At 40.0% G+C, this 130445-nt stretch overlaps 3 protein-coding genes across 4 annotated transcripts; 1 reads left to right on the top strand and 2 right to left on the bottom strand.

The window, feature by feature from the left end:
* Positions 1 to 18116: 18116 nt before the first annotated feature.
* Positions 18117 to 24575, bottom strand: LOC127029908 (cytochrome P450 7A1). The gene is made up of 6 exons (XM_050915724.1): positions 24496 to 24575; positions 22894 to 23134; positions 21605 to 22218; positions 20153 to 20283; positions 19042 to 19217; positions 18117 to 18416 (listed from the first exon to the last, which is right to left on the bottom strand). The coding sequence occupies exons 1-6, from the start codon at positions 24573 to 24575 to the stop codon at positions 18117 to 18119; spliced, it is 1542 nt and encodes a 513-aa protein (XP_050771681.1).
* A 15709-nt stretch (positions 24576 to 40284) lies between these two features.
* Positions 40285 to 56296, top strand: SDCBP (syndecan binding protein). Of its 2 annotated transcripts, XM_050892581.1 has the most exons (9): positions 40285 to 40359; positions 44485 to 44550; positions 48203 to 48281; positions 50426 to 50535; positions 50849 to 51007; positions 52442 to 52617; positions 53868 to 54039; positions 54607 to 54698; positions 55576 to 56296. In XM_050892581.1, the coding sequence occupies exons 2-9, from the start codon at positions 44500 to 44502 to the stop codon at positions 55628 to 55630; spliced, it is 894 nt and encodes a 297-aa protein (XP_050748538.1). In that variant the 5' UTR covers positions 40285 to 40359; positions 44485 to 44499; the 3' UTR covers positions 55631 to 56296. The 2 variants fall into 2 exon arrangements, with proteins under 2 accessions (XP_050748538.1, XP_050748539.1); XM_050892582.1 differs by lacking the exon at positions 40285 to 40359 and having other exon boundaries at positions 44500 to 44532.
* Positions 56297 to 59750: 3454 nt separating this feature from the next.
* Positions 59751 to 99918, bottom strand: NSMAF (neutral sphingomyelinase activation associated factor). Its single transcript, XM_050891733.1, has 31 exons — positions 99841 to 99918; positions 89348 to 89437; positions 89174 to 89252; positions 89014 to 89081; positions 88893 to 88929; positions 85957 to 86007; positions 83478 to 83549; positions 83048 to 83095; positions 82896 to 82948; positions 82248 to 82377; positions 81190 to 81261; positions 80228 to 80336; positions 77571 to 77747; positions 76555 to 76634; positions 75048 to 75138; positions 74891 to 74954; positions 74722 to 74773; positions 73590 to 73710; positions 73166 to 73297; positions 71320 to 71362; positions 70711 to 70874; positions 69125 to 69233; positions 67677 to 67735; positions 66880 to 66947; positions 65120 to 65187; positions 64759 to 64882; positions 63937 to 64020; positions 62729 to 62879; positions 62238 to 62340; positions 61106 to 61215; positions 59751 to 60109 (listed from the first exon to the last, which is right to left on the bottom strand). Exons 1-31 carry the CDS (start codon positions 99891 to 99893, stop codon positions 60015 to 60017), a joined length of 2757 nt encoding a protein of 918 aa, XP_050747690.1. The 5' UTR covers positions 99894 to 99918; the 3' UTR covers positions 59751 to 60014.
* Positions 99919 to 130445: the final 30527 nt, after the last annotated feature.

Raw genomic sequence — 130445 nt, 5'->3', positions numbered from 1 at the left:
AGGGTTTAATTTCAAAGGGCTTTTTTTTGAAAATGTAGTGCAATTCAGCTTCCAGGTTTCTGTCTGGGTCTCCATGATCCCCTTCTCTAAAGCAATTACTTAAATGAATAGAGCTAGATAAACAGAAGAGAGGGGACAGATGGATGTGTCAGTCTGGCAAACCTGGAGGCAATTTGGGCCTAGGAGGCAGAACAACCACCCTCAGCAAACGTAGGCAGGAGAGGATGCTTGTTTAGTGGGGACCTGTAAAACATCCCAGCTGAAATAGTGACTGTTGTGTGAGAGGCTGTTAGCTGGAACAAAGCTGGTACTCCAGGCTGCTGAGCTTCTGACGCCTGCTTTCCTTCATTCCTGACTACCTACTAGTCGTTGTCTCTGCTGGTCGTTCCTGTTCAGTAGCATAGTGCCTGCAGTATGGCAGTTCTTACAGACAACGGTAGTGGTTTGCAGGAGTCTGTTACAAAAGGCAGACTTGAAGTCTTCCCCTTTGCCTCAATACCTTTCTTCACCCAGTTTCTTCAGCATAAGACCCCAAGATACCCTAAACTAACACTTAACCTGGGTACATTAAGCAAGTTTGGATTGTCTTGTCTTCTCACCATGTCACTCATAAATATTGCACTTGCCCTACGTCTATTTAGTTTTAATACCTGTGCCCCAAATAAAACAAATTACACAATCAAAATTTTGGTGTCTTCCCTGTATCCCTTCTGGTAAGCTTATGGTGCTGGCAGATAATTTCTGCCCAAGGACTCCAGCCCTGTGGAGTTCTCATGAGGGCAGCTCTCCTTCTTCAGGTCCATGCTTCACTACAGCAAGAATTTCTTTTTTTTTTTTTTTTCTTTTTTTGCTTGGTTTATTAGTAAATAAAGTTTTGTTAGTCATTGTGTATTCCAGGCTGCACAGAGTTCTCCACTGTTTTGATGTTTCATGTTTAAATCTGACAATTCTTTGACACTCCCCCCAAGTGACTTAATAATATATGAGGTTTACTTAGCTAGTGCTTTTTGTATTCCTGTTATTGCAGAGCTCAGCCTTTGGAATACAGTGCTGTCTGGGTTTTGTGGGTTTTTTGTAGTATCTCATGGCCCAAATGAAGAAATAAAGCTTAGGTTGCACATGTGATAAAGATGTGGAGTAGGTCACGGTGTCAGCAAATAAATGTGAGAAAACTAGAACTTTGAAAGGATTTTGGAAGAACTTCGATTCTTCATGTTTCTCCTCTAACCTGCGCTGACCTCTTCCATACGGCAGTTTTTGCTTGTTATTTGCTCAGCTAAACATTATCTTATATGTGTACAGAAAGTCTCTTTAAGTTCTGTATCAGAGGCTTGAGCCTGCAATGCTTAATGCCTGTCTTCCTAAGCAGCTCCCTGGAGACTATTGGCCTGCCTGTAGGCACATGTGAGAATAATTAACTTCAGGTTTAATGCTCGAGTCCTAGGCTTTTTGTGGCTGGTGCTATGTCTTTCAGTGTGTCTGCAATTCCTAAAAATAGTGGCTGCCTAGTTCTAGTTGCAATCTTCAGGCCCTACAGCAGTAAAACTTTGAAACAATAAAAAAATCAGTTTAATGACTATGTTATTGGTTTCTCCAATTCTAGCTCCTAGTGCCTTGACAGATATTGCAGTATCAGTCCCATGGATCTCCAAGTTGATGCGTCGATGGATATAATCTGTAGCTTTGGTGTAGAGAAAATGTATGGAAGAGAAAAACATTTGTTTTCTCTTTCTTTCTCTTTTGAAGTGGCAGTTTAGCTGAACCCATAGAAAGTCAGAACATGTCAACCTGGCAAGGTCTGTTTGCCTTAGTTGTCTGTATAGGCTTTATTACCCAATCGACTGCGCAAGCAGAGAAGGTAGAGGTGACCTGGAGTTAGTGATTTCCAAATAGCCTTTACTCATGGCCAAGGCCACCAACAAACAACACAATTTTATGAATTTTCTTAGAATAGTAGCACATGCAAGCTCAGATAGTGCTGCTGTCTTTGTACGAGCACAGTAACTAAGTATTTGTTAAATGCTGTTACAATAGTGAGATATCTTTATTATGGAGAAAACTACATTTTGCTAATAGACTTGTTTAAGTCTACTCTTAGATGAACAAATCAGTCTCTTTTCCGTAGAGTAACAATTTTTGTAATATATTCAGAAGAACTTGAAATTTTGTGTAGTAGCAGTAGTATTGTTATAGAGAGCTTGTCTGCAGTTACAAGGATATTTTAATTCCTGCAAGACAAGATAAAAAAATCTAACTATACTATCAGATAGGAAAAATTTATTTGGATTAGGATTTTATAGATAAAACCAAGCAGGGGTTGCCAAAGCTGCTGGTCTGATGAAATCAGACTAATCTTCAAGAATGAACTATATTATGGTTTGTTCAGGATGTGGTAAATATTTTGTCTAAATTCCCTCAGTGAAATATGGATGTAGATTCTGCCAATAACTTGTACTTTATAAAAAAAGGAAAGTGTTAGGCTTTAAAAAGAAGCCTGAGTATATTGGAGATTTGAAGGCCAGACTTGAACGTTAGTTAAGCAATTGAGAAGCAGCTGGTAATATCAGTAGAGCCCAGTTTTCCTTTCTGGTTTGCCCTTACATAGAGCAGTTGATTACAAACACGATGCAAATTGGTCGTAGCAAATGATTAGGGGGAGATTTTTTTCTCTTTTTATCTTGTCATTCTGAGGGAGGAACAGATTGTAATCTGTATCAGGTATTTCTGCTAGAAAAGCTTCAACAGATGTGACAATAAAAGACACTGCCTTCTTACTCCAGCTATCATAGCACTCACAGAGCTTGCAGTCTACACTTCCCATGCAGGTGGCTGCCCATCTTTCATAAATGTCATGCTTTTTTTTTGTATTCTTGCCTACTTGAGTATCTGTCACTGAAACTGAGGGAGTCTTCTGACAACATATTTTCATTCTGCACTCTCAGGATCTCATCTATTATGTTGCACCTCATCCATTTTATTTGGTCTTCTGCAGCTAATGCTTCTGCTCGAGTAATGAGTTGCCTGGGTGGCTAATTAGGCTGATCATGTAGCAGTTTCTTTTCTGCTGAAAAATTACCTTCTTGAGGATAGATCATAATAGTTTGTATCCCAAGGATTCGCCTTCTTTCTGAGAGCCAGATTTTTGTGCATATTTAAGAAATCATTTGGAAGACGTATTAAAGTGGAAGAAAGGAAAACAACTCTTCCTCAACTCAGTAGCGGAAGATTGTCACGTTTGATGCAAACGTCACTAATGGATTCTGCTTTCTACACTCTTTGCACTTCCTTTTTTTGCCATAGCTAAGCTAAATTTTTCACATTAAAGACCTTGAATCTCTTTTGTGTTGCTTCTCGGTTGCCACTACTCTGAAGGTATTGGTATCTGGATGTTTCTCAGCCCTACTCTGGTCAGAATGAAGTCCTTCAATCTGTAGATAGAGGTAAAAGGCAAGATTTGCACTGGACGCATGAGCCTATTCCCTTACTCAGTGAGCTAGAATACTGTGAACACAGGGGATCTTTCTAGTGAAATACCATAGCGGACATAAGAAGTGAATGGTAACAACAAAGGACCTTGGTTAGCATGAGAGGGAGTGGTGGCTGGTTCTCGCAGCAATACGTTATTATGGACTTCTTTTTTTTCCCCATTGCTTTTCTGTCTTTTGCATGCTAGAACGTGCCTCTCTTTCCTCACCATTTTTGACTAAGTGGACGATTATCACCTTTAACCGAAGTTCGGAGCACTTTGGCAGTATTGCCAACTCTCATACTTTCATCCCAGTAATGAGGTTTTAGCTGTCGTTGCAGCTGATCTGTCAACCCGTGGCATGCCAAAGACTGCAGATATTGCAGCCTAGCTGTGGGAGAACTTCCCCTTTCTGTTGTTTCTTCTCTCTTATTTTTTTCTTGTTTCTCTGTTTCCTAAAGCAGAACAGTCAGACTGGATTGCTGCAGAAGTCAGCAGGAGTTTGTTCTCATTCTGTGAGCTGATGGGGTTTTCTAGATGAGGAAGTTAAAAGGAAAACAAACAAAAAAAAGCTCCAGCAGCAAAAAGTGACTCTGCTTATGAACCTCTTCCTATGAGCACTGCATCAGTCCCTTGAAGCTTTCCCTTCCCTGCTGCAGTACCAAGACTGGAATAAAAGAGGAGGGATGAATCATGGAATAATTTAGGTTGAAAGCTACCTCTTGTTCATCTGTACCCTAGGGTTCTTTAACCCTACTCTCCAGACTTAGTAAGGGACAAAAAGACCAGGTTGCATTTAAACCCATGGTAGTACAGGAAATCTGTGGAGTTGCAGGTGAGAAACATGGAGTATGAGGTAATGAATTAGGCTTCACCAAGGGCAAGTCTTGCCTGACCAACCTAGTGGCCTTCTATGATGAAGTGACTACATCAGTGGACAAGGGAAGAGCTACGGATGTCATCTACCCGGACTTCTGTAGGGCCTTTGACACAGTCTCCCACAACATCCTTCTCTCTAAATTGGAGAGATGTGGATTTGATGGTTGGACTGTTCGGTGGATAAGGAATTAGCTGAGTGGTCACATCCAGAGGGTAGTGGACAACGGCTCAATGTCTAGATGGAGATCAGTGATGAGTGGTGTCCCTCAGGGGTCCATACTGGGACCAGTAATGTTTAATATCTTCATCAATGACATAAACAGTGGGATCGAGTGTGCCCTCAGCAAGTTTGCAGATGACACCAAGCTGAGTGGTGTGGTTGACCCGCCTGAGGGACGGGATGCCATTCAGAGGGACCTGGACAAGCTGAAGAAGTGGGCCGATGTGAACCTCATGAGGTTCAACAAGGCCAAGTGCAAGGTCCTGTACTGGGGTCGGGGCAACCCCTGGTATCAGTACAGGCTGGGGGATGAAGGGATTGAGAGCAGCCCTGCGGAGAAGGACTTGGGGGTACTGGTGGATGAAAAACTGGACATGAGCCGACAAAGTGCGCTCGCAGCACAGAAAGCCAACTGTATCCTGGGCTGCATCAAAAGAAGCATGGCCAGCGGGTCGAGGGAGGTGATTCTCCCCCTCTACTCTGCTCTGGTGAGACCCCACCTGGAGTACTGCATCCAGCTCTGGGGTCCTCAGCACAGGAAAGACAGGGACCTGTTGGAGCAGGTCCAGAGGAGGGCCACAAAAATGATCAGAGGGATGGAACACCTCTCCTGTGAGGAAAGGCTGAGGGAGTTGGGGTCGTTCAGCCTGGAGAAGAGAAGGCTCCGGGGAGACCTTATAGCAGCCTTTCAATGCTTAAATGGGGCTTACAAGAAAGATGGGGACAGACTTTTTAGCAGGGCCTGTAGTGATAGGACAAGGGGTAATGGTTTTAAACTAAAGGAGAGTAGATTCAGACTAGATATAAGGAAGAAATTTTTTACAATGAGGGTGGTGAAACACTGGACCAGGTTGCCCAGAGAGGTGATAGATGCCCCATCCCTGGAAACATTCCAGGTCAGGTTGGACGGGGCTCTGAGCAACCTGCTCTAGTTGAAGATGTCCCTGCTCATTGCAGGGGGGTTGGACTAGATGACCTTTAAAGGTCCCTTCCAACCCAAACTGTTCTATGATTCTGTGAATTCCCTGGCTGAGGAAAAACAGACAGATGTGATGCACATGTCAAATGAAAGATGGAAGTTTGTAGACCGGTTGGGACCATTGCCACCAGTGGCAACTCTTAGAACAAGGACTTGATGCACCTTATTTCACAAACGATGGGAATAGGTGTCGAGAAAGGGAAAGACCCCAAAGACTAAACATAATCTTTGCCCACAGAATCATGACTTTGTATGTTTTTGGAATACAACTCAGTTTTCAATTTTATATTAGTGAGATGATTGTCATTTAGGGTAGAATGTAGTTCTTACCCAGAAGAGTTTTCCAGGTGTCTTCAGGTTTCTTTAAAATTCTTCCTTGGAATGATATGATTAATGTAATTTCTTTCTGAGGTCTGGGGGGGGGAAGTAATGATGGAGGTAGATTTGACTTGCACTAATGAGCCTAGCGAGACAGGCTCTTTTTTCCTTCTGTAAGTAGAGATTGTTCTCTATTGCTCCATATAAAACAAGCAAATTAATAAAATCCTCATGTTTATAAGAAACATCTGCAGCATCAAACATAAATATGTAGAAGCTTATCAGAATAAACAGCAAACAAAACAAAAAAGTATTATAAAATGACAGTCAGTGACTTTGATTTGTGATTAGGAATTCAGACAGGTCTTCTCTGTTATATTTTAAAGTAAACAAAAAAAATGCAGCTCTGCACCTGAACTTTTTCTGTAAAAGGTTTGTGCAACATGCATCTCACCAACTGATTTGAACAGTATGGCCGTGATAGTCATGAGATGCTGCATACCAGAATTTAATGTCAGCAGACAGGAACATCTCTGTAGTTTGATGGATCCATATTTGTGCATAGAGCAATAGATAGAAAATGATTCTTGGAATCTGCCCTGATATATCTCTTCGGTGACTTCAAGTTAATAGAACGATACAAAGCCACTTTCTGCCTTTACAGTAAAAGTTATAGAGGAGACTTTCAAGGACAGTACACATTGGTTTCTCTTCCTATGGTGGAAGTTTTAGATTAAGTTCCTACTGATGTTGATGAGACTGGAAGCAGACCAATGCCAAGTGTTTTGGGAAACTTTTACTGTGTAAGAACTCCAAAGAAGTGGCTAGTAAATGTTTTCAAAAGACAATGCTGTATGAGTCTACATAGATTTCAATATATGAATGCACGGTAGGAAAAAGGTGACAGTTCTATGGTTAAAATGGAAAAAGCAGAAGTTTTAGTTACTAGGGAAGCTATGAAAATAATTCATTTCAGAAAGAGTTGGATGATAGCCATTTAGCAGATCTGACCTCAGTAAAATATATATCAGAATCGTCAGCAAACCAAAACATTGTGACAGCCAGTATAGCTCAAATGAAACAAAGTGCTATGCTTTCCATCTTTTAATCCTTTAACTTGAAGTAATTTGAAATGGAAGAGCTTTTTAAATGGGAAGAAAATCAGAAATGTGTCATTTTGAATACAATGAAAGGAAAGAACTAATTTGCTTATTTCCAATCCAAGCCATTCAGGAAATACAAACCCTATGTAACTGTTTTGATTGATTACAATTTGCATTTTTTTGCACAAAAGTTGTTGGCCAAAGTGTTTTGCCAGATCTGTGCAATCTTGACTCCCTTGGCTTATGCATTAATTGCATGATACGATGCCTAAACCAAGAACACCGTCTCTCCAGGATCTCCTTTCAGAGGGTAATTGAGAGCAAAAGTCTCCAGGGCAGGTTTATTATTTTATATGATTGATAGCTATTGTTTCTGTAGAAATCAAAATTTGTTTTAAAAGCTGATGACCAAAACTGAATTCAAAGCCTGCATTTCTTTGACAGTCCTCGAAACTCTGAGAATGGGATTCAGTTCAAAGATTAGGACACTTAAATGTAGGTGTCTACCTGTACGCATTTATGTATGAGCAAGGTGCCCAGGTCCCATTCTAGTTGGTGGAGGTTTAGGGCTTGATCAGGCTGCTATCCCACAGTCAGATCCCAGATGCTTGTCGGTCTCTGAAGACACCATGAACTCAACAGATTTGACACTTGACTTATGGGATCCACATGCCTGTATGAAGGGAGTCTAGAGATTACATGAGATACCACAGGGCATTTCAAATGGCTCGAGATACCTGTGTGGGGACAAATGAGTCAAACCCCTTGTTAGTGCCATCATTTCAATTTAGAGATTTATCTGGTTTACCCTAAAGTAGTCACGCATACGTTGGCAGCTGCTGGTGTTCAGCTGTCTGCATGTGCTGACCGGCTACATGAGGAGTTTTGAAACCTAGTTCATGTATGGACACCTACAGATAGGTTTCTTAATCTGTGAGCCGACTCTCACTCTGGCTCTCTGTCACTCTCAAAATAGGACTTTAAACTTTTTTAAATTTTATTTTCCTATAGTCTTTGGTGGCACAATTTAATATTTTTCAGACTGCAACATAAATTATTTTCATCTATATATGTGGCACCCAATTTTTTCCTTACTTTCTTGTATGCTCATCATATTCATTACAAAAATCTATATTACACTGAAGCTAGGAACTTGAAGGAAAGGCTGTTAACTTATGAAAAACACTTGCCTCAAATATTATAATTATTCCCCAGATAAGCATAACAAGCAGTGAAAATTCTATATTTTCTTAGTTACTTCTTGTTGCCCAGCATGTTTTTGACAATACATAAATTGTAATAATGGTTCTATGGTGCTGGTGATAGTTGCACATGTATTTTATTTGGCAGGCTCCAGATACATGATTTTCTTTATGTTTTTACTGGTAGTCCTCTGCACAAAGGTTCAAGGCTGATTGATGGTGCAGTTTGGTGTACTGATCTTTAGCAATAGCTGTAGTAGTGGAACACCTTAATAAATGCTGTTCAAGGCCAGTTTCCAAGGCTGAACATTATCACCTAATAACTTTGATCAGAGTGGTAGCAAATATTTGCATAAGTACATGCATGTGGATTCAGTCTGCTGTATTTTATTTACAGCAGTAACTGTTTGGAATAGGGTCCGTCTGAGGTCTACTCTGGAAATTGAGGTTCATGGTTTCCACTAATTAGCACTCTTACTGGGCTCTCCTCCTCTTCTTCTGACTCCATCCTATCATATCTCCTGAGAGTCACCCTGTCTGTCACTCCTTCCCTTAACCTTTTGTTCTCCCTTGCTCTTTTGTTCCCTAATGCAAGCTTACTTCAGTGGTGATCATGCCGTGCTCCGTTCTTGCTTCATAGCTTGCTGAACGCACCATTTAAAATCACATTCTGGAGTACTGCTTTTAAGCGCTGTTCTCGCTTCCCATCAATTGAATTTATACCTGCTTCACTCAAGTGACACTGCTTCCCAATGTCTTTAGTCAGCTCAAGTCTCAAAAACAGTACCTCATCCTCACCCTTGGTCACCCATCAGCAATCTCTGTCACAGTCAGTGGTACTCCTCTTCTTAAAATGTTATGTCTTGGCTTCTGCATAACTGCTGTTAAGATGTAGCCTTTCCTAGCCGTTCTCCTAACAACACATTCATCCAAGTGCTCCCTTCTTGCACTGTAGCAATTTTCCAGTACTCTCCTGTCCTACTACATCCATTCGTATTTTTGCTGCAAAGGTCGTTTATCTATACTGTGATCCCTCCTCCCTTGCCACCTTCTCCTGCATCCTTTAGAGCACCAAAGATAAACTGCTCTTTTTTCGCTTTCAAGGAGCTTCATAGCTTAATCCTCACCTATCTGTCATCTGGTATTAACTGTCTAGTGCTCATGTTTTAGATCTGACCAGATCAAGATGCTTTAGTGTCAGTGATAAACTTGACATTAACCAGCCTGTTGGTCTCTTCAGACCACTAGCTGGCATGCTGGCAACACTGCCTCGTTGTTTCCTTGCCCTCCTCTAGATGGATGGTTTTCACCTTGTCTTTTCTTAGATTGTGACATCCTTGGGAGAAGCATGCTGGTTTTGCTCTGTGTTTGTATAATTCTTATAACAAAGTCCTGATCTGTGTGGAAATAATACCAATAATAAATAACAATAGTAAAAACGTTCTTAGCAGGGAGGCCAAGGAATAAGCATGTAACTTGTGCCATCATTTAGCTTTAGAAACCACTTGTGGAGTGAGATGGGGCGAGCCCTTCAGCGCTCGCCTCTGCTCTGCCTGCACCAGAAGCCTCCGCAGTTAGCTTGGGTCTTCTGAATGGCAACCAGGCATCTACCTTCTGGCATTGCAATGCCCCCACTAGGAACCTAATGTCAGCCATCATGCAGATAGCTCTGCAGCGTAGCATATCTCTGTACATCTGTATCCAGCACCCATAGCATCTGGCTATGGTTTCTGCAGATTCTGCAGAATTCCTAATTCTTTATCATATCACCAGATTTCAGGAAAAGTCCTTTGACTATAGTCTCTTTACAGACATAGGAGAATCTCTTCTAACTCCAGACATGCAACTTCAATGGACAACAGTTGTTTTGGTCTGTTTACACAGGTTTGCTGTGTCTAAATAATACCTGTAAGAAGCTAATGTACCAACAGTATGAGGCACAGTTAACAGAACTCATATAACTGACTGTTGTTTGCATCGTTAATGGTTTCCCCTGTCATTTTTAACATCAGCTTTTAATCCTCATAAGGATTGTTCCAAGTTCTTACATCTAGGAAATAAAATAGCCATGAAATGAGTCAGTTCAATGTGGAGGATGTATTTTCAGAAAGCCCCCACTTGACTGTTTGCCTTTCCTGAGGCTTTGCTTACTTGGGCAGAGCAGTCAAGCTGAAATGTTGCATAAAGCAGAGAGGAAGTCTTTCCCTCAGCATAAGGAGCAATTATCATTAAAGAATGGAGCAGAGCTGAGGTCACGGTAGGTCAGCAAGGCTCAGGTCTCCTCTGGCCTGCTGATGCAACCCTTTGGGCAATGTTCCTCACCCTGTGCTGCAAACCAGCCATGCACGCTCGTGGTGGTGAGTGATAAAGCTTTCGCAGGCACCAAGTGTTCATATCTGTCCACAATTCTCTTGCAGTCTCTGATTTACCTTTTGAGGTGCTCCGTGCGATATAGGCCAGATGTCCATACAGAGCACAGGCTGAGAAGGGACAGGGGAGCTGGCACTGATCTCTCTATAAACCAAGCGAAAGGTGAGACTGGCCACAGTGCAGCTGGCACAGGCATGTCACAGGGGTGGCGAGGACTGGGCCCTGCGCTCCCGCCAGCAAGGACTTCGTGCAGGGTATTCGCCAGCAGCTAACGCAAGGACAGAGGCCTCCCAAAGCCCTCCAGAACCTGACAGAAAACCAGTTGTTTTCCTGAAAAGTGCTGAGCACTTGTAGGTTGAGCACCTCTGAGAGCAAGTCCATTACTTAGGAGCCTTATACAGATCCCGAGGAAGCTCCACTCGTGCTTGCCATACTCTGGGGTAAAGTGGACCTCTTGCCATACCTAGGGTGAAGTGGACCTCTAGCCTGACCTTCTCCAGCTTATGGTCTTTAATGATGTTCTTGTGGATGTTTATATGTCTCAAGTCTGCAGTTACTGGAGACTGAGAGACATCTAATCCCCTTCCAATCAACTATTACACAAATGTTACTGAGAAATAATTACATTGCTCCTCACACTGAAGAGCTCTCAAAACAAGAGTGATTCAGTCAGCCAAGGTGTTTTAATCTTTCAAAATCTCTATGGGATCCTGCTATCTGATGAAATGAATTTCAGAAATTACTGTTATCCTTAAAAAGATAAGTAGGGTCTGCAGGATCTTATTTATTGGTGAACTATGTAAAATGAACTTTTCATTTTAAAAATCTGTGGCTCTTTAGTGAATTGCTCTGCAGTGACCTCTCTCTCCTTTCATGACATGTGGACCACTGAAGATTATTTGATTTGAAGTGTGTCCCACAGAGTTGTCTGTCTTGGCAGAAAACAAATAAAAGTCAACAACAGTTAGCAAGCTGAGTATTTACATTGACAGCAGTCCATTTAATAGTATGTAACCTTATTATTGTTTAATTCTAAGGTTATTATGAGGCAATGACGGCTTTTACCACCAAACCTCCTATATGCAGCTAGCTAAAGAGAGACAGACTGTAGGCATAATCATGATCAAGCCCCCTCTGTGTGCTGTTTAACTGTGTTGACCTTATGGTGGTGTAAATGAGAGCAGATCTCGGCCCTATCTTCAGGCTGCTGACATGCGACTGTAGCACTGTGCAGCTCATAACTGGCAAATACCTATTTATGCTGCTACAGCTATCCATTTACACTAAGACCGTGAACAATATCTTTTGAAGCACCCTATTGACAACTAAGCTATAGTTATCACTAAAATTTATTTCATGCTTTCAGAGAAAATATCCCATGACTTTTCCTCTTTTTGTTTCCTCTTTTTTTTCCTTCAGAAACTTGCATGAAAGGTCTTGTAATATAAACACCAGTTTATCCTGATATTTCTACAGTAAAATACAAAAACAATTTAAGAAATTTAGGTAGGGCTTGAAAATCTTTGTTCAAAACCACGGTCACCAAAACCACTGTTGACAAGTTGAAGAGTGGCTGCCTGAACTTAGTGGCAGCTCTGTCACTAGGTGCCTACAGTTCTCCTTCCGTTTCAGCCTAGAAGTGCTGTAGATTTGACTGAGAAGAGCAGCATTTTGCACACAGCATTGACCCTCAGCCCATCAGGATCCATAGACCAGGAGGTCCTCTCCCTCTGCCATTGGGGAGCATCTCAAAGCAAGCCTTGCAGATCAAGTCCCCACACAATGCAGTGGCAGCTTCTTTGTTTTAAAATTTGGCTGGGATGGTTTAACTTCGTCCTGTCAAGCAGTTCCAGGCTGAACCTTAACCTTGAGAAAATCACCAGTGTGCTGCAGCTCGCAAGGGCCAGGTCCCAACCACTGAGAGGCCCCTCCACGCCGCATCCTCCTGCTCCCAAGCCTGCCACTGCTGCCTCCGAGTGTGGCTGCTGCTGCTTTATGCTCGCATTGCTGGAAAGGAGCTGGTTCAGCCTGCTGGAGGCAGATGACTCTGCCCAGGGTAGTTTTACATGACCCTTAACATCCAGCAAAAGCTTATCTGGGGTAGTTTCTCTACCAGCTGGTGAACAACAGCTATGGCCAGCATGGTTTCAGAAATGTAAAACTGTCTTGTTTTCTGATAAGGTGTCTTGTTTCATTAGTAAGGTCATCGTATTACCTCCAAGAACTCCATGATGAGGTAAAGATTCCTTTTAGCCTGAAAACTGTAAAACATTTTCACTGCCTAGATTCCATCTGCTCAGCCAAAATGCCTCCTTCTGCTGGGTTATGAGCCACCTGCTCTCACTCAGTTGCCTGTGTCTTGCTTCTAATCCCAAGATCGCTGTGCAGAGACACCTGGCTAGCCCAACGCAGAGCTCATCTGGATCCAAAAAAACTTGAGCACTTAAACTCCTTGGTGTGCCTAACCTATAGTGTGCTTGTGCCTCCCTCAGGAGGTATCCCTCGGTCTTACTCACCCTTTACAGGACAACCACCAGGCTAGAGTCATCCCTGGGGTGTGGGAGAGACTGGACTCAGTACCCTCCTCTACCTCAGGGACTTCAATCCCATGTTGAAATTGAATCTTTTCTCAGCTAAGAGAACACTTTAGCTATAAAGGTACTGTCAGGGAGTCATGCAAATCATCCTGTTGAATCTGTTCCATTTTTCAGAGAAAACAAGCTACAGATTCCCTCAGAAAAGGAGTGAATGCCTGAGCTAACATAATGGTTAGGATTCTCCCCTGGGAGGTGAGGTCTTTGCCCCCCTTCTGCCCATATCTCTTTATGCATTTATACATACTAGTAAGTATGTAATGTGAAATACTCACACAACCCATGGCAGAGGCTGTCTCCTTCCCACCAGCCTGGATCTGCCCAATATTTTTCTAATTGGTCTTATGGTCTTTGGTCTTACTTGTTTTGGTCTCCTGTCTTAAGGAAAGTGCTGCTATTAGCAGAGGCAGCAAAGAGAATTGCCCTGTTATAACCTTGTGGTGTCCGTGACCCTGGCAAGGCAGATGACTATCGATTGCTGAAGTATTTGATTATATTAGCTGAGGCATAGCAGCCACAGACTTTGTACTCTTTTCTCCCCTCACTTGCATCTGTGTGACCCTGGTAACAGGGGTTTAACTGAGGTTAGAAAATTAGCAGCCAAGGCAGCAAACCAAAATACTTGTATATAGCCCAATATAAAAAAAAGAAGAAATCCCTATCCAAAACTGTTCAAACTGTTCATCTGTATGTCTTTTGTCACAAAGTGGAAGCGTACTCAGGGGGTTATACTGGATCTTTTCAGCTGCATAACACTAGGTCAACATTAAAAAGTGGCATTGCTCCGCAGAGTCCCCTGGAGACATGCTGATATACTCCTCATGTTACAGGAATTCAGAACTGGGCAGAAAGAGCTGGTCACCTCTGTTGTTTTATACACTGAATATCGATCTACAGGTTATGGGTCCAGCCATCCATGGAGAATTGCTACCCCAGCAACAGAGGAGTGACGGGAGGCTGAGTGGTGAGGGCCACGCTCCCGCAGGAGTTTCAGCAGGAGCACCTGAGCCACCCCTGCGGGACCCTGTGTGCGGTCAGGCAACAGTGCTGGCTTCTGCCAATTTATGATGATTCTGCAGTTAAGACATTGGACTTGGGTGGGATGGATACGGATCCTTGTGCCTGCCTCTGCTGTGGTTTGCCTCTGCTGTGGTTTGTTACCTGGGAATGGTCTCGCTGGCTCTGTTAGGAAATCTTTGAATTAGCTCTCCAGGAGAGCAATGTGAGGTTTACTAAAGCTGGCCATTTTAAAGTATGCAGATCTGTATTGTTATTATTACAAGATAGTTGCATTGCATGAACATTTGGGAGTTCTGGCCATTCCTTAGTCATAACTGCCCTAGCAGGAGTATCTCTCGTTTCCACTGGACTTGGATTTATTCAGATTTCTTTGAAAATGAAACTTTGTACTTTGCATATTGGAGTAAATAATTTTTAAAGCAAAGTTGTTCATCATGTGCATCAATATGTATTACAAATTTTTAAAAAATTACTGTTATTTTAATTGCAAATAGACTTTTAAGACCATCAGTTTAGATTATTTCCATTAGAAATTCATAGGGATTTATGCAAGTTACAATGAAGCACTTTTTGTTCTAGAACATCAACAATTTTAGCACTGACTTCAAAGACAAACATAAATTTGTAAACGGCAGTCCAGCCTGACAGAACTTCACAATTTTTATTTGCTTGCTCTTCATCTTCTTGGTGCAAAATTGGCTGAAGGCTATAGACAAAACCTAATATATTTGTAGCATTTATCTGGTACATTCTGAACATTAAAGACTGATCTAATCCTCACTGAAAAAAACAATATGAAAAAGTAAACCTCAAACAGAAACTGAAGCTTCTCCCTATATGTCTGCTGCAATGAAAAATGTGGCATGGTTCCCCCTAGCTGAACTTCTAGTTAAAATGCTGAAGTCCCTACGAAGGGATTGAAGGACCAGAGAGACCACACCAATATCTTTTCTAATACCTTCTGTAGATCTGCCCATGTAGCAAGTATCCAGAAGGAATGAAAAAGGAATATAACAAGGGGAAGAATTAGTAGTTGAGGGAAGAGCGGGTTTCAGAGTCCCAGGAAAGAAAACAGGCACCTGACCTGGTGTGTACACTGTCGGCATAGAGGGGAAGACTGGGTAATGAGATTGGGCCAGTCAGGCAAAGCCCTGAGAACATAATTCCAGTGGACCGGGATTATCACATAGCAGGGGAAGGAGGAAGAAGTGCCAGGTAGACAATGCACACATGGAGATGCTAGTTTTTGTATCTCCTGTGCTGTCTCTGAGAGCATCGACATCTGGCGATAAAGTTGGTAGCCTTCCCACAATGTTCAGAAGTTGATTTTAATCTGCTGGCTGAATGCTGTGATGTTTTTACCTTCCCCTCAGTTCTCTACTGTTGGTATTCCTTGGTGTGTGAGCCGGCACAGGCAGGACGCAGGAACAACCACAAAACCACGGATGAAATGGAAAAAGTAAATTTATTTTTGTTACCTCGCCAACCGGAGGATCCCCGAAGCAGCACCTAGGCAGAGGCTCACAAGTGGGGACGCAGGAACCATGGAGCTCGGTCCATGCTAGAGGATCACTGAACGTGCTGGTTTTGCCTGTATATCAGGGATTCGCGCAGGCATAGTTTACCACTGTGCTTTGATCTTTCCCACAGCAGGACAGGAATCTCAAGCATGTTTGATAGGGTGCCTCTAAGTCTATCACAGGCCTACGTGATCTAACCACAGATGTTCTACTTGTCCAACACACAAGGCTAAACAACGATTAGTATGATATATGTGGTTTTCGACATCCCAGCTGCAAGTCAGTTGAGCGTGTTTACAATCTTCCTCGCCAATCTTCCGTTATTTTCCCACACTTGGGTCGCTGAAAGTCAGATCAGCTCTAGGAGCTACTGAATACTTCAATTTCTCATAGACCAAGGGAGCTGAAAGAAAATGTTAAACCACAGTCAGAGCAGTCTGGAGCAGTCAGTTTGAAGGAGACAAGAGGATGTAAAAGGCGGCTTAATTTTCCAGGGAACCTAGAATTAGTTTAGCATTCTTCTTCTTATCTTTTGTTATCTGCTGTTGTAATTCTATGTTGAATTCCTTTTCATCAAGGAAGGGATTTTGCTTAAAACATTGCATAGCCTCGCTACTCTCAAAAACTGTTGTTTCAAGCAGGATTTGTTTAAGAAAGGGGGAGCAGATACTCTAATGGTAATAATATGTGCCAGGGCACATGTAATTATGGTAATGTCAGGCTTTCATGTGTTCTCTGAGTCAGTGCTAGCTTACATTGAATGTGCTATAATGTATATAAATCATACAAAAATATAATTGACGGAAGTATGAAAACAAGCTGTACCTAAAGACTGGATACTTTCCTTACCAAGAGAACCAAAGTAATAACTCAAAACCACTTGCATTATACATAGTAGTTTAATATTATACATATTGCAAATGGCAATGAATTGGTGTTCTCTGTTCTCCTTTGAAAATGAAAAAAAGATTAAATAAAATACAAAGACAACACACAGGTAATAAATAATCACACACTACAAAATCTTTTTATTTACCTTTGAATATTTAGCACAGTGGATAGTGAGAAGAGAAATGGATACATAATTTAAAGCAGTTCTAGGACTCAATCCAAAATACCATGTTTAGGAAGAGCTCTATCAGCTGGACTGATGTCTTGCCAGAATGTGAAATTTGAAAATATCTAATAGTCCTGTACCTCATCTTCTGTGATGAGGCTTACTTTTGAGTCAAGGACAAAAGGTCAGACCATAAGTCCTTAGAAACATACAAAAACAGGATAACAACAATATTTTAAGTCCATTTGTTCTTTTCATTGGCAGATGATAAGAAAGCTGTCTCTTTCAGCCTGAAGATGTTTCATTAAAAAATGGACTTTTGTGACATCCATCCATCCATCCATCCATCCATCCATCCATCCATCCATCCATCCATCATTTGCAGCAGAAAAGGACAAGGATGTTACAGAGAACCAAATTATATTATCCCTGGAACAATTGTTCTTACAGATGTGCCACCACTAAAAATGAAATGTGTGGGCATACTACCCATGATAACTTTAATGGAATTAGACTAGGAAGACCTAAGGAGTGTCACCAATGGAGGCCTATGGAAATACAGAGTTCAGACAATGGTGCAAAATCCAACCAGAACCACTGGTGAATATACAATGGCTATTTATTTATCTCCATATTGGCATTTGAGCTGGCTAGTTTAAGGCTGGCTTAGGTGGCTTTGGATGAGTGCATAAATCTTTGATAATGTTAAGACATTAAAGTGACAAACAGTCTAGAGATGCATTTGGTTCAGCCAATATCATTTATTTTAATACAACTTTCTGAAAAGAAGTATATTACAATGAATATAATACAAGTTTTGCAGTTTCACTAGAATGTGAACATTTTTGTAGGTTTTCTTCAAGTCTTTTTCTAGTTTTTCATAAAACCATAAAGGTACTTCCCCAGGAAACTCTCCCCTCCCCTCTGCGAATCTGCCTTTATAGAACAGAAATTTTATTTCATCTCTGGGGAGAACCACCACCCCCAACATTTCAATTATAAAAAAGAATAAGTTTTAACTGTAGTTGAATTTTGACAGTTATTTCAAATTAGCTGATGAAATTCTAACTAACTCTGGGAAAGTATTTGCTGACAGAAAAAAAACTACTGTACACACACAATTCAAAATCTTAACTTGCATTTCAAAATGGTTGGTAAAAGGGGAGACACTCCTATCAACACAGTGCATTAAACCCACTGCATGCTGGTACCGTAATGGCATACATTATGCATTTTCCATTAGACTGATGAATTGGCATCTTCATATAGATTTTCCCCCAAGACTTGCAATGTTTCATTTGCATATATACATAAAATATACATAAAGTATATGTTATACAGTGTATTTATATAGTACATAGTTTATATGTATAATATAAAATATATATTCATGGGCATTTCAGTCTATACCTGAAATCAATGTCATTGGCTGGTTGCAAAATACCCAGTCCTGCACGGGATTGATCTAAAGAAGGACATTGCACATTATTGTCCACAAGCTCTATCTCAAAATATGAAAAAATCAAAGCCAAAAATTGTTTAATTTCATGGACGGCAAATAACCTGCCAGGGCATTTTGCTATGCCTGTCCCAAATGGCATATAGTAATACTTTAACTTGCGACCGTTGTGGTAGAAGTCAGTCTTTTCTTCTCCATTCTCATTGAGAAAGCGATCATATTTGAATGTCTGTAATTAAACCCACAAGAGAGTTACTTGATATTTGAGTACCTCCAAAGACTAGATAATGCCATTAAGACACAAAATGCAGGCTGGGAAAGAAGAGCCTCTAGCAGTAAGCATTGTACAGTAGCGCCAGGCCCCATGGTGCTGTTTTGGAGAGGGTAGCCCCTGGGAAGTTCTGGTATGTTGGACATGATCCCAGGTTCTTTGCTGATAACTCTCCTTTTCTTTTCTGACCTCTTAAAATAAAGATTATAACCTGCATCCTTGTTCATGCAGCAGAACTGGAAGATTTCTCATTCTGTGCCTTTGGGAAAAGATTATTCTCATCCTTGTCCTCCCTCAACCCCCCCATAATGGTGATCTTTCCTCACTGAGGAAGGGAGTAAGTAGAAGGCTGTCTTGGGCTGGCAGCACACTTTTTGGGTTACACTAAAACATGTTTTGCAGATAGTGCTTGCACTGACTTTATTCTTTGTATTGCCTATCATTACGTCTCCAGGTCTAAGAACAGACTGTCTGGAGTACAACAGAAAACCAGCCATGGGGGCACCCCTGATAAATGCTCTGTTTAAAGGCATATTAGCTTCTGCTAGAGCTCCGAGTTTAACGCACTTTGATAAATACTTACCAAGGGATCAGCATAGATTTCTGGATCAAAATGCAACAGTTGAGGATAAAGAGCTACAATATCATCACTGCGAATGTTGTAAAAATCATTCTCTAAGTGCAAAGTGAAATCCTCCTTGGCAACTCGGAAAGTCATGGATGCACTCGATAGCCTCATTGCCTCCTTGATGATGCTGTCTGTCAGGAGAGGAAAAGGAACGATTACCATGGAAATAGTATGTCTGTGTCCTTGGGGGAGGTCATGCATTTTGAACTATTTCAGACCCTGCATTTATTAGAAGAAATATTTTAACAATAACTTTCTAAATGCCTAAGAAAGTCTCTTTCTCATTTAGTTTTGGCATTATTATGCCTTCTGCAGATAATACTGAGAACATAATCTGCTTTCCCCTAGAAAAATACTTATACTTGATGCAACAGAATATTTGAAAGTGAGACACATTTTCACTCTGAGATAAAGAACAAACCAGTCAAAACTGGAAACATAACAAGAAAAAGAAACAGTGCAGTGATCAGGATTTCCTGAAACTTTAAGAGGTGGTGCACAGAAACCAGTACTCAGTAACTTGGGGGGGGGTTATCTCAATATAAGCTGATTTTTATTTTTTTTTAAAAAGCAACAGTAGTTAAAGGGTGACATTTTCAAAACTCTCTGTTACTTGGACACTTGAAAAATATGCCTATAATTTGAAAAATATTAAGAAGAAATAAAAATAATGGTATTAGAAGATATTGCTTCACATCTTAAGAATTGGGATATAAAATTTGGCAACATCCTTTTATTTGGTCTAAAGTAATTACTAAACAAAATATTGTTCTGAATTATCCATGGGTCTCCAATACTATGTTATGTAGCTGTGCAGCAGTATTGAGACATGCCATTACCCACGAAAAAGTGCTATTCATGTGAATTTTGACACTCTCAGTACCACCTGGGACATTGGAAAGACTGATTGTGTTGGCTATTGCTAAGGAACATATAGGTTTTTGTTCTAGTGTTTGTTGGCTAATTCCATAGTAATTCCATAGCAAGCATTTATATGGTAACAAATAGAAGACTCTGAAAATTGTGGGGTGATTTCTGGTACTCCTGCATAAAATAATCATCATACCTAGTACTGGCATATTATCCAGCTGTTTTCGGTTCAAGGAAATATGTTTGCCATCTAAGCTGATCTTCTCTCCGGCACTTTCCAAAATACTTTGCACTTCCTTGGTAGCAGCTCTCATTGCTTCGGGACTCCTAAGATCAAAAGAGCAGAAATATTACAGAATTTTACCCTTAAGAATGCTTTAAAAAGGGGTTTTGCCATTAACTTTCTTCCTGACTAAAATTTAGGTGTTAGCTGACAAGTACAACCTTCTAAAATGAAAATGTCGCAGCAAAATGCTGCAATTACACTTTTTCATGTCTTGGCAAAGGTATGATAGCTTCAAAAAAAGGAAAAGAACCCCAAGTATTTGCTTCTGTCTCCAATGACAAGTGGGACAGAACTGATGTGCATAACTCAGGTAATAAACAGTAATGTCACTAAAAAGCAATGCCAAGAATAAGAAATAAACCAATCAGTTGTATATTAGGAAATAGTCCCACTGCGGGTCGAAAGTTTAGGAACAGGATTATAGATCAGTTTTATAACATCAGTTATCCTGGATGATGTCCTATTATGAGGCAATATTCTGTCTAGCTGAAAAGAATCTTCCTAATACTAAAAGTCCACATAGTATCCTTCACTGTCTAGACTTTCTTACAGACACGGAATATATGAGCTATGGTGAAATACGTGTAGATAATAATACAGGATGCAATAGTGTCTTGATGAAGGCACAATCAATCAGGCCAGAAGACCTAAAGCCAATGCATTCTTGGAGTGAAAAGTACTAAAGAACCTCAGATATTAGCATTGGCAGGTACATACGAGGGTGCAAGCCACTAGGTAAATAAAAACGTCAGTAATTTAGGTACATACTTAAGAGCTAGTCATGCTGAGGTAGATTATACTCCACAGAGGCCCACTCTAAAATGGACATTTAATAGTATTATCTGAACTGTGCGCTCCTCTCATAAGTAACAAGCTCAGCAGCTGCAGTCTACACTGCAACCTCAGTAGGATTTATCAACATATAAACTATTTTCTATTAAGTATCTGTGAAAACAATAATGAAGTTAAAGCTCATTTTGCCTGCTCTAGTGAGATGGTCTAAAAATGTCCGATTATATTGGGAGCCTTCAATACAATTAAAGTTCTGACTGCAGCCAGCACTTTTAATGTCATATCATATAGATTTACTCCAAAGCTTTCTTAACAAAGTGTAGCATTGCCCTGGAGTGGTTTTTTTTTTAAAAACTTCTACAGAATTGCTCTGTGGTACCTCTACTTGGTCTCAGACAAGTGAAGGGGGTTTCTGTGGAAGTCCAGAACAACATGCACTTCTGTTGTAATCAGTAAGCTTTTTGACACTGATGAGGTATCAAGCAGTGGAATTTGTGTGTATTAATGAACTGGTTTCTGAAACATAACAAACGTTTTTCTTGTTTGGAAACAAGAAGCATTGGGACTTACTTAAGAAGATAGAACAAGCTCCAAAACGTGGCAGGAATGGTGTTGGCTTGCGAGGCCCAGAGCACTGCCACATGGGTCTTCGCTTTTTCCATGTCATCAAAGGTTGACAGAGTGTCATTCAGGAACATGCGGAGGGTGACAAGCTCAGAGAGGTTGTCCCTCTTCAGGAGGTTCTTGTGGAGGAGTGCCTCTCCCAGCTTCTCACGGGCGCTGTGGGCACTCTTGAAGAGGTGGATAGGCAGCCCCGCCACAAGGGCTGGAAAGATCCTATCGAATTCCTTGAAGTTTTCGAGGGCATTTAGGATATGAGCTCTCTCAGTTTCCTGCTTTGATGATAGATTTTTGTCATTATTTGAATTAAATTCTTTACCAAAAAGTGTTAAAAAGCCAGACTCGAACATCACCTGGCAACAGAACGTATAAAGTCCTTCTGTCACCCAGGTATTAGACTGAAGTTTAGATGTTCTTGACTGCAGCATGACGTACTGTAGATTTTCCATCATTGCTTTAATGAGGGCATCTAAGGCATTACCTTGAAGGGTCCTAATGAAAGTCTGATGAAAATTTTCAGTGGTGTTTCCCTCAGCTGGGTCAATGCTACCGTGCCCAAAAGCCTGTTACAAAATAAATTGTATGCATGATAAATAAGGCCTGTCATAACCTTGATGATAAAGTCTAACAGATATTAAAGCCAAAGGATAACTTCATAGCTTACTAGAGGGAAGCATAATAAGGGCTATTAATACTAGAACTGATACTTTCTCAGTGAACCATAGCAGTTAAGTAGGCAAATGAAAATAGATTTGAATAGATGCTTACAAATAAATGGTCGTGGTTTCCTAGACCTTCATTCAACTCCCATTGACATCAAAAGGAGCCTTTTTGCTTACTTCAGTAAGAGTTTGACTGAGCTCCTATTGCGTTGCATCATTTTTTAAGGCATTAGGACCGAATCTTCCATAGCAGTGAGAACCTCCCGAAAAAGGTTTCAACTTCAGCAAGCTACGTTATCATTTTGCAGATGGTGTTAATTGTATTTCTGCTTTAGCAATTTGGGATACTACATGGCTAAATAATGTCATTCTTGGACAATCCAAATCGCTGCAAATTTCCTTTCCATTAAGGAAAGGGAAAAAAAGACCCCAATGTTTTAAACCAATAAAAGTGCAGAAATGTGAAACCAATTCTGTTTCAAAGGCATAGTTATGCTATAGGGATTAACTGGGTACGTCTGTCCTGCCAGCAGATACTTTGCATGTTAGATATTAAAACCATTTTTAAAGGGGTACCTTAGCAGAAGTAGCAAAATGGAATTTTTTCCAGTCCAAGTGTTTTCCCTGGCGTATCAATGCATGGTATGAGAAGGGGTCAGTGAGGAAATGAATGTATTTCCCCGCTACTCTGCAAGTGAAAATGTGGCCATGCTTCTTCTGCTTTTCTCTGAGGAATTCAAGGGGGTTGGCACCGAACTGCAAGGCACAGCCCAAGTATGGAAGGAAGCCATTTTCAAGTGGTGGCTCACCTCGTCGCCTACAAAACACAAACAAAAGCTGAATTTATAAGTATCTATAAAGATCTCTTCTCCAGGACTACCAGGTAAGTAAAATACTGATGCTGGGCTTTTTGTAATGTGAAAAAATGCAAAAAAACCCCCAAACAAATAGTATATTGACAAATAATTTTCTCCCCTTTAAGGACTAAGCCTATTGTGAGGTCTATGGTATGTAAGAAAGAATAACTTTAACAGCCTGTATTATAGTAAACATAATAAAACATAGTTTGATTATGTCATCTTTCTTTTCCCTAGAACAGGAGTATATTTTTCACCTGTTTAAATGCAGAATCGTTGCCATTAGCTAACATGCACAGTTATGTAATTGTTCCATAAATGAATAATCCATCCCACTAATATTGTCTGATATACATTTTTGGGCAACGGTATCTACAATTCAATTTGAATACCAGAGGGAATAGCCTTTTAGTGTAGAAAGGTTGTTATTATTGGCATATCCCATTTGGACCAGATCCTGCTGAAAACAGTGGGAATTTTGCCATGATCTTCAGTAAGCATAAGAGTTAGTCTTCCAGGCAAAGTGTCATTAAGCACATGCTTTGAGTTCAACATATGCTTTAAGTGAAGCATATGCTTAAATGATATTTTTTATTCTGAGTCAGAAAACTACTTTCCTGCTTAAGGACACCATGGCTGCTAAAATAACTTTCAGATAATACTTTAGCTTTTCTAGTAAATTCCTAATGCTTATTATGTGAAGTTAACTATTTTTACCTTTTTTATTAAAATTTTAAAGTAAAACAAGAAAATGACTGCTGAAAAATACAAAATTACAATAGGTAAGCAAATTACTTACACCTTATGTAAATGTGCCAGTAGGATAAAAGCTTTTAAGGAATATGTATTCAACAGAGTAAGGTACATAAATATTATCTGTATTAAACTGTGTTATATATGATAGACTACATATATAACTGTGTTATATATGATAGACTGATAATATGAAAATGTTTGTAAGTAGGTATTAAACTATAATTAGATATAAGTAGGTATTAGCTGTGATTACAATGCAGGTAAAACTATAGCCCAGTAGTTTCAAAAATCAGAACATGCATATTCATATTTTAATTGCCTCATTTATGCATAGATTTGTATCTACAGCTATGTCTAGGCATTACCTCACTATTACTAAAAAGCCCGTACACAAAAATTCTATTGTAACATAAATCTCTCAAAAGACCAAACTACAGTGTTGCCCATGCTATCCTGCATACATCCGACAGTCTTAAGATTACACTTCTTTTAATTATATACACAGTATATTTGACAGAAATAAAGGCTAGGTACACTGAGATGCATTTACAAATAGATTCCTTACCTCCTCCTTCTCCCTAGAAGAAACCAAAACCCACAACAGAGTGTTATCACTGTCCCCCAGATCCATGATGCTATGAACATTTCTGGTAATGCCCAAAAACTTCCAAATGGAAAACTGGTAACTACTAGTATGGCAGGAGAGGTGACTGAGAATGATACAGAAGACAAGTCACGATTTATATACAGTAGGTGCACCACTGTATCTAATGGCATTCAGTCAACCTAGCAAGCTATTGATTAACCATTTCTGCAGAGAGCCTGTTTTGTCTCTGTTCTGACATCTTTCTGCAGAGAGCTTCACTGGATTGATGTAGACAGTTGCAGACATGGCCTTGAACTGATGTCACATATCAGTAGCAGTTCCAAAGTAATCAAACAGCTGTAATAGCTGATAATTTGAAGGTCTGTCAGGTGTGTTTTGATCTATCCTGCAGATTTACCAATTGCAGTTTATAGTTCAAATTTAGCAATATACGAAATGGCTACTGACAGGTGTCCAGAGGATTCAGACTGGGCTAAATGGTGGCTGCAGTTCGTGTTGTCCTTCAGCTGCCAGCCTGCTCACCCCCTCCCTTCTCCTTCTTGTGGACTGCCCGGCTCTGGTGTGCCACTGCGAGAGGGAATGGCAGGGGTTCAGCTGCGGGTAAAGGGATGGCTGCGGAGGTGGACTTGCTTCCTCTAACGACGTTCCTCTGGTAGAAAGGGAAAAATGGGCTTTCTATAATGCAGCGTGAGAGAGAAGAAAGCAGGATTAGACAACCATACTGGTTTGGGTTTTTTTTCATTGTCCTTGTGTCCAAAACACAACACTATACCAGCTACTAGGAAGAAAATTAACTCTATCCCAGCCGAAACCAGGACATCTTGGATCACCTTTTCTTCTCCCATTAAACCTTTTTCCCTTTCTGTTGCTGATTAGTGAGAGTTCAGACTTTGGGTTGCTGCTAGCACCTGGCATCGAGCCATCGAGGAGGCAGCTCAGGTAGCATATGGTGATGTCTCATTAGTCATTCAGGGCCTACTATGTTTCTAAGAGAGAAACTGATCAGTTTTAGTCACTTTTTCAGGCTCGCTTTTGTACCAGTTTTTGTTGGTGTCCCTACAGCTGTGTGATAAAACAGTAAAGATCTGGATCTTTTGCTGTCCAAATCGAACACTACACTGAAGGCACTGAGCTGCAAATCTGGCAGATGGGAATATTGTCCTGACTTCAAACCAAGGAAGGCAGTGAGGCATGGGGTAACGCTGTGCACATGCCATTACATGTGAGGCAATTTTTAAGTTTCTATACTGAAGAAATAAATTCTTTTTACAGCATTGAGGTTTGCCCTCACTTAATCTAAAAGCCAGTTCCTTTTGTGTGTCAGCTCAAGATCCAGTCCCCCACCCCATTTCCATTTAAGCACAGGCGTTTCTTTTATTTTCCTAGAAAAACTGCTTTTTCATCAGCTGAATTTAGCCTGTTATAACAGAATTGCTTTATAAAAGCCATGCTTTCCCATTTCCTGCTTGTTTCCGTTATGGGAAATTTCAGTTCTGGGTGTCATCTTTGACTACATCCTATTACTTCCTCATCCTAAATAAGTATGATAATTTTATTATGTCTGTGTCTAATTCTTTTTGCATGTGTAGGTCTCAGCCTTTTTATGTCCAAACAACACCGAACAAGAAAGTTGGAAGCTTCTGTCAGTTTTGTGTCTAACACACAGGAATAACATTTAACCAGCAACAGATACCTGTGGCTCCTCACACTATCATGTGTTGTACCAGGTAGAGCTGCCCGTCACACTTGCCTTTTCCTTACATGCTTTGGGTACCGCAGTGTGATGATAACATCATTTATAAATGGCATCCTGCTGCCACAACAGGAGTAACTTCTCTAAAGCTGCTCACCTTCTTTCTCTTTTTGATTTGTACATGTATAATAGTACTCAAAGTGTAACCAGATGTAGGCAGAGAACAGGAGCTGCTTGGCAGCCTACCTTAAATAATTGCTTTTTCTCTCAGGAAAATCATATGTGCCCCCTCTTTTCCATTTAAGAGACCCTTATGTGACAGCACCCTTGATAAATAACTATTATGACAGAACAGAGTCACTCTTGCGTAGTTTGAGGTGCTTCCTAGTTCTAGATTATCTCCCACCTAGTTTCTTAAATAGGCCAATCTGCAGCCCCAAAGCCAGCCAGTACTATAGTAGGCTGCAGCCTGTGACATATGTCCTTGTGAGAAATATAAGCAGGAGCGTTGTCTGCCACAGATAGATACTCCCCCAAACTCAGCAGATGAGAGGTGTGACTCTCCTTTCATTTATATCAGTGGGCATTAGGCTTTCCTGATTTTTCAGCAGCACCAGTAGAGTGCCCTGACATTCTGGATATGGTATTTTGGCGTTCTTCAGTTTCAGACAGAGACACGACATCTGGCTGGACAGTGGGTCCCATTTCCCACTGCTCAGGCAGTTACCACCAATCTGTACAGCAGGGCTTGAAGGCACCGTGTTGTCCCACTGATTGACAGATACTACATTTTCTGCAGCACGCTGTGTTGTGTATGAGGTTGGCTCTCTTGCCCCAGCCCAAAAGGGCAACCCGTAGGAGTTATGGATGCAGTCAGAAAAAACATACTGACTTGTTTTGCCTTAGCTTTGTGAAGCAGACTCCTGGCATAAATGGTAAGAAGAATATCAGTGCAAAGAACTGACATGACTTGGGCTCAAGACTCACCTCAGCCCAATGACACCAGCAGGAATAAAGCACCATGTATCTTTGAATGTATAAGCCTTTGCCATTGCAGGTTTGAATATGGGTGTTTATCCCTTAAGAACAGTGAAGAAACTTAGCAATGCATTGGACAGTAGTTAGAAAATGCAAAACCTTTTAACAGCCATCATTTGACCTTTTGGTTAAGCCCTAGTGCATACTGACCTAGAACCAGTCCAAAAAGAGCAACTCAAGAGAACATGGATGCAGACAAAGCAGTGTGCTGACATTTTACCCAGTATCATGTGTTTAGCACCCGCTTCCACCTCAGCCTGGCTGCCCACACTGTCCGCAAGGTCAGCAGAGATACGGCTCTGCTTGTGTCTTCAGGGCCAGGACTTGTGTCGAGACTGATGCATGGTTATATTGCACCACTTTCCCCAAAAGGGCACCAAGACATTTTTCACCTAGATATGCCCGCTGGCTGTGGGCAGAGGCTGCCAGAAGCACTCTTATCTATCACCTCTGCTCCAGCCGGTGAAGTATGTTTGGTTGTGGCCTCCACAGAGCCAATACTGTTCTCATAAAGCAAACAGGCCCAGCTCACTTCTGCGGTGATTCCTGAAGCCTAAGAGAAGCCTTCTGGCTTGCTTTGTACAGCTGCTTGGAAACGACTCACTAACCATCCAACCCCAGCTTCATCTCATATGTTGTAGCTATATGGCTTTCATTAGTCATGACCCACACATGGTATTTAAATAAACAATAACAGATAGGCTAAGCTGAGGTGAATCATTTTTTTCCAGGGTTACTGATGGCTTCATAACTCGGGAGCACTGGTGCGCAGAAGGGTGTGATGGAGTTACAAGAGGCTGCTGATTACATTTGGCAGTAAATAGCAAATTTGCACACAGGTAACTATAAAACCTATTTATTCACTGGAAGTAAATAAGAGGTACACCCTATAAAGAAATGATTGACTTTTTTTCTCTCGCATGTGTTGCAAGAACTGTGCTAATATCTTTCATCAACAGATGAAAAACACTGAAACAGCACAAAAAAACAGCTCAGCAGTGCAAAGGCAGCCCTGCAGTTCAGAGCAGGAGCACTCTGACGTGCTACAGCCAGGAGACGCAATTGCAGCTATGAAACATTTCTGCAGTTATGAAACATGTAAAAGATATCTCAGAAAGGTGGAGCAATACGAAAGGAAAGCCTAAACAAAAAGTTGCACAGCTTAGCTGCTTGTAGCTCAGAACCTTTTGCAGCCAGAAAAGTGCTAATAAATAATTATATGTCACCACCTACTGGTAAACCTCTTTGAATGGCACTTGTGTGTTGTGTTCTACAGCAGTCATTGAACTGTGCTAGTATTTGTTACTTGTTTCTATAAAACAAAAATGGTATTTATTCTACGTGCCTATGTATTTTTCTTTGTATTTACATACAAGTATAGCTTTTATGAAAGCCATCATACTACTAGTTTCTGGGGAAGAGTGACAGGTTTGTTTCAGAGCGTGGGTGTTTTGGAGGCCGTGGATTGCTGTCTGTGCTGATATGCTGGGTAATACCGCTGAGCTTCCTGAGGGCTGAGCTGAAAACCTGGCTTTTCTGGGGTCACTGCAAATGTTGCCATTGACTTCAACAGGATCTGGGTTTTACTCTTCTCCAGCCATGAGAAGCAGCTATTTTTAGAGAGGAATGATGGCTGTCATCACACAGGATCCTGTACTGAGGGGACAGTCCAGAAATTGAAGGTCCTTGTCCAGCATCAGTGTTGACTTGACACAGCCACCATACGTCTAGAAACTGGAAAGCATCAGCGATGCTCCAGGCACAGAGGAGAGAACACTGGCTGCCGTGCCCACTAGCAACAACAGACCTGACCTCCAACTATGGCACGCCATTGCCCAGCTTGCCTTCACTGCGGTTTCCAGAGATCAGTGCTGGTTCCCAGCTGCGCTCTGGCAAAGACCTGCCCTCACAGGGAGCAGTTAACGACAGACAAGCCATTAAGTCCTGTGCCTCATCTCCATTGCACTCCAGTTTTCTGTGCTTCCCCTTGAGGAAAAATTACTACTAGGAAATGGAATTACGGCACTTCTTGATTGCTGCCTCTTCTGATCCCGTCTTATTTTCTCTACCATTTTAGAGCTCTGTTGAAAGAGCATAAACTAGCTGCTGTTATCAAGTGATCATGCCAGAAATGTAGTATCTTCCCCAGAGAGACTGTAATCCCCCAAATAAATCCAACAGATCCCTAGCTGGATTCACCTTTTCCCTGGTTTTCTTGGGTCAATGGAAAAGGTGGAAGTCTTGTATACCTAAATAAGAATAGAGTATCTAAAAAAATATGAGTAAAACGATATTAAAGATGCTGTAGAGAATAATGCCAATCAGTTTAATTTAATGTTCTACACAATCTATAATAAATTCACGCTACTACAGTATCACTCTACAGCTCTATTTTAGCAACTGTCATGGTTGTTCAAAGGGCAGATTTTGTTTGCATTGTACTCTGCCTTCTGCAAAATTTGTGAGTCATCTGGCTCCAGGAAAACAGTGTGCTCAGATTTCTTTTTTTTTTATTATTACTTATTTTTCTGTAGATTGTCTGAATGTAGTACGATAGAGATACAACTCTTTTGTAATCTGATAACTTTGTGATATCCTTGACCCTGTCTTTTTTTTTCATTATGAAGCACTCTGCATATACAATGCCTTGTATTTGCATTAGGTTAATCAACATTGGTGGCTTATGAAGTTGGACAGACTTGGGAACTGGGTTTATTTGCATCCTGTTTCAGGACAATTGCCCCTGAGGATTTAAATAATAGTATGGATAGATGTTTCCTCTAATGACCACGTTAATATTTACATATTTATCTCAGAGTATCCTCTGAATGTGCCCATATATCGAATAATGAACTTTGCTTGCTTACACCATATCAGCTCATTTTCTCTCTGGGATTTTCTTTGTTCTTTTGGAACGTCAATTCAAAATTTAGTAACCTTTCCATCAAAACATGGAACTTACAATGCCACTATCTTCCCTTTAATATCAAGTATTATACACTAAATCTCATTAACAAACACCATCCTTTCATTTGAATGAGAGTATTTTAATATGTTGCATTCTGGCATGACAGGTTTCCTTAAAACTGTAGAAAAGGGAACTGCTAAACCTCTGGTTGCTGGTAGCAACTGAGAATATTAAGATTTAAGTAAGTTACTTTTTTCTAGGTATCACAGAGAAGAAATTATAAAGAAAGAGAGCAACTATGAAAGCAGAGACAAAAGAGAACTGAGATGGGAACCCAAGCAGGGAAAGGAAATGGATGCAAAATAAACCATGAGGAGTTATTACCACTCACTCAGAGCAGCAAACTGCATCTTCTTAAAGCAATTTATTTTTAAACTCTGGAGGTGAATCGTATCATTTGGTAACAAACCAGCAGCTTCTATATTAGGTGTAATATTCTATTACACCTAAAAGCCTAATTGCAGGTACTCAAAACACTGAACAGGGAGGAATCAAAGCTCAGATGTGATTACAAAAATGATGCAGTTCACTACTACCAAATAATTATTTGGAGAAAGGTAGTTAGGTAACAAGCCAGTAGAAGATTACTACAGTACAATTGTCTGGATGAAGATGACAAGCTATTCTGGGCTGCCCCAGCAGATGGAGCAGGGAATGTAACAGCACCTTCTGCCTCGGTTTGCTTTCCTTTGCTTTTCTTATGCTGCTGCGCTTTTTTCCTTTTTTTTCTTTTTTTTTTTTAAAAGAACTGCACTGTCCTGTCTCCCACACAGCATTGTAGCTTACTAGTTGCTCTTTTGCAACTTGTTGCATGGATTCATCTGCCTGAGTTAGCTATCCATTAAGTGTAGCTCTTAATTCATGTCCCCTACTTCATCATACTCACAACTCACTTTACCTCTCCATTTAGAAGCCACGGAGATTAAGATGTTGGAAGGTCCCCATACATCCAAGTTTATGTCAGCAGTAGCCAGTGGTGTGAGACAATAGGAGTGGATATGTAGAGTGAAAAGCTGCTGAAGACCTGATGTCCACTCTATCCATTTTTTTGTTTGTTTTTTCCTTCTGTCTTCACACTAGCTCTCTGGCCCAATGGACTGCATATTCACCAGAACAGACTAAGTGTCCTCCTGTGTTGCAAAGGTTTACATTCATCTAAAATAAAAAAATGCACTTTGTGAAGTCCAAGCCTGCCTCACCAAATGCAAACCAAAGCATTGTAAGAGGGTGTCCTGGTTTTGGCTAGGACAGAGTTAACTCTCTTCTTAGTAGCTGGTACAGTGCTGTGTTTTGGATTTAGTGTGAGAATAATGTCCATAACACGCTGATGTTTTAGTTGTTGCTAAGTAGCGCTTATCTTAAGCCAAGGACTTTTCAGTTTCCCATGCTCTGCCAGCAAGCAGGTGTGCAAGCTGGGAGGGAGCAGAGCCAGGGCAGCTGACCTGAACTAGCCAAAGGGGTATTCCATACCATGGAACGTCATGCCCAGTATATAAACTGGGGGGAGTTGGCCAGGAGGGGTGGATTGCTGCTCGGGCATCGGTCAGTGGGTCGTGAGCAATTGCATTGTGCATCACTTGTCTTTTCTTGGGTGTTATTTCTCTTTTTTTTTTGTTGTTGTATTCCTTTTCATTATAATTATTGTTATTCTTAGTTAGTGTATTTTATTTTTACTTTAGTTATTAAACTGTTCTTATCTCAACCCACGAGTTTTACTTTTTTTCCTTTCCTCCTCCCCACCCCACTGGGAGCGGGGAGCGGGGAGGGGGAAGCGGCTGCGTGGTGCTTAGTTGCTGGCTGGGGTTAAACCACGACAGAGGGGGCATCTGGAAGGTTTGCTTTGCACTCCTGGTCCAAACTAAAATGCTAAAATACGTATGTCCAAGTTTACTTCTACAACCATACGTAAGACCTTCCCCCTTTTTACTTACGTATCCAAGTAAGATACTCTTGCATGTGTCTTGCTGGACATCTAAATCTCACAATTGTCAGGGAAAAGATAAAAAGCTCACCAAGCAAGTCAAAACAAAGGCTCCACATCAACAAAGAGGCTCAGCCACCAACAAGAAAGCACCAAACCCTTTCACAGATACCTTGTCTGTTGGTTTAGCAGATAGATACCTTAAATGAAGACCGAAGGACAGTACGAGAGAAGGGTTGTTTTGCTGTTTTCCCTCCAAGGCAGCCATCTAGATGAAATCAATCTGGTTTTACCTTTAACAGACTGGAAGATAGCTGCAAGGCTTTGACGACATAATAGGAGATGGCAGAGACTGGCTGGCCAGTTTGTAAAGGACTGGGCAAGCATGTAAGAAAATATTAAAAATAACCAGTGACACCAGTACTTATTCTGTGAGAAGGATGGCATCTTCAGAACCACTCTGTTGTTTAGAGCTCTTTCCATCTTCCCTGTGCAGGTGCTGGTATCCCTGTGGTCCTGCAGCTTGGGTTTGTGCCAGTTCAGCAAACCTTGCATCACGTTGCTGAGAGGTTGGCTACGCGCTCCTTTTTCCCCTGAAGCGATCACCCTGTGCAGTGGCATCCTCCATCGCTGCAGTACGGAAGGAAATCATAAGGTCCACCACCTTACTGGCAGGATGCCATTTTGGCTGGGAGCCAGCTTGGGACCTGTAGTCATGGTGGGGACTCTTCCTTCAGGCTATGGCCACTGCAGATCTAAGGGGAGACAGAAGCCAACAGAGAACCAGTAGCTGGAAACCATCAGTGAGTTCCCCTTGATGGTGGTTTCAGTGGCTATTGTGGGCACTTTGGGATTGGAGAAGACTCCAGAAGTTTGGGGGAAATGGAGAAGCTGGATTAACAATGCCAGCTGGAAAGGATCCACAGCCTGGAAACGCTGGGGGCTGCCTGGTAGGCAGAGAGAAGTTATCGTCACAGCTTTCCTCGGACAGTTGCTCTCTTGTTTCAGGATCCTCTATCACTTTTCCTTGGATCTATACACGAACACAGGGATCGTTCTCTGAGAGCATCCTTGGTGGATTGCTGCTAGCCTGTTGCCTAGGAATGGGAAATTTTGCACAGAACAGTTGTACATAAATGTGTCTTTTAGTGTAGATCCAAGCTTCACTGGACTGTGCAAAACACAAAGAACTAGATGAAGTGTGGGGCACACAGCTATGCAACTGAGCCACATATTACTCTTCCAAGGGTAAATACACGTGTCCTTTTAGTACTAAATTACTTGAATATTATATTTTCCTCATCTCTATGTGCTACTTTTTATATTACAGTATTTATTGGAGGATACAAGTGAAGAATTGAAGAGTGAGTGCCTTTCTATATTGCAGCAGAAATCTGCTAGTCATAGCTTCAATCCTTTTCTGTGATATATTCCTCTTCATATTTCTATGCAGCCAAAGCTTTTTTTTTTTTTTTTTTTTTTTTTTGGCTGAAGGGAACTGTGGCAGTGAACAATTTCTTCCTTGTGCAGAAGAAAGGAAAAATAAGGCATGGTGTTGTAATAGACATAATATGAAAGCAACTTGAAAGTGTGAGGCTGCTCAACTGTCCAGATTAGATTAAAAAGAGATGAATATGGGACTACATAAACAAGGTGTCCAAAGCACAGCCCACTAGCTTTACATGTGAATCAGGCTTCTGGCCTGAGAAAACGGAATTGCAACTGAAGGCAGATGGCTAATATGAAAAACTGTCTATCTGTGCTGATGTTTAACAAGTAATTCTGATTTTCCACTACCAGAATTGCTGTAATGTTGCATTTTACCCATTTCTTTCTATATGTTTTTATATTATTTTTAATTTAAATAGGCAAAGACCAGAGATCTACCTCTTATGGCTTTGCTTTGCAGATGAAAAGACTTACACCACAAGTAGAAAGACAAAAATGAAAAAAATAAATACACAAAAAGAGCATGGTAACGTAGGAAGAAAAAACTGATGGATGAGGGATGACAGGCAGGTGTTGCAGAGAAAAGGAGCTGAGGAAGATAAAGACAAAACACAAGGTAAAAGACAGAAGCATTGAAACAGCTGGAAAGTTTACAAATGGGAACAAATTATTGCTTTTCATAACAAATTGACAAACATTGATGCTCCAGTAGCCATATGGGTCAAGACTGATCTCGTAAGTTAAACAGGTTTGGTGTGGTCAGAAATGCGGTGGCAGACTTCCAAAAAAACCACTCCAGAGCTACGGAAAGCATTTGACTTGCTGAGTCAGTGCGGAGACAGCTCCGCAGAAAAGCGAGGGCGCTGTGCCAACACCAATACATGCCTTTGGATGAGCTGCCTTCTGATCGCTCACGGCAATTCAAGTTCCCACAACAGTCTCCCCCAAAATTTTCAGGTTGCTCTAAAGACTTCCAGTGGTGACGGACGTGAAAGGGAAATCCTAATTATAACTGCTCAGCTGTGGTAATTTGTGACCGAGGAATGATCTGGCATGGAGGGCAAGGAGGCTCAACTGCAAGAAGGGGTTAAACTGGCTGGCAGCAGGAATGCCAGAGACAGGACAGACTCCTTGCAAGGGAGTGAAGTTTCCCGCGGTGATGAGATAAGAAACAGCCTCAGCATTGTCTTGTAGCCATCCTGGAATGGGAGCGCTCAGGGGCCCAAGCTCAGGGGCCACCACTGGGCAGCCGAGCTGGGCTGGGGGACGGACCCACGGCGGGGCTGAGGTGCCCCATGCAACCACTCTCGGGATTGGTGCTGGTGTAAGTGTATGTAAGGAATCTGCTTGTGATGCATCTTTGCAGATTTCATGTGGAACTGCGTGTTGAGGTGGGACTCTGCCCAACGCATTGTTCATTAAAATTTTCTTTTCTATTTAAGTGCAAACGTGTGTTTAATTTGCCTTGAGGGGTACCATAAAAATTCTCCAACAGATGCCACTGGTGAGCCTTGCTGAAGTGGTTGACGTCGCTGTCGGCCCCAGCTCTCCTTCACCTCTTCTGCCAGAGGTTACAGCCCAAGTAGCCAGAGCAGTGCAAGAGTAGCACCCACCTCCGTCCCACCACCCCAGCCCAGAGGCCGGTGTCTGCTCAACTTTGTCCTCGGTGACATTTTAAGACAAAGTGCCAGGCTCCCATTGAGGCATCAGAGCTCACGTTTCCTCATGCCATGCTTGCCACAAGCACTTGTGCCCTGTGTTCGCAAAGTACAAAGGAGGGGTGGCAGGGGTGGATCGTACTGTTGGCCTAATGATCTCAGTGGAGCTTCTTGGGCAGTGGCACTCAAGCCCATCTAAATTCCTGCTGCACTTTCAGCTGACTCCAGTGTATCACTGCGACCCAGTAAAGGCAGCACACAGAGGTATGCTCTGCCAGGCTATTTTATTTACATAGTTTGAGGGCAGAGGGATCTGTCTGTAGTCCTGTAGTCTGGCTTCATGCTTCGTTTAGACCACAGAATGTCACCTAAATCAGAGACCATAACCTCGGCCTGAACCAGACTGTATCTAACGTGAATGTATAAAATGTTGATTTAGAGACACTGGGAGAAAGTAAAAAACATTGAATCCCTGGGGAAGCAGTTAAACAGTAAAAATGACTGTTATTGTGAAATATATGCCTTATTTCTACTATGCCTAGCTTCTGTTTCTGGTCTTTACAACATGAAAACAAAGAATACAGATTTTTAAACATTGAAACATGTACGTCAGAGATAGGAAAGAGCTGTTCAGTCTATTTAAGTCCTTTCCAGCAAAGTCCCACTTGTGGATTAGGCACAGGAAGAGCGCAGTCACCCCTCCTGCCTGCCTGTGTAGAGCTCAAATCCACCCCTTCCTCGGCTCTCTTTCCTGTCTCCTCTCTCCTAGAACTGACTCAGGGTAGCGCATGAAGGAGCCTGTTGTCTGCAGGACCTCTGCTTCATCTGTTGTAAAGGTTGGAAGGTGTCTAATGAATGAGGAGGAGAGAGGAACGTCTTACTGCTCACGCCCTGGACTGGCAGGCTGCAGAGCTGGATGCTGTTCCCACCTCTGCTGCAGAGCTCTCCTGCAGTGACAAACAAGTTCTCTCGCCAGGCTCTCCACAAGTGGTTCCTGTGTTTTCCTCATTTTCCAGTTGCCCCACAGAGGCCCTAGAGTCTAATTTGCAGAAGTGTTGGGCGCACGCAGCCGTGAGTGAAGTCAGGAAGGTGGTGATTTAACAAAAAATCTTCTGTATTCTCACAAACATGAGACAAAAGTTTGTAGAAGTGAGAGCTCAGAATAATGCATTATGAGCATATTCAACTTAAGTGCCTGAATTCCCTGTCTGTATCCTGGGAATTACGACAGAAAATAAATGAGCAATTGTTTGCACAGCACTCGGACACTAGAGTGTTATTTAGAAAAGACGGTGACAACATTAGTATTTCCATCTTTAGAGAGGAGTTTGAATAGCAGGCAGGAAATCAGGCATGAAACTGCCAACTGAACAGTGGAAAATTATACACTCGCTGAGCACCATCCACCCTGTGGGTGGGCTGAGGAGGGGACAATGAAAGTAATATATTATATTGCCCTTAAAAGACAGGATCAAACATATATGAACAGGGAGTCAAAAACAAAGTTACCCAGGCAATTTTAATTACAGCAGTTTCTAATGTTAAGTACCTTACTGGAGTGAAGCTCCTGTAATGTAATTTCTTCTGTATAACAGGGTTTTATGCTGAAATTCTTGTTTCTATATGCAAAGTCCAAAAATTCTTGTTTACGAAGTCTAGAGGTGTATTGGCACAGCTCAGTGCAATGCAGCACAGTTACTTAAGCTGGTTTGGGGCGGGTTTGTTCTAGAAATACAAACAATACATCAGGACGCTCCTTGCACCTAGCTTAGAGCAGGACCCGTTAACTCCCTCATAACTACCCCAGGTACAGAACTGCTTTAATACAATTATTCTATTTCCAGTACTGACAGGGCGCTATCTTGCACAGTTTGTACAGGTTTTGAGTCACCATTGACAATGTCTCATTGTTGAATGGGTGGAGAGTTTCCTAACAAACAAAAGCACAACTTGTTTCCAGCTTCAAAGGAGAAATGTGAGTTTTTGGGTAACAACCATGTATTATTTTATTAAGATTTTTGCAACAGCTGAGACTGATACCAATCAGTAGGTGGTTTCTATTATTCTTTGAAAGTTGGCACCAGGCTAGTAAAAAAACCACAAACAGTATATTGACAATGGAAAATTACCACACTATTGCCCATGGGTGTTCTAATTTCAACAAGCAAAATCTAATAACTTGGCCATTTGTTCCACCTCTCTCAAACAATAGATAATCTTTTTGCAAATACCTCAGGAGCTAATCAAGAGCCGTTCGTTTGGGCGATTCACCTCTGACTCCTCAGAGCTCCCCAGTCTCGGTGGAGTTCTTAGAAAGATATGGCCAGGCCCTTCTGCTGCCCCCCTCCAAACTCCAGGGCACAGAAGTATCTCCCTTGCCCCAGGTCCTCAGTTCACATCACAGAGCGACTGAGGTGTGTGCCATCCCCTTCCAAGCTTTGGTTTCCCCGGGAAGGACACAAGACTAGAACAGTAGCTGGAATTGCCTTTGGTCTGTGTGTTTGAAGGATGAGGACCCTGAGACATGCCAAACTGCACAGGTTGCACAGATTAGACATAGCCATTTTCCAGCGATTATCCTTCTGTTTTACTATGTTTTCTTCCTATATTTAAATGAACAATAATTTTGAGAAAGCTTTGCAGTACAACAAGGTTAATCATTCTCTGTCCAAAACCTGTTCTTAAGCAAGAAGAAGCAGCCCTATACTGTTCTTTAAAATCTTTATTGCAATTGTGTTTCATGACACGTTTGGAGATGAGGATGATAAGATTCACTTTTGTTACCAAGGTGTACGTCCCCCAGGTGGACGTGGTGCCAGAGCTACTGCCTGTAACGTGGACTTTGCTTGTTCTTGGATGACATATTGGTAATAGTGCACACACAGTATGCCCAACAAGTAATAGACTATATGGAGCCAAGTGTTTAGGCTAGGACATCATCATAAAGAAAATGAACGTCCATTACAGTCTTGTGGGTAAAATCAGGAAGTGTGCATTGACAGTGCAGGTCTGACATCCACCGACAAATGCTGCTACCTTGATAGCAGGCTGTCTCGAAAGACCATGACAAGAGATAAAGTAATGTAGAAAATAGCAAATAACAACCTAGCTTTCTGGAGAAAAGAAAGGTCTTTGCAACGTCAAACCAAAAGAAAACATTGCCCTTCAGTTGTCAGCACCGGCGCCCAGCAGAATTGCACCACCTGGACAACTGTCAATCACACACCTGCAGTTTCCATGCTATATGGACACTACAGTGCTCTTGATTCTCCAGGGTGGGTACACGGCTTCACCGCACTGAGCTCATTGCAGGATGAAGAGTTACACACTCGATCTGAGCATACAAAGTTTTAAACCTTTCACTGCACTTATGTTAAAAATCACTTCTGGCTATGCAGAAAATTTAGCACTTCAAAAGCAGTAATCATCTGTCATTATTAAAACAGAGCTAGATTCCCTTCCTCCCTCCTGGCCCAGAAGGCACCTAACACAGGATTTTTGTGAACTCATACCCTAAGCTCAAAATTGCACTTCATATGTATTTAATGATCTGTAGTTGCATGACTATGCAATTAAGCTGATGGTTCAGGCGCTGGCATGCAGGAAGGTGCCAGGCCTGGCTGATCGTTGGATATAGAAACAGGAGCCTTCTGAGCAGCCGGAGAGAGGCTGTTCCTCTGTATTCAGCACTGCTGTGGCTGCTACCCCAATCCTATGCACCCCTGTGGTGCTCACCAAAGCTGCTGGCAACTGGAGTGGATCAAGAAACTTATGAGGACTGGAAAATATATATTGTAACAAAATCTCTGTGTAGCTTTAACTAAGGTTATAATTGTGCAGGCAGTTCAAATGATGAAACAGCCTGTTAGTGCCAGAAGGAAGGGAATCACCCTTCCCTCTCATTCCTGTTTCTCCTTCCTCCTCCTCCTCCTCTCTCCTGTTTCCAGCCACACCCTCTCTTCCCTTGCTCTGGCTGGTGCTGGTGCTTGCGAGATCCTTTCATTGCTGGTTTGGCTCACTAACCCAGCAGAAAAACATTCATGTTTTTTGGTGGGTTTGATTTCTGCTGGAGCAGTGAGTTAAGCTGTCCCACAGAAGAGCCTGACAACTCCTGGGACTGGCTGAGGACAGGAGAAAGAGACCGGAGGTGGGAGCAGACCTCCTTCCTCGGTGCCAGCAAACTGTTAAACTCTTCTACTGAATGCTCTAGTTTCTTAGCTGAAGAGAGGCTTTAGGGCGCTCAGTACATTTAATGATCTATAGGATGAACAAGATTTGACAAGAAGCAGTCTAGCGCAGAAGGATTTTCAAGACTGAAAACTGATGCTAGAGAAGCTCATGCTATAAATAAGGTAAATGTGGAATAATTATGGTAATTGAGTATGAAAGCCTCTTCCCGAGCTTGTTCCGGGATTTCCCTGTCCCTGGTATACTTTAAACCACGGTTTCTCCAGGGGAGCTCCTCCAGGAGACGTGCTCTGCTACAGACACACACCGGTGGGAGAAGGCCCACGCAGGTGAAGGACTGCGGCCAGGTGACGTGGTCACCCCGGCTCTGGCGCGTCGTGACTCACCAACGCCTGGCTGGCAAACATGCAAACCAAAGCTAACAGAAGGCAGTTAGCAGAGCATGCTTTATTACAGGAAAAAAAGCTGGAAAATGAATAGAAAATTATATTTTTTTCTTCGTAAAGATGACAGCTGTGAACCAATAAAGGCAAACGAATGACGCAAAGGCAGTACAAACATGAAGAATGCCAGTGGTGAGCCATCGGATAAGTAAAACAAGCGACCAGAGCGGAGCGTTGCCGGCCGCGGTAGGGAGCGGAGCCGTTTCTAACGCAGCTGGGCCACCGCCGCCGGGCTTCCCTCCCCTACCGCCCCACAGCCGCCGCGGAGGGCCCCGGCCCCGGCCCCGGCCCACTTCCGCCGCCGGCGGAGCATGCGCGGGGCTGGGCCAGTTCCGCCGCCGCCCCCGCTCCCCTCATAGCGGCGCTGCCGGGACTTAGGGGAGCCGCCGTCGCCGCTGCCTCTGTCTGTCTCCCTCTACCGCGCTGAGGGCCCCGACGAACGGCAGCCGCCGCCTGGGCCGGAGGTAAAGGAGGGGCCGGGGCCGGCTGGCGGGGCCCCCTCCCCCGGGGCTCTTTGTGCGCGGGCCCGGGGCGGCGGCCCGTCCTCAGTGGCGTGAGGGGAGGGAGGAGGAGGAGGGGGCTGCGAGCGCGGCGGCCGGGCATGGCGGAGCGGGGAGGGGGCGTGGCGGGGGAGGCCGGTGCCGAGCCGGCTTCGCCTTGCCGCTTGCGAGGGCAGTGTTTGTCCCCGCTCCCGCCGGGGAGCCGTGTCGTGCTCCTGCGAGGCGGCGCTGCCGGCCGGCTCGGGCGGTGCGTCGCGGGGCGACCGCTCGCCGGAGCCGGCCGGGGGGGAGCGGCCGCTGCCGGGCGAGGGCGCTGCCTCCCCGAGGGGCTCCTCCGTCCGCGGCCAGAGGAAACAGCGAGTAAATAAAGGCTTGTGTGTCTGTGTCCACATCCTCCCGCGGTCTTGGGTTTGGGGGTGTCTTCTGACCTCTCGTTCGGTCTCCGGGGTCATTGCGTAAGGACCGTACTTCTCGGCCAGTTACTGTAAGGAGACTCGGACGCTTGTAATAACTTCTTAGACGGGCTAAATATTGCTACAGGGGTGGAGTGGATGTGACATGCCTCTTCGGGCAAGCGAGCCCTGCTTCAGGTCTGAAATGGAGGCAGCAGATTTCAGAGCTAAATGCATAATGAGAGCCATTGCTCAGAGACTAATTAGGTATGTTATCAGAAGGGAAACACTGAGTTATTAGTGGAGAATGCGTCTTGCAAAATAGCTGCTAGTTGCTGATGTCTCAGCCTGACCTCCAGGAGGCTTTGTCCTGGATCTGCTTTAAAGATGAATTTTTGGGTTCATAAGCTTCTAACTTCTGGAAGCGGACACCAGTGTTTCAGTATAGGTGCTGGCTTTACAGCAGCCAGCTGTAATCTCTCCACGGGTCACGGGCAGAAAACACCTGTGGATGGTGTTTTTTGTTTTGGTTTGGTTTTTTTCCCTCCCCCAGTATTGGCTGCTGGTGCTTTCAGAGACAGCAGCCACAACAGGCTGGCCAGAGGTGGGGTTCAGCTGGATCCCACGCTGCCTTCAGCTCCCCACTTTCTGACCTGGAGAGTGTATTGGGAAGCCCGTCTCCTCCCAGCCCTGCCGAGGGCAGTTCGAGATCACTCCAGATCACTCCCACCCGCAGGACTTCCTGCTGGCAGCCCCAGGGTGTCACGAGTGCTGCCTTTCCACGGGTCTCTGGCCAGTGGCCCGGCACTTCCCTTTGGTAGATAGGATCTGCTGACAGGCATCAGTGGTCGGACTTCCCAGCCAAGGGTACTGAGAAATGGGGAAGAGGTCTTCACCGCCGGGTTTTGCAGGTTGCTACCTGAGTTATGGCTGTCCCTCCTGCCCCACGCTCTTCCTTTGGATTTCACTTTTGCTTTCCTGAACACTTGTGTTCCTCACAAGATGTGGGAATGTGGAAATGATCAAGGAAAATTATTCTGGTGTCAGTGTAGATTTTTGAGAGAAAAGGAGGTTACAGTGACTCACGTTTTGTGGTAGCCACTCCCAGTGCCTAAAGCTGTTACAGTGCCTGCTGAAACTCTTGTTTATACTGTGAATAATGTTGCACAGAAGTCGGGACAAGTTCTTCCTGCGATTACTGGTGGTCCCTGACTGTTATTAACTCCCAGGCAATTGTTATTAAAAGGTCATATTTTAAACTAAATACGGTATTTTTGTGGATCTTGCTTTACCTAAGGAGGATTATTTACTGCAACTGCCTGTGTAGAAATTGAAAATGCTGTATCCAAAGTTAGGAGCTCACTGAATGCAATTACAGTGGTGACAGTTATTATGGCTATTTAGTTGGAAAACCAAAAATAGTAACTGGTGAGATTACAACAAGGGAGCTAGCTGGGCAGCTCCTTGGTAGTGGTGACACGCTTGGGTTTGTGAGCCCTTGGCTGGGGAGGGGAGGTGGCCGGGGGGGGTTGTAAAGTGGCAGGATAAGCTGCTGGAGTGTCATCTTATACGATCCAAGAACTAATATATGTTTAGCTTTGCTAATACTTTTCTACAGAAAGCACCAAAGCTCCTCTTTGTAAACTAGAGGAAGGTTGAGGTTGCCCGTCTGTGACAAATGTCACCAGTAATCGCGTGCAGAGTGAGACTTGTCTGTGGAGGAGAACTAAAGCTGGCCGAGGTGTAAACACGCTGGGGTTTGCGGCGTGGAAGTCGGTCACTGGGGCAAGGGACCCAGCAGACCCTGTGCTGTGCTCCGCTGCTGTGTGGATGTCAGAGCTTGCCATCCACAAAATGCTGCTCCTGTGCCCCTTGTCGCCCTGAAACGGGGTGACTCCTTTGGGAATGCACCATCCTTAGCCTGCCCTGTTTTCCTGCCTGCGCGCTGCCGGGGCTGTGCTGGCTTTGAACATGTGCCAGTGCTTGGACCAGCACCTGAGCGTACTAGGGCAGCTGTAGCATAGAAGTAGATGGTGAGTCTGATGCTGCATGTGACTTGACTGGTGTTAGCAGCAGAATGCAGCATCCGGGCACCGCTTACCTGAGCGAGGGGTTTGCCGGGCTTGGACTTGCATTTGCTATTTACCCATTTTGGATGAGCAAAAGCACTTGATTGTTTCAGGTCAATGCTGGATTAAAACAGAACTTTAAACTGGTTTTAAATGTGTATGTTTAATTTATAAAGCTTCCAGGCTTCAACTATGTTTGGTTTAGTTGCAGCAATTAGTCGAAAATGTCAGTGGCAATTAATTATTACAACATAACTGGCCACGCGTTCACAGTTTAGATCTCCATCACATTTAGGGCACGCTTTTTTGAAGTTTTAATTGTAGTTTGACGTGATACTGGAGCTGTTGTTCAGCAGAGTGACCAAGTAGAAAAGCTGTCTATGAGCTTAGTGTAATACGAAGAGATGTCTATTGTGTTACTGCGATATCACATTAGGCATCGGTGTGTGTGTGGGTTTTTTAAAAATCAACTTAATATCTGCACTTGAGAAGCAGTAGCTTGAGGATTTATGCAGTGGTCACTTTTAGTCTGGAATTTTTGGTAAATTGCTACACGAATGAGGACCTCTGTTCTTTGGATGAGAAAATGAATCCCCAAACCGAAAGCTTTTAATAGAGCTGCCTCATTAACTGTGTTCTTAGTGCCTTCTATAACTTGCAAAACTGTGTCACATTTTGTTGTCTTCTGTTTCTGTCCCTCTCCCCTCTCTCATTAACATGTTCCCATATGTTGATGTGAAATGTTTTATTATGGTTTTGAAGAGTTCAGCTGACCTCAGTGAGAGTGTGAGTGAAGGAGCTCTGGAAAAATGGGATTTCCTGAAGCCTCAGGTGCCCAGCTCTAGCAGAGCTGGATGTCAGTGTGGTGCTTTAGAGGATCATGTGAAGTGGGTTTTTTGGTTTTGCTTGGTTTTTTTTCCCTTGGTTTTCTTTTGTTGTATGACTTCCTGATAAGTTGTCACAGGGCTCTCCCAACATCACATGAAGAGCCAGCCTGAAGCCTCCGTGTGTTTTGAAACTCACCACTGACTGAATCTTGCTGGTTTACGGTCTCTTGCTGCAATTAATGTGTTGCAAATGGATATGGGAAACCAGTTCTCTTTACTGGCTTCTTACTGGAATATCAGAACTGATGAAAGTGTTTAGATACTTTGGATAACAGAGTGAAAGCTTCCGCAGTTGTATATAAAATACTGTCCCAGTTGGGAGGAGGATGGTTAGATTTTTTTCCTCTTAACCCTCATAATCATTGCATCCTGGCCTCCTAAAGTCTGTCTTTGCAATATTTAATGTGAAACGGTTTTCTCTGTATAGGCTTTCTCATTGTTGAGACCTAAACTTTGACAACGCTAAGTATATTAAATAAAGCCTATTATGCAAAGGCTATTACTGATAATGGATTAAATGGGTAGTCTTAATGGACTTTGTCTGCAGTGCCAGGTAACCGTAGTGCTAAGACTTGCAGGTCAGAGATCACTTATTTAACACTTTGTCGGCTTTCTTTTTCTTTTTCTTCTTTTTTAAGTTGTAATGCTAAGTAAATATCTGACAGCTAACCCTGTTGTTTGTTTGCTTCCTCCCCTCCCCTCCCCCCCCCCTTTTTTTTTTCTGATCTTCCCTCTACCTAGTGAGACTGCATCAAAATGTCTCTCTATCCTTCCCTGGAAGATCTGAAGGTGGACAAAGTTATTCAGGTATGGTGGGCTTTAATAAGATGAGTTTTGATGACAATAATATATCTGATGATATTTAATCCAGGGAAGCGGAGACTTTTACCATCACACTCTAAAACGGGAAAGACCAACTCTTTACTTTGTAGCTTGATACAATATGATTAATGCTTATTTTACCACTGTTGAGTATATTTATTTTGTTTTATATATTCATTTATACTCATTTGTCTTTAATGTGTTGATATGTTTAGGTTTTTTGAAGTATAGATACTTGGTCTTAAGTAGACATAGTCAATCTCTTATACTCCAGCTCTGATGTGATGAATAGGTGTTGACTGAACTAATAAACCTGCTGTGTCTCACTCCTGGTGTCCAAACCTGTGGCAGAAAGCTTTCATGGTCAGTTGCGCACAAAAATAGAGCACTGGCACTCTCAACATCATCTGGAATCACAGACTTGCCTCTGGCTATTTCGTGGTAGTGACCAGTTCTCTCAGTACTTCCAAGATTATCACATTTGTGTAAAACCCTTTATGTGTAAGAGTATTGGTGGCTTTATTATTAGACAGATGAGGATGAAAAAAAAGTCTGTGAAACAATAATGAAAACATTTAGTGGATAAAAACTCCATGAGAAATTTGACATGAATGTATTTTACAAGGAGTTTCCTTGCTTTCTTCAGCATTTTACCTAGCTTCCATTTTTCCTTCCTAGACTTAAACTGGATTCCCTCCCAGTTTAAACAACAGAAATGAGTTATACTGCATTTTAAGGTGGCTGCTACTTCTGTCCTTGTCCTTCTCATGGGGAAGCAATCAAGCAAACTGCACAGAACAGCTTATTAGCTCTTCTGTGCTGTCCCAAAGTGGAGTGCCTCAGTCTCACCTGTGTTTGTATGTGTGGGGTGGGGCTCGAAGTTGTGGGCACTGTGTTGGGATTTGTCCTTGCTGTGTCCACCTACTCCACCCTATTCTTCGTATCTTACCAAAGTCCTTTATCTACAGTCAGGTAATGCTGAACTAAAAAAAGTAGCCTGGAGCCAAGAATGTGCTCCTTCAGCCTTTTAATGACCAACTGCTAGAGTTTATGTATTACAATTAAAAATATTAAATGTGGTCTTTCTGCTGCTTAACCTCTCTGACCACTGAATGAAGCAGTGAGGAAATGGAAGTAGGGTATCTATATGCAGAGTCCTGTAAACCTTGAACCATAGATACATGTTTAGTCATTTTATAGAGCAGGGACTCTTGTACATTGTCTTGCCCGTACGGTCACCAGGGCTTATGAACTTGGGCAGAGTGCCTTGTTCGTGTGACTACGCCTGTAGTCTGTTGTGGTGTTTCACAGACAAATAAGAGTAAACCCTGTAGAGGTTTCTATAGGGAGCATAACAAACTGTTCTGTTAGGCTAGTTTAATCCTTGGTGACACTGTAATCTCAAAGGTCAGTTTTCCAGAAGTTAGTTCATATGGGGCAGGTGCTTGCTGTCATACTTAAAGATGACTGTCCACTCAAAGTTTAAATCAAGATTTCACAAAGTTCTACCACTTGATGAGTGGGATGATAAGCAAGACAGCCTATGAGAAAATTCATGTGGAAGTGGGAGAGAAGGGAGGTAGAGCCAAGAGCATTCGGTTACAGAACCCCAGTGGAGTCGCTTGGGTGTTCTTGTTGCCATTGTCAATGGGGAAGATGCCCTTCAGCAGTTACGTGACAGCATCTTGCTCCTATCGACCGTAGTAGGAACTAGGGGGGTAATGGGCTGTGTACTGAGTGTAGCTGTGAGAGAGGGGAAGTAAATACTGTTGTTGCTAAATATCATTATTTCAAGAGTAAGCCATTCCCTTTTCACTGATATTTTTCATAGAATAGTTTGGGTTGGAAGGGACCTTTAAAGGTCATCTAGTCCAACCCCCCTGCAATGAGCAGGGACATCTTCAACTAGAGCAGGTTGCTCAGGGCCCTGTCCAACCTGACCTGGAATGTTTCCAGGGATGGGGCATCTATCACCTCCCTGGGCAACCTGGTCCAGTGTTTCACCACCCTCATTGTAAAAAATTTCTTCCTTATATCTAGTCTGAATCTACTCTCCTTTAGTTTAAAACCATTACCCCTTGTCCTATCACTACAGGCCCTGCTAAAAAGTCTGTCCCCATCTTTCTTGTAAGTCCCATTTAAGCATTGAAAGGCTGCTATAAGGTCTCCCCGGAGCCTTCTCTTCTCCAGGCTGAACAACCCCAACTGTCTCAGCCTTTCCTCACAGGAGAGGTGTTCCACCCCTCTGATCATTTTTGTGGCCCTCCTCTGGACCTGCTCCAACAGGTCCCTGTCTTTCCTGTGCTGAGGACCCCAGAGCTGGATGCAGTACTCCAGGTGGGGTCTCACCAGAGCAGAGTAGAGGGGGAGAATCACCTCCCTCGACCTGCTGGCCACAGCAGGTAGCAAAGGCTAAATTATTTGCCTCTCCCAAAAAGTGCATTATAAAATGCTGTCTTTTTAAATACATCTGAGAGCACCCTTAGGAGAAAAGGGGGCAGAGTACTGAATGTAAAAGTCTGTATCCACAAGAAGTGAGTGAGATTAAAATGACTGCTGGTTAAAACAAACGGACTTGTTACATTAAATATTCTAACCTGTTCTTTTTGTCCGGCATTTGAGTTGGAGGCTATTCTTCTAAATACATCTGATACTGATAAATAATGAGTCATTCTTGTTCTGAAACTTTTTTCTGAGAACAACTTCCTGGAGAGTACAGGACTATGAAGCCTTCTATTTTTAAGCATGATTTCCTTAAAAACATGAAGTAATTTGACCATCATGTTGTGTTAGATGACTTATGCGTACTGTTCAGCATAATGTTTCACTATGCATTTAGTAATTTCCCCCCCACTTTTGACCTTCAACCTCAGGAAAGCTATTGGGATAGCTATTTCCATCACGCTTAACAGGCCTCTGTAAGGCAGTGTTTTTCACTGGTCATGATTACACAAGGCCAAAAAAGTAGTAGCTGAGGTATTGAGAAGGAAGGAAACTGGCTTACTTTAATACGATTTCTTATATTTGTGAGTCAGTAAGCAATATAGAAATTAAGCTTAGTGTGTTCACTTTAGTGGCAACTTCTGTAGAAAAATCATGTTAGAAGGTCCATTTCTTTCAGAAGGTATTAAACTAGTAGCATTGCATTGTGTGGAACTTGCAACCTGTAAGGGACTATGGTAGAACTCATGAATAACATCTGTAAATGGTGAAGAGGTAAAACTGCTGCTGCCCAGCTGAAAAAAGTAATTACAAAACACTCTGCCAAAGGTCATACCTTAAAACTTGAAGTTATAAAGCTTTGTCAGCCAAGTTTAATTTGTCTTTTAAGGCTCTTTAACTTGCTTGATGACAAAAACAGAACAGGTTGACAGTAAAGTCTTTCTACATTATAACTGTAGCCTTGTCTCTGAGGAAGATACAAGTTGATCTACAGAAGTATTTTGATACTACTACAGCATATTATATTGAAGTTACTTTTTTCAAAGAAAAAGATTGACTTCAGAACTTCAAGATGAGTAGTAACTAGCATGTACAAGAAAAAAGGAAATGTCTAGTCTCCTGCCTGCATAATAAGATTTCATAGATTTTTTTTTTTCTTGTACAAGATAATGTATATGAGTTTCTTTGCTTTTAGGCTCAGACTGCCTTTTCTTCAAATCCAACTAATCCAGCAATCTTGTCTGAAGCTTCTGCTCCTATTCCTCATGATGGAGGTAAGCTCATGTACTGTATAGTATCCTAATGTTGTGGAAAACAGTTATGAAATCCTAAAGTTAACAGTACAGTCAAAAATACCTATAAATATGTAACCCTGTTTACAAAGGGTGAGAGCATGCCTTTTTGGAAATGCCAACACCCACCTTGGTAAGGTGCTATAGGAGTCAAAAACTAGTGTTTGCTTATAAAATGAAGTCGTGGCAAACACTAACCATTCTCTGAACTTTTCGAAACCTTTTCCAAGTGAGCCTAACGTTAACAAGATTTGCTGTTGGTACCATTTGAGCTCTTTTTAACTCTTGTTTTAACTTTGTCTCCAGTTCTCCTCTTGGTGCTGGTGTGTCCAAGATGACTTTTAAGGCAGGAGTTTGTATAGCTCACCAGAGAGCTGCCTCTCGTAGACCCTTTCTGGAATAGATACTTACCTGGCCTAAACTCACCAGACCAGATTTGAGTTTGCTTCAGCAGTCCCGTCTTGGCAGCATTCTTTCTGCTGTCCAGAGTTTGAATTCTCCTGCAGTTTTTGGGGCTGCTGGCCAAATGACATAATTTTGACATCAGCTTGTGTGTGAATTGCTCAGGAGCTGTGTGGCTGAAGAGTGATTAATCACTCAATATATCCCAAATGAAGGGAGGCCTACACCATCTATAGGATGTGCCAGACCCACTGGGAATCCCTCTGTCCTGGCAGAGGCAGGACAATATACAACATCAAGAGCTTTCGGATGTGTTCTGCTATTTGGAGGTCTCTCTGTTTTGAATGAGAGTGTAATGCAGCCAGCAAAGATGCATCCTGTGTTGTGGTCTTTGATGAAGAACAAAAGAGAAAAATCTAGTAGCAGCAGAAGTCTTGTGCAGTGTTAATTGTATATAATCCTAGGGTCTTGAAAACACAAGCAAAAATAGAAGAAATATTCATTAAAAGCTTATTAATCAATATTGGTGAAACTACAAGCTGATAGATCAATCCAGAAATAAGATCAGACAGCTTTCATGTGAAGCAGCATGCAAACATGACCACTGAAAGTATTAAGGAGCAAAAAAGTCTCTAGTTTATACTGGAATTCACCTTGCAATGACCTTTGTTCCTTCACAGAAAAGTTACTTTCCATCTCTGGTCAAATGTGGATTCTTAAAATAGCTGGTTTTATACATGTACCCATAAATGAACACTAGAAACCTAAGCTTTGTGAACTGGAGAGCCTGCTTGCTTCCAAGGCCGTCCCTTGCACCACCTTGCTTTCTGAGCAGCCTTTTCTGTCCCCACTGATTTGGTGAGAACAACGGGTGGACTCTTAAGAGTTCTCACAACTGCCACTTGTTAATCGCACCAGTTAGTTATCTGTGGAATGTCAAGAGCAATATCAAGCTTATTTTGAGAGTGGTTCGACTCAAGGTCTGACAAGTCTGTCAGTTTAACTTCCTTTCCTCCCATTCCCTGCACCCCAGTCCTCTTGGGTGTAGAGGAATCTCCTGCTGGATATTTTAAGGGACGTGTTTGTTTTGTCTTGTTGAGAAGCATGTCTAAAACCACTTCATTTTGAAGCTATGAGAAAATGACAGCTACTTTCTTATGAAGACTCTTAAAGCAGACTGCACTGTGGACCTTACAGCAAGGAGGCTGTCTTCTGCAGAAACTTTACCATGCCGGGGATCTGGAATGTCCTTGGCATGGATGCCTCTTGCGAGTGCTGTCTTGCACTTGGTGGAAGATCTGTGTGCATGTCTGTGTTCTCCAGCATACCGGGTTTGGGGGTGGGAGGGGGAGTAGTTCCCCACTAATTGCCCAAAAGCTTTGGAGCAAGGGCATGTCTTCATGGACTGCAGCACAATGTTGTTTTTGGAACTTATCACCATGTGTCTAATGTTGTTTGTGCTGTAAAGGATGGAGTAACTGAAACTAAAAGTTCTCTGTAAGCTCTTTATCTCAAAAGTGCTGCTTGTCTGGTTGCTTTTCTAAACTGGGCTAGAATAACAGTCCTGATTCACGTGGGTCTTCTGTCGTAATTTTCAAATTAAATATGTTACAATAGCACAAGATTTGTTGAAGTAATTGTACATGTGAAAGCAGTAACTATTCATTCTGTTAAACCAACAATTGTATTGATGGGTTTTTTTTTGTTCTGTTTTTCTCCTATAGGCTTATACCCCAGATTGTATCCAGAACTTTCTCAGTATATGGGCCTGAGCCTCAATGAGGAAGAGGTGCAGAGAAACTTACCAGTGGCAGCAGCTGCTCAGCCACAGGGTGTAGGTACCAGTCAAGCATGTTTTAGAAAGCAAAAGTATAAAGACTTAAATGTATATCTAGCATTCTACAAAGTAGACTACTATTTGTCTTAAGTACCATACTTGACTGATAAATGAATTGTTTTAAGTAACAGTGCCTATTTTAATCTGGTCTTAAACTAAGCAGTGTATTTCCAGTGTTGGGGGGTGGGGAAGAGCTAGCGTTGTGATTTAATTTATGTGTTGGTTTTTTTAAGTATCACTTCATATAAACTTATGTATAGCTATTTTAAAAAGTTGAAACTGAGTTGTCTGGCCATTTTGTTTTAATCAGCAACTGGTAACGCGACCTTCTACTAATTACATGGTAGCTCCAGTGACGGGAAATGATATTGGAATTCGCAGAGCAGAAATTAAGCAAGGCATCCGCGAAGCAATTTTATGTAAAGATCAAGATGGCAAAATTGGACTTCGCCTTAAGTCTGTTGACAATGTAAGTATAGAAGCTTGTTTTTTGCCTATAGAAATCTTACTGCTGGATTAAATTAGTAGTGAAGTTAGTGTATGGTCACGAAACTGTCTTCTGTATAATGCTTGCTTATCCATTACCAGAATTTTAAAATCCTTCATTAGATCAGTAAGTAGATTTCCAGCTGTCTGGACTAGGATCTAAATCTACAGTGGCAGTTTACTTCCATGTGTTTTATAACACCTGAAAAATACTTGTAATTTTTTTTTTTCACTTTAGAGCATGAAATTGTTCTTGCAGAGCTGCTGTGATACTTGTTAGCAGTTCAAGACTTCTTGTCTCTGTCTTTGTGGAAACGCTGGGCAGTACTTAAAGTTCAGCAGTATGCAGAGAACTGCCCATGGCTTAGAAGTAGCTCCTCTTTTATAGATTCTTGCAGTGTGTTGCTGGTGAGAAAAGTAAGGATAGTGAGGGTGTCATCTTACCTATATGTAAAGAATAATTTCAGAGTAGGCTTTTTTGAGTTTCCCTTAACATGAACATAGCTGCAAGAAGATCCTTAAACCTGCTCTGGAGCTTCTCTGTTTCAGTATCTTTTGATTCTCAACATGGAAAATGCTATTCTGTTTGTTCTTGCTATTTTTTTTTTTTTCCTTGGCAAGGCCGTTTAATCGGAATGTTTAAAAAAAAAAAAAAAAAAAAGGCACTTTAACCCAGGAAGTGCTGAGGTTTTCTTAGAGTAGGTGGGTTTTTTGTTTTATTTTTTGAAATCCATGCTGCCCTGCTCCCCTCCCCCCCCGCCCCCGGTATTATCTGCAGTTTGCCTTGATATTCTTTCTTGGTTTTTAGGGGTACTTTTGACTAGAAATAGTTTTGTAACACCTTGGGTTTTTTACCTGAGGTGCTACCAAGTCATAATCCATAAAAAGTTGAAAAGTAATGGGGTTGTGAAGGAAAGAAGGAAAGGCAGAAGGAAAAATCTGCCATAGAGTTCCTAGCATTGCTGATCTATTTCTCCAGCTATATATAGACTCTGATGTCTGGCATAGGAATTATTAAAGTGCACAAGGAGATACACAAATTTACCACTAGTCTGTCTTGATCCAGTTGTTCAGATTTCTTGTTAAAATAGAATAGCATTTACCCCTTCGAGTAAGGCTTTAATGTTATGCTTGTGTCTTTTTTTAATGTCTAGAGATCTAGACAGAACAAATTTGCCCATTTCTGAACTTTATTCTAGCATTAATTATCGGTCTGTCTTTTAAATAAATCTGGAAACAGACTGAAATTTCAATAATGCGTCTTAAGGAGAGAGAATTAGCAAGTCCCTCTGTTCGTTTGGTTGGTATTACATAGAGAATGGGAAACTTTTAAGGGCTGTGCGTTCTGTCACTGGTCTTCATCTTTAAGGAAGAACTTCCTCTCCCCCCCCCCCCTTTTTTTTTTTGTCTTTTGTAGGGTGTATTTGTCCAGTTAGTTCAGGCAAACTCTCCAGCATCCCTTGCTGGTCTGCGGTTTGGGGACCAAGTTCTGCAGATCAATGGTGAAAACTGTGCAGGATGGAGTTCTGATAAAGCGCATAAAGTTCTGAAACAGGCTTCTGGAGAAAGGATTTCAATGATCATTCGGGACAGGTAAAGCCAACTGCAGATACGGATTGTCATTACCCATCTCGGAGTAATTCTGTGGGGTTTGGGTCTCCCTTGCTTGAGCAGGACTGCAGGCATAACAAAATCTGTTTGTCCATGTACTTCAATAGTAAAGATCCTCAGAAATGTTCCCTTTTGTGGGGAACAGTCAAAATAGTTGTTAACTTGTAAACTTTCAGTGCACACTTGCCTGGGCACGATGAGGTGTAACATTTTTCAAGGTAAACTAATGAGTGATAGCACAAGTCAAATTTAAACTCTGAATTCAAGAGTTCTGTGCTTTTTTGGGACACAGTTTGACTTTTGCTTATACTAATTGAAAAAGCAATAAAAGATGGTACCAAAATATTCGCTGTATTAATGAATACATTTGCATTTTTATTTAGCATGATAGTTTTTTTGTGAACTGTTGCTTACATATGAATTAATGCCAGTTTTGCTACAAGTATGCTTGATGAGCCAATACAGATTTTTAATTGTATTAAATAATGAGCTTGTAGCTAGTTGTATGTAGTAATAATAGGTCAGATTCAACATAAGGTCTGTAGGCTATGAGAAGACAGATGATACATGATATGACTAGGTATACATCTCGAAGCTTTTTCAGTGTTCATTCTTGTTTAAGAACCAAGTTTGACCCAGCGGAGGGCGTGCTGCTTCTATCAGGGCAGCTACTTCTGTTGTGTATTGAATCAGAATACTGTGGTAGTAGATTCCCTGCTCTGTCTACCACTTCTGTGCCCAACTCCCTACCCCCTTCCTGGATTTACTGGCTTTTTAAGACACAATTTAAAGGTTTATTGTCTGTAAAGCAGTAGAAATGTTGTTGGGGAAGCCTTCTACTCCAGAATCCTGTGGTCTACGTACAGTTGTTAAAACTGCCTGTGCTGTTATCTACCTTGTAATGTTTGCAGAGAAAACTTAATGGCCATTTGTAGTTGGTTGGTTGTGGTGGTGGGTGGGTGGATGTTGTATGGGATTTTTGTATTTCTATTAATCCAGATGGTGAAATGCCTGTAGAACAGGGAAAACAGGTAAGGTTTATAAACAAGTACATATTAATATAACAATATTAACAAAATGAAGTTAAACCCAACTACTTCTCATTGTAGTTGATGTATGAGTCTTTTAGAGTGCAATTAGTTTTTGTAAGTGAAAGATGCTGAAATAGTGTGTGGTTCTTTCTGTGGTTTAGTAGACTGAAAACATGGTTTTGCATTTTAAATGTCTTACAGGCCTTTTGAACGAATTATTACTATGCATAAGGACAGCACAGGGCATGTTGGTTTCATATTCAAGAATGGAAAAATAACCTCAATAGTGAAAGACAGTTCTGCTGCGAGGAATGGACTTCTTACAGAGCACAACATCTGTGAAATTAATGGCCAGAATGTAATTGGATTGAAGGTAAAATAAGTAGTATGTGGTGGGTGTGGTAGCTGTGAGCTTTTTGTGTGTGTATAGTAATTGTGTTTTGGAGAGGGAAAAGGATTGTAATATTTGTTTAATGTTTGTAACATTAAAAAGTCAGTCATGAGAGGTAACTTGGCATGATTGGAGAGACATGTATGTTTTGAGGCTTCTTTGCAGTTTTGTATCTGTAGGCAGGGCAACTCATTCCGTTCCTCTCTGCCTCTACCTGGCGAGGCTGACCCTCAGTTTTTATCTTTAGTCTAACTTTGCTGGCAAAACAAAGAATAAGCTTCCTCCTGCCAGCCTGTATCAAATTCTAGTAGGAATTCTGTGTATAATGTCTGTATCCGTTCTCTACTCAGTTCGTGCAAGATACTGATAACCAAACATCTATGAAGTGGTATTGCAGGTTCAGTTATTTACCCTGAAGGTTAAATACTCCAAGCAAGGAGTTGTGGGTCTCCTAAGCTGTGTGAAATGTGTCTAGAAAAAGCTCTTGAACTGCTGCTTTACTAGTCAGCTTGAGTAATGTTGCTCATATGACTTCTTGTTTAATAACAGGACCCCCAGATTGCAGACATCTTGGCAACAGCTGGAAATGTAGTGACCATTACTGTCATGCCTTCCAGTATTTATGAGTATATAATAAAGAGGTAGGTAATAAACAAAGCAGCCATGTGTTAATTATAATCCAGTTGACAGTGACTATTTTTTGTAGGTTAAACAAAATGTACCTATGATACAACCTAATTACAAACTTAACATGAAGGCTGGAGAGGGGGTGGGGGGAGTCTGAAAATTTGCTTAATCTGGTGGTTTAGTCAAACCGGTGTGTTCTGGTTCTGTTTTTAAACTAATCATATGGTAGTGATGCTCCTTTGCCTTTTCTTCTCTTGAAAAACCCTTTTCTAACTGTAATTGGACTAAACTTGAGTTTCGGAGAGCTTTCAAGTACATGGCTAACACAAGTATTTGTTACCTTGTAACTAAAATGTTGTTTCTAGTGCAACTAATTCTGGTGACATAACTGTATCCTGCAGAATCTGTTGTGTTTTTTCTAATCCTTTGGCAGCATTGGCTTTCTACAACTGAATGTCTCCTGCAAAAATATGTTTTTGAAGTTGCTAGAAATTAATAATGCTTCAGGTATAATTGAGTCTTTTTTTTTTTTTCCTCCACTTGGTATGCTCTTTCTACAAAACAGTTTTCAGTTTAGCAGCCACCTTTCCCCCTGCCCTCCTTCCCTCACACTTGTGATATACTCTGCTTGCACACATGCCCCATCCTGAAAAATGCTGATAACACAGCTCAGTTACTAATAAAAATGTTGAGTATCATGGGCTTCTCTTCTGTGTGTACAGTTTGGTGGAGCTTTCTATAGCAACGTATTTGTTGTCAAAAATGGTGGTGTAAAAGGCCAACGTTTAAATTGTATTAAAGGGCTAGCAATGACAAAGATACAGTGATCAGAAGCTTTAGTGGTCTTCTGGAGTTGTCTTACAAAACTGAATGCCTTTTCCTTTTCTTTAGGATGGCGACTAGCATTATGAAAAGCCTGATGGATCACTCTGTTCCTGAAGTCTAAACTTGCATCATGTATGTGTGTGTACATATATATAATGATGATTCCACTAAACTTGGGCTATTATACTCAGTGATTTCTTTCTTCTGCACATGAGCCTTTCTGGAGGCTAAGAGAAAATATGCTGCATCAAGCATTTGCATCTATAATGGCTGGGAATGTTACAGTTCAACATATCTCGTTTATTCACAAACTGTAAAACTTGTAGCCTTATATGCTTGACAAATGTGAAATTCCAATTGTGTTATGACTTCTTTTCATAGGTCTTTTATTTAGTTTACTACTACTATAAGCCATTGCAACTAAAGGAACCAGATTATCACTTGCAAAGTTACGTGTTGTTACCTAGGACAATGATGTGCTTTGTATGTCTAAGACAAATGAGTATTTTTACTGCTTTCTGTTTGCAAAAGTAGATTTGAAATAGTGTATTAGAAGTATGGCTAGTACTAGTTAATTTTTTGTTCTAGTAAATACTGTTTACACAAGAATGCCAGCTAAGCTGAATGTAGCTAAAGGCATCATTCAGTAAGCATATTAAATAAGTAGTGTACAGATATGCAAATCTTTTTATTACTTGTTATACAAATTGTAACTAATATGCTTATCTCTCGCCTTAACCATGTTCTTAAGGATTCAGAAATAACCAAATAAATGACTGAAACTTTAGATACTGTGTGCGTGCATACTTAAGATGAGCTAAGACAGGCTTGTTTTGTTGAGGTCAGTTTCAACCAACACAAAGACGAGATAGGAAATACAGTTTAAAATAGCTTTCTAAAGAAGCTCACTGCCTACAATGTTGAGATGTTTTAAAAGGGTAGATCTGGGCTACTTCAGACAAGAGATGCTTAACTCTTTTCATACCTTCACCTTAACATGTGGAATAGCAGCCTAGCTGTTCTACAAGACATACTAATTGTATAGTTGCAATTTCATTTTAAAACTGTTTGCAGCCTGCTGGGTGTACTGGGTCTGGTTGGGACAGAGTTAACGTTCTTTATCGCAGCTGGTATGGTGCTGTGTTTGAGACTTGTGACTAAAGCAGTGTGATAACACACCAATGTTCTTGCTGAGCAGTGCTTGTACAGTGTCAAAGCCTTTTCTGCTTCTCGCTCTGTCCCCTGCCCCCTGTTGAGTAGGCTGGGGGTGGCCAAGAGGCTGAGAGGGAACACAGCTGGCTCTGCTGACCCAAATTGACCAAAGCAAAATTCCACACCATTTGACATCATGCTCAGCAATAATTTGGGGGGGAGTTTTTCCAAAGTAGTTGGTGCTTGGAGGCTGGCTGGGCATCAGTCTGCTGGTGGGATGTAGTGAGTGATTGCTGTTGCATCACACTTTTTTCTTCTTTTTTTTTCCTTTCCCTTTACTTAGTAAACTCTTTTTTGCAACCCACAAGTTTTCTTAGCTTTTGCCCTTCTGATTCTCTTACCCATCCTGCTGTGGGGTGGGTGAGTGGAAAACTCAGTGGGGCTCAGCTGCTGGTTGGGGTCAACCCACTGCCATAGGTCATAGGCATGTTCAGCTGGGACTTTGTAAGTAAAGTGAAGTCATCTGATGTTAAATACCAGTTTTGGTGAGTGACTTCTTTTTTTATGCTCTGTTCCATGTTTCATCTATGAACTCTAGGATTGCTGAACTTCAGTCTTCCTCAGAGTGGGGGGTAGCCCAAAGTCAAAGCAACTAACTTTAGTGTAGGTAGTGTTTGTTCTAAGATGGGTGTGGGGAGTCACTTCAGCTATTCTTTCAGAACTAACTTGGATCCAGAATTGGTCTGGGGATGGTGGTGGTTTAATTATTTACTTGCTCATCCATTTAAGTGCAATAATACTTCAAAAGATGACTATAGGAGCTCACACCAAAAAGAAAAGCAAACAGTTCATAGCTTGGCACTCTGCAAGAAATAGTCTTGTGTGCCAGTCCCTTATTAGCACGTGTAGCTAGTTGCAGCTTTTCCAGTTTGTAGGAAAAGTAGCGATGAGGGTAGGGTTGTGCATCTGAGCCACAGACCTGTTCTTCCTGGGCGTACTGTCAAGTTTAGCAGTGTAAGCTCAGCTGTGCCTGTCTCATAGTTTCCTGTTTCTCAAATGAATTTCTCAGTTATGGTAACTGAGAGAAAACCATTACACTACCTCAGGCTGTAGTGGTGATCAAATTTGTCCTGGGAGCAATTTTAATTGGATTGTTTGGTTACAAATGAGCCACAGGAGTTTGGTTACTCTGGAACTGCTGTGGCAAGCACTTACTGGCAGTAATTGGTGACTTCATGTTGCATTGGTATGATTCAGCCTCATGGGCATAGATCTGTTGCCTGTAGCAGTCATCTCTAAGTTCCTTGGCAAGCTAGTTTGCTTAGCTATGAAATCCCTAGAGCCCAAAACAATGTATTATTGAAATGCTGATCTCTGCATCTAACCAGTTTTTACTTAGGAGCAGATGATTTGGCAGGGGCCAGTTCTATACCTATTCAAGCTTTAAAACTCCTTATTTAAGCAAACCTATTACCATATTACAGCTTGACCAATGGGGTTGGGCCACCTAAACCTTGTGACTCCCTACTAAGCACAAGTCTGGCTAAAACTCCAAAAAAAAAAGTAAACAGACAAAACCAGGTTGGAGGAACATACCCACAGAGGAAGAATACACATTTTTTTGTTATCAAAAAGATAGCTGTAACTACAGGGGAGATCTACTGGAAATAATAGAGAGGTAGAACTTCAATACAAGTACTTAGTGTTTTCCTTCCAGCTGTAGCATGTAGAAACCAGAAGTGAAAGAACTAATCAAAACTCCTGGTTAGCTTGCACTGAAGAATAAGCTATGGTTAAATGTATGTACACAGATTAACTTTGAGTTAAGCTGCAAGAAAATATTGGTCTAGTATGCAAGGAATTACATAATCTGTGCTGCAAGATTAAGACTGGTAACAACAGGTATGCATGATATGGCTTAATCTTTTGCCACATGTGCCTTCACCACACACACACACTCATTGATTACATAAAGATTCAGTTATTTGCTAAGCTGAGTAATGCAGCTGAAATACCAGTTTGCTTTAACATCATGCCATTACCTTATTGAAAAATAAGTTCAAACTCCAGGATAATAAAAAATTGGGGGAATGAAAAAAGCAGCCCCTAACCATAAAACAATTGTTTTACAAGGCTAAAGAAACAGCTGTGCCCTGAAATAGGTGTTAGGTGTCAAACCCAAGGCAGGATAGCTATAGACAAAGGACTGACTGAATGCAATTTAGAAGAATGCTTGTCCTGGACACATTGACAGGGTGTCTTAATACCAGAAGCAGAGAATACTATCAGAGAAATAAATATTGATCTTGGGTCACACTGGGGCAACATCACAACTGCAAATGCTTGTTGCTGTAATAAGCCATTTAAAGACTATTTCAAGTCTTTAACTTCAGAACAGCTCCTTGCAGGAAATCACATCCTTAAGTAAGTCCTACAGAGAAAGTAATCCTAGTGCAGCACTGCTTTGTCACTGGGTTAAGACAACAAGGGATTGGATAAACCCAGGAGCTGTAGCTCTATTTAAATGCTGTTTTTAAATTCCATCTCAAAGATGATTTGAGTTGAAAGAGGTTGAGAACACCAAACAAAACATGAAGATGCTGAACATTAAGAGAAGGATAGTAACAGAAGTGATGAAAGGCAGTAGTAATAGAGCATAAGCCTAACTTCAGGCACATTATTAGGGGAACATTTATATCAACACATTACGTGTACGTGTAACTGTTCTCTGTTAGGGGATCAATTTTATGCTTGGCTTCCTTTCAGGCTAATACAGTAGTGCTGTTTTTCAATAGGAAAAAGCAATATAGAATATGTTCTTATTCTTCTCTACGCCTTTGCAAATAGCCATTAGATAGTAGACTACACTGACCACTGCTCAGAACAGCTTCAATTTACCATTGTATGTGTCTTCACTAGGAAGAAAGGTTGACTACACAAGAGGTAAATACATTACGTCATGAGACGTGGCACTAAGCTGCAAGCATCCTTAAAGACTTAAGAATGCAAATGCTTCTTTGAAACCAGTTCAAACAGGAAGCTATGATGCATTCTACATAAATCAAACAATGACTGCAAGTTAAGAGCTCTTTAATTACAGAAAAATAGGTCTTTAATGTCATCTCTGATATCATTTTAGACAAGCATTTTCAGTATGATAGTCCATGAAAAACAAATGCATACATTATGGAAGTTAAGAGCTCTCAGTGAAGTCACCGTAACATAGAAAGTTGTAGTTGAACAAAGCTTCCTATCTGGTTGAACTTCAGCAGCCGTCATTGCACACAGTTAAGTACCTTTAAAAGGTTTGGTTTAAAATAAGAGTTCATTCAAATGTCTGGAGGGAAAGGCACTTAGTATTGCAGTTTCCAGAACATGATTTGTTTGTCTTCCCCTCCTGTAATAACACTGTTGCACTGTTCATTCATCCACATGGACATTACAGCACCTGGGGGAAAAAAAAAACCAAAAAGAAGTAAATCCAAATGCAAATAAAAGTGGTACTCGAGATGATGGAACAGATCTTTTTAGGAGAGTTTAGGATCATCTGATCATTAGTTTGGATTACGCTGACACTACATATGCTAAGAAGAATTTTAGTAAGCTTCTAGGTGGCTGCTCTCATTCACAGTAATGATCTCACGCTACGTTGCCTCAGTTGACTTTGGGTACTAGAGGGACAATGTCAGTTGCAGTGTAGAACGCAGATGGCACACTGGCAAAAGGATTCGGGGGATAAGGGGAGGAGGTTTCTCTAGAAAGTGAGATTTTTCATTCCGACATTTGGACTTCTCATATTAAAAGTGTATTCACATCTTCTAGCATATGCATAGAAGCCTACTTCTAAAGATTCCCCTAGCTACAGAATGATCTCTATACAGGTCAAGTTCCGGAGTACAAGCTTAAAGTAGGGAAGTTTGAAATAACTGTTCTTGAAGGCAGCCTTAAAAACCAAACTGAATAAAACTGAGATGACAGTTTTTTTCCTTCACACATCCTGCTTGCTAAGGTACTGAAGACTATACAGATACATTTAAGAAGCTTATAAATCCCCATCCAAAACAATTTCTCTAGTGAACTTTACTTAATTTTTTGTTAGACTCACAGTCTGGACGGACTTTGACAAAGTATATAGTGCGGTCTATACTACACTTTATTAGGGCTATGAGGTAGAAAAATGTTGACTTTTGTGATGTTGTGTGAATTAGAAAAATCCCAAGTCATTTACCTTTGGTCGGTCTTGTGAACAGCAATATTCCTCCATTGTTATTAAATTTCCTAGGAGGCTCATGTGGACCTACTTTTAGTTCTGGTGTTGCAGATAACACTAACATCAAGCACAGCCCACTGACTGAGCAGATGACTCTCAAACTTTTCAATAGTAACCGAGCTGGAAAATAGGCATCTTCCATTCAATTTGAGAATAGGAATAGTTCAGGCATACCTGTATGTCCTTTGATTCTTTCAATAACTTTTCCTCCAAGAAGGTCCCAAATCAGTAATTCACCGGATTGACTTCCCGATAAGATGGTATTTCCATCCCATTTGAAGCACCTGCAAGTAAGTCTGAAATCAGTTCACTTCAAGCTTTTGGTATAATGAAAGCTGAACATTTCCAAACGGACTAAGCCAAAAAGAATTGAAAATGGAGGTACGAAACTGAAGGAAACTCTACCCTTTAACACAGTCTTTCTGGAAAGGTTATTCCCAAATCATTTTAAAGAGTCATGACCCGAACTTGCTTCTCTGACTGCCCTAGACCCTTCCCCTGGCAGCAGGATGAAACATATTCCCATAACAGAAGAGGACCCAGTCAGCTGTACAGGTGTATGGTACCCAAGTGCTCTCATGAACCACCACTTTCACTTCGGTCACTTCATGTTCCTGAAACAATCACCTGAAGTGCAAAGAGGACTTTCAGGGAAATAACTGAAGAAAAAAAAAAAATATACACATGCATATACATATGTATGTATACACACACACACAAAAAACCAACAAGTGTACTCCATGTATGGCTGCTATATTTTTACTCCAGTAACTGAGTAAGCATTCCATCTGTTTACCTGATAAACAACAAAGAACAGTATGCATTTACGTTCGGGGTGGGGGTGGGGGAAGTGATCACTAATTATAATAGCCAATCTTTTCTTAGATTATCGAAACAAAAAGGAAGCATTGGGGGGGGGGGGCGGGGAGGAAATCAAGATTATTGACAGAGGTGATTCAAGTAAGAGAACTGTCTCCTTGTTACAAATTCCAGTAGCTCAGCTGCTGGAAGAGCTGGTCAGCTACAGCTCCCTTTATCTTTTATGGATGTTAAAGTGTTAAAGTTGTTGGAAAAAACCACAAGTTATTTACTTAGATACTTGTTTGGTTTTGTCCAGTTTGGAAAGCTTGATCATAATGCACACAACATGCTAGAATGTCAGCCTTTGCACTTCAAAAAGTGATTCAATAAAACAAAGTTGCCAGTATTATCGCCCTTTCCATTCTGCTATCACCAATCATCAAGCATCTCCACAGTTAACTAAGTTGGCCACGCAACTTCATAGTCTGTATGTTCTCAGAATTACCTCTGTGGCTCACCAGCGGTTACAGAAGATATAAGCATTCCAGTTTGTACATCTATTACTTTAAAACAACAGTCCTCTCCTGCGCTGAGTAGATGTCTGCTGTCTGTACAAAAGAAAAAAGCAAACGAAACAACAACAAAAAAGCATGTTTAGACATTCAGTTCTAGTTACCAAAACAGTCTGCGATACAGCATGTTGGATGTGACATTGCCTGACCTACTTATTTATAGATAATTTACTGTAAATTAAGTCTCTAAGCAAGCAATGATAAACAAAATTGGTTTACAGTCCAGACCACTGGTCTGCAGTCTAGTACAGCCTTATATACAATTAATAAATTCTTTATAACGGAGACGCATGTCAATCCAAAACATCTCACCATCCCCCTTAAAGTAGTAATTCCAATAACACAGGTATATTACATGATATCAGGAATAAGATTCGCTTTGAAACTCCCAATGGTGCATATTAAAAACCGAAATCCAACATACCAGGACTAAAAGCAGCATCAAACACAGTCCCAGAATGACATGGCAACTGGTGCAACACTGTTGCTGTAGTAACATCCCAAACACTAATGGTACCGTCTTTGGTTCCAGATGCTAGTATAGTATTTGCAGCATTAAGGTCGATTGTATTCACCTAGAAAGTTAAACATCCCATGATTTTCCTATTCTTTCGTGTGAGCCATCTTGAGACAGGTTTTAAACATACACAAAGCAAGCCCATTATCTGTAAGATGACATTTATTTACAAAAAGCTTTTACATTTAATTCTGCAGCTTCCTTAATTAAGTACAATTATTAAAAATCCTGCCGATAAAAAGTAAAAGATAGGTCCCTTCGATGATATTTTAAAATGCTTTTTCTTTGCAGAATCAGAAATGCAAATTGACATTTCAGACTACTTTTAGTACCCATACTCTCCATCTAAATGCAAGGCTTTACCCTTGTGGGTAAAATTCTTCTTTACTTTTAAAGAACTTCCTAGCTGTCAGTTGTTTCCAATTCTCTTGGGTATAGTTCTTAAATGTTATCAGAACTGTTTCAGTATTTGCCTATGTTGTGACCTGTTAAAAAACTAACTATTAAGAAGGCTTAAAACACAGTAATTCTAAATATCCCACTAGAGTGACATTAGAGGCTATAAATAAAAGTGTGCAGTTACACATTTATAATTCACTGCACACAATGTGTTTACACATTGTATACATTTACAGTGAAATTCAGTAATATATTTTATAGCATGGTAAACAACTCGGATGAATTCTTTTTCATTTGCTTGCCTTTCGCAAAGATACATTAAGAAGAAGCTGTAACAATGAAAATAGTTGAACAACATTAGTCTGTTTTCAAAAACAAAGCAGCAAACAAAAAACCCCCCAGTCCTCCCTGTCCCCCCCGGAACTTTGTGCATACAAGCTCAGCAAGACAAATTAAGAAACCTCTGTTTTTACTGTTGCTTCAGTCCCCAGGAGTGGACCTTTCAACCAGGGAAGTAGAGGACACTGGCGCAGGACACATCAGACAAAAAAAACCCAGAACAAAACAGAAAACCCCTACACACACACTTCCCAAAGCAACACACCCCCTCAGCCCCCTAACCCAACCCTTGTGCTTTACCACTAGATCTTGACTTTGATTTTAATGAGCAATTAATTTCATATTCTGAGATACTACATCTCTATCCACATACTTACACTAACATCGTGTTCTAACTCTGCAAGCAGTTCAAAGTGGTGTTTTTTATTGCTCAAGGTCTCTCCGGGAACACAGTGCCACACCTACAACACAGATATTTAAGTTTGCTCAAGGAAGCATTAGTATAACCCTGGATGAGTTTCTTCAGCACTGAATTCTCACATTGCAAGGAGGGCTCCTTGTGTTAACTGTGGGCCTTGCCTACGTGGCAGAATACAGCAACAACAAATGGCACCTGAACTCGTTTACCCTAAGCAGAGCCACATATTAAACACGACTATGCTGATTCCAGATAGCTTACAGAAGCCTACCTAAGTACGGGTATATCACTGCATTGAATGTATACTTACCAAAAAGCCGTACACAGAAGGCTTTGGGAAATTCTTCCCTAACTTCCAAATTATCTTTCCACCTAACTGTTGGCATGCTCTTTAGATTAGCAAGTTCCTGGTCCACTTAGCTGAAGAATGTAAGCTACAAAACTATTGACATTTTAGAAGCCTATTCCACTCAGCAAACAGAATCACCAGTCAAGGTCACAAAACATTCCAGTTCCTCCAACAGATACAGTTTCCCTCCAAAACTCCCACTTTTAGAGTAAGTTAGAATGAATGAAATGTCTTTAAAGTAACACTTTAGATTTGAAACAGTTGAGATAAAGCTAAATGAAGAAGATATTCTAGAAATAAACTTACTGTGATACTAGCGAAGTTATTATTCTAGTACAACAGGTACATCCACTCCAAAGCATTTGGCTGGCTGAATATTACAAAGTGCTAGCTATAAATAGTTACTGAAGTATAACAAACCCATATACAAACCTTTACAGTGGAATCCCAAGATGCAGAATATAAACGCCCGTCACGCCAACAGATCTTACTGACTGCATCATCATGGCCCATTAAGATGTCCTGCTGTCTTCCAAATGCAATTGAATAAAAATATCTAACAGGAAAAGGTTATAAAGGCATTATGTCTTCAGAAAAAACTTAAACTTTTTTTTCTAAATAGATGAAAGTAACTGTGCTTCTACAGTTTCTAACAGAAATCTACTGAAAAAAAAGTAGAAATATAGACACTGTGTTTTAACAATTAATTTCTGTATCATTATCTAAAACCATAAACATAATGACCAAGGCACTCAATGTAATTCAGTAAAGTCAATAGGAAGTAAATACACACATATGATTGTCCCATGAAGAACTTATGACAGTGGTATCTCCTGGTAAGATTAGACAAGATGACAAAGCCTGTAAGAAAGAAAAAAAAAAAAAAAAAAAAAAAATAGTGTTGAATTTCTTACCCCAAATCAAATAGAAGTACATTAACATGCTTTTGGAGAACAAAAAGCATTTTAATCTTCTATACACACAACATACAGGTGTTACATGAACACTAATCAAGAAAAATCTTACAGGTTGGACACTGAACAGCAAGAATACTTAAGCCTTGGTAAATATAAAGGTAGCACTGAAGTTGAGAAACACATGCAGAACTGATGGATCTCCTTTTTCAAAATGCTGGTATTTCAAGGATGTGGGACATAATTCCTCACTCAGGAGAAACTGAGTTAGCTCTTCATCTTGTAAGCTACTGTCAGTTCTAGATGCAAACAGAAACTAAAAATGAAGATTTCCTTTGATGTTTGTTCTCCATGACAGCTACTTACCAGCTCAGCTCTTTCAAACAACAAATGTAACTATCTAATGTCTACTATTCTCAACAAGAAACATGCTTTACAGACAGCTGCTCAGTTAGTTACATTACCATCACTAGAAGCAGCAAGGGGGAAAAAAAAAAAAAAAAAAAAAAAAAATCAGCCCAGTGCTTCTACTAGTATCATTACCGGTCATGTTTTAGATCTGTTCTAAAAAACACTAAGCTGCTGGACTGTAAAAAGACTACTGCTTCTAGCATTGCTGCAACAGATCAGCGCTAAAACTACAGAGAGGAGAATAATAAAAAAAAAAAAAACTCAAACCCAACCAGTACACAAGGCCTCCTCATGAAAAACTAACTTTTGGCCTAGGATTCAGCAAAGAGCTCCCTTTTTACAGTGCCAAGAAGCAACATTCCTAAGTTTGCCTTGGCTAAAGCATTAGGAATTGCTGTATCTAGAATCACCTGGTAGCAAGTGCCATGGCAGGCCATAGGGTCTTAATGCTGCAACTTACTTGGGAAACTGTTAGAGCATGCTATGGCTTCTGTCTGGGCAACCCATCTGCCTTTTTTGTTCCCCCTAGAGATGAGGGTACAGAGAAGGCTGATATATCCTAGTGTCTTGCCTCAATAAAGGACTCTGAACATGACAATTCGGAGTGAATCTCTATGACCCAGGTTTGGCCACAGTGCTCAAGCACAGAAAATCAGATATAGAATCTCTTTCCAAGTTCTGTTTTAGAAGCAGGGGAAAAATGTTGTTCCGAGGTTGCTGAGATCACTGCTCATTGAGGAAGGATGGCGCAAATTCACCCAGCTTAGACTCCGCTCCCTGTGCTTGGTTCTCCTCTGCTGGCTGACTCACAGCCTTCAAAACCTTGGGAGCAGTAAGGCAATGCTGGATGTGAGCACACGGGTGGAGTTTAGGCTTTGTGATTCTGGCCCCAATGGCAGTTCAAGGTTGTTCAAGGAAGACTCCTCTGCTCATGCCAGACTATCTTTGTCTACCGCAAGCCCTTCCCTGGATAGCTGGGCAACTCAGAACAGAGCTAGCACCGAAGTAAAGTGCAACCATTTAACGCTCCCTTCCCATGATCGCAGAATGTGCTCTGTCTCCCTGGAGGCCTGACAGAGTCTCAATTCACTCTGCTAAATTATTCACACACAGTGCAATTGATTAGGCAGGGGAAGAAAAGAGGCATTGATGTATGCTAAGAGCCATTTCTCTGAGTAGCTTTCAGAAGATTCCCAATGATCTCGTTTTTATTTTGACAGCAACTTACCATGTTTGAAAAGGACACACTTCTCTGGATTGTTTTTGATTCTTTGGAAAACATCTTCAAAGTTGAATCTGGGAATAATGGACAAAATAGAAGATAAAAGGACTGTTTTCTATTATAGAAGCTAGTAATTTTGCTCCTGTTTGAATATTCAAATATCTTACTATGAAAAGCAGGTATAGGTTTCTCATAGTCTTTGAGAAACTCTTTATAAAGCTTGTGACTTGAGCCTGGAACTAGCCTGTTTTGCACCAGTTAGATGGACTCCACCACGCCCATCAAAATCTAAGAGAACTCTGGTATCTAAAGGGAGAAATTACCACCTTCCCAAGCCTAGATATAGGTAATATTAAGATCCTTGATTCAAAGTGATCAAAACTTAACAAATTCAGGTATTTAAGCTTTTTAATTACAGGAAATATATATTTAACTTAATTTCTACAATAGGTGACTTGCAAAGGTGACAATCCAAAAGCCAAACAGAAGTAGCCTTCACATATGAATACTGAAATTCCCTCAAACAGTAAGAAGGAATTGAGCATGAAGTGAAAACAAGAATCTTGTATTTGTCAGAAGATTAGGGCTACTCCTTTCATGACTGTAAAAAACCCAGAACTCAGTGATTCCAGAAATATCCCATTTAATGTTGTCTTCATTTTGCTCTCCATGAAGACACTCATGGGATTCAATCTTAACTACATTTCAGAGTTTCATGCTATTTTGTTCACAAAACATTATTTGGTCTTACAACCTGCATTTACACTGCAGGTTCTAGTAAATACCTCTGCAATAATACTTACCCTGGGATGTAGTGAAAACAGAAGACCCATTGCAAGTGACTGCTATTCCAGTAATTGCCCTGTTTAATACAAGTAAGCTTATAGGTGATTTCATAGGTTTTGAAACTTAACCACCATACCGTAAACTGACTACAGCTGAAATATGTTATTTGATCTCTCTAAGAGCCAAGACATTCAAAGAGATTAAAAGCACTACAGTGGTGTGTTATATGCCTAGAGACAAAAAAATATACCTTGATATAATATGTGAAACACCAGTACACGTTCCCCATATTGTTCTGCAAGAAATTCATCCTCATCAGAAAGGACGTGCCCATGTGAGAGGATAAATAGTTTCACGTTCAGTCTTTCCAATTTGGGATTAGCTACAAAAAGACTCACGAACCTGCCTACAAGCACATACTGAATACCTCAAGTGTCAGGAATCAGAACTTGCATGTCTTTTCTCCTCAAATTTGACATTGGCAAAGTCACTATAGTCTAGAAATTTAGACATACAGCTTATGTCAGGGAGTTAGTTGTTAGGAAGCACAGAGCATTCTGTACAGCCAAAATTCTGTTATACAGACCTGCTTCTATTTTTTTCTCAGCAGTCTTCAGAAAAAAAAAAATTAAAAAAAAAAAAAAATCAGAAGCTGCAATTCAAGTCAGTGACGTTTTCAGGATCAGGATTTCCCTAACCCTAACAATCTGGTAACAGAGGCCCTTTCTCACTACAAATATTACCTTGTTTTCTGGACAGGAGAAAGTTTCTTTTGTAGATTGGGTTACAGTCACCAAGAAAGTAGATGCACTCCAGGTAGTAAGAAATCCTCCTACTAGTTCAGCCACTAGGACAAGGGACGGGGCCAAAGGAAAATCTGTTCTTTAAAATATAGCTGCTGTTGCCCATTGTTAGGTATTTTCAAAAGTTCACCTGAAGTGCCCCTGCTGATTCATGGCTCCCTAGGAATCCATCAGAACAGTAGTTTGGTACCTGGATTAACTGAAAACCTATAGCTGGATGCTTGGCAAACTGCTCATACAGCAGCAGTTCAAGGTGTACAATAGTTGAACTTAAGTGGTTTAACCTTTCAAATGAAATGGGATGAAGAAGTTAGGTCCTCCTGGGGTTATAAATAAATGGAAGTCTTGATCTGGCTGCTGCTATCACAGTTTTAGAGAAGGGTAATCAATATCTGCTTCAGGTACTAAAATGATAATGAACTTAGCTCTAGATCTGTATAAGGAACAACAACAAAAAAAAAAATCAAGCTGACAAATACCTTTTCTGGACTGATAACCCATCATATACTCAAACTCATCTTGTGTAATCAAATCAATGAGCTGTCTCAAAGAAAAGTATTTACCTTAAACCCTAACCCATCATTCAGATTGACACGCAGATACCCCCACCCCCCAATTAAATGGAACAATTTTGACTGTGAAAAGAAAGGAATAGTACCTACTCTTTGTGAATTTTATATTGCTCATCTAATTTTAGTTTGGCAATATTGTTCCAAGCAAGTGTTATACTTTCTTCTGTCAAATCTTCAAATGATTCTTCATTTGGAGAAACTGCAATAAAATGCCACAATAAACTTTCATCACAAATAGAAAACAAAAGATAGATTTCAAATAACTAGGTAGTTGAACTTGCAAACTTAAATATGAAAGTACAGAAATCATGTAGAGCTCCAGGAATAAGAATTTTTGGCTAATGCAGAGAATGACAAGATCACTAACTTTTTTCCAAATCTCTTCCTGAATGCATAGGCTTACACAGTCAAAAATACGATTTTTCTCCCAAAACCAGGGCTTTTAAACTGGAGACTTTACAGAACACATTTCCAGAATGGAAAAATAAAAAAACAAACAAACAAACAAAAAAAACCACACAAAAACTTTTCTGCAGAGATGTTTTGGTGTTCCATTGAGATGTCAAGAGCCTTCCAAATGGAAAAGTACCAGGAAAGCCATCTACTGCTACAATAAAGCATGTGCTTTTATTATTGTATTGCATTCTGTTAGGAATGTCACAATTTCATTTCACTGCACTGTTGCAAAAGTTAAGGGATAAAAAAAATGCAACAAAATTGAGACAATTAGATGTCAATTACTATAAAAAGGCCAAACCCAACAGGAACTGTTGATCTGTGAATTAATGACTTAGGCAGTATACCACCATATCTAATTAACACATAGGAACATTATTATCACCATATACAACTTTCAAAGCCACTCTTGCCATTTGGATGCTACAGGTTGCCATGCTAAGTAGCACTCTTCACTTCTCTGCTTAAAAATGAAAGTCATCAAAAGGTAAGTGAATTGAAGACAACCAACTGAGAAAAACCTTTCCACGTGATACCTGGGCTGAAGATTCAGTCCAATTTGTAGTAGACCACTATACATATGATGAGGACCATAGCATCTTAGTTTCAGACAAATGGTCTAAGTTCCACATTGAACAGAAGCCTGTGATGGCATTACATATCGTTTTCTTGAAGAAAGTTATTCAATCAACATTGTCCCTACACTATGTAGGGAAAACAAAGTAATTTCTTTACAAATTTTCATTCAAGTCATGGAAAAGGAAAAAAATTCAGATGCTTAATTTAAGTTCTTAGGGTTTATTTAGACCAAGCCAATCGATCACCCCAAAGACATCCCTGTTCAAAAACTGAAAAAATCTTTACATCATTTAGAACACCTGCAGACATGGTCATTGAAGCTGCTGTCCTATCAGCTTGATTTTGAAGTGTCATGAAAGGCCTGGGATGATAGCCCTCCCACAGCTTCAAAAGCAGAGGTTGAACAGTCCCAGGGGAGTCCACTGGAACAGAAGGCAAAGTGCAGGACAACGCCTGTATTTTCAAATTTGAAAATGGTCTTGCCAATTTTTCTTTAACAGTTAATTCATGGATTTATTTTGAGTTGGCTTACAGGGAAAGTGGCCAAGAGAGTTGTATAATGAGATCCTGTGGGAGAAAGATACAGAACTTCTCAAAATTACAAATCCATTACATTGTCAGTTTATCTGTTAAACATTTACCTGGAGACTCACTTATGGAAACACTGTGACTAGATGTTCGAGACAAGCTTTTCAACTTCGGTATTATCCTTCGAGGATGAGGAATTGTAAACAACTGTTTTGGCGTCTGTCCAAACTCCAAGATCTGTGTCAGCAGAGCTACTTTTTCATTGGGGTCCATAATACTTTACAAAACCAAGATATTTAATTAAGCCAAGTAGGCAAGCACTTTTTTCCTCCCCTCCCGTGAAAGCACGGGCCTGCATGTGCAGTTCCTACAGCACTACAGGCCATCACAAATTCTTACAGAACTGATTTACCACAGATGTGACAGACAGTCATATGACAGCTTCATAGTTTTGTTTATGTACGATGACAATATGCTCATCCATTGAAAAAAAATAAAGTAATTTCACAAAAGCCAGACTGAAGAAATGTTCAAGTAACAATCTTTCAATGCATGCTAAAACTGAGAACCTGATGCTGGTTCTCTGCATATTTGGGAGTATAAAATGGAAGAGCTACACCATTCTCGTACAGAGCACTTTTACAGCCAGCAGAGAAGCTGGAGGGATACTGTGAAATTTAGCTAACTGCTTTAACAAAAACATTCGTATTCTTGTTAATTACCTGTTTAAATCCACTCCTCCTTCATAAGTTAATGGGTGAAACACTGGAGAAAAAAAAAAGTTTATTTGTACAATGTAGATATACAAGGCTCATTTTCTGTGTCTTGCATACCTACTACAAAAAAAAAGTTGTATTTTTTTTTACTCAACTTGATTATATTTAAGCAACTAAGCTATTTCAGCAGGCTATAGAGTTTGAGATCTTGTGTTTTAATCCTGGGTTTCTTACCTGTTTAGGATTTCTAAGAGACTCGGAGAAAGTTTCAGAAGAAATCAGTACTTTCGTAAAGGAAGGATGACTTATTTAAGCTTCATTAAATATATCCCGCCCCAATAAAGAAAGGAAAAAACCACAGTTGCATAACTGGATCTCTGGTTATTTTCTAGACAGGTAACAGAATGTAGTAAAGTACGATCATAAAGGTCTGCCTATTCACCTGTTCATTTGCTATGGGGATAGCAGTTACACAGTGAATTACTTTGGGGCCTCTGCATAAGAACACTTAATCTTTTGACATAAGTTCATTCATACGCAGATCCCTTCTGTCTCTCTTATCTACTCAAGTGTCTGCAATTCATTACGCTAATAAAAATCCACACTGCAGCAGAAGCAGCACATTGTGCATAAAAAGTGCTCTCACTTGAGAGGTAAAAATATTGGTGCCATAATTTAAATGTCCATTTACCATATTCAAAGCCTCTGGCACATTGTAATTGACACTTATGGTCACAGTATGATTGGATGCCAAACCCTGCAACCCTTAAATCATGATTTAAGAACACGTGGGGAAGCACCTTAAAAAAACCCAACAACAATAAGAAACAGAAAAAGCAACAAAAAACCCACCACAAACCAAATCACATTATCTTACCCTGGAAGTAGAAAGCACTGACTACCAAAATGAAGAATGGCTTATTCCTTCCTTCCCCGCTGTTGTAGGAAGGTTTTCTTTTTAAACTTATTCTATCTTGCTAAGTGCAAACTATCTCAACATTGTCTGCTACTTGTAATCATTCAAAAGGATCAGGGCTTCTGGAATAAACACCCTAAAAATCTGATCTGCTAACCTTCCTTTACCAAGAGGACATTTCCTTATCAGGTAGTAACATACATAGCTAAATATCAGACTGCTGAATAAGTTAATCATTGGCATTACTATTAGGTCTAGATTAATTTAACACATCAACATAGCAATCACATAATAACATCCCCTTTTGTAAGCATTTACAATGGCTACATACATGCTTAGAATAAGATTGCAAACAGTGAAACTTTCCACATGTACAGTAAAAAGTATATATACTACTGCAGTAGTATATACGTACACAAGGACAAACCTAGTCACCTGCATACTTTTTCCTTCATTCTTGCTCCTAAAGAGCTATAGCCCATTAGCCCCTTCTTTCCCTTGCCAATTCTCTCAAGAGGAGGGGGAAAAATTGCATTGAATTTCTCACACTGAAATTACAGTGTAGGAAAGTTAAAACACATGTTTGTGTGGAGATCCTACAGACTCCTATTTTTAATTGGGAAACATTAATTCCATACTACATTGCCACATGGTGCTGTGCAAGCAAATAACAGCAATACTGTAGAATCTTCTTGCCTAACATCTTAAGTACATCTTCAAAGATGCAAATCACCATGAAGGCAATAGATTTTACTATATAAGACACTATTTCCAGTAATGAAGAACTGCATTTCCTTTAAGGATCAAGCATTCAAAGCATAGTTATGGATACTCAAAACAAATCAGGCATTACAGATATGCTGTTATTTACCATTCCTGCCTAATTAAAGCATCCTTTTTTCTTTTTTTTGCTATTTCTATAAAGTGTATATTTACCATTGTGAGCTGCAACTGCTTCACTTCCTTTCTGCTTGCAGCCAAATATTATGTCAATCCATTCATGAAGATGTTCTGATACATACTGACTTTCTAAAGCCTCTCGGCTCTTCTGAAGAAAGTCATCAGGACCTGCCAAGAGAAAGGTCAATTAAAGGAGAAGATACCCCATTCAGTATTGGTAACCATCTCTGTTCCTCTTCCTTCTTGAAGGAGCAACCAAACAAAAAACCCCCAACCCCAACAACCCACAAACCTCAAATTTGCTATAAAAATTAAATGCAACTATTAATTACATCAATGTTTTAAAGCAAAAATTCATTCAGAAGAAAACAGAATGGGCATTTTTGAGGGAAGAACCACCATCCCAGGAATCGAGATAATCTGGTATTAATTCATGATACAATAAGTTGACTATTATTACCTGATGCCCAAGGGGGAAGCTCTACATCTTCAACCATCTTTCCACCCTGCCTTTTTCCCAAGTCCAGCTTCAAGCTGTTTACTAGAAAACTAGAATCATTTTCATAAAATTCTGGAATCAACTGGAAGGAAAAAAAAAAAAAAAAAAGGAAGTTTTGAGATTAGCTTAGCTTTGATCACTTAAGTAGAATACAGTCAGTAAAAACTGAAAGTTATCAAAGTTCATATGTCAAGCCCTAAACTTGGGTAGTAATTTTTCCAAGCTTTCTTCTCTGTCAGTAAAGCAGCGCTGGAAACTTCCTCCCATCATCCTTCCAACTACTTTTAGGCTTCTTGACTACCCACAAGGCAATTCTCTGAGCTAAATTCAGAGTGGCATAAATATTTTTAACATGTAACGTGTGACATATGAATTCATAATATCTAAGAGTATCTTCAGAACTCTCATTGCATAGCCACCTTCTCATTTTTAAGACATCAGGTAAAAGTCAAGACAAAAATCTAGAATGAAACTAGAATGATGACAAAAGTTTCAGAGGTTAAGTCAATGATTTAAAGACCACCATAGCTAACCATTAACTACAGACTTTTTTTTTTTTTTAAAATATCACTATATTAAACTCTTTTATCAAAGAAACATTATTTAACAGCACCCACTACCTGACAGTTAATCATTCTCAACATATTCTAAAAGTTATGATTTCTATAAGGCTCAAAAAACTAAAGATAAAACTTCTATAGTTTAACGTCTCCAGATGTACTGTTGTAATACAGCCAAATCCTTACAAGATTCCAGCAGATGATACATAAAATTCCACCTTTTCAGCCTTAATCCACTCTGGTAATTCCCACTTATTCCAATAATATTCACAATGACACTTCTGTTAAACTAAAAGCCAGAAAGCAGACACAGACAAGCAATCATGGAATTACAGAGACGTTAAAAATGTTGAAGGATTCATAAAATGCAGTCAACATCCTTAAAAAACCCACACACAGCTAAAAACCACAAACAACAAAACAAAAAACCAACCAAACACACCCCAAAACTCTCAAATCAACAGGAGACATCTAAGAACAGAAAGCTTAGCACAGATACCAAGAAGGACTTGAATCATTTTCCAGCCATTTACCTCTTTGAAGTCTGTTGCACCATCCAAACAGTTTTTCCAAGTTTCTGCAAGACTAGATAACACATACCAATCACACATTTGTTAAAAAAGTATTTTTTAAGGCTTTGCACTCCCTTGATGCATATTTGAAAACAAAATCGACCTACTTACATGCAAAATGTAAACAAACCTGTTGAACATTCTGTCAGCGTGATCAAACTTTCCATTCTGCAGACAGAGCATGTATTCTGGAGCTAAGGAGAAAGAAAACAATCATCAGCTTGCTCCAAACCTTGTCCACTTCAGAGGTAACTGTCTGCTCAGAGAACATGTAAAAGCTGTCTTACCAACTCTAACGAGATAAAACAAAACATAACCCGGAGATGAATAATGGCTCCCATACATGAACTTAGGCTCTGGCATTTCCTGATAACGTGTCTGCAACATATGAAGAAGAAAGAGGTCTGTTTAAAATCAGCACTCCTGCTTTCCTTCAATATTGAACACATACACACTTCTTTTTTTTTTTAAAGACACAGATTAGGACCACCCTCAATTTTTTTTTTTCTAACAATAAAACAAACTCTAAGTTCTAATATCCATGCAGCTTTAATCAGATCAGTATATCAGTAAGGCAAAAAAGTTTTCATAACTTATGATCCAGAATTATCAGGTTTTCAGCTTTTTTTCCTCTCTCACTTTCACACGTAACTGCAGTGACTCAACTTCAAATGACTGCAAACAAATACTTCCTTTTTGTCTTTCACATGAAGTTTAATGAGAGTATGGAAGAACATCCTGACTTAATTCAACCTGGAAGATTCCCTCCTGTCTGAAGCTCCTATGCGTTATCCTTAAAACCTATCATAATCTAAATAAAATGGCTTTTACTGCAGTAAGCATGAGGCAGCTAACAGCTTGAGGAAACAGTCAGATCTTAGAAAAAAAACTTTATGTTATTGAAAACATAATATTGATCATGTTCTTACCTTCCACAACCTTAAGAAGCTTTATGATTTTGAAATATTTAATCTTTTTTGCCAACATAATGCAGTTAGTCTGGCAATATTTTTTTTCCTAATGCTTCATTAAGAACTAATAAAGGTTCCAAAACATTAAATATAGTTATGTCCTGTAAATGAGTTTGGAATAATTAACTTACCATAGGAGACAATGATTTTATACAGAGAATTAAAAGCCAAGAAACTGAGGACCTTCTAAGCCTGTAACTATGTGTTTGACTGCTTATGAAAAGAAAGTCTGCCTACTTTGAGAAATGGAAAAAGTTTGTGCACTATTATCTGCATGTGAAAATTTCAAGTTGGTGCTCTGATTTCCACGGATCCAGATTTCCTCCCTTTGAAGTACTCTCCCTCAAAGTCAGCTTTTTTCTTAAATGGAAGTACTTAAGATTTCTACTACTTTGTCTTGTTTAATTCATACATGTATTCTACATTACGCATTTAAATCCATTGGTCTTGAAGTTTTATATTTCCACATATGTTTATAGCATCTCAGTGCCTGCCATGCAAATGCAGTTGCAATAGTTAAATGGATTTGGGGATTTTATTTTAAAAGTGAGGTAAAACATTTAAAAGCATATACGTATGAAATGTTAGTAATAGAGAAGAAACAGATTCAAATAATTTTAAATTAGTACTGACAAAATCAGTACTGATGAAATCAAGCTGAAAATAAACGTGGTATGTTTATAGGTAAGTTTGCTTCTGATAAGGTTTATAGTTGGTTTTAGACATCTACATAATTCCCAAAGCTTGCTTGACAAAGGTCCTTTTATTGCCAATATGTACAAGGCCCAAAACACGCAGCACATAAAAGCCAAGATATACATACCAGTAGTCTATCCAGCCTTTCCTTATTCAGGGCACCAATTGGTTTACTAAGGTCACGGAATGTTTCAGGCTTTGTCAGATCTAAAAAACCATAGTTAGATTCTATGCATTCTACTAGACAGGAATGTACTCTAATGAATATTTAAAAACAAAAGAAAAAACCCAAACAGCAACAAAACAAACAAAAAACAACACAGAACCCCTCCAGTAATTTTCTCTGCTCCCTAACTGTGAAGGAATAAAGTCTTACTGTAAATGGCTACTCATCTTCTTCCTTCCAAGTAGACATAATCTCATACCTCTCGCTTAAGAACTAGTAGTTACATGTATGTGACAACTATTGCAACTAACATCACCTAGTCAATACAGGTCCTGCTACCTGAGGCACAAAAGCAGCTGGTATCGTCTTCTTCCTACTCATTAACTGTTCTGTCAGGCTACAGTTAAGTCCCACCAAACAATCAGATGGAAGCGTTTGAGCTGGTGCTGATGAGTACCATGAGATTCCCCTACTCTACTCCTTGTAGAGGGACATAATCCTCAAAAGGACAAACTTCCAACACAAACTGCACTAAGACCATTAATCAAGGAGCCTGTTTAGGCACTAGCCTTGTTAGCCTCTTCCTTTCAACTTGCAACACTAAAAATTGTAAAAGAACACCTGGATTCTATACATTGCAATGCATCCAACTTGTTCCATAAAAAGCCATTTTACTGGTTCTTTTGCATTTATTAGAATCATAGAAAGTCTTTGAATGCTCAATACTGCCGATTTTCAAAGCGACCAAGCAGATGCTTGGTACATACTCTGTATGTGAAGAGTGAAATATTAAACAGGAAAAGTTGAGGTATTTTGTCCGCTAAACTCCAGGGAAGGGGTAAGTGCACAGCAAAACATCCATGATCACTAATGCCAGGTTCATTTTGATCTAACATGAACTTCTTGCAGTGTAAAACCCTGCCGAGAAATTTCAGGTTGGACACGATGCACTAACATGTCTTTTTGTATACACATACCTAATACTGAACTAGAGTAGTCTGCTATGATCCAGGGAAATACAGGATACTGGGAGAGATCGTTGCAGCTTCTATCAGCCAGATTGTTGAGATGAAGAAGATACTGGTAATTTGATATATGTCCTCGCTGCCATTGCAACATGTAACTTTCAGCTGTATGCTCTGTAATATGATTTTCTAAAATAAAAGAAAACGTTAAGGGTTTTGAGGTTTGGAGTTCCACCCCCAAATTGTACTGTGATCAACATTATGCGAGGTACTATAAAATAATTAAGGGCATAGTTGTTTAAAAGAACAAGTCAGAATTAAGTGGTAACTTCATGTTTCAATAGCTACCATACTTTATACTTTTTTTTTTAAGATCTGTTCAAACAGACCTAAAATACATCCAACCAAAAAAAAAAAAAAAAAAAAAAAAAAAAATCACACAGAAGGAGTGCTGAAACCAAACACAGAAACAATGGATGGGAAAACTTGAACATTTATGGAGGTATAGAAAAATATTTGCAGAACATGAACAGCTCTCTTGGCAATCAGGCAACCTTTAAGATTGCAAATTTCTAGAAGTAGTTCTGCTAGAGTCAAGAAAAACATTAAATATATTTTCCTACTGGACAACTAAGGATGCCCACTAACAATGACTTGTGGAAAGAAGTCATATATGTATGTAAATAGGATTCAGTTTCAGAACCACTGAAACAGAGAGACTAGAGGAAGACAAAACTTGACCACCACTCAAGAAAGTAGGAATTATGCACCTGGAGCTTCTGTTTGAAGCATTAGGCAGGGGCTCAAGAAATTCAAAACTGTACTACCCTCTACTCAACAGCTATAATACAAAGGTATGCTGCTGGACAACAAAATGACCTGGGAATATTGATTTCATTCTGTCCCTCCACCTTAAAATGAAGTTAAAGGAGTTTCTGTGTTATCTTAGTCTGTCCTGTTTGTGGCAGGCTTATCAAGAGAAACGGGGGAGCTGGAGGCAGTTTTGCACAGCGAGGGGGGGATGCTGATTTTTTTTTTTTTTTTCATTGTTCCTTCCATTGATTCAGTTTAGAGCACCTTGGCAAGTGCCTGAAATAGCAGAACTGAAGGACTGCAACCACGGCACGATGGCAAGAAACTATCCTATCATCAAGTAATCACAGTGAAACCACATCCTTGCCACACAAAGCATTATACAGCACACTTCTGCATGCTTGTTTTACCGCATCTATGTTACAGGCTGCTCTTCCTCCTACTTAAAAGTCTTCAAATACCTTTTACCACCATTTGCTGCTGAAGGCTACAACACAAAGCTAAAGAATTACAATTTCTGTGAAATATCAAATTATTCAAATATTATCACTACAATTATTAATTAGAAGGAAAGGAATTCAGATTAGGATATGGCATGCCTCTATTTTAGCTCAGCAGAAGCTGGAAAAACATATTCCAACCCTCCCTTCACCTTAGTACCTTAAATTCTACAAGTGTTAGCACCTTCAAAGAGAGGATCTTCTGCTGTCAGCTACAGCTACTGAGGTGCTACAAACACCTTTAGAGAAAGAGTTCACTCTTTTTTTTATTTTTAAGCTACAACAACATCATCATCATCTTCATCTGCACCTTGAAATTTCAGCTTTGAAAGTTATCCAGAAAACAAAGTCTGAAGCAGGGTAACAGCATGCAATTATTTCAATAACAGAGAAAATCATGTTAGAATCTATTTGCTTTTCAAAAGGAATATCTAAAAGACTAAAACAATTCTCAGGGGAAGCGATCATTCCTTTGTGGCCTTTCCACTTTTCTTTGTGAAATGGGGAAAATGTCAACTGATATTTAGGCAAATTCATTAAAACAGAACTAGAGCTCCGGTACAATAACAAAATAGTACCAAATTTACATAAACACTTCCAATATTGGCAGTAAAAGTAAGTTTCACTGTTTCAGTTGTAGTAGCATTACAGAAAAACTATTAGTTGCTTCTCCTTGTTTTTCCAGGACACACACTAGCCTTTTAGAAAGTTTCTGTTCAAGATCTGCAAAAGATATGTATCACTTTCTAGGAATTAATGCATACAAGATTTAATAGAAATGAGAATTTAACTGTTTCAGAATGGTAATTTTCATCAACCACTGCTAAGACTGAGGAAAGTTCAGGTATACATGTGTGCACTAGAAATCCATCCATTACAGGAACCTTCTCAATAGGATTTTTACTTGGACTTAACCATGGGCCAGGGGGATCCACCCACAAGTCAGTCTATATTCTTTTAGCAAAATACAGTTTAACTGAGTGGATCTTATTTACCCCTTGCTTTGAAGATAAAGTGTTTTGTGGGGGTTTTGTTTGTTCATTTGTTTCATTTGTTTGTTTGTGGGTTTTGGTGGGGGAGGGGGTTTAAATGACAGTGCATATCAAGTTGTAAATCAAAAGAATTAGTTTCACCTTAATAATGCTATCTCAGCTTTCATACTCAGCTCTTCAAACACAAACAGAATATATGCAACTTCGCAACATTCAGTCTGAACTTTGCTTACTTCTATCAACAATTTTTAGGGCTAATACATCTGTTTATTCTTCTCATTCTTCCCACAAATCAGAGCAAAACCCAGACAAATTTCCCCTCACAAGGTACTATGGACTACATTAATAAATAAATACTGCAAACCTATATATGTTGCAATAAGGAAATAGAGCTCATCTCGATCTTGATAGTCGTAGAATTTCAAGTAGATGTCAGAACATAGATCATTTTCTGTGCAAAATACTTCAAGTCCCTTAGAAGTTAAGGGGGGGAAAAAGTAAATGAGAGCAATTACTGACAAGCTGTAATATTCATGTTTTTTTTAACAGAATATTCCAGTTACTAATATCTAAAACTTAAGACTCTAAACTGGGTAGCAGTTTTGCCCACAAACTCTAACATTTTGATCTTTCCTATTTCCAATCATAAAAGCATGCAGTTTACAGCCAACTGAGCAAATAGCTTTATAGCTGTCCATAGAGTGGCTCTGTCTGGATTGATTAAGCACAGGTAATACACTTTTGTGTCCTAAGTGAACGGAGTGAGGCAAAGAGTTAAATATCTATTTAGTTTAAATGTGTTTTGAGACAAAAATTTTGTTCAAGACTGTAATTTCAGTGCAAACACTGAAAGCATACAACTGAGGTTCCACTGCAGCACTCTCATCATCCCTCAGTCATGTACAGCGGGACTCATCGCTCCACATTAGTCTCAATCTGAACCAGTGATCAAGCTCCCTCCATTAATCAATCCAGAGAGAAAACACACCATGAGAGCACAATTCATTCTATACCAAGATAGGTGTTTGAGATAAATGGAATTAATTGCTCCCTGGAGCTACTCCCTTCTCCCTTCCCCTACACCAGCTGCTTATGAAAGAAATTTTTCATCCTTGACAGAGTTCACTCATCCTGTGTTTTATCTTTTTGACAACACAGGGAACTAAAACACTTAAAAACCAGAAAGGATCTTTGAGTGCTGTTCACTACTTAATCCAGAGTTTTAAAAACACATAGCTTTTACCTAATGATGCACACAGTTTCAGCTGGTCATTTTAAGAAACAATATATACAGCAAGACATTAAAAAAAAAAAATTTGAGCTTACCAGTGGCATTAGCCCATGTCTTCTTTTATAGATGCGACGCACATTTTGCAGTGTTATTTGTACCACTGGTTTCTGTAGGGGGCGAGGGAGGGGGAAGAAAAGATGGAGATATTCTAGAAGGCATATGTTCTTCTGCATTAACCTCTCCAGTCAATCTGAAGTTTCTCTTGACTAGAGATACTAGCAATACGAAAACAATATCCATCCATGTCATTTTAGCAGTGGAACAGTGGTGCTAAGCAGTTACATTAAAAAGAGGAAGCTTGTCTTTGCTGTTGGTTCTTGTCTGAGTAGCCAAGCAGTTTAAGAATAAAGAAAGAATAGTGTATTATCACCCGAGTCTGTCGCCAGTTATAATAATCATGCAAGAGAGGAGCAGAACACAAGAAGCTCTATTACAAATAAGGAAGCCCAAATTGGGCCGCTGGGCAAACTGTTTGCCAATGGTGCCACCTGGTGGGTGGACATTCAATGGCATTTTCTCATCTTCAGCTGTCAAACCCATTTTCCTCATCCGGACATACTTTCAGCATATTAGCGGCCTGCTAAGACTATTGCTGCTATTTCAATGACTAAGTTCCAAAGCAGTAATCTGTCTGCAACAGGCACTCAGTTTTCCTCTGGAGAAAGAAATGATTAGTTTAATAGAAAACCCAGCGAAGATCTTCCAATATAAACTAAACATATATAAAGCTCTCACTAGGTAGCAACAGCATCACAGAGTAAGATTAAGAAATTTATCTTAAATGAAACTTTACAAAAAGTGATCTTTAAATATTAACAGAGAATGAGCAAAGGACATTTTGTGCTTTGTCAGTAGGAGGTCAATTTTAAGCAAGTAAGCACAGAATAAAGCCTCAGAAGTAGAGATGCACTGAATGCAACAGAGCAGCACAGATCACAGGAAAACTAAGGAGCTTCTGACTATAACTGAAAATAGTGTCTTCTTGGACATGTGCTCCATGTGCATTTAAGAGGAATAATACAGAAAATGAAAACTGTCCACTAGAGGGGCAGCGTGCTCACATCATATGCAAGACCATCTATGAGGCACTTACAGGATATCCATTAAGAGGCTGGAAGTACAAGTTAGCATCAGTAACACACACATGCCCTGGATTAGTCACCAGTGGTGTCACCATTTCTGCTTTACATTCCATATGCAGCGTTTCAGAAATGCTTTGAAATCTACAAGTGAAGAAAGGGAGTAAGTTTACCTCCAGTTCTTACTTAGGTAGAGCTATCCTTAAATTCTTTAGAAAGATTTTAGGTTAGCTTATAACCTTGGGACATCAGAATGGGGACTTCACTAAGCCTATTTTAGACATGAAGAAAGTTCTTTGTTGAGAGCTCTACTTTAACAGGCACTCCAGAAAGGAAAGTTGCTACATTCTGCACCAGTCTCAGAGCAGTAAGCCACTTGACTTTTCTATACAGAACTTTATTTGGCGTATACTGATGCCCAATTTGCAAGAAACTCGCAGATAAATGGAACGGTCTGGAGAGATAAAAAAGTAACACGTTCATCTTCACAACACAGAATTTCCCATTCTCCATTCCAGATGGTTCAGAATACAAAGAAGATAACTCTCTAAATTAGACAGCTTACGCTGCCCCAAACAAGTACCTATTAAGTACTGACGCAGTAGACTAATAAACCAACAAGCTGAAAATAAATTCCCAGTAGAAAGTGATTAGAAAGATACCTGTTTTTATCAAATGAAGTTCTAGCCAAGCGCGATTGCAATATAGCAGTTATCTAATGTGGAGGGAAAAAAAAAGTTAATATGGTCTATGGTTCAAATGCAATTAGAATTTTATTATTAAACAGTGATATCAGAAATAATCAGATACTTACCATGGCAGCTTGATCTCCCATCTTATCTAGACAAGAAGCCCTGTAAAGCTAAAGAACAATGAGCTTTAAGTGAAATAGCACAGAGATCCACCACACAGCTCAGAAGTCAATAGAAACTGGGGGGGCTTTAGCATTCTTGGTGACAGAGTACTAAAAGAACTATTATTATTTCTTATTAAAGTAGGACATGTTCGTTCATTGCTACTGTCATGTTATTACTTTGTCTGTATACTACCACCCTGCACAGTAAAAGCTAATATGGGTAGCTTACGACAGCTTTCAGAACTAGATGCTGTGTTCAACTGCTACATTTTAAAAATAGATACTCCAAGAATTTCACCTTGAGAATAAATATTTAAAGAAAGCTCTCCATTAAATATCAAAAAAGATGCTGTGATGAAGTGTGCAATGATATCAAATAACCACATACCTGATGTAGAGTTTGCACAACATCTCCTAGTTTCCCAGCAACATCCAGTTGGAATAAGTGTTCTGTTCTACCCTAAAGCCAAAAGTACATTTACTACAGATGAGTTTAAAATAAAGCTCAGTGAAAAAAAAAAAAAAACTAAAATCAAAAATACTCTAAAACCTGGTCAAAGTATGCTATCACAGGCTGCAGTATACCTGAAACATTCCAAAGGCAGATGTTAAACTTGATTTTTTTTTTTCTTTACAAATATATCTTCCCTCTGGTAAGCTCTTTGTGCAGTATTTAGTCCGTTATTTAATACAATGCAACATAATAGCTTTGAAGTGAACAAATTAATATAGTGTAAGCATCAGTAAATGTAGAACTAGTACCTGCTCTGTCTATGTTAGTATCAGGTAAACACATGTAAATATAGAACTAGTAAATGACATATTACATTGAAACAGCTACTGTATATCTTTTAGACAAAAGATACCAGCCCATCAAATCTTTAAAGACTAGGCTACGAAAGTTATCATTCTCCTCTACATAAATAGTTTTGAGCTGAAAAGATCTCAAATCCAATCACAACCTGTTTTGACTAGTCATTTATAAAAACCTCACTAACGCAGCACCCAGCTTATGTGGCATACTCATTTTTCCCCTACAAAGTTTTCCCAGCTTTCTTAAGTGTCGTTTCATAGTACATATTTCTGGTTTTGACTTAAGTATATCAGAAGTATTTGCATGGATCAACTCATAGTAACTCTTACACATAACTCATATTTAGCAAAGGTGGTGGGACCTCTTGATGACCCCTGAATGTCGTATAAAACTGTATCAACACATTTCTGTAGGGCTTTGTAATTCCTCAGGCTAGACTTTAAAAAAAAGTGATCAGTAAGACTACATCAAGACATTGATCAGTAGATACAATTGGATTAATTTAAAACTGAAGGAAAGACGACATGGAAATCTAGATGATCTTCAGTGTAACGTATGTGATCTGAGCTGAACTGACAGCAATCCCAGAGGAAAGCATGCTTCAGGAAGCAAATGGAGCTGGAGTAAAGGGCGACAAGAAATGCAGTAGCAATTTAGATAAAAGCCTTGTAACATTTCACCCAGAGCACCATTTTCCTTCAACCAGGAAAGCACGGCTCAGAAATCCTAGCGGATGGTCTACAAGGATTGCTTACAGCCAACAATGTAAAAGCTTTTGTGAGCAGTTCTCTCTGTAGCTCTCCAGCCATATGCAAAGACAATAGCTCAGCATTTCATAATTGATCTGAAACAGTCAATGCAAGTCTTGGAAGATAAAATGTACTACCAAATTCCAGCACTCAGTGATGCATCTGGAACTGGCAACGATTCAAGTAGAAGATATTTAGCAGCAAGAGAAAAAATTCTGAAATGATTGAAGGCAAACTAGATTTCTTGTTTCAATATGCAATAGCTGCACTTTAGTGAAGTAAATTGTAATGGTTAACTGTCAGGAATGTTTTAGGTATGAATGAATCTTAACTTAGGAGAAAATAAAGTGAAAAGCCTTCCAAACAGCCCTTTTGATTTTTTTCTTTTTCACTATGTTGGCAATGTGATAAGATATTTGTATGATACTTAATAAACCTTGCACATGGAGGCAAAACAGAAAATAGAAAGACTAGAAGAGAAAACAGGTTCAACACATGAAGAATTAATGGCATAAAGCAAACAAAGAAAATAAAAAAATCCTAGTTTAGAGACAGATCTAATCACAAAACCAACCCAAAGCAGTTGTTGAGAGAACAGAGATCATCTCTTGCCTCTTTGCTGTTCATTACAGTAACACAAATTTATGGACTCCATCATTCTTGAAATTTCTTACTTGAACAAATACGTTGAGAAATATAATTCTGTCTGTTTCAATTCTTGGGCAAATATGGTGTTTCATGATTCTGCATTTTCATTTTGTGTTTGTGTCTTAACACATCTTGCATTCCAGGTGAAAAACCCTTACTTCTATGCCTTGAAGCCTCGAGGCTCAGAATCAGAGCAGACCCACCCCATCAGCAGAAAGCAACCAGAAGTAAGCTCTGATTTCTGCTGTGAGCAGGCTTATCTGCCACTTCTTTGAACTGTGAAGCACTCAGCTGGGAAATATCAATTAGCAATCTCTCATCTCGGGTGTGAGCAGAACTGAGGAGAAGCCATTTAGCCAGGATGCAGTGTCCACTGAATACTAGCAGCCAGCTGAGAGCTCTGACTGTTGAGCCAACAGAGCTGCACATCAAGGTAAATAGCAAGTGCCAAGCCTGCAGTATGTCCTCCAAGAAATACCACAAACACATTATGGAAGAATTCAGACACTTGTTTTATCAATATGCAAAATTACTTTTTTTTTTAAAGCTTTATTGTCATAGTGCTCAAAATAGGATTATCTTACTCTTTCAGAAATGAGAACATAAATCCTTGCAAAACATTGGTTTGCTAAGAACAGTGAAAAATATACACTTACTCTTACTGTTTTATAGGGTGCAATAATGTTTCTTTCTTTAATGAGAAAAACCTGAAAGAGTAAGAGATGTTACAGTTTCAGTCCTTAAAAAATAATAAAATAAATCAGAAGTACTAATAAAGACAAAGCTAAGAACGCTGTTTAAGCAAGCAAAACACTGGGTTGCAATATCCTGCTTTAGTTACCCCAGATAAACTGCAGAAAAACAATGACCTTTTTTAGTAGCTAATTGCAAGAGGGGCAAGTGTCCAATTTAGTTCAGAGGCTTACTTACTTCTGTAGTTTATTAGTGGGTTTTTATTCTAATCATATGACCTTAAAGGAGTTGCAACATTAAAGCTAATACGCACAGCCATCAATCTAATCCCATTCAGTTGAAGAATCTCCCCTTTTCTTCTGGTGGCTCATACCCTTAGGGTTCTGTCCTGATGGGAATTACCCCACAGGGGCAACTCACAACATAAACTACTGTGTAAATCTTCTCAAATGAATCCCTTCTTCCACTGCCAAACATTTCGCTTCCAGTTCCAACCACCACAAACACCAGATTTCCTCTCTCATCCAACAGCATGTTTTTGAACAGTTTTGTTTCTCTGATGCTATTCTCATATCTGAGATGATCTTCCCTCCCCAAAACCCACATGAAGCTACTCTCCTGCTTCAGAACATTCTCACAACTCCTATAGAAAGACTTGACTGCTAGCGCATTTGTTTGTAGATACCACCTTACTATCTGCTGTCTGGAAGAAGACAAGCCAGAAATAAGTCATGGTTTTGCTCTGCTTGTAGGGAAGGCTCAAACTTGCTAAATCTCAGGCCTGAGTGTAAGACTCAGGATTGGTTCTGAACTGCGCAAAACACACTGGACTGCACTACCAACTGTCTTCTACTCCATGGCCCAAGAGACTTGGCCGATCAAAGGGCCTTTTCCAGTGCCTCCGTCTGCTTGCTACAGCTAGCAGTGGTAGGAAGGGGTAGCAGGTACAGCCAGTGGTTCTACACTCCAAGGCATTGTGGCAGCAGCCTCAAACCAAGAGCAAATATTAAACTTGCAAGAACAGATGCTGTACCATTCTCTAGCCAGAAGCCTTCTGGCTGGCACGTACAGCCTCCCCACTTCCCACTGGCTGACAGAGCCAACCTTCACCACACGACCACTCACAGCACTGTCCAGCTAGCAGAAAGTGAGTGGTATGCTTAGAAGCTTACAAGCTCAGAATGCCTCTAAGTGCTACCTTAAAAAAATAATGGCAATTAGTGCCTTTCATCTGACATCAGCATGTACAGACCTGAATCAGGCCACAGGAGAACAAGAACCAGAGTGAGAGACACCTGCTTTACACTCAGATCACTCTTCTGCAGGATAATTAAACATTTTTCTACACTGAGAGCCTCAAATTACATGAAGCAGTAGGCAATACAAGTTAAAAAAACCCAAAAAGTAAGCAGCGCAAAAACTTTAGCATGCTGTATTCACTTCCTATTTTGGAGGATTTTTCCCCAATTTTATCTTAAGAAAAAAATACTGAAATAATCTCCAATTATTCCCATTTGCTGTATTTTATAGCCATTAGTTTCTAAGTTGCCTGTTATGTAAAGCAAAGCTTCTTATCCAGCTATGCATTAACAATTTTTTTGATCCAGAAAAGGCAAATATGTTTAAGATGTTCCAGTTATTTGCTACGTGCAGTTTCCTACAAGGCAGAAATTCCACTTAGAAAAAATATTTATAATTAGATCATGATTTGTCATAAGTACAACTAGCGAGTACTGCACACTCGAAAGTCCCTATGCCTTTTATACAAAATACCAGCATTTATCACGCCACCCAACTATTTCAGAACGTTTCCCCAGAGCCAGGAGAATGAATGGCAACCTACACATGGGAGGGGCGGGGAGTGGGGGTGCTAACCACACTTGCCATTTTAAAAGTTAATTCTCCCTTCCTAAGAGATCTTTTTATTATCATTGGTTCTTCAGAACATATACTAATGATGTATGGTGGAACAATTGCATGGAACAATTAGAAATACCTTTTTTAAAAATACTCAATATACAAAAAAACTGCCAACACAAGAAACCTTGACTACACAATACTCTTCACAGAAGCAGTTCCAAGATGAAATTAAATATACTGATTACTTTAACACAGTCCACAAACTTCTCCAGCATAGATAATATTAAATGCTTGAGTTCATTTTTGACTGCAGTAGTACTTAGCTGAGCAAGGCTATCAATTTTAGGTATTGCTAAAGACAGATTTTACAAAGACGCTAGAATGTTTAAAAGGGTATTTCCCACCTTATCTCTGTTCTTTCCTGAAATGAAAACATGAACATCTTTTGGAAACCTTTACAGCTTTGGAACACCCATCAGCTGCAATTTTTCAAAGCTTGAAGTATATTATTTCCTTTGATTAACATTAAGTATGAACATATCCAAGTTAATCAAAACTTATGACTGAAACTTGAACCCAATATTTCAGGACAGCTACTGAAAAATATTTGGTGGACATGCGGCACAGTCCAATGTTTTCACAAAGCTGAACTCCAAGGATCAAGATGACTTTGCTATTACCACTACACACTGCAGAAAGTAGGAGAAAGCAATATAGCAAGACCAAAACAAAGATGATTAATAACCAGTTTAATTTCAGTCTATTCTCCTTTTCCATTCAATTCTAAAATTGCCCTAAGCTCCATTATAAAATGCACAGTGCAAAAAGTTCACTTTATCAAATTAATGACTTCATTAAGTCATTAACAGTTTGAAATTTCCAGCATCAACAGCTTCACATTAATGCTAAGTTTTTGACACTAATTAGTTTTGTTTCCAGTTAACCCCCCACCCTAAGACTCCAGCTTCAAGAAAGACACCATTAAAGAACGTAACCTCACTCATTTATACATCAAGAATCTGTTATATGCAGGTCTTACCTGGTTACATACAACAGAAATCCCTCCAGATGTATCCCTAAAATGTAAATAAGATATTTGAAGAGATGGGCATTTCAGCTTTAAAAGAGGTTAAACACATATATACAGTATATTCACGTACCGTGTGAAAGGGTTATTTGCTTCATTATCTTCTGGGGCTTTTATACTAATGCAGTCTCTCAGTGGTATCTGCAGCAAGTTATAAAAATAAATACTCCTTCTTAAGATTCTCTTTAAAAAGCTTTTAAGTTACCATGAAATTGTAAGTTTGCACTGCTTACCTTGATAATGGGTTGGATATTGTCATCAGGTTCAAAAATGATTGACTTTGAACAGATTTTTAGAGAGCCTCTGAATTTTCTAAAAGGAACAATAAAAAAAGAAAGTAGTTGTGTATGTGTTAGAGATACACGACACTAGAACGACTCCAGTAAATGAACGTAAGAGTTTTGTACCTTTCATCTCTGCAACCTTTATTTATAATATGATTAGCTGTGTGCTGTTCAAAGTAATATTCTTCCAGGTTAAGAAGAAGCAGTGAAAACCTACAAATAAATAAAAAGTATTTATTCAAAACGAAAACACCATAACAGTTAGTATTCTTAATAAAATATATCAAGTGTTTGGGAAGATTGCTGTGCCATGTCCCACACCCCAAGGATGAATTAATTTAAATTAACTTTCTAAAAGAACAAACCCATATGGAAAATTTGTGTACACATGAAGATCGACTGATGCTCTTCCAACAAATATAAGGTTAGATATTTGACTCTGTTCATATGTCTCAGGTGGGAACTATCCTAACATAGCCAGGCTTTCCCCCCAGTAAACATTAGTTTAGCCCTGACCAGTGTATGCCAGTCAAAATATGCAATGACACAAAAGGAGGGGCAGGAACTAATCACTTGGAATGGAGGAGATTAGATCTTCCTGAAGCAAAGCCAAATGGCATTGGTCTAAAGTGTTAAGTGAAAACACGGCCACAGTTTTTATAACACGGCTGAGCCACTCAATGGATACCCTCTGAGGAAGCATTACCTTCCTCTCCAACCACATTTTTGCACTTCCTCTGTACCAGTGCCTGTTCAACCCTACAGGAAGCCTGTTTATGGACTAATCCAATAGACAACAAACCTCAACAACAAAAAATAAATAATAATAAAAAAATTGAAGTCTCCTAAAGTATTTAATTGCAGGATCATAGTAATAGCAGTGCTGGTACGAGGTAAATGCAAATAGGCTAGATTAGATATAACATGAAACTGCGTTCTCTAACAACTTAAACTGCTATAAGTGATTAAAACTCACCAACTTTACTAACAGGATGAACACACCACCACCTACGTGTTTCAGCTGTGGGGAATGCCAGTGGGTATTGGCACAGCAGGAGGAACAGAAACATCTTATACCACTTCAGCTGGAAGTACAACAGCTTGTTTGTGTGCAGTGCTGGTGTGATCTGCAGAAGTACTTGGTATTTATTCACATCCATGCTTTGAGCTTTTTGTACTGTGTTCGTGATGTGCTCCACGAGAAGTGCCCGTGACAATGCTAATAAACACCAAGTGTCCCCAGAGGAGTATTCAAATAGCAGTAAATATGTCGAGAGTTCACAAAATGAACTGAATGTACTGAATAGCCTGCTTGTTAAGAAAGCATATTTCACAATAGAAAAAACAGCATTATTGGAAAATACATCTTGTTCACCTAAGATTTGTGTTGTGTCTGTTATATTAAACAGAATGTAACAATAAAGGTTTACTGTAACTAGAACAGTGGGTCCATATACTCAAAACTGCTTGTGTGTCTAAGACACTTTGTCCTAATGCTCTGCTGCTTTTTCAAAATGGCATTATCTTTACCTCTCCTCTCTTGAAAACAGGTATTTTATGATGCCATTAAGAAACAACTGATGTTAAAAAGTTAGAAAACATGAGTTAGAACAGTATATGCCATACAAAACTACCTAAGAAAATCCAACACAAACCTCAAAAAGTCTCTTCAGCCTCTACCCCAGTTGCTGTTATTGTATCGTTCTTGAATATCTCTAGTTTCCAATGGAGTTTTAGGGGCTTTGCCTTCACATATCCTTTCTCAGAAGGCATAATTTCAGTTGCCTTCTGTTTCTCATAGAAGTCTGTTCTTCAAACTTACTGCCACCTATGAAAGCATGTCCTATCAACAAGTGTAAACTGAATTTCCAAGTTTCTGAGGCCTTGGTACCTTTGAAGGAGCCAAATCATTCTTTTCATATTTATTTTGATCACTCACCTTCAGGAAGCTAAAAAAGAAGGTCTAGCTCTGCATTTTGAGGAAATAAGCTTTCACTAGGAACAGTCTACAAGCTAAGGGGGAAGAGGAATATAAAACCATAGCAGCTTCCACACAGTTGCCATTAAATCCCATTTTTCAAACATCATCCAGTTGAAGTCATCTGGGACAAACCTAAAATTTCTGGGATTTTGCAAACTCGGATCTAGCAAGTCCTATCACATTTTGATTGAAAGCTTTTTAATAAAGCTACGTTAGGATACATAAAGAGCAATTCACCATCAGAATGTTTTTCTTTCTAATATGTATAAGCATATACATTCAGCTTACTATCCACAAGCCAAAATATTCAAATAAAAAGAAGTTAAGAACAAAGGTAATACCCAGATTTATTTGGAAAAAATCTTCTTCCACTCTCTTTCATCAGGGAACAGACACTCTTGACATAGGGAACAATCAGCTTCACAGCAATCATGTTCATGGTCCCACAATTTTTCTTCCAAGAAAACTAGTAACGCCTAGTCGGTAGAACTCATTTCTGAAATTCTTCATTCTTGGGCTCTTTCCTTTGTCTCCTATTCTTTTGACAAACTCCCCACATTTTTATACTCTTTCCAAATTCACCTGTTGGCAGCACTGGTAATCACTAGACTTTCCTTTTAAGTTTTTGGTAAATGCAGGAATCCTTCATATAGTCAAGATAAGCCATGTTTTTACATCAAAACATCAGCTCTGTTATTTACGGTAACTACAACATGCTTACATAGGCCAAGATACATGAACCAAGAGAGCTCTCTTTCAAATTTTTCAGGATAACAATCCCCTAGAAACTGTTGTATCTTTATACTGAATAACTTACGCATCAATTCACCTTCCCAAAATCAGAAGCTGTGGGCTACTGGAAAGGATTTGAGGTGCACTTTCCCTGGCATAATCCTCACTCCTGCTGAATCGGATGATTTCATGAAAAAAATAACGCATCAGGTATGCACAAAAACTCAAGATAAACTCTTCATATAAGCTAACTAGGTACTGTGGAAAACTGCAGGGTTTTTTCTTTTTAAACACAATACCTACTAGCAGCATCCAGTTTACCCTTTTGCTATTAGTCTGTCTGTGTCTCTTCCACATGACTACTCACCATTCAGTTTTACAGAGACAGCATCACTGTGGATGCTGGAGACCAGCAACCTCCTGTGCTGTAATCTCATGCTCACTTTCTGAGACAGCTTTACTGTCTTGAAAAAAAGTTGTATTGCTGGCAGCTGTTAAAGCATTTTTCTCCAAACACTGCACGTCATATAGGCCAAGTGCATTTTCCACATTTTATCTTGCCCCCCACGGTCTCCACAGAGCCGTCCAGGTGGTTCTGCAGTCTCTTCCAAGCATTTCTGTGCTTGTTGCTACTCTCCTACTTGCAAGTCCATTTACTCTAACTGCATTTTCCTATATTTTCAGGCTGCTATGAGTCACTTCTGCAGACAGAGCCAGACATCAAATCTCCACAAATACAATCACCAATCTCTACTCTTCTCAAGCACCCATTGCAATTGGGACAAACTTAGACCCTGTCCAAAGATTCTGTCACAAAAACTGCACCTTTCAAAATTCCACCTTTCTTGGCCATCAGGTATCCCTCAAACCACATGATTTCACTGTCTGCTTCTTCACCAGGACAAAAGAACATATGATTAAAGACATTATTAGCTAAGAAGAAATATGGCTATTCTTTTTCCTGGAGTCCAACTGTTTGCGTACACATATCAAGTCTATCTTTAACTCTTTTTTGTGATACTGCCAGTGTGTTCCAGCTCCCTGGAGCTTTTTGCATCTCCTTTTCTTTTGTTGTTCTCTTTCAATCACTCATGACAACAGTCCTTCTTACTTTCATTTCTACAAATACATTTTCAAGTTCTAGTTATGATACCATAAGTGGAACCAAAATTTTCAGACTTGTATCTCAACTACTGGCTAACAAATCTAGACCAGTTCAAGTTACTGCTAATTATGAACTTTGGAGATTGTGAAGCATGATCTCTCGAATAACTTCCTGGAATTTCTCAACTCATCTCAGTCCTTACTGCTTAAGTATTTAAATTTCATTTGTCTGTGTTAATGATCCATAGGGTTCTGAAAAAAAGGAAAAGTCAAGTTTCATCAGATGTTACTAGAGTACAGTCAGAGCTTTTTATCTTCACAGAACAGACTTCTTCCATGTAAATAAGCAGAGCCACTGACAGTTATTGTATCAACAGGGTCTCTCTTGAGAACCATCGCTGCACAGGATGATACTTCAGGCTTGCCAGGAGGTTTAACAAGTATTTACAGATAGCAAAGGAACAGATCAGCCTCTGGTATGTTGCATGAGTAGGCAAACACAGTGTTGTGAAGGCCTGAAAAAATAGGAAATCAATCACAATAGCTGTACAATTAAAGCAATGGAGATCTTCAACATGCAACTAAGCAGTTGGACTTTAGGCTGACTGTCTTCCAAAGAGCTAAAGAAGGTATTCCAAAGACACTTGTGATATCAAGATGACTGATATACAAAATTTATATACTATCAACTGCTATGTAGTCCTATGACAGGAATTTGTACTCACATTTAGTATAGATCTAAGACAGTAATTTAATTCTCCTGTGCATGACAGGAGGGAAAAAAAACTCCAAAAACAACAAATAACAGCTGGAAGAGAATGCATGACACCCTGTATAAGAAACTGATTAAATCTGTAACAGCTGAGAACTGTATTTTGGTCTTCAGCCACTAAGTAGCTGTACTGTTCCCTGTGCTGAGTAATTAGTAGCACATGCTGTAAGCCTATGACTTACCACATTGCCCTGGAAGAACAGCCTAGATCACAAAGCCTATGTCAAATCAAGTAAGACTAAGCAAGTCTGTTCCCAGTCTACTCTCCCTTGCCTTCAAGTCTGACCGCAAGACATAAAAACCCCCTCAATCTCAGCAATTAGTCAGGCTAGTTAGTTTTCCACTGAGAAGGACTGGACAACTTCAATAATGCAATTGGCTCTCCCCCCAAAAAAATAAAGAAACCTATTAAAAAAAAAAAAAATCCCCCCCCCAAGCAAACCATAAGTATTAACTGGGAAATGTACAAAAATACTATCATATCTAAAATGAAAAAGACTTTTTTTTTTTTTTTTAGTTCTTTTAAATTATCAGCAAGAACTAGTATCTGAAAAACACAGTTCTGGTTCTAACACAAACAGTTGTGTTTTTTAATAAAAATCAAACGGATCTTCTACATTTGCCTGCTGCTCTCAAACTTTGTATTCCTATAATACAGTAATAATTAAATATCAGAAACTATTCTGTTTCAGGCAAACAGAAAAGTATCAAGTTTGAGATATTTTTCTTATCATCAGCAAGTGGTTCATTTTAACCTATTTTCAAAATGTTAAGCCAATTGTTACTTGAAACTTCTCAAGTATAAATGATTTAATCAGTGTTTATTAAAAATCTACTTGGAGAAGGGTAATGCTATATATTCTCTTGGAAAGCAACTCAAATATCTGTTGATGCAAAGTCCTTTCAAATCAAGCAATAAAAAAAAAAAAAAAAAATCACACCTTAAAGTGTATTACAGGATATTTTTATGCTGGCTTTCTAATAAAGACACATTTCACAGGTTTATGTTCACAAATTTTGTGGTCACCATGCTATTTAATGGCTCGCAATAGACTGATGAAGTTAGTAAGCCACAGTCATGTCTTCAGGGATCATTTACCGTTTCCTCTTGTATATTGAACTTGACATATTAGACTATTTTAAAAAAACCCAATATACTATTTTGAAAATGACAAAGAAAGATAAATTAGACAAGATTTTCAAAGAAAGCTCAAACCCCATGAAAGTACCTATAAGTGGTGAGAGTTTGAAAGATGTTCAATGTCTTATAATATAACTTCTTAACACTCTGGTCTTTATCCTCAAAGTCTCGCCAATGGCAAACAAGCTTTCAGAAAACTTCTGAGAAGATGATATTTTCTTAATACATGTGATCATTTGAAAATTGGAACTTAAGGAAAAAAAAAAAGCTTCAGTAGCTTCACTGGTCCAACCTGGCCTACCAACTTGTAATGCCTCAAAAACTACTTACGGTTGTGGAGACCACCCACTTCCAACTGAAAAAGCTATCACACTAGCAGACAGATCAGAATACACGCTTCTGTTCAGAGCTGTGGAGTTTCCCCAGGACAGTTTTGCACAGATTTAGTAACCTGAATCAGTCCATGGAAGGGAACATGAAGTACCAGAGACAGTACAACGTAAAGAGGCCAGGGGCAAGAACAAGATGGCCAGGAACAAGACCTTACCCTTTGGAAGGCAGCAAACCTGTGCAGTAGTCCTGCTGTCAGAGATGTTGAGAAAGAGGCAGCTTCACTTTCCAGGATGAAATGAATTGGTAGCCACCATTGCCACCAGGGCAAAGCTTTGAGCTTTCGAGTGGGTGGAAGGGCACTTAAGATGTTACATCTCAAGTTTAATGCAAACCACTGTATTCAAAATCAACAGCAGAAGCCGCTGGGGGTGGGGGGGCAGGGAGAACATACTAGGTAAGGGAACATCTTCTATTATAACAACTCACATAGCTGTAAAAAAACCCCCAACTTTAAAGAACATAAGGAGCTTCGCAAGTCTGAAACGGAAGGAAGATTGTTCAGTCACAGTTGTGGCTGGCTGGCAGTGTATGTTGCGGGGGCAAGAAGGGAGGCAGTGGATAATCAGTATAATGTAGTCACACACCTTCCACAGCCCCCCCAGATAACTTTAATGAAGGCTCTAACAGCTTTTGTGTTGGAACATCTTCAATTCCCACCCAGTGTTAGAAGCATACAGAACCTGCTGGAGTAAAGAGTTAATCTTTTAATAGCATGTGACAGAGCTATTTAAGCTTAAAAGGTAAGCACCTACACTTAAGGGGAGAGGTAAATTAAAGCATGCTAATATAATTTTGCTTGAATGCTTATTTCAAACTTCCTGTCTTTGTATTGTCCGAGAAAAATTATATTATGAAAATCTGAAAAATTCACATGGAAGTAATTTGAAGGTATTTTCTTATGAAGGGAATCAGTATTGGTTTGAGAAGCAGCTTCAGGGAAAAGAAAAAAAAAAAGCAAGCACCTTTCCAAGAAGAACAGAACTTAATCTACAGCAGCAGAAAGATAGGGGTGAAACAGGTAAGGCTGGTAAATGAACAAAGCAGTGAAGAACTCTGCTTACTCTCTTCTAAATACAAAGTTGAAAGTGACTTGTTTATTTTTGCCTTTTTCGAAAAGCTCCCATATAAGTGCCACTCAGAAAAGAGCTGAGGAATATGAGTCAAGAACACACCCAAGACGCATAGGAAAACTAGGCACGACACTAAGTAGCACGAAAACACTTGCAAAACTTCACCTCATATGATGTCATCCCCTATACACAAGGTTTGGGAAGCCAAATGGCACCCAAACATTCCTAACGTTGTTCAGAGTATGCAACAAAGACGCAAATCGCACTTTACAAACTACAATCTGGGGTTTATAAATCCTGCTAAGATGCTATAAAATATCCTCCAAATAAAGAGTGTGTTTTATCAGGCTTAGTCCACTTGAGAATTTTACTGTTACTTTGCTCGATGTGCATCTCTCTCTATACTTCAGTTTGAAAAGATCTCATCTGAGATCCAACAACACAGGGGGAAAAAAACAAAACAAAAAACCCCAACAAACCCACAATTTATTTTATATACCAATGTCACCTACCAACAGAAGCACTGGACTTGTTCAAATTGGACACAGGAATGAATGTGCACGGACCAGTGTATTGGCAAAATCCTGATGACACCACCCAGAGAAGGTACCCCATTGACCCTGCTTTAAATTCCTTATCTATGACTGAAGTCTTAGCATTTCCATCACTTCATCAGGAAAGCACATGCTGGAAATCTACTTGGACACAAGGGTTTCAAGTGGCTGATCCAACATACGTTGCACAATCACATGACCCGATACTGGAAGTACAATCCTGATAATGGAAGGACATTGCCAGGGATGAAAAAGCAGGCCAGCCCACGTGCATGCACACAACACTAATTAAAAAGGGACATATCATCTCATCTTTCTTTACTCTGAATACCTGGGCAAAGTGAAAATAGATGTCTACCAATACAGATGAATTTGAAGGGAAAATTCCTGCCAGAATGAACTCTGCTCAGTAGGGACATGGATTTGTTTAATCACATGTAAAGTAAAACCTGCTGCTTGTTCTCAGTGTGTGCACACAGGACATTACAGTATTTTCTTGTTTTCTTCCAGAAAACTGCATACAGTCAGAAAAGTAGGTTTATGTAACCAGACATTAAAGCAGTCCAACTAAGAGGAAATAATGTTTTTCGGATCACTTAAAACTGATCTGATCTTCCTTCCCCCCAAAGCAAGTGCATCAGAAGATTAACTTTTTACCTACTAAGTTTCACAGTACTCTTAACCAGAACTTTCATAGCTTACATTCTTGTGGAAAGCAACGTACAAATAACAACAAAAAAAACCCCAAACAAACAAATAACCAAACCACACATGAAATGCAGTTGCCACAAAGTTTCAGAGAGTCCTGGTCATCTCACTAGGAAATATCTACACCAAGATCACGTAAATCAAGAGAAGCTTTGAAGCAGGAGTTGGTGTCTCTGTAACAATTACCCAGGAAGAAGGCAAAAAGAAAAGCTCTCAGAGGCTATCCCTTCAAGCAAGTGATATAAAGAGCTGCTTTTTTTTTTTTTTGGTACTGTTTTAAGGCAGGACTATAAGGAAAACAAGAGACAGAATTTGATATTTCTCATTTGATATTTCAGAGCCCAAAACCTTTTAAATCACTTAAATGTTTTTAAGATTTCCTAATTTAGAAAAGCACAGGAACAGAGGGAGGGGAAAAGACCTGATATAGGGTACACAGTATATATAAATTTACTTTTATTTTACACTAATAGCAAATGTTAGGCAAGGGGAAGAAACCAAGAAATGAGTTTGCAGATATTTAGATAGGAAAAACTACCAGGGCAAATGAGAACAAGACTCATCTTTCATGAAGTGCTCAAACTACAAACTCAAATAATAAGATCCTAAAATGCTTCCAAATATGAGCAAAGAAAAATATTTCTCATTAGAGACTTTCAATAACTGCAGATCAGTAATGCTGACAGACATTGATATGTTGGTTTTGTCTTCAGGGCTTTTTAGAAGAGATTTAGATCCCACTTGGGTTCTTTTGGACAAGCCTGATGAGTTTTGGCCTTTTTCTCAGCTTCTCAAAAAAAAGGAGACTATTTACAATAAATCCTTAACAGAACTAATATAGTCATTCTTCTAGTTTTTCCTATACTTAAGATGTTTTACTTCAAAATTAAAAATCCTTCTCTTTTCCTTCTACACAGGAAGTTTATCCATTCTCCCTGCAGGACTAAAACCAGAGCAGCCCCCAAAAGCAACAAGATACACAAGAAGACAAAAAGTGATCCAGAATATGTCTGTACTTTGAAAACACTTCAAAAGCTGTAGCAGCTTTACAAGCTGAATAGCTATGAATCAGAATTCATATGGACAAAGTGAGCCGAGCTCTTTGTCATGCGGTTTCCTCACCAGCAATAAACACTGCTGCGTAACTGGCAGCATCAGGAGCATCGGGAATTTGCGCAGGACTCAGAAGGGACCAGTTTGCTGTCCGGCCCCTGTGCCCGCTGGCTCCCAGGTTCCTGCAGCAGGAGGCAACCGGGAAGCCCTGCTCCCCCCAGAGAAGACACCCGTGTCCCTCCGCTGCGTGACCCACGCTGACCTATTGCTCTCGCCTTATAGAGATTTCCTACATGGCAATATTAAGATTGCAAAAGGTTTTGCAACTCTGTGACAAGCCAGATGCAGATAAGCCACATGAAAGAAACCCGGACATGAGCTAAAAATAAGAGAGTAAACTCAGGATATACTCAAGCACGTGTGATAAGCCTTTCTTGTACATTCAGTTAGCCACAGGAACACAAAATAGAGATTACAGTCAGAAAGCAGGAACGGGGAAATTGAATTTAACACTTTAAAGAGCCGTCACAGAGTCTGTAATTTAAGGGCTGACAATACACTGATTATAATGTTCAGGGAAAAAAAAAAAAACAACTCTGTCCATAGTGAAGCAGAGCTGTAACTCCATGCCACTAACACAACTGAGAACAAACAAACAAACAAAATCTACACGTGCTATTTTCATGCAGTTTATACAAGGCGAGCGGCATTCGTATTCTCCCAGGTCTGTTCTACAGCCTTTTCAGCCTTAACTCTCGGGAATCATTAGCCATCTGATTAAAATAGTAACAACAACGAGGGCGAAGCCCAGCTCAGCAGCTGGCCTCTCATCCCGGCGCTCCGCCGGGGAGGCGGCCCTGCTGCCTGCGGCGCTCCGCCGGGCCCTCCGCCCCCCCCGCCCCGGCAGAGGAGGCAGACTGGGGAGGAGGAGGAGGAGGAGGAGGAGGAGGACGGGGGATGTTGGCCAGGGCACCGCGGCACCGGGCCCCTCTCGCCGGCGAGGGAGCGGGCGAGGCCGGCGCTGCCCCGCGGGAGGCGCCCCCACCCCCCGCCCCTGCCGCGGAGGCCGAGCGGGGGTGGCCGGGGCCGACGAGGCAGGGCCGCTCACCTTTCCTTGGAGTACAGCTGCCGATCCAGCCGCCGCTTGCGGATGAAAGCCATGGAGCCGCCCGGCCTACGTGCTGCTGCCGCCGCCACAGCACGCCAGGCCAGGCCGCGCCTCAGGGAGGCGGGGAGAGCGGGCCGGCCCGCGGCCGCAGGCAGGCAGCCGGTCTGGCAGGCGCGGCTGGGGGCACCCGCCCCGTTTATACCGCCGGAGAGGCGGAGGAAGGTGGCACCAAGCAGCCGGGGAAGGGAGCCTGTCGGTACCGAGGGCTCTTCGCTCTCGCCCGGACTGCGGCGTCTCTGCGGCCCTTCAGGGCCTCCGGGGCGAGGGGGCCTGGCCTGGGCTGGGCCGGGGCCGCAGGCTGCCTCTGGGGGTCTCGGGGGGGGGGGGGGGGGGGGGCGGACGACACCCTCACCACAGGAACGCAGCCGCCCACCCACACCCCTCCCTCCATCCCTTTTCTTAAAGCTTCTGCCGTTTTATTGCTGCTGGCACGGAGGTGCCACCCGTGTCCGCGGCTCACGGTAGTGGGGGCTGGGTGTGGAAACGCGGCCCCTGGGGGCCCGGGGCGACGGTGGGCCTGGCCTCCCGGCCGCGACCCTGGGCGGCTGGGGAGCGTAATGACTGGGCCGAAAGTCGTCATCGTGTGCACGTGGAGGGAAGCACACGCTTTATTACATAGTGAAAGAGTCTATTTACTGCCATTTAAATAAAAATTGTAAATGTAATGCCATTGCAGTGAGATTCCTTTTGCCCATAATGTGTGTGACAGATGCTGCCCGGGCTGGAGGTGAAGTTCTGCCAGGTGTTCAAAACCTCAAAAAACCTCTGTGGAAGGGGGAGGTAAATAAAATCCTTTAGTTTGTATAAAACACTTTAGTTCATATAACTGCCATTGTATCTGAACAATTTATAATGTGTTTACTGACACAATCTCTTGTGAGGTAGGAAAATACTGCTATTTGCATTTTTATAAGTAAAAAAATTGATTCACAGCGGGGATGTAATTTTTCACATAGGAATAAAAAGAATTATAGGCTTGTAGGCCTCAAGAGATTGTCTAATCTAATCTCTGCACTGAGGCTGAATCAGATGTATGTTGATCAGTGTTACTCAAACATTTCCAATTTGTGGACCCATAAACATGAATATCAGAAGTGGTGTATATACTGAGAAGAGGTTTGCTTTTGCTAATTGTCTTTCAGGGACCTCCTAGGAGTAGTTCACAGAATCTAAGGAGGTGACAGATCACAGTTTGAAAACACGTGATATCATCCGCAAGAACTATTTTCTAATCAATTTGTAAAAGCACCTATTTGAAGGAAATCAGCAACACTTGCATGTAGCTTGTATAAATGTCTAACAGCATTTATGAGTATGTATTTGTCCAATATCCAATCTGAATTTTCTTTGCTGCATTCCTTGTTGTTGTACTCCCAGTGGAAATGGACATTTGTTATGTTGTTCACATATGTTTTAATAAATGTGTGTGTAAATATATATATATATTTACTTATACAATTGTTTATATGTGCAGATATGTATATCATCTTCTCATAGACTAAACAATTTTGTTCACTTTCCTCATAGACTGCACTCATAAATGATTTATTCTTACAGCTTTACTCTGGCTTCTTTCCAGTATGACTTTTGTCTTTATCTGAAGGTATAAGGCCCCTTAGAGCAGTCCAACTGAGGCATCCACACCAACTAGAGTGCAGTAATTATGTCCCATGTATTACACAAGAGAGGAACATCTATAAATACATCCCAGAAATAACTTGCTTTTCTTTTTGTGACAGAAACTTCCGCTCAGAACCTTTTCTAACATATTGCCACCTGGTTCTCCCCATTTTATGCTGTACGTTTAAGTTCTTCTCAGGTATAATATTTTGCCTTAGCCTTGATGATTTCATCCTGCTAACTTTAGACATTTATCGAAGTTATGAAACCAGTTTTGAAATCTGATTCTGTCTTCTAGCTCCCAGGTTGGTGAATACCAGATTTTTTTCTATATCTGTATTCTGTTGCATCTTGCAGGTCACTAATGGAAATATTGAATAGAACTGAAATGACACCAGGTCCTTATGGGTTCTCACTGCAAATGCTCTCCAAGTTTGATTTTTGCAAGCAGCGTGCCAATTGGTTGGCGGTTTTATGAAAACTGTATTTCCTTCACTTTTTGTTTTAATGAAACTGTCATGGGACAGTGTCTAAATTATACTAAACTCAAGATCTACGATACTTGCTGTCTCTCTTTTTCTACTGAATCAGTGAAATTGATTGTAAAAAAGGACATTAGACTAGTGTGAGAGCATCTGTTCCTGACAAACTTATGCTAACCTCTTCCATCATGGAATTTCTTCTAGAATATCCCTTGGGATCAAAATTAATCTGGATAGCTTTGGACCTGCTTTCCTTAAATAGGCACATTTTATCCTTTTCTAGTCTCCTTGAACCTATATAGTCTTCTAACAACTCATAGATTATTTTTGCTATATTATTAAGTAAAATTCTTCAGGCCCTATTAACTTGAATACATACAATTTAAATAGTTTTTAACTCATTCCTTCTCTAAATTCTATGGTAAGATAAATTTAACTGAGTATCTGGGCACTTCTAATGTATTTCCAGAACATTTTCTTGTTGCCCTTTATACCCCTTTTTACCTGTCACTCATTTTGTATTGTAGGCTTTGTGACTTTATCCTTTTGTTCGTATTCTTTTATGTTACTTTTCAGTTAGGTCCCCTTATTGTGACTTTTTTTTTCAAATCCTTGAAAAGCTCTTAATGTGATGTTAACACAGTCTACTTAAGCTTCCCCTGCTTCCTTTTGTTCACATCAGGATAGCTTGCTATTGTATGTTTAATTAAAAATGAATATTGTTCTCTGTAGAAAATCTAGGTTAGCTTTAAATGACTGAGCTCAGGCCTAGACTATACAGAAAGGAGGTTAATTAACTCATGTAGAATGGCATGCTGTTATGATGAGCCTGCTTTTAGTACCTAGACTAGCTTGATTAAAGCTAGCTTAACTATTTCTACCTAACAATGCAATCCATAGTTGGCAGCGCGGGCGTGCTTTTTCTTCCTCTTTTTCTTAGAGTAGGGAAGCCTATTTTGGTAAAATGTGTCATCATCACTTTCACCCAGTTTACTTTCTGCCTTTAAAATCAAAATGAGCTCCTCCCTACTTGTCATGCAATTCGAGTTGGTAATGCCTCTTATAACTTCCTCTGTCCCGTGAAGCAAAAGATCATCCCTAAAATATTACAACAACTTGATGGACCTTTTATGTCCTGCCATATTTTTTTTCTAACTAGTATTCAAGTAATTGAAATCCACTGTTATCTCATGGGCAAGCTGTTTGAATACCTTTATTAGATGCTCAGAATAAGTCAGAAAGAACATCAACTTCCTCCTTTTGAATACAGCTATAGTCTATTATGAAAAATAGACCCCAATTGTGACATATTTTTACTTCCTCCTTTTCATTTTCACCGAGAGCAGTATCTTTTGTCTCTTCCTGGATTTGATGCAAAATGAATCATCCTCCCCTGATTTCCTCTCTAAGATTCCTTACTTCTAGATCTTTGTAACTGGCCTCTTTCAAAGTCCCTTTCTAATGTTGTTAAATGGTCACCTCCCTATGTCTGTGAGTCACTGTCCTCAAATGCTCTTTCCTGCCCTTGTTGAATGGACATCATTTCTTCCCAATAATATTGTGGAACAACACCCCATGGTCAAGTAGTTCAGACCCTCTGCCAAACCATCCACAAAACTGTGCCATTAACCCCAGTATTTGTCACAGAGTGGCCAAAACTCAATCCTCCCCATAGAGATATTAGTCTTTCTTCTGTCAAAGTGCTGTCATAATCCTGGCAATCTGGCTAGTTTCCTCCATTCTAGATTTGTGCCAGCAGCTTCCTAATGGTGTCCTTGTCTTCGCTTGTATTTTCCAGGTAAGCACCCCTGCTCATTTTCCTTTTCCTGAAGAAAATGGTGGAGAGCAAATAATTGAAAGAATCAGAATGACAAGACCTAGAACCATTATATTTTCACATTGGTAGTGCCACCTTAAATAAATAAAGGGTGCAATTCAGGCAATGCCTACATATCAGCACAAGCTTAAAGATGTCCATAGATTTTTCTTTCAGGAATGGAGGAGTACATATGAATGTATATTGCCCAATATATACATTAATGTCATTGTGAATACAAGATTCATGTCTCAGGTGTAGTACTCTACTCGCTGTGCCAACAGTTTTATTAGGGAAGGTTTTGACAGTAGTGGGTTTCTGGCAGATATTCTTCAGGGTATTTATACGGTAAAGATTTGTCATTCGGGTACCTAAAAAGCTTCATGAAATACAATGATCAAGTGTTCCGTGTCAATCCGTTCTGTTATATTGAGAATTTTTAGACATGTTCAGAATAGACTTAGCCTCAACTGTTGACGTCAGTGGTAAAGTTCCCACTGAATTGTTGGGAGCGTAAAAGACTCCTGAGTGTATTTCAAGGATTCATCCAATAATATATTATTCTGCAAGGTATGTCAGTGGCCAACCCATGACACATTAACCAAAAGCAAAGCTAAAAAAGAATACTTCACCTTATTGTTATTAAAGCTAGTCAGAAAACAGAAGCACATTTTTTTTCATGGAAAATAACAGTCACCCCTCACTGTTTTACAATGACATTTAAACTACTTAAAATAACTTTGCAGTTTTGTAAAGTTAGCATTTTTTTAAAGATACAAATGAATAGTTTTGCTTTCAGCAAAAGTTTAGGGCAGGCTAAATTCTGCAAAGCAGATGCTAGCTCTAAGTTCTTTGTGGCATATGCTGTCTTTTTCATTGTGTGTGTACTCACGGCCTAGAATAACAGATCCTTAACTGGTACATCTTGCTTCTACCACAGTAACAATAATAGAGTCAACATCAGCAGCAACAACAATTAGATGTGCCATGGCTTACCTGTTGCCCTGATATGAATGATGACTTGGAGGTACATGCAGAAATTCCACTAATTTAAAAGTAATCATATAAAGTTTACCCAGATCATACCATTGCAAGCTCCGGTGTGAACACATTTAAACTAGTTTGTAATCAGCTTATTTGTACTAAATTCTGCTAAATTTTTCGAGCTAGTTGTGAATCAATTTGTATGTGTACACAAAGAAGTTTGTAAGTGTTTAACTGATTTAAAATCAATTTTAATTAAACCAATTTTTGTCAATAAACAAATGCATAATTTGCCATTTTACCTGGAGCAAAACAAACCTAGAGGCAGATTTGCAGTGTCAGCATTTAAAGCTGTTCTGTAAGTAAAACTGTGAAGGCAAGGAAGAGAGAATTTTGTACAATTATTTTACACAGCAATTTAAACTGATAATATTATGTAAAATTAATGTTTCTAGTGAAATCCCTCTGCACTACACCCGTGATTAAATGGAGTTCTTCACTACAAATTGTTTTGATTTTAGTACTCACTGAAGGATTAGGTAGTTAATACATCTCCTTTAGACCTCTATATTCCTCGCTAACATTACTAACAGCTCTTTTTCACAGGTTAAGCCATGTAGAATTTGAGGGCTGGATTGTCAGCCTCTGATTTGGTATACGCTGCTCAGACGGATCCCTGCACTTCATTATGGAAGTGTCCTGAAGAGGACTTGTAAAATAGTGCAGAGTATAGGGTAATCCAGAAATAATCCGGTACACTTTTATATATCCTCACTGCTGGGGAATACAACGATACTTAGTCTTTTTAAAGGCATGTAAGATTTAAAGATCAGAGACAAAATTTAACAGAAAAGAATGTATTTACTTTACTAAAACAGGTTTAGAACACATGCTAACTATACTGGAAAAAAGAGCTGAGAAAAAATCTCCTCACACCTTCAGTGTCCCAGCTACTTTATGAAGCTGATGACTTGGCTCCCGTCCAACACCCTTACATACTTCATGTGATTAGATGCATAAGAGTCACTCTGCTCTGCTGTATAGCTACTAAATATGGTACCACAAATGTTGATTTGAAAAGTGGATAAGCGGTTAAGTCATTTCTCTGTATAGCCAGTGTTTTAAGGAAAGGTCTTTCAGTAAACTTGTTACATATAGTCCACAGGACAATGGAGCTGTATTTCGTATAATAGTAATGAAAATAAATATGGATAGTGGTGGTGAGAGAAAACCCCAAAAGCCTCAGGGAGGGAGGGAGCATCTATTGAGGACAGATACATTATGCAAAAGTAGTATACAAATACAGCCTTACAGATTAAACTCTGGTTTCCATTTTATCCACCACCATAATATATCACTTAAATGGAAATTTAAAAAGTAACTTGTAATGTCGTTGGGTTTTCCCCATTATTGTATGGGCAAAGCTGATTTGTTGGCAGAACATTATTTTGCAGATTCATACATTGTTTTGTTTCTTTCCTTGTGAGCAAGTGCATGTGACTATATGTTTAAGAATATATATGTATAAAACTCTGTGTCAAAGGGAAGTTTAAATCCCACTCTGTAAATGCTAAAATCACAAGTCTCCCTTTTTTGGTCAACAGGTTCAGTGTTCTGCTAGGAAGTACCTTTCCTGGCAGGGGGTGGTTTGTTTGGATGTGGGCAAGGGAAAAGAAAGCAAAAGAAGAACTGAGATGCAGGACTAAACTGTTTGATTTGCTTAGGTAGGTTGCCTTTAAAACTTTTAAAAGGTTTCAGCTAAGAATATTTTAAATGCCTGTATTTTTTCCATAGGTAGTAGTTCCAGGTATGTTAGGCCATTTATTTATTACCTACTTCTACTCTGTATCCAACAGCATTCTTGCTGCAAAGAAGAGCTGTGGCAGAATAATATTCATGCTTCCATTTTAGTTCAGTAAAACAAATGCATAATTTAGATTAATTTTCAGACATACGTGCAAGCATGTAATGTTTCTTTGATATATATTCTAAATTATTGGTTGACTGTATCCTACTTTCCATAAATCAGAACCCAGTTCAGCAAAGATAAAGAACAAACCTATGATAACATAAGTTCTGTATAAAAGCTAATGCTGTGGGAGGAACTGGGGAGATACAAGATCAGCTCAGCGAAAGCCTGAATAAACAAATTAGACTGCTTTCCCTATATTGAAGAACACACGACAAATGTATAAAGGCCCTTCCTTCTTCATTACCATCTAGAAAACTTGACGTGTTTTGAATGATGTGTAATACAGATGTCCTATGAATATATTTCGGAATGCAAGACCAGATTTTTTCTTAACTGGAAAATGCTATCTCCTCTATCACCACTCAATAGAGTTATATTTTATTTCAGAGCAGCTGGAGAAGTGACAAATGAATACAAACAACTCTTCTATTCAGAGCGATTGTTTAGAACAGAATTTCTTCAGGAAACAATTGTATTTGAGGCACTAAGGATGGACTCTTCTCACCTAAATATAGCCAAATTTCTAAGTTAAGCCTCTAGTCTGAGATAGTCTTCCATGTTTCTACTGTATATCATGGAGAGAGGTGGGTGATTCACCATTCTTATCTCAGACATCACACCTAAGGAGAATGAATTGCTTCCTATAGGATCTCGTTCACTATGGAGAGAGTCCAGATGACTGTCTTAAATTAGACATTCAATTTTAAGGTAACTACAGCAGGGTAAAATGAGCCATGTGCTGCAGGAGGTGCTTTTCAAAGAAAAGTCATGGATTATGTTACCTTATTTATTAACAGCAACACCAAAATTGCCCTAAAGATTAAACTCACCAATTGCCATATCACACACATGCAGGTGTAACTTCCAGCACATTTTAAGCATGTCAAAATCTCTGTGGCCATGCTGGTCTCATGAGTTATAATGATCAGGCATGCCTGGACAGGCTGTCCACCAGGCAGCATTGTGGAGGGAAAGTTCACCGGACGTAAAGCACACTGTTCTTATAGCTGCTTTGTAAGTTGTGCTTTTAATTGTGGTGGAAACATAGCCACTATCAGCTGACTGGTTAGAAGGAGAGAGGAAAAGCAGTCTTTTGCATTTTAAGAGGACTGCTTTTAATTCAGGAGCAGAGGTGAAATTCTAGGTTCTTGTGTGCTCTGAAAAATTTCCAAAACCAAGCTAGTGCTTCTGCTCAGTACTCACAAGCATATGGTAATTTTTACAGTATCACATATAAAGTTCCCACTTGGTGTGATATGAAAGAGAAAAATTCAGTATTTGATATTGCTGCCTCATTATAATAGCCTGACTTCAATAGCCGCCTGTTCAAAGAATTGGAACAGAATAGGGTGTGAGGAGCTACTTAGGACTACATCAGTCAGCAATATGCAGAAAATAAATTGAACAGCTCCTCATGCTGTATGCCTTCCAATATTTAAACATTTTTTAAAAATTCCTAAAGGGAAAGACCATTAATGGAAGAAGCTGTTCAAGGTACCTGATCACTTCTTTCAAAAGGATATTGGAAAGATGGTTTAGACACTGAAGCAGTATTTGGCTTGTCATTCTTGGGTGGTAAAGATTAAAGAGTTCATATGCTGCAATGGCATACTTTAAGTAACTAAGAATTTTTAAAAGTCTGGAGCAAAAGGCACCTACTCTTCTTCTGAGGTTTTGAACCTGAAATCCGTTGCTTCAAAGGAGCCTGTGTGCTCAGCATCTCTAATGGCCAGGCATTAAAGAATGCAGCACTTACGTTGACAACTTAAGCAGTGAGCTGTGGTGGTTTGGGAAGAAGGAAACAGAAGAAAAAAAAGCCAAGAGTATGGTTTGTCATCACTACATGGATCACCACATCTGTGTCCAACAAGTGGGATACATTCTTCTAGCCAGCTGTACCTGTGAGTTGGATGTTTTTGACTCTAGTTATTTTCCTTCCTCTGACTGTAGGGATTTGTTACCTCTTTATGTAAGTAAACAGTAAATTCTTTGGGAAAGGGAGCATCTTTTGGTTGCATTTGTGTAATATGTAGCAGGATATTGGGGTCCATGACACTAAATCAGTTACAACAATAGACCTACAGTAGTTGTTGATGATGATGGCAACTGGACCATAAGAAAGTCAAGGAAACCACCAAGACCCCAAAAATCTAAATTAAGTTATGAGACCATAAGCAGATGCCATTAGCAAAAAGAAATATTATGATGGACAAAGTAAAATTCTACCTGTAAATTACTGGCAGCATTTGGTTGACATTCAAGTTTTCCTCTACTCTGACCACTGCCTCTCAGTCAATCACTAGAGCAGTATCCAAACCCTTTCAGAATTTGAAACCTTGTAATTTAGGGGTGATGTTTAAGTGAATTTGTCTCTTGAAAAATATTTTTCAATTTTTGCCAGCCAACACATATCACTTTGCAACTGGTACAGAAGTTTCTCTGGCTGATCTCTGCTACCAGCTGTGCTCTTGTCACTGTCACATGTCTCAAAATATGTAACAGCTCTTTTCTCCACAACCTTTTTCTAGAGAGATTTAGAAACTTTATGAAGAAGCAAATAGTTTTTAAAGTACAATTTTTTATAACTTCATAGGAAAGTGACAAGCAAGGCAGGAAGAAGTATAATGAAAAGACAAGAAGTTATCACACGTTTAAATATGCATTTAAAATGTTGATAGGGTCTAAATATATGAGTACTGAATGCACAGTTCCCAGTGCACTTAGGACACTCCCAGCCAACACGTGAAACCACTTTAAAAGCTAGGGAGTATGTGCAGAGCTTTCAATTCTCGCAGGGTTTTCACAAAATAGATCCAACTGTAAACCACAGGCTCTTGTGAAATAGCAACATCACAAAGGTTTTTTCTTACGTATATTTCATCAGAAGCTATAACCACAAGTGCTGTCTACACACGATATAGGAATTAATTTGTAAAGGGAGAGATGCGGTGAACTATCAAGAAAAGACTTTTACAAAATCACCTATGGTATTATTTCTGCTTTTGGGACTACCAGGTAACAAGCGTGATTTGTAGTGATACTCCTACTCTGCTCTCAACCACAGCAAGCCCTGGCAGACCAGTATTCTTGAAGCTTGCTTATTACTCACCAAGGCATGACCTGGGATTTTTAAAATGCTTGTATTTAGTGTCCTGTCCGTGGATGCTCAGCTCTGTCAACTCCCTTCACTGTGAAGTGTGTTTTGTGAAGTGTGTTTTATGAGGTGTTTGCATTGCTTTTCTGCCAGTTCTAGGGCTCACGTTTACCTGGCGGCTGATAAACAGCTCCGTCTGCGGGTGGAAAATCAGTACAACAGACTCAGGAGAAAACATGCTCACTCCACCTCAGAGGACTCTTCTGAGATTGGTTCCCCCCTAACAAATCAGAAACTTAATTTGTATTTAACATTCAACATTAATGAGTGTTTTGAAATTAATTTACATATATTTTATATAGATAAAATCTGGAAAAAATAATTTGTAGAAATGTTTTCTTAGAAGTTTACATTACCTATGCTTGTTTATGCAATGTTTGATCATATAACAAGTGGACATACTAAAACCTAAACATTTTCCTAGATGTATCCATTTCAATCCATTTAAGATGCTTGTTTCTGACAGAGCTAGCTTCTGCATTTCAGAAACCAAAATAAGGATTTATACACCCAGTTTATGATGTCCTTCATTAAAAAAACCTCTATCAGAGCCTCAGGATACCACCATGCGATAAAAATTATGAGTTTTCACCTAGGTGAGACCTCCTATTGAATTCTACTGTATTGGGTTTGCGTGGCAAGGTTTTGGTAGTGGGGGGGGGCCTATAGGGGTGGCTTCTGTGAGAAACTGCTAGAAGCTTCCCCTATGTCCGATAAAGTTAATGCTAGCGGGTTCCAAGACGGACCCGCCGCTTGCCAAGGCCGAGCCAATCAGTAACAGTGGTAGCGCCTCTGTGATAACATATTTAAGAAAAGCAAAAAAAGTTACAGGTGGTGGGAGTTGCAGCCAGAGAGAGCGGAGTGAGAAGATGTGAGAGAAACAACTCCGCAGACACCAAGGTCAGTGAAGAAGGAGGGGGAGGAGGTGCTCCAGGCACCGGGGCAGAGAGAGAGATTCCCCTGCAGCCCGTGGTGAAGACCATGGTGAGGCAGGCTGTTCCCCTGCAGCCCATGGAGGTCCATGGTGGAGCAGATATCCACCTGCAGCCCGTGGAGGACCCCACGCCGGAGCAGGTGGATGCCTGAAGGACGCTGTGACCCCGTGGGAAGCCCGCGCTGGAGCAGGCTCCTGGCAGGACCTACGGACCCGTGGCCCCATGGAGAGAGGAGCCCACGCTGAAGCAGGTTGGCTGGCAGGACTTGTGACCCCGCGGGGGACCCATGCTGGAGCAGTTTGTTCCTGAAGGACTGCACCCTGTGGATGGGACCCACGCTGGAGCAGTTCGTGAAGAACTGTAGCCCGTGGGAAGGACTCACGTTGGAGAAGTTCGTGAAGGACTGTCTCCCGTGGAAGGGACCCCACGCTGGAGCAGGGGAAGAGTGTGAGGAGTCCTCCCCCTGAGGAGGAAGGAGCGGCAGAAACAACGTGTGATGAACTGACCCAAACCCCCATTCCCCGTCCCCCTGCGCCGCTCGGGGGGGAGGAGGTAGAGAAAATAAGGAGTAAAGTTAAGCCTGGGAAGAAGGGAGGGGTGGGGGAAGGTGTTTTAAGATTTGGTTTTATTTCTCATTATCCTGCTCTGATTTGACTAGCAATAAATTAAACTAATTTTTTCCCCAAGTCGAGTCTGTTTTGCCCGTGACGGTAATTGGTGAGTGATCTCCCTGTCCTTATCTCGACCTTACGAGCCTTTCATTTTATTTTCTCCCCTTGTCCAGTTGAGGAGGGGGAGTGATAGAGCGGCTTTGGTGGGCACCTGGCATCTGGCCAGGGTCAACCCGCTACATCTACACAGCAAAGATTTCAGCCAGAGAGGTGAGTAAAATTCTGCAAACCTTATAAACTGAGAAACCAGAGGAGGCCTTGATTTATCAATATATGCAAGAAATTTTGAAGCTAACTTTGGGATTCTTATTAGAAATGCCCTAGAAGTAGACCATCAAAAGCTTGTGAAGCTATTTCCTTGTACTTATATCAAAAGGATAACAGGTCAGCTTTCCTTAGATTAAAAAAAAAATCTGAAAAAAACCCCAAATAGAAGTGCTGTTTCACATTTTTGGTCACTTGATGGCACTAAACTAACACTGTATACATATTAATCACCAATAGCATAAGAATATTTCTGTGCCAGTGTATTTTTTTTAAGGCTTGGCCTGATGGAAGTGCTTTGTTTTGTTGAGGGCAGATTTCAGACATAAAAGAGATTAAAAAATAAACAAACATAAACCCAAGAAACAGTTGTGAAATCTGGCTGACTGTGTTCCCTCTGTCTTGTTAAAGTTCATGACATACTACAAATACCACAACGTAATGGAATACATAGCATTTCTGAGCAAAACAAAATTCAGTTTTCCAACATAACACACCGAGGACCAAACCAAGCCTTCCAGCGTAAAGTCTGAGAGAAATATCTGCAAACTTTGGATAGGGGCATTTCCACCAAAATGTGTGGCCATCAAGTGGCCACCTACAAGAGGCAGAGCACGTGGACATCCTGGCCTTTTCCATGTCTCAGTATCTACAGGGAAATTGCCAATATTTCAAGGCTAAATGTTGGCTTCATTGTGTGAATGCAGAGGTGAAGCAGGGAGAGCTTTGCTTGGATAGTCTCAGTCATGTAATAGGAAGCTCCTGGTGTGATAGATGGCTGAAGAAGGGATTGCAGCCCACTGTGACTCCGAGTGAAGGCACCTGCTCATGGACTGTCCAGCAAAATGTCTGTGTTATCTTTATTTGTACTTAGAAATCTGAGAACTGAGAAATCCTCAGCTAAATGGAGCCTTTTTTGAGACTTTTCAGGATGTGATTAGAGTAGTAAGGGAACATTTTTATTTGATTGTCAGAAGTTTTCAGCTTTCAAAGGAAGGAAAAACAAAATTTTTGAAAGTTTTCACAGATCAGCAATCAAAAATGCTTTTGTTGGATCAAAGAACATACTTTATTCCAATAATGTCTTTTCTCTGGATGTTTTTAACTTCTTTTTCAATAGGAAGTTACTTAGATTTCAAAACCTCCAAAAGTTTTGGAAGACTTTTTTACAACCTCCAAAGACAACCTCTTATTTTGGAAACCTAAAGCAGGACATTTCAGCAAGTTGAAAAGGTGGGGAGGGGATTTTTTTTCTTTTTCAAACAGGGATTACATTCAAATAGGTTTCAATATTTGATTTCAACCTATTCAATTACATAAATAGGTTTCAATGAATCAGTAAACACAACAATTTGTGACACAAAATTCCCAGGCAGCTCTAGAAATGATGCTGCAGGTTGCAGCCACTCTCCCCCTTTCTCACAGCACTCCTGGCAGAGCCATTGTGACCGATGGAGCAGCGCTTGCACAGAGGGACTTTCATAGAGCTGAGTCTGGGAAATCCCATGACGTCACATGCGCCTGTCCTAGCTTAAGGGGAAGGAAATGTGGTCATTGTATCTTAAGGCAATGTGTTTTCTTTTGTTAATTTTTACACTTAGAGCCTTTTTTTATGTGTTTCCATTCTTCTTTTATTACCTATTACATTTTCATCTACTTGCAGTATGGGAGACTTGGATGGTACTCATCCTGAGGGGAAAAAACCTCCACGACTTCACCACTTCTGGAGCACTGGAGCATTTATCTGCAGGTTTTTTCATGTTGTCATTGTCATCTCACTGCTGCAGAGAGAGGGTCATGATGGACTTCACTTTCTCACATCCTCATACTTTCCTATCTTCAATGATTCTGCAACTATCGAGAAGTATGGTGCTTTCTGTGTGTCTTGTGGACTTTACAATGGCTTCGGCTAAGTGGAAGATTTGCAACTTGCCAGGCAGTGAATCCATTGTCAAAATTTTGGTTGGATTTGTCATCTCGTGTGTCCTTAACCATGTTAAGCTTGAGGAAAGGGGTTGGCCAGAGCATTGCAGTGATTTCCACAGCATGCAAAACCAATTTCTGCCCTCCTTTCTACTCACAAAAATTAACGGCTTTCCACAGGAGGTAAATGAGGACAAATTTGGCTTTCTTGGCTTAAAAATACCTTGTTTTCATGGCTATCTGATTATGTACTCAGCAAATTTAATCCAGCTACAACAAACTGAATCTGTTTATGAAGTTGGATAAATGTGAGCTAAGCTAATATAAACCATGTGAAAAATCACACCGTTCTATGCAGTACCAGTCAAACGGTTTTTGAAAAATATATGGACATATAGAAATATGTATGAAAATCTTCCCAAAAATAATAGATGCCGGTCTAGTTTTTAGATGCAGACCTAGTTTTTACATGATAAATAAAAGCATAGGATGTCAAGCCTAAATTCAAACTCGCAAACTCACTGCCAGAGAAACAAAGAAGAGAAATGAGGAAAAGCTCAAGAAATCCTCCTTTCAATATCACACACTGTCATATAAGTTTTCCACTATTACATGTCTTAGTCTCTTATGCTTCCCATACATGTGCTGGAATCACATAAGACAAAGCCTAATTTTTTATAGGCTTGGTAAAAAATGATCATAATTTTAATTACATGTGAAGGTTTGATTATGGTTGTATGTATGTAGCTGAGAAACCACCCTCTCCTTATGTTGCTGAACTGTGATCATTTTCCAAATTGTCTTTTGGTCATACAGCATAAATTGAATTATTTCTTCTTTTATAAATTTCTAAAGGGTTTTAAAAACATTGCAAAAGTAATCAGTCTGTAAAGATTTGAATCAAAAATCTAGCATTTGCTGAAAGGGCTACTAGAGGGACTTTCAGGAAGACAGACACAGGGATACTCAGTGGGTCTGCCGGGCTGAGGGGTGAGTTAGCTGCCTGAATGGCATGGGCACTGCTGCCTTGCCCCTCTGTCTCCATGGAACCTCATGATCCTTATTCAAACAGATTTGCATTACATTTCTACCTGAATAAAATGGGATAAAATGCAGAGATGACTGTGACTCAACCAGAAACACTCCTAGAGACTCCTAGGGAGACCTCTCATGACCACTCACTCCACTACTTATCCCTTGTAGCCCTGAACAGCCATTAGCTACCTAACAGGGCAGACCCACAGCTCTGCTGTATTCAATTCTGTCTTCTCTCTTATAATTGTGTACACTCAGATATGCTAAGATTTATGGATCTGACAGATGTTTAGCCTAACTAACTCTTCATTGCAAACAATTTTAATTATAGGCCTTCCTAGTTGGAGAATGTGCTCGTCAGAGTTTCATAATAAAAGATAAAATCTTGGTCTCAGTGCATAGGTTCATATTGATTCTTGAGGGACAGCCCTAGCAAGGCTCGAGTTTACAGCTCATCCATCCAGCACACCTGGCCCCAGCAGTGGCTCCTGCAGAATACACAGGACCTTGCTTAATACTTGGTTGCTTGTTATATGCAAACAGTAAATACAATTAAATACAAGGATTTAATGAATCATTAAATTCAAGGAAGTGGATGGCAAAGGGATCAGCAGGGAAAGCAATCCATAGGTGTCAACAGTTAGGGAATGGGCAGATCAGGGAGTTTGGTGTGGCCTCAGGCTGCTCTTGAAAGACATAGACATTGATATTGACGGCAAAAATCCCGTTGCAGTCACCTTCTAATTCTGAACAGCCTTGTGTCTGAGTGTAAAAGAGGTAAGGAAATCATTGCCTTGCATAGACCAAAGAGACTCTGGCCATATGATTTTGCTCATTCTCTACTCTGTCAACATTTCCACCGACTTCAGTAGAAGTCTAAATTGGGGAAGTCCAGCTTTAATATCTTTTTATGACTACAACCTTCCCTTCACAGAGCCTACTCACAAATTCACAGACTATATTTTTACTTATAATAAAAGAAAAAAACATTTAGTTACAGACTTCAAACAAATTATTAGTGCATGAGTACTGAAGGCTGAATTCAATACAAAGAGAAAAAAAGTTGTGAAGCCAGATACTAAGCTAATGCAGCTTGGCATAGTTCCCTTAACATCAGTGGAGCTCTGCTGACTTACTCAAACTGAGAATCTGGCCCATTAAAATTTAAAAATAAAACTACAAGTACCTACTAAATTTGAACTTTGTACTTTGAAATATAAGGCAGACACTTTATCCATGGGTCTGTGCAGTCTTTGGTTAAAATCCACTGGAATTTAGACATATTATTTTTGGCCACTGGAAAGTGCTCGCATTGTTCCCTGAAAGAAACAGAAACATGTTGTGAATTCAAAAGAAAAATTAATAGAAAAGTTTTAAAAAAATAATTAAAGAAGGCTATGGAGTTCACACAAAGTGCATTCCTTCATCCCAAATTAACAGCTCTGTGCATGAAGATCTGCTCAAGAAGTCAGACTTAATTTAGCTGTCTTCCCTCAGCAATTAAGTGTGGTAACAGTAGCGAAGACTTTCTTTCCCCTCTTTGCTAACTGTTCATTTTCCTTTTACTCTCTTAATTCCAGTCCTGAATAATGTGTGAAATTTTGGAAAGACTTAGTCTTTACCAAAGAAGTGCAATTACAGTTGTGTGTGTCGACGGCGCAGTACCTCGATGGTGACCATCCTCTCTGCCTTTGCAGCGTCTCTGCCTGCTGAGGGACCCCCTTCCTCTGCAGCCCTGCCTGTCAGCCGCGTGGGAGGCTGCGGGGTCCCGGCAGAGACCACGGCTGAGGGCAGACAGGCACAAAGGCTCTCTAAAGAATATATCCCTGGAAATGTTATACAGGTAAGATGAACTGACCTGCCAGGCCGTGGATCACAGACTGGGCATGTCTATGAGGCCACGCACAGCTCCGTAGCTCAGAGCTGAAAAAAGGGGTGGTTTTCTCGTTGTCGTGGGTTAAGCATGACAAAACGGGAGTTTTGACTTTTCAGTCAGCAGTGGAAATCAGGAATAATTAAATCAAAGTTAATGGTCTCAGGTGGAAAACCGAACAGAGGATGTGCATACCCAGATAAACATGCACGCCCAAATCCTGGACTGTTCGACCACTGGAAGCCACGGAAGTGTTTAACACACAGCTACCCAGCTACATAACAGGAGTCATGGAGGAAACTCATACTCGGATCATTCACACTGCTTGATTACTCCGTAGCCTGCTGGCATGATTTTGTCCTGTGCCAACTAGCATGCTCTGCCATAATGGTCTGATTCAGATTTGGGGTTTGGAGACATTAAGGACCATTCCCAAAAGGGCAGTATGAACAAGAATGACAAGACTTGGCTCCCTGCACCCTTCTCCGTTCTCCAAAACTGTACCAGCAGCTTTTGTTCCTCAAACGTGTCAGCATATCAAACCCAAGGCGTGCAACCCTAATTCTATTTTCATGCTGCAAAAGCACTGTTTTGGTAAGCTGCAATGCACTTTTGTATTACTGTGAACATTTTGAGCACAAGCACATACAACGATAATTATATGTTAGAGCCTCAGGGGTACCATGCTGGGCCTGAAGGAGACCTGAAGGACGGGTGATACCTAGTGTAGGCAGTATCAGGCCAGGCCACTTTCCTTCAGGGCCAGAGACTTGTCCCTGAACAGGTGTTACTTAGCAGTACAGCCATAGTCACAGCGACTGCAGTATCAGGTTCAAATAATGAATGTTAGTGCTGCAGAGTAACTTATTTCTGTCAACTGAAATGCCACCTCACAGAACATAGCAGGTACAAGCACAGGAAAGGCCTTTATCCTATACATGCTTTAGGTAAGCACATTAATGCAAGGATGTAAAAATAAACTAAAATATCAAAGTATAAATCAGACTGGCATGTGTTTTTCATTGCAGTAATTCTTTTAAATAATGTCCCTTTAAAAAAAGTCCTCAATTTTTAGACAAGTGCAACTCATTGATATGCTGTATTGCACCTAACAAACCAGAACACAGCAATAATAAAGCCCCATGTTTTATTGGACAGAATGCATAATGCAACCTTCTCCATCTAGAGACATTCCTCTTTTCTCACTGGGATGAAGTAAGAATATGAATAATGAACTAAGTGCTAGCTCTGAGAGACTGGTGTTCTCTCTCTCTTGTGGAAGTTAGAAAGACAGAAAACAGGAAAAGCATCTTGCAAGTGAGAGATGGCTGTTTTTGAAAACGTTAGGTACGAGGTCCAGGTAGCCATTATTCAGCTATGCTCACACAATTCCTGTTGTCTTGAATGTGTATTTAGTGCTGATCTGTGGACTACAACACTTACATATTCACGTTCAGTTATTGAGAGTAAATATTCTTGAGACAGACTGCTCAAGACTCACTACAGAAAACCCACTTCAAGCATAGCTGAACAAACATTACAAATCCTGGGCCAGGAGAGACAAAAAACATCCCAGCAATGAGAAATATATATTCAGAATGGCCTTAAGATACAATGCAAACTTTAAATTAGTTTCTATTGTGATGGACATTTCTAGTCTAAAAGGGTCAGATTTTCTTAGGAATTGAGAAACAACCTGAGACTACGGGACTGCTCCCCACGCTGCAAGTCTGATGAAATGGTGTTGACATTAATACAGAGCCAAAGTCACATTCTGCCAGTGTAAGGACAAAGGCAAAGGCTCGCTAGCTGTGTTAGACAACTGGTTTGGGCAATAACGTGGCTGATTGATTGCTGCATATATATGTGGAAATGTGCTTAGAAAATGACAAAATTCTGTTTGACATTTTATCGAAGATCTTCTGCCACGTTGCAAGAAAACTGTTCTCAGGACTGCGGTCTGCTCTCTCCATCTGCAACCCACAAACAGTGTGGGATGTACGTGGGAAAGTGCATAGGGAAATTAAACTTGCTAGAACACTTTCTCCTCTTAGGGACAGACAAATAGGTCAATGTTTTCATATATTGGCTCCTAAAGTTAGGCACCTGAGTGCCCAGTTCAGCATCTAATTTTAAGATTCTTAGTCCTGGTTCCCCCAGCGAATTGAAAAGAATCAGTGATACTGCCTAAGGATTAGATGACTGGTCCTTTATTCACCCCATTTTTAAAAACGCAGACACGCTTCTCCACTGGAAGATGGCTCACTGTTCTGCAGATTATGCATTTGTAGCAGGTTGCATTTGGCCTTCAGTTATTGATTACGACAAGTTGAAAGCATATGAGTTTACCTATATAGGTTTAGCTAAAATAACAAAAAAAATCTTTCTTGATACTGTACAAGGCAGTAAATGTTAACTTAAAAAATTTCCATTTGCCATATGGTCTTCAGGTGATTTGATATAATTCAAAACAGGCATTCAGTAGCCTAATAGTTTTACCGTACCACAGATGTGTGCATTCCCTTGAAATATATTTTTAGTTTGCTTCTCAGGCCTTGATTCTTCTGCTGGCATTAGAAGCCCAATTACAGAAGCAAAGCAAATTCCAAATTCAGTCCACAAGCCTACATTATCAAAACCCTCTCCACTGGAAACATATTCATGTCAGGCTTGAAATACCTTAATCATATTTCTCTTCTTCATCCCCCAACACAGTATATGACGATATGATGTAGAAGAGCTAGAAGCTACTCAGGAAAAGCTCTTCCCTGTGTTGTCCGAGCCATTTCAGAGAACTGTGATTCGAGTCTGAGCTTAGGCTCATGGGTTCGCAGTTTTAACATGATTATGCACATGCATGACTAGCACCCATACTCGACTGCTCATACTGCAGATTTTAAGTCAGTGGTTCCAAACACATTTTAGTTTGTTTTGTTGCTGTGTCTGAAGCAGCGATGATAGTTCTGTGCGAGGCTTTAGGGAAAAAGTTTTTTTTCTTTGCTGCTTTGATTTCTTACAATAACAGAAGTATTAGTGTGAAACCTTTGAGCTCAGATGGGAAAATTTTCAAACCGAATGACTATGTATTCATAGACTGATGAAGTTTAGATACCAATGAAATATGTGTCTGAAATCTTAGATGAGCAAGTCCACTTCACTTTGCACAGCCATTTGTTTGGGCTGCTGTCTAGCAGTTGATGCACGATCTTTTCCTCTCCAATCTACCTCATGTAGATCTGACATATTAAATAGGGAAGGTAGTAATTCTACAGCATGAACTTCTTCTTTAAGTGTGGCCAATATGAGCTAAGCAGTCTGTAGTTGACAGATATGAATGTTTTGTTGTGTTTTAGCCATATGAATCAAAGATTAGTGTAACAGACAACATAGCTGGCATTCCCCTATTAAATCATGTCTTTTCTGTCAGTTGCTCACTACTTTTCCCAGCATTATATCCATTTACATCTAGTATATACTTCTGGTAGTTTTGTTTTAAATGACTGGATTTTAAATGGGATTGTTTCAAATGACTGGAAAGACGATGGACCCACTGGTTCTTTAAAAGATTTTCAGACTCCTCCGCAAAATGCTTCCAGAATCACCATTAGTGAAGTGGGACTTCGCACACACCAACTCGCCAGGGGCAGTAGTATATACTAAAACCACTTATGTTGTTAGCATGGTGAAGGACTAAGCATGCTTTATGAGAACTGGATATTGCCAGAAGGCTGAGCAGACAGAGCTGTAGAGGAGTAGCAGCATAGGACATGTTACAGAACAAGGGGGACCACACTTCATGAGATATGACATAGGCTCTTGTCTGAAATGAGCTCTTGCTTTGCTGCGTTACTCATGTTGCAAACCCTCATAAGGTAACACTGCTCTTTTTATCTTAGCTTTTATTACATTAAAGCTAATATGGGTAAGGCTAGTCCTATAATCATACTGTCATGTTGCCACGCTGTCACACTACAAGAGCCAGCACGTTTCAGACATGCGTGGTGGGCACAACAATTTTTTTGGCATAGTGGCCATTCTCTTGGAGAGCCTGGCCGGGAAGAGGGTGGTGCTACCACCTTCTGCGGCTCTCTTACTCTCTTTGAGGTTAGCAAGTACAACCAGGAGCATCTTAACTTCTCAAAGGTGCTAGGATAGCAATTGTGTCCCCTGTTAGGACCTGAGCACAGAAAAGGGAGAGCCCCTCCACTCTTTCTCACTCTCGTGTGTGTATGGGTAGTTATAAAGTTCTTGACGTGGGCGGGACAGGAGTTGTGAATCATCACGAATGCTGCTGCTAGGTATCACACACTCCTTTTTCAGCGCTAACACGGGGACGCTTACGGGAACTACAATGAAACTAAACACTATTTCTAACCTTTTATTAATGAGATCACAGTTCCTAGTTCAAAGCAGGTGAAGCAATAAATACTTAGTTTGAACAGAGAAAGTTAAATAGTATATGGAACTTCTTATTAAATAAAAAGTAAAAAATTATATTGCAGATATGTTGCTTCTTGCCAAGCTCTTGTTGGTGTTCCAAGAAAAATTAATAATTGACGTACTATAAAACCCTATTCTCTTATTACTTTCTTGAAGCTTTCATCAAAAATAGATATCTTAAGTGTGTTGGATATTTCTGGTTCTTTTGATGATTTGCTGTAACGTTAATCTCCACAATGCGGTTGTGTTAACACCTTCCTGCTGCTAAACCAAATTTCACCTTCAGACACAGAGGGACTGAATTTTTAGACAGGGATAATCCAGGACTCAGCAGTAGTGGATTTTGGAAAAGTGAGTGAAATATAACCCAAGCTGGGCTGACTCGGTTGGCAGGCTGAAGCTGAGACAGCTTAACAAGAAATGAGTCTTTAAAGATCCTGTGTGTTGATACTTCAGTACTATATTACTTTTCTGAAACTTCCCAGGGACTTTATGAGGACTACAAAGCACTATTTCATGGCTGCAGAATAACAGATATTTTCCTTAGGAACAAGGGAAGTCCATCTCAATCGATTCTGGCCCATCAGCTGCTCTGACACCATTGATCACTGGACCTATTAAAATGGCTGCAGATTCCCTTTTCTTCAAGAGTACGCAGAAATTAGAGTTGAATGTTTGCTCATGTATTACAAAGTTACAGGTACTACAGTGATATGAATTGTGTAAGTCTGATAGATGTATATGCAGGCAGATAAACACAGGAATGTTCTCAGAACCTAAACAAGACCCTCTAAAGTTGATGCCGTCAGTATGTGTATGACATCAATTTGGTGTAGGTGAACCTCTCCTCAGGCTGCAGTCTAGGTAAGGGATTGCTTGGATGAGGCTTGACTAACAGAGCTGCAGGATGTTCACTGGATAAGAGCAATTCCTGAAGGGCACAGGGGAGGTGAAATCTGAGCTATGGTTTTCTATAGCCATTGCAAATGAAGTGGGAAATCTGTCCAGTTACTGGTATCTTAGCTCTAGTTACAGGAGTAAACTACTATGGTGGTCCATTGTCATGGGAATGTAACTTTTCCTTTCAGCTCTTAGAACAGTTCATTATGCCCATACCTGTATATACATATATGCATGTATATGCAATATATAGCAATGTGTTCTGTGTCAGCCTCTGCTTGGAAAAAAAACTAAGCAGAAACCTCAACTAGTGAGTGTTATAATGATGTGCTTATTTTGTGTACCTTGTTTGTGCAAAAAGGTTCTTGCATTTACTTATTTTTTGAAATAACTCAGATGATTGTCCTTTGACCTGAAAAGCTCTTTGGCTATGCCTACATTAGCGAATGTGCAGATGAATAGGAGTAGATCTGCAGACGTTCATATTACATGCATTTCAGAAGGTGTTACTTTGAGCTAATTCTATTCTAGTCATGTGGGCTGAATGCCTGTCAGTGACTGGAGTGGACTAGGTGTGCTGCTGGAGTTTTTTGTTTTGTTTTTTTTTTTTAATCATTTCTACAAGTGTCCACAGTTCTGAATGTCTAAGCATTATCCTTTAAACATTTGACGGACGGGTCTCAAGGAGCTTTATAAATCTTTGCAGTTCCAGAGTGATTGAAATAAATGCTGCTATCATTGTTTTACAGGTAGGGAAAGCAACATACTGAAGTATTGCATAACTTGCCAACAAAGAAAGTCTTTGTTTGAACCAGGAATATATGCCATGTCTATTGACTTCCAGCTAATTTTTAAACTTCTCTTCCATAGTTTAAATACAGTCTCTTTCAGAACAACAGATGGCTATAGATTTGTACCTCAAACTGTGCAAAATAGTATTGCTTATCACCTAATGGACAAAATGGGCAAGAAATACCTAGGCTGTATCAGGTTTGTTCTTTGTGACCACATAATGTGAAAGCAAATGCCAAACACAGCCAAAATAGAATGGTATTTCAGTCAAACCACATTTACTTTGTGCTACTCCAAATATCTATGCAACATGCAGGGTTATATAAATCAGGCATGCAACTTGTAAGCAAAGATATTCACCAGCAAAATGTTGTAACTGTCTTATTTAAAATGAATGAATAAGTAAGAACCAGACTGTGCAATACATTAACACAGATTTTCGACTTTGTAAACAACAGCGACATATCTCTGATTCACACTTATTTTTATTAAAAAACCCCTTTTAAATCTTGTCTAGGTTAAAATTATTCATACAGCAACTTTTTGTCTTCTGCCAAAAGCCTGCCCTCTATTAGATCAATGACATTTCCTTTGAAAAACGCATCTGGCTTCTGAGACTACAGTGTCCATCAATGAAATTCCTGGTTGTGAAAGAGCAACAAGAAGGTGATATAGCAGATAAGGTTACTGACATATCTCCAAATAGGATTTCCTCTGTGGCAATTTTGAATAGTCAATTTTGAACACTTATAAAGAGTTACACAAAGAGACAGTGAAACTTTGTTATCTTCAACTGGTAAGGAGATAGAGTATTCTAGAATCAAATAGATGGCTACCCCATTCAATCTATCATTCTGCCTATAGACGTGTTCGTTGTCTGATTGGAAAAGTTTAAAAAAAAAAGTCTGCACAACAAAACCAAAATACACCTGGCCAGTTGTGAAACGCTGATTTCCTAAAACATATTCCTTCCTGACTTCTGTAAGTAATCCGTTTATAGCAAGAAGCATGAGGTTTCATTATACTTAATTATCTTAGCATAATTATAAATGCTAATGGTCACATAATTATCTAGATCTTTTTAAAATCCAATCACTCAACTCACTATTTCACTCAAAAGGTCTCTTGGGGCTGTAAATCCCTATTTTGCATGAAATAATATTTCCTTGAATTTGTTCTTCATTTAACTGCCATTAATTACACCATATAACCTCTTCTCATATTTTGGAATAGAGAAAGACTGGGTGCTTGTCATAGTTTTATATTAATATCACTACATTTTAGTGCTTATTTTATAAGTTAAAACCATAAAAGAATACATAAAAATATAATGAATGAGTTGATGACAATCATAGAAAAGAACAAGCTTTATAAGCACTATTACAACCACTACCTTAAATCATCATGCAAGCAGTCTATTCAAAAATATGTCAGGCCTGCAATCAATCCAAACTCAACGTATGTATGTGAATACTGAAGAGATGAATCCAGACTTTAGGGCTGTATGATAATCCCATTCTGCAAAAGGCACCATAGAGAAGTCCTACATAGTCTGAAACTGTCAGACAGGTCTCACAGACCCCAAGACCCCAGACCAATTAAAAGGCTTCATAATCACAGATGGATAATTAGCACTTTTTCACTCACCCTTTCATTTTAATGTCTCAATTCTAGACAGCCCTCCTCTTGCACCGTTGCAGATAACAGGGTGTTGCCACTGATGCTGGCGAGTGCTGGATTTACACCAGCCCTTCCTCCCCCCACATGGCTCACTGCTGCTGTCACCACTTAATTCCAGTCCGTCCCCACAGGTCATTAAAATCATTACTTTTTTCATTTCAGAAATCTGACTCTTACCATAAAGACCACTATGGGATCTCTTTTCTTTAATTAGCTATATGGGGAGTAATGCACCTGCATGAAGCAGAGCAGGGAATACTGCTTGCTGTCTTGTGGTCTTTGTTTTTCCAGACTGTGGGTGCTGTCCCTGATCTCCACTCTTAATAACTACCTTAGCTGTCGTCTCCTCTTTCCTGAGTTCGTATGTGTCAGCAAACAGGATCCGTGTCTCCTCATTCTTCAGCATACTCTGTTCTTATCTCTTTCACAGTGTCAACCAGATCTCGTTGCCAAAACATGACCTTCAGCATCTTTTGGAGCGTTTGTGCTCTTATTCCACCACTCGTTGAAGGAAGTCAGCGGCGCTCACATATGTGCGGCAAGGCTTTGCTGGTTAGGCAGAGGCCTAAACCCATATTTAAAGTTTCACAGGCCCTCCAGTGCTCTTCATTTTCTTGTCTCACACTGGCATCTAACCTGCGCCACTGAAGTTAATAAGAGCATCCATTAACATGAATTCAAGATGTACACCGTAAGCCTGGGCCTAAGTGTTGGTAAAAATGATATGTGACAATGAATAAAATTATAGCCTATAGGTTCTACAGCTGGATTAATGACAATACTGACAAATGAAACTAAATAACAGTAGTTTAGCTGTCCCATTTGAAAGCAAGGATGCACTGGTCCGGCACAGAATCGGGAGACAGACTGCTGTAATTGTGTGGCTCAGACACATCAGCGATCTGCAGTGTGATGCAAACTATCAGCAGTACTATGAGTATAAAGGAAAGTGTGGTTAGTACTCTGCAGATTTTAGGCATGGAGAAAATGGTCTTTACTGTGTTGCCCATTTTGATTTTAGGCTAACATAGCAGTGTTATGCAATTTTGCTGCTTGCTATATTGCCTGAAAAAAGCAAATACAAGCAATGATTTTATTGTCAAGACTAGTTCTTGGCAAAAAGAGGTCAAAGATCTCTAGCTGTTTAGAAAAGCATATCTCAAAGGATAAATCAAGATTTATAAAGCTCAATACTCCTGCAACTAGCTAGGAGTTTATGTTACATTTCAAGAGGATCCCCAGTTTTTAATCCTGTATTTTCTCCCTTGTCTGCGCTTCTCAAGTTTAATAATTGGAGTCACAGTTATATTTTTAAAAAATGTAATACACCACAATCTTCTCATTCTCTGTCTCTTTTCTGGACCTTCACCCACTCAGGCTGCTGTTCTGTCTCATCCCTTCTGGTGGCTTGCTGGAGCCCAAGACTGATAGAAATTCCATAAAACTTTGCTAAGAGACGTGGCGTTTTCTGCTCAGGAAAGAAAAGATGATGCTTCACAGAATCACAAGATATGAGTTTGGAAGGCACCTCTGGAGACTGTCTAGTCCAAATCCCCCTGCTCAAGCAGGGTCAGCTAGAACAGGTTGCCCAAGACTATGCCCAGCTGGGTTTTAAATATCTTCTCTCTACTCTGCTCTCCTATCTTCTAGAAAGAGAGATCACATTTTTAAGTCTGTAGCCCATGAGCCATCTGGATGCAAAATCTTAACTTAAATCCAACAGACAAAATATTTTATCACAGATTTCATTTATGATTGTTTATCACTGTTTTTAATGTGACACAGTGTTTGCACATGGTTGTGGAATCCATGGTGGCAGCTATAGATCCTGAAGCACCTATTTGAAGAAGAACCTGCTTGTTATTTTGTTTGTTGTCATGTAAAGTTGCAACACATGAATAAGGATTATGTGTGTGTGTTGTGTGTATATATATATGTCTCTCTATATATACACATACATATACATAAATATGTATGCAAATTTATGTGTATGCACATATATATACATATATGCACATATATACATATATACACATATAAAAGGTGTTTCCTTTGTGTACATGTGAAAAGTATTGGCAAAGCCAATTTTCCTGCTTTCTCCCTTTCATCACAAAAAAAAAGTTGTTCCCTTGTACACAAAAGCACAGGAAAAAACACAAACATCTACCCAGCTGCAAATGTTGAACCAAATAAACATTGAAAACAGTAACAAGCAACAGAAATAATTTCATTTCTGCGGTTTGAGTAGCACAAAGAAAAAAATAGCCTTTCTTCTTCTGATGTCAAACAGATTGCAGAACAGTTATGTAAGCTAAAAAGAAATTATTTGCTTATAGACATCACTCCACTATGAAAACTGCAAGTTAAGTGATTAAAATTGGACTAAGCAAAGTCAAATAAACAACACCAGAAGAGCTATAAAACATATACTTGATGAACAATGTCATTATTATCATGCTCATGAGTACTTCCATTTGCAGGGACGATGGGTCAGATCCCCAGCTAAGTGAAAGAGTATACATTCAATTGAAATCAATGGACCTACTTTGGTTGCATTTAAACTGCTGGTTGTTCATTCCCCTACTGCTTCTACACTTCTTGATGTGGCTACTAATAAAGCTTGGCATCTATCATGGCTGATGAAGCTGATTGAGTGAAGCAGGGAACAAAGGTAAAGTGTAACTGAAAATGATAGTGTAACTGTAAATCTTAACAAACTTTGTGATCAAAAATTGCCATTTTGAGTACTCAGAAAAATACAGAATTTCTGAGAATTCTTTCAGATAGTCTTTCCTTGGCCAGCATAGGGCATCTAGGAACATCTAGGAGCAGGTGTCAGCGACCCAGCAAGGTTTACAACACAAAGAAATTGTAATCCCTTTAAAATTTGTGTATCCCATGGGTTGATCACCACAACTGGTGATGAGATAATCATAATGCCTTCTTTACAGTGAGCAAATCTTCTACACTAATAGTGTGATCACGTAATGACTAGACGACCTCTTCCCAGAGGCAGTCTCAGTACTGAGCTGGGAGTTATTTTGGAGAGTTTTACTGAAGATAATTTTCAGTTCTGAAGAGGCATTCAGCTTCATTCAGAAGTTCTGTCACTGAAGCTACTTCTGATCAACTAATATCTAGTCAGAGTGCAAAAATTGCTTTCTCGACACAGCATTCCAAATACACACACCTCTTGCATAACAGCACTGGCTCCACTTCTTTTTTTATTATGTTGAACGTAAGATACTTCTATTTGCCTTCATGGCTCCCTCCAAATTCTCTTCATTTTAAGGTCTTCAATAAACTGGTCCCAATCCCAATATTTTGTTATATGGCACATTACCTATTTGTTGTATTGCATGACTGTGTAAATGTACAGTTTGAGGAAGCTAGAAATATGGAACTAAGTAATTTCAAAAAATTTGTAAAAAAAGTTGTAGTAAATAGTTGATGTGAATTATTAATTGCAAATGTTTATGAACATTGTATGAAATAGCCCAGAAGCCACATTTCCAAAGTGAAAAAGAAAAGCCTAAATCACTCAAACTTGCTTAAAGAAAGGATTAAAATTGTCCCTCTATTTGTTGGGAGAAAGGAGAAATTGCTAGTAAAAAATATTAATCATAACTGAGAATTTTTGAAACAACCACAAATTAAAGAATAATATGATTCTTTCTGAAGTTTATTAATGCAAAAATGGTAAGTTATGTCAGTCCAATAGTACTGTAAAAAAAGGGAAACATTTCTATTTGTATGTATGTACAGCATGTAGTGTAGAATATGTCAATGTCAAATATGTATTCTCCAGTTGTAACTGAAGAATATGTTAGAGAACAGCTGTGGAAGAAGATATTTTCAAATCAGCAATCTGGTCGTCCCATACCCATGAGTTTTAAAAGAGCTGGCAAAGAAACTCAATGAACATTAATGCTGAAATTTAGTCAGTCTCGGAGCACTAAAGAAATTCCATTAGACATTTTTAAAAGTTACCATTGTATTTTAATAGGTAAGAGGAATAGTCTAGGCAATTACGGGCCTATCAGCCTCTTCCTGTTCAAATAATAAACAGCTGACATAGAATAAGCAAACCTAAGTGCGAATATATTTCTGTGCTACAGTTCCTTTTAAATGCCAATATAGTACTAATCTAGTTAACGGCAATTCACATGCACAGATGGAAAACAGATCCTGTCTGACCAACCTGATAGGCTTTTTCAGTGAAGTTGGGTGATAAACATAATGATGCTTGACTTTTAGAAGTTTTTGACTGGGTTCAGCACAACCTTCGGAGTGAAAGCTGGAATGATAAAAAGAAGTGTGGCACATATAACTGATAGAAAACTTACTAACCAGTCCTTGCAAATGTGGGGAATGTGTTGGGCAGAGTTATTTCTTCCCACTGGGAGCAGATCTGGAACTATTTCATACCTCTATCATTGCTGATTGGGTTTGCAGATGACAGAGACTGTGGGAAAGGTGAGTGATGAAAAGAAAGAGGTGAGCTGCTCAGTGTAAGCAAATTTTCTTTTCCAGATAGTCACATATAATGTCACTCAAGTTAGCCCTCTTTGTGCAAAGAGAGTCACCAAGGTGTGAAGAAATAGCTCAGCTCAGTACAAGTGCTTATTGTGTGGCAGTGGGCTGTGGTGCTGCTGTGATCCTTGGACTGTAAACAGAGTGATCTTAAGAGCTGAAAAATTATATTCCCTCTTCATTTGGCATGAATCTGACTGTTACTGCAATCCTGTGTTACTGTTTTCTCCACAGCCTGAGGAAAATGTTTACAATTTGGAGAGAATTCAGGGAACAGTCATGACAGATACAAAACGACAAGTAAACATACCTTGGAGAGCGAGAGGGAATGCAAGAGCTCTGTCTGTTTAGCTCAACAAGGAGCAGATAGGAGGATGCCTTTGGTCACAGTCTACAGCTGACTGCAGGGGGAAGATAGGTCAGAATAGAGGGTTCTTTGGTCTGGATGTAAATGCGTAACAAGATCCAGTGTCGAGAAGTTGAGGACACACACACTCCATGGTAGTTAAACACTTTAATTGTTTACTGAAATCTATGGTGAAGTCATCTGGAAATATCTGTTAAGATCACATGTTCTTTAAAGTGTTTTTCATTACAGGCAGGAACCAACATAGTGAAGTCCTATGGCCAATATCTGAATGCTGATCTCTGAGTCAAATCCTACCCACAACATTCTTCCTTCCAGTCCAGCATATTTATTTCACTGTCTGGCAGGAGATGAAAACCCACCATTTTGGTACCTTCTCCTGCACACAGAGAGCCTCTTAGAGCCAGGAGCTGTTCTATTTGCGTGGGATAAGCAATTAGTACTGGAGTCATCTCTCCTATGCCATCTGCTTATGGCTCAGCACTGAGGACTGCGCCTGCACCTGCATTGGAGTGTAAATCAGATAGGCTTGTACAATACAGGCAGGAAAGCGGGTTAAGTGATCACAGTGGTATCTTCTCTCTACATAATCTTTGAGACTAGTTAAACAATGCTGCATGACTTCATTTAGCATCATTCTTTAGCAGGACTGTGGATGGCACGCTAAGGTCTATTTAGTTAGTAGCACCAGAGGCAGCCTTATTTAGACAGCCTAAGAGCAGAACAACCTTACACACAACAAAACACTTCATATTTATCGGAGTGCACTCTGAGTGCAGCAATGGGTCTTAGATGCCCTTACCAGACTTAGTGCCCCGACAACATTTTTCCTGATAACTTTTTCCTTAACCATAGCTTGGGAGATCATTTAGATTCAATGGACAGACCCTTTCTGGGAAAAAAACTACCTTTAAATCTCCTTCACTTTTATCTTTATAGTTCTGTTGTATTTTTCTTTATTTACTAGTTCCAGAAAATGTTTTATGAGAATTTATTTTCCTCTCTCAGTGTCTGTATCTGGTTATCACCACATATAATCTTTGTATAGCACAAGCATAATAGTGTTTTGGGCAGTTACATTAAGGACTTGCTGCTAGTTATCTA

This window comes from Gymnogyps californianus, chromosome 2, assembly GCF_018139145.2.
Source record: "Gymnogyps californianus isolate 813 chromosome 2, ASM1813914v2, whole genome shotgun sequence".
Classification (NCBI taxonomy): domain Eukaryota; kingdom Metazoa; phylum Chordata; class Aves; order Accipitriformes; family Cathartidae; genus Gymnogyps; species Gymnogyps californianus.
The sequence above is the reverse complement of the archived record's forward strand: the minus strand, read 5'-3'. Positions and strand labels throughout refer to the sequence as shown.

What these genes read in the sequence shown, in the direction of transcription:
- NSMAF (XM_050891733.1), bottom strand. Translation starts at nt 99,893, where the DNA reads ATGGCTTTCATCCGCAAGCGGCGGCTGGATCGGCAGCTGTACTCCAAG. An exon ending in GGAGGAGTGGATTTAAACAG is followed by an intron (nt 70,875 to 71,319) that starts GTAATTAACAAG and finishes GGTTTTGTAAAG; the next exon opens with TATTATGGACCCCAATGAAA. An exon ending in TTCCATAAGTGAGTCTCCAG is followed by an intron (nt 69,234 to 70,710) that starts GTAAATGTTTAA and finishes ATTTTATTGCAG; the next exon opens with TTTCTCCAAATGAAGAATCA.
- LOC127029908 (XM_050915724.1), bottom strand. Translation starts at nt 24,575, where the DNA reads ATGTTCATAGCATCATGGATCTGGGGGACAGTGATAACACTCTGTTGT. An exon ending in GGATAATATGCCAGTACTAG is followed by an intron (nt 19,218 to 20,152) that starts GTATGATGATTA and finishes CTCTCCTGACAG; the next exon opens with ACAGCATCATCAAGGAGGCA. An exon ending in AAATCTATGCTGATCCCTTG is followed by an intron (nt 18,417 to 19,041) that starts GTAAGTATTTAT and finishes GTTTAATTACAG; the next exon opens with ACATTCAAATATGATCGCTT.
- SDCBP (XM_050892581.1), top strand. Translation starts at nt 44,500, where the DNA reads ATGTCTCTCTATCCTTCCCTGGAAGATCTGAAGGTGGACAAAGTTATT. An exon ending in TCCTATTCCTCATGATGGAG is followed by an intron (nt 48,282 to 50,425) that starts GTAAGCTCATGT and finishes TTTCTCCTATAG; the next exon opens with GCTTATACCCCAGATTGTAT. An exon ending in AGAATGTAATTGGATTGAAG is followed by an intron (nt 54,040 to 54,606) that starts GTAAAATAAGTA and finishes GTTTAATAACAG; the next exon opens with GACCCCCAGATTGCAGACAT.